Source organism: Balearica regulorum, chromosome 1 (assembly GCF_011004875.1).
Source record: "Balearica regulorum gibbericeps isolate bBalReg1 chromosome 1, bBalReg1.pri, whole genome shotgun sequence".
NCBI classification, from domain to species: domain Eukaryota; kingdom Metazoa; phylum Chordata; class Aves; order Gruiformes; family Gruidae; genus Balearica; species Balearica regulorum.
In genome coordinates, this window is record NC_046184.1 from 141,745,434 (window position 1) to 141,889,612 (window position 144,179).

A 144,179-nucleotide genomic window follows, 5' to 3' on the forward strand; every position below is an offset into this window, starting at 1 on the left:
CCCTACCTAACAGCACTTTGAATTCACTAAGTCTCCTTTGTTGAAACATACTTCTGTTAGTTTTTATCTTCCTCTTCGTTCCATGCATCCTCTTCCTAGAATCCCAGATACATCATAATCACTTACATCAACATGTCTTCTGCCTTTGGATTTTCAAGTGACATTGTCTGGCTAGTTAGAATCACGTCTAAACCTGCTAGTACTAACCATTTATTCAAAGAAAAATAGTGTCCATCTGACAAATTGTTATTCCTTCTGTGAAAATTACTCTTCCAAAGATATAAACTTAATTAAAACCATCTACTACAACCCTGCTATTTTGATGCATTACATAGCTACACAAAAATAGCCTCATCCACCTACTCCTTCTGTTTGGCAGTTTATAGTAAATCCTTACCATTAAATTAATCTTATTCTTTTCCCTTTCATCTTCGCCCAAGTATACAACCACATTGCCTCCTGAACTTCAGAGCAGGTATGCGTACATTCTTGATCCACAGAGCAACAGTTCCCCGTGTTTTTCCTTCAGCATGGGCAGGGTTTCACCCTATATTTAAACTAGACATGAGCGTTGTAACTATTTCACATAAACGTTGTCTTATATCCTGAAGCCTCAAAACTTGCCTGGGTACTTTTCAGAGAAAACAAAGGATGACCTATTGTAGTGACCTGCATGTGTACCAGGCCAAGAACAATGCAGACTACAAGTGCATGTAAGGAGAAGCTGGCTGAGTAGGGATTAAAATGGATGTACATAAAAAGGCAGTATTTTATTAACACAACCAAATGCCACACAACATAGCCAAGCGAGTAAACAAGAAAAATCTGTAACAGCTCTATAATTATCATGAAAATTGAGATTAATAATAGTAGAAATACTCATCCCGTGCTCTTCTAATCAACAAATAGTAGATTACGGGGTAATTAGTAGGGAATTTATATATGATTATTAGGCTCTAGATTACATGGTGACTAATTATAGTAGCAATCTGAAGGCACGCTAATGACCATAGAATCATCTGGAAAAAAGCACATAAATTAAAGGTGTAGTATGTCCTAGAATTGTATACATGATCAAACATGCACATAAATACAACAAGATATTGTTCATTATTTTTCCATTTCTCCAATGTAATGAAAAATAAGGCATATAAGCAATGTTTTTGAAAAACCACAAAGTAGATTATCAGAACAACATTTAGTAGAAAATATTATTCAGGATTTATTGAAAGACCATGACCATAAAAATATCTGTATCAGTCTCACTAATTTGGAAAAAGGACCATTCCAAGAAAATCTGAAAGCCCAAGCAGTATGATGGACACATGGTATTTTTGTGACTGTGACTCATAATTCATTCCAGTGAGCAATGCACAGGACAACCTCTGTCCTTTCAAATAAAAGCACATCCTTAAGAACTTTAAACCAATGTGAATTCTTCCTGAAAATGTAAAAATAAAATTCATGAGATTTTCCAGTTCAACCAAATATAAAACTGGCTTCCTATGTCCACACAGGGACACCAATAGTATGATTTTTTAATGTGGTAGGATATGCAGCAGCTGTCTTGGGTGAAACTACCAGAGACTGAGCATTAATGAAACTCAGACCTTAATTTAGGAGCCAAAAGTGAACTTTCAGTCTTAAGTTTAGGCAGCCTTAAAAACAATCCTCGGAAGAAATTACCATAAAGCACTATTTTAGTATGATTATTTTAAAACAATGATAATTTATTTCCTGGGAAAACCAGAAGAGTGGGTAATTTCTGGGCAATAGCCAAGAACATTTGTACAGCCACTGCCATATCCACTCCTTCATTTATCAATGTCTGCTTTCTACAGCAATCCAAAACAATAACAATGATCTTTAAAATCGATAAAGACTCTGTAATAGGCATGAAAAGAGAGCCAGAGAGGTAATGGAATAGAGCATACACTCAGCAGAATGTAATTAGAAGAATGGAAAAGTTAAACGCTAGTAAAAAGAATAAAGTGTGGGAGAAAGAACATCTAATAAGAAATAATATGGAAAGAGTGTGGACCATACACTTGTAGCTACCTAAACCAGCTTGACTTTTAAGATCTAGCTATAAATGCTAAACAAGATCAAAAGACTTGTTCTCAAGTGAACAATTTGACACAGCATGCTTCATTCTCATATTAATAAGGACCTGGGAATGTGCTAGAGAAGATTAAATGCCCAGTGCTGCTTAGCCCTATGGAAGATGCTTCAGAAAGTCTTCCTTACACAAAGGCTGAATTCTGCTTATCAATTAGCAGTTCTCCTAAACTGTGAAGAGCACATATAGAATCGGGACATATATTGTCTGATCCGTGAATCTTCCATTACTCAAGGCAAGAATTATTTCTGAAAGTCTAGAACTGCCTGATTTCTTTTGAGAGTCAGCTTGGGAGGAGACCTGGCACGTACAGTTCTTCCCCCTGCAGCGCAGAAGACTGGCTTGGTTGCCCCTCTGGCATCATCCAGCCTTCTTAAGCTGGTACAGAAATGTCACGGGCCGAGGAATCACACAGAGAAGAAGAAATGGTTATTGAGTAGCCCATTTTCTGGAGCTAGTGATGCAGGGATCAAAAACAGGGCTGTTCTCAACCTCAAAAAAGATTAGAAAGCCTGAAGTTATTTCTTTTCATTTTGTGCTAGTATTGTACACCTTCTCTGCAGGGCTTTTCTCCAGGGCCTTTTGCCAGACAAAGCTTAGCAGTGAAGTGACTCCAGTATTGCTGTGAAGAGCACAGTGAGGCCAGAGGTGGAAATGGATACCTTGGGCTGCAAGACACAGTTAAAGCAGCAGACTTTATAATGATTTATATAGCTTATATCATAGTCTGTAAGCATGTTTCTCCTGTTCGGCTGAACTTTTATTTCCATATGGTCCTCACTGATGTTTTCTTAAAAAACTTTCCCACACTAAGGTCACAACTACAGGGCACAATAGCGTTAATATATTCACCTGGTACAACATAGAAGCAGCATTGCTGCATTAGCCACCATTGCATCTGAGTTAAAAAGCCCTGTCAGCTGGGTACTTGCATGACTTCACCGCTTCCAAAATTCTGAGTGAAGATAACTATGGACTCTGTTCCACCTTTCACTCCACAGTGAAAACAAATTCTAACTTTTTCCTGATTTGCTATCCTTTTTTAGGGCAATCCAGCTGCTGTATTTACCTTATGCTCATTTATCAGCAATCATAGCAACAATTAATCAACCCATTAATCACTCAAAGGGAATTTTTGCCAAACAGATTTTGAAAAATATTAAGGGTTCAGCTGATAAAATAAATATATGTGAAACAGATGAGAAGGACAACGGCACAGGAAATCTGCTAAATATTTATATTCCTGCAAAATAAATTAAAAAATGGAATCATTAGGGATCCATACATTTTTAAAGACACATATGCTACACATAAACAGATATAAATGTTGCTATAGAAAGGTGAAATAAATCTAAAACAGCAGAAGGGAAGACAGTTGTGAGAGAGAATAAGTGAAATATGCCAGAAATTGTTCTATGTTTTACAGAATTGAAAATTAGATAGAATGGAGGGTAAGTAAGTTTGTAGGCTACTAAACAACAAAAAGTAGTTAGAGCTCCAAAACAGACTGTTTGTATTCCAGAATGATGAAACAGATGAAAGATAGGGAGAAATATGGAGAAATAGAAATGTTAAATACATCATGAAGAAGAATAAAACCTAACACAGGTTAAGTTAAGATGTATTTTACAGTAGCACAGGGTCTAGTCTTCAAACTAACAGCCATGACAGATTTCACATATTTTATATTATAAATGGTGAGATGCAATTATAGCAGAAGGAAAAGAGATTGTTAAAGACAGGAAAAACAGAGATGTGACATAATGGAAAAAGGAATGAAAAAATGTCAAAAATCAGAAAAGATAATAGCACCTTGATAATAACTGTTGAGAAATTCATATGGGGATCTGTCCAATATTTGTGGCAATGTATTTCAAAAGAAGATAGTAACAAACTATGAATGATAAAGAACTATGAAGCCAAGATTGGTAAAATCTTGGGTTGAATTTGGCTCTGATGAGAGATTGCAGTAATAAGATTACAACAAAACAAATAAACATTAAAATGTCAAATTTCTCTTTCAACTGCATGAAGATGGGTTCTTCTCAAATACTTCTGAGGATAAGGCTAAAATAAGAAAAAAAGACAACAACAAAAGATATGTCTATGTTATAAAAGGTAGATAATGCGCTATAGGAATACAAAAGAAATTACTTCACTTGAAATCAACTCATGGAGTATATTGCCAAGGACTACAGTTTAAGATTCAACTGTGAATGCACTCCAAAGAATGCTAGAAATAACTAAAGACAGGTTTCACTACCTTTGTGTTCTTTCTGACTACTCTCATTAATTTTCACGAACCAGATTATTTATTAGGTAAAACAACCAATTTCATAATTAAATGTAGATAAACAAATGTAAGCTTTTTTTTTTTTTTTTTTTTTTTTTTTAAGAACAGCGGTCTTATTAAACAGTTTTAGATAATATCTAGATTCAGGAGGAAATGCAGGTGTTGTGACTCCACTATACTCTGTAGTGAGTCAATGGCAAGAAACAGTTTGGCAAAAACATGTCTGTGAGGTCATCATCTTACGTGGGTTTCTCCAGCTGCAGCACCATCGCACGTGGCTCACATACATCCTCTATTCCTGATCACCTCTTCCATTTTTCTGGGAGAGCTATATTTGCAGCTGTGTGGTGACCCAAACCAAGAAACTAGTGAGGCTGGAAAAAGCCCTCTCTTTCTATTACATCAGTTTTCAGCCTGATGACTCTGCCAGGACAGTCCACTGGGTTGGTGTGCAGCTGACGGGACAAGTGGAAGGGGCTGGGGGAAAAAGATACAATCAGCTGAGGGCTGCTTAAGTGGGCCTGAATACCATTTTGCCACAATGGCTGAGGTGACGAGGCACCTGCATTTCCATTTTGATTTTGTATCCTACTAATGCGCCTATCAAAGGTAAAGTCTTATCTTTGCCCGCACCGCACTTGCCCTTGCCTCCTCTTGCCTCCACTCACCCATGGATGACCGCTAGTTCCTCAGTGCACTGGGCTCTGCAACTCTGTTTTCAGTATTACATTAGTGTAGTTAGCAGTGCTCATTCTTCCTTCTTTTATGCCATAGAAATAATCTAGTCCTTCAGGGAGAAAGAAAAATAATTTTGCAGAGTTAAAATGAAAAATAGGTAATTCACCTGCACTCACAGAAATGGAATTTTGTTCAGAAAGCTGTGCACTATCTTGAAGAAATGTGCCTGTTTTCAAAATTTAAATAGTGAAAAAAATCAATTTTAGATGAAATTTCTAAGAGACAACCAAAGATACAGCATGGCATTTTACATTGTAATTATATGCCTTTGAGAAAGTGCAAAGCATAACTGTCATAGAGGCACTCAAGTAATTATCAAATGTGTCTCTAGAATAAAAATGTTAGACCCTTAAGTGGTGTTTGGTTTAAATTTGAAACATTTTGCTTCAAACTAAAATATGGCAACATAAATTATGATTCTAACCTAGTTTTAAAGTTCCCTGTGTCAGGTAAATGAAGTACTTGGAAAATGCCTGATTTTCATTAGCACAAACCTAGATAAAAACTGGAATACTGAAATAGACTGAAATACTTCATGTTCATGTTTACATGTTGTAAAAGCAAAAAACTAAAGAATAAAACAGTGAGTTAATAATTTGAGTTGTTTTTTGGAGGCAACATATAAAATTCTGGAAAGGTTTTGATATGAACACTTCCTTATTGTAATGATACAAAACTTTGCCAAATAGGACAAATAGACACCAACAGAAATCTTTCTGAGGTATATATAGCAAGAGGTCTTGAAGGGCTCCAGAGGTTATATAGTTTTCTCCATCTTAAAATAGTTCCCTACTTAGACCTTACTGGGCTTCACTGCAGAGGAGGTATTCTCCTCACCTTGAATCATTGTCACAGCTTCCACAGGAACACTTCTCAGAACAGAGGCAGACCTTCCTCTCAAGCAAAGAATAATCCTTTCAGGATATTTATATCACTGCAGTTTTATTTTGAGATGTCTAATGTAATGCATAGTCTCTTCTAGTGACAACTTACGGTATTCCTGTAATATGGGGGAACCTGGTTCTTTAGATTATATTAATATGTGTGGACTAATAGAAAATACTTTAATTCTTTGGAAGGTCTTAGCACAGAGATTTAGATGTGTCAATGATGTATCATTTGCTAGTCTTTTATTTCTGCATGGCACTGTAGGGTTCATTTGGCAAGAAATTATTTCGTATTTTCAGCAAATGTATAAAAACACAAAAAATGTACATTTCTAATATCATCTTTCCTTTGCATCAATAGTTCCATTTTCAATATTTTCACTGCTTTGTGAAACTAAAATTTAGTACATCTTTAGAAAATAATAAATTGGGGTGTTAAAGAAGTATTTGGAAGCGAATTTTTAAGTTTCCAGCAAACCTGTGTCATGAGTGCACCTTTTCTCTCTGTCAAATCATTACCCACTGCCAGAAACCATCAGTGTGGCACTTTATTTTTATGATGTATTCCTTGCTCTGTGCCTGTTTCATGCTTCTGGATTAGCAGAAAACAATTTCACACCCAGTGAAATTAGTGTTATATGTAATAAGAACATGTAGTTTGAAGCTTCATTCTGCTGAATTGGCCTGATTTGGTACAAATGGTTCCTAGAGAGCCATGCCTATAATTTAAACAGTTCAGTGAGATCAAAGGTAATTTTTCTCCTTTCACTCTATTCTCACCTCAACTGGAGAAAGCGTTTAAATTATAAGAGTTTCAATCTAGTAAAGCACTTACTGTTAAGTATGTGCTTAGGTTTTTGTTAGTCAACAAAGCACTTAAACATTTTTTTTGTTCCTACTGACTTCAAATCATATCTAAGCTTAAACCGACACACAGACACATTTGCTTTCATGAAACAAGGCCAAACTGAGAAATACATTTTAAATGGACTTATCCAAGAAAAGCTTCAAGCTACCATCTGATTCCATTAAAATTCATTAAAGATTTTATCCTGCTCAAAATCCCTGAGTATAGCTGAGGAGATTAAATTGTCAGCCTTTGAAAACTTATCTAAAGTTAAAACTTTTCTCTCAAAAAACTAAATAAGTATCGAAGTTGTCATATTATGTTCAGCAAATAACTACAGATTTTTAAGAAATAAAAATAATCTATGGTGTAATGAGATTAAGACATGCAATATTTGTAATATTGCCAAATAAATGCTAGTAGTGCTGTTCAAATTAGCTAGTGACAACCGCTTCTCACTGAATTTCAGAAATAATATCACCAATTATTCTCACATCTCTTCTCAAATGTGCAAGTCATTTTTGTGCTTTTTTTCCCCCATCAAATATTACAAATGAAATAATTTTGGCAGAACAGCAGCCTACACTGTTGAAGATCTTGAATATTTATAGTGAACAGAATATTTATCAACGGCCAGGTAAAAGTTACTCCATCCCACATAACAGAGTGGAAGAGTACTGAACAAACCTGAAGAAATGCTTGATGTCTCCATCTTCCAATTTAGCCTTGTTACTTTTCTATCTGTAACACCATCATAATATGATTGTCACATATTTGGCTCTTGACTTCCTACCTTCTGAAAACCTGCCAGCATGTCCCTTTGTTATGATCTTCGCTCATCCTACGTGGCATCCACTGGGGGCACAGGCTGGCACAGTCAGCTGTTACCACCAACAGAAAAATGAGGTGGTCAGCTGTCCAGCCTAAACAGCATATGCTCATTCAGAAACACCTCACCAGGTCTTCTCCATGTCACCTGTACCCTAAAATGTGTACCTACCTCTGCATTTTTAGGGAAGCACTTCTGTCTCTTCACCACTGTTTCTCTGAAAAATCCCTGTATCGCCTTACCTACGTTTCTTTCTGAATTATAGCAATTTTCTTTTCAATATTCCCCAAGTTCCAGCTGTTCAAATTCAGGTACTAAAAAGCACTGATGAACCCAGCTAAATCGTCACTAAAGAATTTCATCCTTCTTCCATTAATTTTAGAATCAGATTCATATCTGGAGTTTAAATCAACCAAAGTTTACATAAACTACAGGCAGCACAGATGCCTTGACACAAAAAAAAAAAAAAGAAAAAAAAAAGAAAAAAAAAAGTCATGTGCTACCATATGTGCATTTGTTGCCTGTTCCACCTGTGGGATTTGAAATGGACAGAGCTGGCCAGGAAAGTCATGTTGTGAGCCGTGGTATGTTCGGCTCCAATTTATCTCTTCAGCAGTTTCTATTGACTGGGCTTCTCAGTCCCCAGCGAAATGTAAATCTGCCTTTCCCCACTAGAAGTTGAGAAGGAAGCGGAAAAAGGAAACCCTGCCAACGCTCTCCTTTGAGAGGCTCTCCCTGGGGCTTGGAATGCCTTGGCAGCCCTCCTCCTCGGCAGTGCCACCTGGAAGTGCTGCCCTGATTCCCACTACCCTACCCACCCTGCATTTCACCCAGTTCTCAAACAGGAGCGCTCTTTCTCCTTGGCCTATATGGCTGCTAATATTTATTATTTACATTTGTCATTTTACACATACTGTGCTTTTCTACAGTGAATTTGGTATCCTTTTCAATGGAGAATGTGAAGAAGATGAAGCCATCTGGCAGAGTTTTCTATTCATTTTTGAGTACTAACCTTCTCAGCTGTATAAGTGTCATTGGGAGATACGAACTTTGTTCTAAGCAAGGAGACTGCTTGGCTGTCTGATGAAAGGGTGTGTAGAAACAGAAGCAGATAAGAAATCCACAGTATATAAACATGAGGAGAACAGCTTCTTATAACATGAAAGCAGCAGCACTGATAAAGTGGTTAAGGCAGTAAAGTATCTGAACAATAACAGTCACAAAAAAGGAGTAACCAAACAAAGATCAAAACCTTGTCCCTGTGCTACAGGGCCTATAAAGTAGTTAAATGCAGCCCAAGGTAAAAACAGAGTTAACAAAAAATATATTTTTATTAAAATACATATAGTCAGAGGTTTTTTAGTAAAATAGTTTATATATAACACAAATATATAGAGTCAGAGGTTTTTTTAGTAAAATAGATTATATATAACACATATATAACACATATACAAGAAAGAAGGAAAATAGAACTATTCAAAATGAAAATAATTTGATTAAATAAGAAAAAAAATATTTTTAGATAAGTGCAGGAAGAGGATTATTATGGGTTTTTTGTCCTCTCTCCCACCCCAGATCCTGTTTTTTTCCCCTTCTATTTCTGGTTAATAGGTTGCAGACACGCACAGGCACATCTGAGAGCAGAATAACAAGAAGAAATAAATTTATATGTGGGAAAAAAGTGAGTGCAGATATACTAGATAAAATAGATTAGAGATAAATTATGTAAAATATATTTTAAAAATTAATACATAATATTGAGGGTGCACAAATAAAAGAAACATCATACCTTATATCGCACCTAAAAGAAAGCTCATCACCTTATTCTTCTGTATCATTTATGCATGGCAATAACAGAACAAAAGGGACAGGAGTTCCAGGGGATTGCTATGTCCTCTTCTCAGGCGTGGCTAGCGATGGAGAAGCAGGATGTTCAACAGAGGCTGTGGACCCAAGTGTTTGCCTTGCAAAGCCTGTCTGGAGCAGCTGGGAACTGTGAAGAGACAAGCTGTGGTTGAAAACAAAACCTCACAATCCATTCCAAAAGAAAGCTAAGGAGAGGTTTCTCTCTTGCTCTGTGGTGTGCTGATTAGCGGTCAGCTCCACGCCCCGAATGGTGAGCCCAGTGCAATCAGTGGCAAAACTCCTCTTGTTTTCAGCATGAGCAGGATTTTTCACCACGTGTATAAAGGATAGCAGCAGCTACAAAGTGTCATCTGCAGTTCCCGTAGAATCTCCTAAATGTCTCTTCTACCTGCAGTTTCCTTTACCTGCAAATATACCAAAACAGGAAAAATGCTACAGTCAGAGCCAGGGAGAGACTTCTGCACAAGAGGAATGTCCACATGCATGCAAAAAGGCAAGCATGGCATTTCAGACACACTTAGAGTATTACAAGAATTGGCTATATTGATTGGCGAGGAAAGCACTTGGTATGTCTAAATGGTAATGTTTAAAATCGGATTCCAAGTTACAATAATCTAAGTAATTTTAATACAACTTAAAGTTGTCATATTTTTTATATACAGATATATATATACACACATCATAGAAAATGTGAATAAACACATAATAGATTTTGAGAAATTTGCTATAATGGACAGAGGGAAACATCAGAATTAAAGACCTTTTTCCTGTAAGGTGAGACTCCCAAAAATAATTTCTTCTTTTACAAAATCATGTTATCTAATAATAATATTTAATCTTGGACATCAGTAAGTGAAGATTCACATTAATTTCCAGTAGGTTTGAATCAGTGTTTACACAAACATCTTTTAATAGGTGAAGTGTTTCATTACTAACTATTCACAGCAAACAAACAAACAAACAAACAAACTCCAAGTGTATGTAGATTATACCTGATACAAAGCCTCTGCCATCACAAAAATACCCCCGTGCCTATGAGGAGTAGATGGGTGGATGAAGAAAGATAATCATGGCAAAAAGAGATAAACATGCAGAGAAACTTTCCAAAACACTGGGAATAAGCCTTGATAAAGTGAATTTGTTAATAACTTCCCTGCCTCAAGATGGACATGATCTAATTCCTAGATACACTAAGAGCAAAGAATGCTTCCATTTATTTTTAGCTGACTTAAAGCATCTCTTCTTCCTAAATTAATTTTTCCTCTGATTCAAGCCACTGTCTTCCTCATTCTCCTCGGACTTGCAGGAAATTGCATTGACAGTGCATCAGTTGAATGCAGTTACCTATCTCCTGAAATGCTGTTAGCTTCAATTCCAGCTGTTGGATTTTGCATTTAATTAAATAATGCTAATTTCATCTGTAAAAAGTTCGTAAAATTACATCAGTCTAAAACCTGGATAACAGAATGGCTATGCACCCAACCTTAGCTTTCTACAAGTTCTCATCCTTAACAGAATTATGATGGAGTGATCCACTCCAGCCGCCCAGAGAAAAGATCCATTGCCTTCCCACAAACACAAAGACTGGAAACAAGATCAGCTCAAAGACCAGAGATCAGCTGCAAAGTATAGGTGGGGGGGTTATGTAATTAGGTATTTTGCAAGATCAATGAACTATTGGTCTGCTTATATGTTGCTGAACTCATCTACATTCATATTTTGTAGTGCCCAACATTCACTGTACTATATACTTGTTATGTTGACTATTTTGCAAACTTTATACTACACAAGAGCAACATACAGGGAAAAATAAAATGCACCATAAATTAGTAAAAAAATGTGAAAGCGCTAAATGAATACACATGTAAAACCCTTGATGGTAAACTGTCCTTCCTCAGGAGTGAATGTGACCAGCTATGTAGTATATATGCTTGGGCATAATTTAGGGTATGCACAGGTGTATAATGATCATATATTAACTCAACTTTTCCAAAAAGCCATGACGTATTTTTTCCTGAATTTCACAGGTAAATGGGCAAGATGCCTGAGTAGAACATATTTCTATTTTTGTATTTTGTATTTGAAAATGGATTAATTCTCAGTTTCGTTGCTTGAACAGTTTTATACTTTTTTGTTTATGGTCCCATTGACAAAAACATGTAAGTGCATGCATGACTTTAAGTATACATGTAAACTCAACCGTAGTAATTGAAACATTGCACCTTGTGACTAATTCCATTGGCTTTATCAGAACATGTTTAAAACTAATAGAAATTAAGGGCGCTTAAATACTTTGCTTAATGAGTCTGCAATGACTTTCATGTACTGAACAGTTCATGAAGTGAACTGTAAACAGAAGAATGAATCACGGTTATATCTTTTCATATTTGTTTGGAAAAATATACATTTGATTAGCAGAAAAAGTTCAAAAATCATATACAAATTTTATTTCATACATACAACTACAAAATTTAATTCTAAGAAATCTAAAATCTATTTCTTCTCCTTCAATAGTGATCAGATTGTAAGAGTATCAGCAGAAATATTTTGAAGGCTTTTCTATCCACTTTAGCTCATGTTTCTATAAGGATATTAACTGACAGTGAGAGACAAAAGTATATCATGGACCTGTTGGAGCGAGTCCAGAGGAGGGCCATGAAACTGATCAGAGGGCTGGAGCACCTCTCCTGTGAGGACAGGCTGAGAGAGTTGGGGTTGTTCAGCCTGGAGAAGAGAAGGCTCCAGGAAGACCTTAGAGCAGCCTTCCAGTACCTGAAGGGGCCTACAGGAAAGATGGTGAGGGACTGTTTATCAGGGAGTGTAGTGACAGAACAAGGGGTAAGGGGTTTAAACTAAAAGAGGATAGATTTAGATTAGATGTAAGGAAGAAATTTTTTTATGATGAGGGTGGTGAGGCACTGGAACAGGTTGCCCAGAGAGGTTGTGGAGGCCCCCTCCCTGGAAGTGTTCAAGGCCAGGCTGGATGGGGCTTTGAGCAACCTGGTCTAGTGGAGGGTGTCCCTGCCCGCAGCAGGGGGGTTGGAACTAGATGATCTTTAAGGTCCCTTCCAACCCAAACCATTCTTTGTTTCTATAAATCAGGCCAGCTTGCAATGTTAAAGTGGTAAGTGTGCCATTACAGAAAGAATTTACACAATTTATAATATTTTAATTAAATTAATGAATTACAGAACAACAGAGAACAGATTAAGAAAAGAATATATTACTTTGCAGGAGAAGAGATCAGTTATGGAAAATAAAGGCATAATTAATGTTGCTGCATTCAACTGATAATGTCCTTTCTTTTCACAATTCCATTCCATTGTTAAAGATGTAGCTATCATGCATGCAAGCAATCTGATCTCAAAAAATAAGTAACAAGACTTGCTTACATTTACCCAGGAATATAAATATTTATAACATCTTTGCATAGTGTCTGTAAAACTTCAGGGACTGCGGTGTCATCTTCATTTTAGAGATAAGCTGCAAAGATTTGTAGAGATTTACCTAAACTTGGAGTAAGACTCTGGTCAGACTTTGCTTAGCTGATGTGTCACAGAAGTAAGAGAGAGAATGCCAGCCTCTTGCCTGGAGCTAACTTGGGTTAAATCTAACTACATATTTCCTGATAGAGATAGGCAGATATCTCCAGAATACAAGAAATCCTGATAATCTAAATGGGGTGCCCATCTCTTTCCTCTGGTTTTATGGCCAGCCTCAATGCCACTGTGAAGTGATTTATTTGTCCAGAACACTGAATGAAGATCTATTTAAAAACCATTCACAGGAAACACAAACCTCAGCTGCAGCAATGTACATCCATGGAGTACTCAAAGTGCTAATTTTTTTCTTTCGAGGGGCAATGAGAGGGACAGCAAAGGCAGAAATTGCAGGATGAAGCTGAACCAGCTTGATGGAAATGCAGCCTGCCTCAGAGTTCCCCACAGCTGAGTGACTGGGGCACTCAATGCCCTAAAACCTTGTGCATGGCAATGTTTTGGGGAACTGATTTGGCTAAAAAGCCTCATAACTTTATTTTATAAATAAATCCCTGAACTGGCTCACCAGGGAGCTGCCTAAATGCCAAATGCAAAAGCAAGGGCGTAGGTGGAACTGCTGATGTGAGAGAGGGAGGAGGACGACAGAATCATGGCAGCTGGGATTTGGATCAGCTTAAAATGAACCACACCTTTCTAAGGCTGAAGCCTGCATAACTTGTGACATGGGGAAAACCTGACACTAAATCAATGAAGATACGATGGGCTCCTAAGACTGGTATCTTCCTTGCTTTGATGCCTGTGATTAAAGGAAGAGTTTAGCTGTGTCTTTTTCCTCCTGCAAGTCATTAGTCTTGGATATGAAGATACCAATGGGAAACCGAATAGAATTGAAAAAAAATGCTGAATGAAAAGATTTATTCTCTTCATCCATTAGATGTGTGTGCCTTAGAAAAACAAATTATATGCAATTTCACTCTAAAAGTCCAACTATTCTAAATATAGGGGGAAAAAATGGTTTGGCACAGAAATTTTACATTTATCTAACTGAGGACTCCTTGATGAGATGACTTAGTTCCCTGAGGTTGGTAGCAGCAGCTGTGTTTTATTACTCTGCCTACCCTGAATGTTATAAAGTAATGTATGTCTTGCTACAAAAATTTGATAAAGCTCAGATCAATTAATTATTTGTGGAATTTATTATTTTACAGCAATCTTTGTAGAACCTTGATAAAATTTGTAAAAATGCACCAGTTACATACCATAAATTGCATAAATGTGACTTGTACTATATTTAATTTCTATGACTTTTGCAGCATTCCACAGAGCAGCGAGCCAAACAGCTCATCTCACGGGCACAGTACAAAAGGAGTGTTTGTGAAGTAGGACTGCACAATATGGGAGAATATGTCCTGCAGTTGCCTTCGGTAATTTAAAGAAAGGAGGCTGGAATGAGAACTGCTTTCATAAAATTAAGATCAAAAATGCTGGATATTCCATTTTCTGAGTGACTGCTAAAACCAGCATGCTATCCCCAGTATTCAAAACAAGATATGCTAGTATGAATATACATAACTAGTTCTTTGGGGAAAAGAATGAACACAAAGATGTCCTAGCGCATTGCCACTCTATTCTGTCTTCCATTTGAAGAAAATATCACCGTCTGTCTTTGAAAAACTTTTCCAGCATGCTGGTATTTCAGTGTCTCCTATTAGATAACACAGCATTCCTCCAACATTTTTTTCTAAAAAGGTGGCCACAGCTTCATTTTATGAGGGGAGCAGTTTTGCATATATGTGAGATACACTTTCAGCATGCTTAACAGAACAAGTTCCTCAGCAAACGTAGGCAAAGCAATGTCTTGTTTCCAGATCTTAATCTAGTTTTGGCAGAAGCTAGGCACAAGCTTGCTCAACCTGGGCAGAAGTCTAGACACCCTAGTAACAGCATTTCCACATCTGAACTGGCTAAGTTGATGCACTTCCGAAGCGAGGCATCAACTCAGCAAGACTCGACAGAATCAGAGTTTTGGATGTAGGCATCTACGTTATATTCTCGGTGCTTAAATTCTCATTTGGATCCAGCCACTATACTCATAATCATTTAAATGCTTTTAAAAAAAACATTAACCATAATCATATTAAAATACAAGTGTGATAGTTGCTTTATGAATGTGTAGATGCATTCGCAGGATGTGTGATTGCTCATTATACAAATGGTCTTATTTCCATAGTATGAAGGAACTCCTTCAGATGGGCAGAAAAATTTCCCCCTTTCTTTGTCACAGGCAGGGATTTCTTGCACGGAAGGTTAATTGTTTACTTCATAGAACTTGCCTGATCATGAGCTTCTTTACCAAAACAAAACAAACGAAAAACACATACCAGCACTAATTATCTTTACTAGTTATTCTTCCTCCTCGGAGCAGTCCCACATTTTTAAGCACTGTACATAATGTGACAAAAGGAGAAGATACAGAGCTATTTATTAGTAATAACCACCACTGAAGGACTTCACTTCCTCCCTACAGGTTTGAACAGGTTCTCTAGCAAACTTGTTGTAGTAGTTTTGCTATGACAGTGATGGTAAAGATATGCTTTAACATGATTTGTAAGGAAAATTATATATTTGCAGGGAAGAAAATAGCATGCTTTCAGGTAGACAAACGCAAACCTGCTCAGACCACAGGAGACACTCTTTTGTCTGCAGTCATGGAGACATTTAAATGACTGATTCCTTTCTCAGAGAGCCAAAGACCAAGAGTTAGGTTCTTAAATTACAGTCCATTTGCATATGTGTATCACAATGTCCCCTCAAAATGACAAAGAAATTATCTCTGATATCAACTCATAGATAGCAATAAAAACAAAAACAAAAATTAAAAAATAAAATAATAATAATTTAAAAAAAGAGAAAGGAAGGAATGGGAGGTAGGTTAGTAATTTAGCACCCAAAGAATCATTGAACCAACAGTGTGTCTGTGTGTGCGGCAAACCGAAGTTTGGCAAACGTACAAACATGAAAGGCAGCATGTAGGAACCAAATTGACACCTGGGATGCTTTTGGCGCCTCAAAATTCTGAGCTTATAAGGGAACAGAAGTACACTGAACACTTTCTGCAGCTGAAATAGAAGGAAAAAAACCCTCAGCTAAAATGATGAGTATTGAGAAAACTGTTTAACTACTTTTTCTGTTTTTTTTTTTTTTTTAAATTAAATCTCTTTCAGTAAGGCATTCACTGTCTTTGGAAAGAATCATCTGTAACATCTGGTACTTTTAAGGAAAAATGAAAATAGAGCTAACCCCTGGTGTAAGGGCCTGCAAGGTAAATAAATGGAAATGCAAGGCATTAAACTCTGCTTTAAGCTAAAGGAACCTGGCTGAAGGCATCTACTTCATGTGTGGGGAAAGTGAAAAAGATGAGAACTACGAATTCTCGAGGGCAAGGGAAAGGCTAAGATTATTCAAAAAGTACCTGTGACCAAATGTTTGCATATTGAGTTAAAGTAGTGGCAAAAATGAAAGACAAAAGGAGAACAGGGCTGCAGACTTTCCTACAAAGTGTGGCCAAACTGGGCAAGAAACTAAGTTTCATATCCAGATTGCAGCCCAGTGGCCAGCTCTACTTCCACATGCAGTTTATGAAGTTATGAGTTTTGATTCTCAACCTCATTGTATTTACAAAGAACGGCATCTTCTTTCCCTGAAATATTGTGAATAATAATCAGTATCTGCAAGATAAATTCTTAGTAGGTTATACAGAGGTGGTAAAGCACACTAATAATATGTTGACAGTCTAAATACAAACATTGCAATTGTATTGCTACAACTACAACTAGCGAATGCTTTGGATGCCAGTCTAGCAAGGTAGGAAGCTAACTTTAATCATAAGAGACGAGACACTGCATTGAATGGAGCTAAGCCTGTGCTTCCAAATCTTGCTGAATCATACATAGCCTTTCTGTATGTGGCTTCTCAAACAGGCCACCAACTGTTGAAACACTGCAGCAGGAGGCTCTTTAAAGAAAGTTTTAAGTTCCTGAATGCCGGTAATTGAATCACTAAGTAAAGTTTGTAGCATACACAGAAATATCAGTTGGAAGTAATCAATACCTTCTATATTTTACGTTCTTTTTAACATCTGAGTAGTGGATGATTTCTTAGTTTTTATGAAAGAAAAAGAAAAGGTTTCAGGAAGTTCACATATTGATCTTCTTGGATAGGCTGAAGATAAGGTACTCTGTCTTGAAAATGATGATCGCAATTAGCTTGTACCTTTTCCTAAAAATCATCTTAATTTGCAATTATTTGGCTAAAAAACAAAGTTACATTTTTATATAAACTGAGATGTCTTCAATGTATGAGCATTTATTTTTCAGACTGTTATCTTAAACAAAATTTTCTGTTATTGTTAAGACAGGCTTGTTGGCTTGCTCATCTTTTGACCAAACAGGAACTAAATTTACAGCCTGCCAAAACATTTACAATTTGCCGTCTAAGGAATCTTTAAAATATTCCATTCAGGCATGAATCACAATATTTTTTGTATACAATGTACAAAACATAATATAAAAGAAAACTAAGTAGTAAAGAAAAATAGAAGTGCAAAACTTGGACTCCGAATAGTACACAAATGAAATTTAAAATTTTGTAGTAAAAGTGACATCATTTTCCTTGACTGGTGATTCTTTTCCCAGGCTAACAGGAAGCAGAGATGACCAAGCATTTTTTCAAATTAGTCATAACCTTTCATGTCAACAAGCTAGAAGATAAAAATACATGTTATATCCTCTGAGTATTGTGACTATAAGTAAGACTGTAAAGATCTCTTAAAATTCAGGGAAGATGTACATAAATTTGTATTTCTTATATGTATTTGATATATTTATATTCACTTTTTGTATATGCACATAATTATTTCTCATTATTATTGAACCTACTCCACACAGAAACTAGTAGGCCTTCTATTCCCATGTTTTCACATTTAATAAAAAGGAGATGCAAAATGCCACCTGTGTGACTTGATCTACACATCAGCTTTACAGATACCCTGCTTACTGGAGCATAGGGTAGGAGCTGTGAACCGTGTAAAACTGGGCCGGAACAAGGCATGGAAAAGATTAGGATTTCCTTCCCAATTTTGACACGAACGCTCCTCAGCCACTTGGCTCACACACCAATTTTCCCTGTCCTTCAGCATAAACGTCAAGTTTCTTGGCTGCCGTGGAAGGAGCTATATTCGGTACTCGACTGCTGCTCCATTAAGTGCCTTCTCAGCTCAGCTCGGTGCCGCACAGCGCTCCCGCCAGCCACCCCCAGCCACCCAAGTGTTTCACAGGCTCGAGCAGAGAACACGGAGGGGCTGGGGCCGCTGCAATACCCACACCGACTTGAAAACAGGGCGTAAAATAACGCGTGAGAAACCCTGTGAAACGTGCGGATGAAGGACACTCACTAACCCCGAAACACTCGAGTTGCTCCAACACGCGCTCCTACGCGTGGGGAACTATTGAGTCCTCCTAGAGCTGTCAGTGTGAAACCAGCCGGGCCAGGGAGCCGCTTTTCAAGGGCTCCAGCAATCACTTTTAACTTTTCGTGGGGAGCGGACGGGACCTTCCCCCGTCCCCCGGCAGCCGCAGCACTGAAGGATCGCGGGGGCAGCCGCGGCAGTCGCCAGTGTCCCTCTCCGTCCCCCCCTGCAGCAGAACCTCACCGCCTCTCAGGCGGGACGCGAGGATGGGGAAGGACAAGCAAAGGCCACCGGCATTACCAGACATCCCCGGGCTGTGCCCGCGGCGGGGGGCGAGCTCCGCGCTCCCGCCGTGCGGCGGGGCCGCGCCTCCCACCCTCCACTCCCTCCCCTCCCCGCCCCGCCCCGCCAGCCCTCTGCGGGACCGTGCCGCAGCGGCAGGAAAGGCAAACCCCGCCCCTCCGTCCCGCTTGTGGCGCGGCTCGACTCGCACGGCACAGCGCGGCTCGGCCCGCCCGGGCTCACCCTCGCCATTGTCTGTCTGCGCGGCGGTCACTGCTGCGAGTGGCGGGCGTCGCGGCGGCTGGCCGCGATGCTGAAGAGCTTCGCGCCCCCTCAGAGGCGGCAGCAAGAACGGGCTCCAGCCCCGGGGAGCAGTCACTCCGCCTGCTGAAGACTGAAACTTTGCGTCCCCGCCGCTCCCTCTCCTCACCCTTCCCGTCGCCGGCCCGGCTCGCCCTTCTCCATGCGCTGAGCGGCCGCGGGGCGCCCGCTCGGCCCCATGGACGCCTTCAGCGCCGCCAAGGCCAAAATGGGGGCGAAAAGCGGCGGCGAGGCGGCGGCGGCGGCGGCGGGGCTGGTCGCGCCTCAGCCCGCCGCGCCGGCCCCCAGCCCCACCGGCCTCGGCTCGCCCGCAGCGCCCGAGCCGGCCGCCTACAAGCTAGAGGACCTGGAGACCCTGGCCACTGTGGGTGAGTGCGGGAAGGGGGTGAGGTGGTGGGACTGGGGAGGAACAAAGGAGCTGCCCAGGTGCCTGCCTGCGGCCGTACCCGGCGGGGAGGAGGGCGGGTAGCGCCTAGCTGTGCCTAGCGCTGCCCGCCTTCCTCCCGCCGGGCGTGGTCCCCGGAGATACCCCAACGGCCGGCTGCCCCTTCCCTGCCCGGGCGCCCTCCTTGGTTTTTTGGGGGGCGCCCCCCTCCTCCGCTCCTTTCTTTCCCCCGCCGCGCCCCGGAGCCGCGGCCGCTGGGCGTTGTGGGCCCGTTCTGAGGCAGCGGGTTTGGATCATCGGCCGTTAACGGCCGGCAGGTGCCGCCGGCCGTTTGGGGTGACCCCCCCCCCCCCCCCGCCTCCACCCCCCCGCCTACCACACACCGCCGCGGCGCTGGGGAGGGGGCCGCCGGCTGGTGCTAAGGCTGCTCGGCGCCGCAGGGCTGCCTGTGGTGGCTGTACGGCGGTCAGGAAGACGCGCTGCAGCCTCCGTGTAGTTTGGGAGCCGCGCTTTGAGTCTGCGGGAGGCTGTTGGCATTGTCTGTCCCTGGCGCGGTTGTGCCGGTGTCATCGTTGCCGGCTGCGAAATCTGCAGCTGAACGAGCCTGTAACCGGGTTTGGCCTGTTTGGGAGACGGGGACAGTGGCTGCTGAAGCCTAAAGCCCTGTCAGTGTAAAACCTCATTTATCTGGTTTAACTTCATTTACCTGCATCATGATAAAAAAAAAATTCATCATTTAAATGTAGTTGTCGGGCTAGTGAAGAGATCAAACAGGTTAGCTGAATGCAGCTAAGTATATTTCAAAACCCCAATGCGCTGTTGCCCTGAATATCGATGCAAAGATGCTTTGCGTGTGTAGAATTTTGGTAGAAGGCAAGGTTGCATCTCACATCTAGCACACTGAAAACTCAGCCACATTGCAGGGTAAATGTGTGTGTTTAGTAAATTGGCATTTCATACGTCAGTGATGATGTTCATTGTGTTCATATCCACTGTATCTGTGCATTGTGTTTGAACATATGTACGTGTAGTTACGTATATTTTTGTACCTGGTTTGAAGGATTTTATGTTCAACTACATGCAAGTTTTATTCTTTTTTCTGTATAGGACTGTGTAATGATTTTGGATAGATTTATTCCAGTAAGTGCTGTAAATCTCAATCTCCCCTAAGCTCTCTTCAGAAGAAAAGGTGCGATTTAAACTCTTTCTTAGTGAAGTTGATGTTTTTAATAGGTCTTTAAAAATGAGGTTAGAGAGTCCTAAGGTTATTGTAATCGATGAAGACCGTGTTATCTTCTCATGAAGTGCGTTGTTTTTTGAGACAGTTTTTCCAATTTGAAATATGAACAGGCATTTTATTGAGAAATTGAGATCATTAAGAGACTGCTTGAAGGGCTTGTGATGCTTCCCCCCCCCCCCCCCCCCCCCCCCCCCCCCCCCCCCCCCCGAAGTTATTGTTCTTGTTTGTTACATCATGACTAGTTGCTGTGGATGCAGTTGTCCTCACAGAGGATTATGACTTCAAGTAAAGCATAGGCTGCATGAAAATAGTAATTTTTAAAGAAGGCATAGTAGTCATGGAAATGTTCCTGAGGCCAATGCAGAACTGTAGAAGTAATCCCGGTGTCAATTTTAAACAGCATATCTTTTCAGAGTGTTCTTTAAGGTGCTCTTAGAGGTTAAGGAAGAGGAAAGTCATGATTCCACAAGGAATAGAGAGAGGCTTAAAAAAAAAAAGAGAGACTTCTTGATATGAAGACATAGAGAAGGGAATAAAATGTAAAAGGAGCAGATAGCTCCTTATCAGAGCACTGACAGAATACTTAAATACAGTCTCCCTTCCTTTTCTGTCTTCCCTAGCTTGATTTTTAAATTTTCTTCTCTCAAATAGCTGTGAGATGACCATTCTTTGCACCTCTTATGAACTGTGGCATCAGTTGTTTAGTAAGGAAAAGGGAGACAAACCACAAAACTTGAAGGGTATAAAAATGTGCACAGATAAATATGTAAAGCTTTAGCTTATCAAAGAAGCTGAGCTGGCTTATTATAAGTTGGTTTTAAAATGAATTTATGATGTGCCTACGTGCCTCAATAGAAGACTGTGAGGAGGGAAGAGATCTAGCTCCTGACCAGGAAGCAATACAGCAGCCTCAAAGTGATACTGAAACTGAACACATTTATACCTGCCTCTGAGTGGCAGAGTTCATAAAAGATGCAGTGCTCTGCTAATGGCTCTGTGGTGCGTCTGAGATCTGAGCCAGTAACTCTGTGTGAGGTTGGGCTGCTCTGTGCACACCTACTAACGTGCTACATTGCATCCCTGAGTTAAATGGGCTGCCAGTTAAATCGGTGCAGAATACTGTGTAGATGTGTAGTGTAGCTTGAAAAGCTCATTTTTGCTTGGCTAAACCTTTTTTAAGTTAATTAAGTACAGTTTAGGTTTATATCATGTGTACTGAAAGAGTATATCTACAATTTTTTTTCAGCAGTGGTTTCAGTCAATATTACGCTATCCTCTGTTTTGATCTCTCTGCACAAATAGATGAGATTAATGTATTGTCATCAGTTTCACTACAGCAATTTAAGGTCGTCTGCAGTTTGATTACTGTGATAAGAATAGCCATTTTCTTTCTGGTGATGTTCTCAAAAGCTATGTACTCTGAGATACTTGGAGATCTTTGTGGAGGGGAGGAGGGTGTCAGAACTTCCTGTCCTGTGATTTCTGGGTATCTTTTCTACTAGAATCATTGTTGCTTACAGACATACCCAGGCTTAGAAACAGTGTGGCCTTGGAAACTATCAGCTTCAGAAGGTGGCAAAATAGGGAGTGAGCTCAATGCCTTTACAACTGTTTGTGAGTAATATTTAAGGTAACAGAATGATGTTGGTGTCTGTGAGATTGTGGTCATCTCTGACTTTAGGCACCTCCTCTTGGAGGACGGAATAAAGTTCATGTAAAAATAAAAATAAAAAAAAAATGGAAACAGTACCTGCTTTGAATATAATAGCTACTGTTTTAAATATCCTTCATAGTCTAAGAGGATTAAAATCTCTAACCTGACCACCATAATGCAGGCTGGATTCCACATGGTCTCTGATTTCTGTTGGCCTCTGTGCCTGATGTAGCAAAGAACTCGCTGTGAGGGAAGAAAGAGCAAAAAGGGAGAACAGTTTCACATAATGATTGGGAGGACGTTTATCTCCCCCAGACATCCCAGAACTCAACTTTTGTTTTGATGTTTGTGGACCCTTTGGTAAAAGGCATTGGGAGTAGAGACCAGAGTACAGGTATGCTTTTGGGGGAGGTGGCCTAATATTTAGTTGATAAAATGAAATTATGGGTTTGGGGAGGGCACAGGAGTGGGGCGCATACTGGTTTCTGGCACTAAGAGAGGTTCAACAGGAAGAATGTTTCTTTGAGGGTACTTCCGGAGAGGTTGAAGATGTGGCTTTGAACCTTTGAGGTATATGTTTTTTTAACTAGTCCTTTTATATGGAAGGTGAGCATTTTTGCTCTGGAGCGATTGAAGGTGCCTGGCTGTCTACTTCTGTTTTTGAATTAGTTTTCCTTTCAAAGGAGGTTGAAATATGAATATTTGCTCAGCATGCTCAGAAACTGCTGCTCAGACCAGGCTGAAATATTCTGTGAATCTCAGTTGAATTTACATGCTCAGCTGTGCCAAGACTGAGAGAGTTCTGTGCTGCACAGAAGCAAAAAATTTATATGCCATGACTGCTATGTTCATTGAAATTTAACTGCTGAAAGTTCATGGTTCACCCATGCTTATCTGAACCCATTTCAAACTTTCTGTAGGTCTGGTTGGTGGAAGAGAGAGACTGTGAAGACTAGTGGCATAGTTTCTGAATCATCCTTGGTTTTGATGAGTGTTTAACAAGAGCAACCTTCGTACTCCAGTAGTCAGGGCGGCTGCAGTAGGATACCTGATATATATCCTGAAATGGAGCTATTAAATTTTTAATAATGCCATAATGAAGAAGTAATTCAGGTAAAATAGAATACTAAGTACAAGAAAATCAGAAGATATTTCTTCACTTTTGGGAAGGTGAAGTTGTGAAAACAGATGTTAAGTTCCTAAATGAAATGTACTGTAATGGGGAAGGAAGCGAACTCTAGGAGGAAAAAGATGACAAACTTATTCTTGCCCTCTCTCCTGTGAGATCTGTTTCTTGCCCGTTTTTCAAAGTGCAATGAATTCCATAGCAGGCTTTAAAAATGTAAATTGGGTTTTGTAAATATATTCTATTGATTTGAAATACTTTAGTAATAGTATTTTCATGTGAAAAGATTCTTTTAAACAACTATTCCCATGAAGCTTTACTCTTAAACAAATGCAGAATAAAAAATTGGGCAAACCAGTATTTTAATTTTTATGAGCATGGGAAAATTTTAAAAAGGACATGGGAAAAGTGAGGTGGAACATATTTTTAAATACTTAATTTCATTGTGTTCACACACAAAGTATACTAGCCAAATATATTTGAAATGTCATTATATCAGCAGGACGGTAGGTACACAGCTGTACTCTAATGCGGTAAGAAGGAATCTGCTCCTGTATAGAACATTACAGTACTGTATTCACTGCATATAGTCTAAGTAAACAATTCTGCACCAGAATAGCTAAGTTGTTCTTCACTAGCAAAGAACACTGGTGGCTTTTTCTTTTTTCTTTTTTCTTAAGGGACGCAAATTAGTTCTCTTTCTTACCAAGTGTTATATTTGGTTTCACTACTGAGATCCTCACCTATTCAAGATCCTATATTCTAAGGGATGTGTGAGCATTTTTTTCCTATTCTGTCAGGAAATTATAAGTAATCATCCATACTGAAATGATAAATAATCCATGATTTTACTTGGCAATGTCCTTAAATACCACAAGTTTTGAAGGAAAACATGGTCTGAATGTTGTGACTGTAATGGTGACCTGAATTCACCATTACAATTATACATCTTTGAGACTGTAGTCATAAAACTAAATGATTTGGATTTTGTTTTCACTCTGTCTGTGGAATGTCTTTCTTGCTTCATTTTTCCCTCCCACAAGATCATACTTGTCCAAAAATAAATCCTTAGTATTGTTATAGCTGATGTACTAGAGAAAAAATGACCAGGTGTGACTCAGCTTTCTTCTCTCGCTTTTTCTGTTACCTACTGCTGAGGTGAATTTCAGTAGCATAATGTTTATTGTGGAGTAGGCAGCAACAGGTTCTTTCTCATAAGGTTCGTGTTCTCATTAGGCTGGAAAAAATGGATTGAAACAAATACTGTCTTTCAGAAAGGTCAGAAAAGTGAGAGTATATGGAAGAAGTCTGAACATGTGAAAACTGAAAGTTCACGTTTCTGCTTTTTTATTTTCAGTGTTTCAAATCAGTGTTGAAGTAAATGGCTAGTGTTTATCTGTCACCTTTTTCATTTGTCTTAATCTTATTTAGATATCTAACTGGTTGCAGAAAGAAATTCAGTGTTCTTTCTCTGATGTGAACTTGATGGTATGTTGTAGAATGGGCTTTGACACTCAAATATACTTCTTGAAAATAAATTACTTGTTAAGTCCTAAAAATAGCCCAGAGATGCCCCAAAGTGCCTATTGCAATGCAAATCATCAGATAATCTGGAACCCAACTAGTGCTAATATTTCAGAAATAAGAAGCATGCAAATCTCATCTCCCACAAAATCAAAAGCACCTACCACCACACCTTTCCCCTGCCAAGTTTATGCTTAAATAAAACTAATGTTCCAGGTGAAGATACTCTTGAAAAGTTGTTCCATCAAGTGTTGTGTGCCAACCTAAACTGAAAAAAAGATAGAAAACCTGAAAAGAGAGAGAGACTTGAATTACTTTTTTTTTTTCTTTCCCTTTTTTCAAAGGGAGGAAATATGAACTTAAAGTACTGGTGGTAGACAACAGGTAGGCTCTTAGGGCTTGACTCGACTTTTCTATGTTTAGGTTCCTGAGTTTGCATGTCTGGACTGTTTGTAGCGGACTGGGAGAGCAGCGTTTTGGAGATGGATATCTTGATATTTTGGCTTTTATATCATGAAATCTTAGGGAAACAAATCCTAAGATAAAGTGCATTTAATCCTGGTTTGGCCCACTTTAGGGGTGATATGCAATATACAAATATGAAAAGAAAGAAAATGGTGATGGAGTTTATATACCAACTTTTTTTTTTTTTAAATGAGAGGTATAGACATGTATACAGCAATGAAGAGTGAATTTTTGTGAAGTAATAGATGGGAACTTTGTGTTTACCTTGCAAGGGCTTGTCTGGGCATAAGCTGTTCTTAACCAAATTAGTTTAAGTTAAACAATACAGTTCCCTTACTGTTGATACTTATCAGTGCAAAACATCTTCAGCACTAGCTTGTACTACTTGGGAGTAGTTTAACACAATGTCTTTAGTTGTGAAAGCATCCTTCCATTTCTACACAGCTTTAGATGGTTTTTTTAGCATCTTCAAAGATGTCGGTAAGTAATATTTTGCTGAGTACTGTATGTTAGTGTGCACCTGGGATATTCAGGTGATAGGGAAGAGCAGTTCTCAAAATTAGACTGTATTTATATTTTCCCACAGGAAGACTATCTTTCAATTGAATGAACAAATGTGTCCTTTTTTTTAAAAAAAAAAAAGATGGCCAAGGAGAGAAGATATATGATACAACATTCTTCTAACCACTGTTTGTTGTTCATTTTTTATTTGAAATATGTATTATTATAATTTATTTTTTTTAAGTAGTGAAGGTGGATCAGAGATTTTCCCTTAGTACAAGCCTCTTTTTATAGAAAGATTGTAAGTTTAGAGTGCTAAGGAAATTCACCTAGGACACAAATAAATTGTGAACAAATTGTGAAAGTAGTTAACTAAACACATTGTATTTGGAAAGTGAGTGGAATGTTACAGAATGAGAAAACATAAAAAAGCGCACTTATGTCAGCTTCATTATTGTGTTTCTGTGGATAATTGTAGTCTTGCTTTGTTAATTTTGGTAAAAGAAATGTTTAAGTTTTTGCCCTTTGTATTATGTTTACCATTTTATTTTGGGTAAATAATATATTTCAACAGTATTTAAATAATTTCAGTTTTCATGGTAAGACTGTAAATTGGCAAATTAAAGACTTCTTTCTTGAGGAGTTTCAGGGGATGGTGTTTGAAAAGATGTTATCTCTGAAACAGTGAGTGATGTGGGGTTTTTTCTTCTAAAGGTTTAAAAGGACAGGGTGTAAAATAGATACGGTACTTCTGTGAGCAGTTTTGTTCTGAAAGCATTGACAATCTAGGGGAAAAAAAGTATTCTGAGAATAAGACAGATTTATCATTTTGGAAAGCTTCTTTGTTTGAACTTGAAGAAAACATCTTGTTCTACTCTGAAGAACATTCTGAAAATATTAAAATAGCAATCTCATTATGAGGATTAAGTTAAGCTTTTGTTTTTACACAGTTTATGGGCAATAGTCTTAATGAACTCTGAATTTTTTGTTTTTACAATTCAAGCAACTTAACTATTCTATGTGAATACCTAAGCTCTTTCACTGGAAGGCCAGAAGATGACTGGAGCAGGGAAAATAATGTTGAAACTGTAAATCTTAGCATATTAGAATTATTCAGAATGTATTCTTCTGGACATATCTACATTGTAGAATATACAATTAAAGTTCTTCTTTCTAGACATACCTAAATTAGATTTAAACTAGACATTTCAATACAACTGCTAGTTGTATTGCTAAAGTGCTTGTGCTTTTGTGTTAGTATAATAAGCTTGTCTGAGCTGCTATGTAATGCTCATACTGAAGGATTTGAATTAATATCTATACCTATTTTAAGGTAGTTTGAGGATATTTGTGTTGCAGAGTTGCTCTTAAAATGTGTGGATGATTGTCATGGTTTAACCCAGCAGGCAGCTAGAACAACCACACAGTCGTTTGCTCACCCCCTTCCCCAGTGGGAGGGGGGAGAGAATCGAAAAGGAGGAAAAAAAAAAAAAGTGGGTTGAGATAAAGACAGCTTAATAGGATAGAAAAGGAAGATAATAATAATAGTAATAATGATAAAAGAATATACAAAACAAGTGATGCACAGCACAATTGCTCGCCACCCAAAGCCGACGCTCGGCTAGTTCCTGAGCCGCACTGCCTCCCGGCCAACCCCCAGTTATATACAGAGCATGACAACATATGGCATGGAATATCCTGTTGATCAGTTTGGGTCAGCTGTCCTGGCTGTGTCCCCTCCCAGCTTCTTGGGCAACCTCACCTTCTCATTGGCAGGCCGGTATAAGAAGCTGAAAAGTCCTTGACTGCTTGGCAACAACTATAACATCAGTGTGTTATCAGCATTATTCTCATCCTAAATCCAAAACACAGCACTACACCGGGTGCCAGAAAGAAAATTGACTTGATCCCTGCCGAAACCAGGGCAAGACTCAAATTTTCTTCTAGTGAATTCTGACAGCTGCCCTATCCAGGGTTAAATTGGGGTGATCTGTGGCATTTGCTCATGAAAACTTTCTACTTGGCTGCCTTCTTTCTTCTCTTCTGTCCCAGCTTGGAGCAATTGATAGCTGGTCTATTAATTGATTGACAGTAACTTTTGTGTAAATGAGTTGTTATTTTTCTTCAGGGAATCAATTGGTCTGCCTTGACATGCTTCACCTCAGACAAATTGCTAGTGTGTGAGATTTATTTATTTATTTATAACTGAAACACATTAAAAGTAATGAAGGAAGCATCGTTTCCATGTGACTGAACTGCATGGTGCAACATATTTTTGTATAATGGCAATGGAATGCTAGACTTGTCTGTTGGGTTGATCTGGTCAGTGGAACCATTCCCAAAGTCTTGTTTTGAGCCTCAACTTTCTAGTCTGTTGAGGGAGCAGGGAAGTCCAGCTCAATTTGACCTACATTATAGTTAAGTAAATCTGAACTGCACCCCTCAGGCAATCTGAATACTTTGTGAAGTATCTGGATTTCTAGTCTTGTGACTCTTCATTTGTTGGGGAGTGTTTATTTAATACCAAAGTAAAAGTAGATTGGTTATATGGCTTTATTTGGTTTACAATGTGTTTCATAGCCCTTTTGCTAACAGGTTATTGCTAAACCAGACTATTTTTTATGTAAAATCTTTGCTCTTGTTTCTTTTCTGGATATTTAGTTTGAATATCACCTACAACTTTATCTATTGCATTATAAATTATATATATATGCATATATATTTTAATGTATATAGACTCATAAAACATAACAATTCTACAGCTTGATGTAGGATGAGTGAGAATATAGAAAAGTCTTCTCATTTTCTGTCAGCATATATAGGACTTCTTAATTGACTATTGCACTTAGCAGATCTTTATTTCTACAAACCATGCAGTATCTAGAGCATGTAGTAATTTTTTTTTAACTAGCATATTTTTTACTTCCTGAAAGGATTGATTCTGAGCTAATTTTTCATGGAGGGTCACATATCTGGTGTTTGTTAATTTGATTCTTCCATGCAATTTGCAAGAATTCAGGTGTAATGATTTATATTTTGTATGTATTGGAGCTATATAGTATGAACTGTTATTAGCAGATGTAGCTAACCTGTGTCTTAGACATGCATTTGTTTTTCTTGTGTACACTTGGCGTTGTTTTATGCATACTTTTAAAAAGCACTAAAGCTATCAATGCAATACATTATTTTGCCTGGAAAATGTGACTATAAAATCTCTGACATCGTTTAATAAAGAGGAGAGCATGTGGAGCTGCCAAGGTTTGGGATTTTTTTTTTTCCCCCCATATGATTCTTACAGAGAAGGTAATGATTTGTTACCAAAATCACAGAAAGTGACCATTTAAGGTACCCACTATGCAGTATTTTTTATGAATTTTGTTATGGTTCTTCATTAAAAAATATTTCTAAACACAGTGTTCTTGGCATTTGCTTAAGTGGTGTTCTGTTTGTATTGGGTAATATGGAGACTCTGAGCAATCTGAAATATTTACAATAATGACATTGCCATTATTGTTTAAGGTGCAGGGAGCTCTCTGGATTAAAGCAAAATGTCTAGTTAGCATTGCTTTTTATGCCTCTCAGGTATTGCTCCAGTCAGTAAATTAAATGCTCCACAATTCTTTAGGCAATGTAAGAGACTTGTCCCTCCATAGACTCTTCAAAAACAGGCTAAACTGGGTGCAAGATTTTTACTTTGCTTATCTACTAATTAGGATGCACTATAATAGCTATATGGATGGTGAATATAAAAAAATAAGAGGCTGGGAGCTGACTGTGTTTATGTGAAACTTCTGGGTGCTGTTATAGCAGACCTCTCTAGCCACCTGCCCCAAAACTGATGACAGACTTCTAGCCTCAGACATTTTCCCTCCAGCTTGGTATTGGCTTCCTACTGCTCCTTGGGTGCAGGAGATGATAGCCTGTACAGTTTTAATTTGCATGGTCTGCCAAAAATAACTTCAGAGTATGCACTGTAAAATTTTAGTTTGTTTTCAGGAAGATTAGTGGGTAACTCCTTGTCTGGCCCTGGAGAATGAACAATGAGGACAGCTGCTGGTCAGTCTGTTTCTAAACTGGGATTCTTGTCCCCTCTTTCATTAAAATGTTTCAGGTTGCATGTCAGCATGCTGAATTTGTGTTCTGAGGCCACTAAATTCTCCCTGACTTTTTGTGACTTTCAGAGGCCTATGAAGACTTCCGCAGTGTGTCTTTATTTAACCCACCCAGTTGTCACACTCAGAAGTATGAATGCAGAAGTTAAACTGAATCAGCAACACTGTTCTTACTCCGTTTTTTAGTGACTGACATAGTTCAATCCACTCTAAATACATGTTAGTAACCATATATGTAGAAACTGTTAATTCACTAATATCTTTGGAAATAATATCATTTGGGGAATAATAAAAATAAAAGTTTCCCAACTTAAGTATTGCAACTTAATTCAAATTAGTCTGTTTAAAAGCTATCTGCATCTCTTCTAGTAATTTCCCAGTGAGTAGCAGTGATTCCTTGGATCTGTTCATGGAAAATGTTCCTTGATTACAGTTGGTTTTGTTACATTATTTTTTTTTTTCTGCTACAAAAGGCAGCTGGGACGAAGCTGTGAGAGACAGGTCCCCTGCAAGGCAGAACCATTAGAAGGAAAACAAAGTCACTAAGAAGAAATTTGGGAAGAATCTGAAAAAAAGAACTACTGCCAAAGTTAATGCAAAGTATTTTAAAAGACATGGAAATACATTTCTTCTGAGGGACGAAAAAAAGGTGTTAAGTTTTTTGGATTTCAGTTGTATACATTTCATTCTTCATCAGTTGAAAAGTAGAAATAAACTAGGGCACATCCATTCCTGATGCTGTAAAGCCCATGAAAGCTATCCCTTTTAAGTTTTTAATAATATAAACTGTATCCTTTTTTCTAAATGTCTAAGTGAGGAGAGTTTCTAGAATTATCTCAGCTCTTTATTTGCAACACTTATAAGCTAAAAGTTTTATTTTGGCAGTGGTGGAGATGATTTTTTGCTGCTTTTGTTGTTAGGTAGGCCTAAATTTTTCAATGCTCCTACTGCACTGTTGGTTGTGGGTTAGGCGGAGTACAGGCTTGTTGGCTTGATTTGAGATAATTCTGGGAAAACGATGCTCTGGAAGTCTGTGATAGGATAATTTGAGTGGATCGCGCATTTTGCAAAATAACAGTATTTGACATCTGAAATCTAAAGAATAGTTTGGAATTATGCCTTTCTATCCCCACTCCCCCCCCCAAAAAAAAAAAAAAGTGTAACATGATTTAATTTTATGAGCATAAGATGTGGCTAAAGTATAATTGCATAAATATTCAACCAGAGTGACATCAGAGACAGATTGAGAAATAGAATCTTAAAATCCTGTTTAGCAAGGATTCTTAATATTCTCTTAACATGAAATATGTATGAATTGTATTATAGTGCAGGTGATGTTGCTTATCAGTGAATTATCTGTTGAGAAGAGCTTGCAGTACATGCTAATGGTAAATAGAGAAGCAACACTGTGAAATGAGAAAAGTGGAAAACAACTAACTGGCTTTGTGGCTATTTAGCCAGTCGCTTGGCAATCTTTAGGTTTTTTTCTGACGGGTCTGCAGGTAAGCCCATCTAACTAAAGCAGGAGTTGGTTGCATAGTTATTGATGTCATAGCTTAAAGTATGCCTCTTTCACGTTGCTTTTAAGAGCTTCCTAGGAGTGTACCTTGGTGATAGAAGCCTGCAATATAAATAATTTTGTCTTTGAATCTTGATTTTAAGTGTTTAATTGCAAGTGAAATGCTTTGACGCTATGTATTTGGAGACAAGGGTTCACACCTCTGTGTTAAGTTTAAGTATTCTTTTTGAATTTTACTGTCTTTTTTGCATGGTTGCTATTTGTGTTTTAATAAAGAGCAGAGAACCATTCCATTCTCTCTTCCTGCCAGAGAAGGCTGGCAGGAGGTAACGGAGATGAATGCATAGGTGAGGCTATACCTTCGGTTCAGAATGTTGGAATTCTTAAAAATTATGTTGGAAAAAGCAGGATAAGGGGACTTACCACTATTTTGTGATGCTCTTCCATTTTGTTTAGGTAGGTTTGTGTTTCCTTGATTTTGTTTCTTTTTATAGGAGAACAAGTAGAACGGATTGAAGGTCTTGCTAGGAGCGTGGTTGGGTGTTTTAAATGGTTGTATGGGAAGAAACAAACATTACTATCGCTTGATTTCATAGGTGTATCTGAACTTGTAGTTGTTGCTAGTTAATACTGAGTGTGCGATGTCAGTAGCTTTATGTGGAAATAAGCCAGCTATGGATTCACTGATATCCTAAAGTCGGGCACTCTTGCATGAAATATTGCCAGTTTACTTTCTATAATAAAATACATTGATAAACGTCTCTCTAATTTTCACATGTTTTGGCATTTAAAATATTTGTAGTAGGAAAAAATTCTCCTGCTGGCAATTGGATGTGCCAGCTAGGGAGAGATTCAGAACTCTAGATACATACCCAGACTAGTTGTGATTTCTAGCCTAATTGGCTTTCATTTTTGATAGAGATGTTAGGAGCTGCATTGTTTGAGAAGAAACACAACTTTGTTGCTTTGTCTCCATTGGTTCTCTGAAATATTATTCTTGGAATAAAATTAAACAATGATTGTAGTAATATGAAAAAAACAAACCCCAAAACCCAACCTAGAAATGCTAGGACACTTGGAAGAGGGAGAGTGCAGAGAAAAGGAAAAAAGCAGTACTGGTTCATTGCTTTGCTTTGGAGATCCTTCCATAGCGTAGTTGGTTTAGTTTTATGAGCAAGACTTTTTTTTTTTTTTGATGCAAACTATTGAATAATTTACCATAAAGTGCAATCATCTCTCAAGAGTTTTGCGTGTCATACACAGACCTCATTTTAAAGACCGAGGAACTCAGTAAACTTGACTAAAAAGGGCAGTGCAGTGGAAAACAGGTTCTAAGGGACTCTTTAAACATTGATCGCACTTAACTTGTACTGGCAAATCCTATTAAGGATAACGTTTAATTTTTACATCAAGAAGTAAGATATTCGTATCACTGGCACAGCTTGCTTCTGGTACTTCCTGAGGACATATATTTTGGGTAGTGCAATGCTAGTTTCCTCTTCCATCAGTGATGTAGGAGGACCTCTTATATATGAAATAATTTAATCAGTCTCTGTCCTGTCTTCTGAGACTGTTACTTGTTCCTAGGAAACATGCAAGCATCTGAAAGAAACTGCAGTTCATTTCATAGAACAGTAAATACCTAATATTCCCAATAATTTTTCTTGTTTGGCATATTTCATCTCTCTTCAGGGCAGAAGTATGCCTTTTATCTTTGCAAGCTCAACATGCTTCAGCTTCTGTAAAAAGTGTTAATGGATGATAAACTAACAAATGTCAGATACCAGTAACTTTCATTACAGCTGATTTGGGTTATATATGAACTGATGAACCAGCCAAGATAGACTGGTTTTGTGTTCATTTCTGATCCCTGTATCTGGCCCTGCCTCCTAATTTTAGGACATCTGTGCATGTGCACTATTTTTTTAAGAGTAAGTCCTGAATTATAAATTATGTTGAAATGTTTATTCTTTAAAATGAATAATTTAAAATACATTTCCGTTGAAAGGTGTGCTATGTCAACTGTAATAGCAAATGAACCTCTTTGTAATCAATGATACTACAATTTTGGAGAAACAGTCTACAAGGGCATGTGAAGTACTCTTGGCATGTGAACTACAGCTCATGAATTCAATTAGCTGTAATTTAATCTATCCTATCAAGGTGGTGCTGGATTGCTATTCATTGCTCTTAGTGCAGACTGTTATCTTGGTTTTAAATATATCAGACTAGGTTCAGATAATTAATTCTGAGATTTTATGGGATTAGAGAGTAGAAGTGAGAAGCAACTATTTGAGTAAACAAAAAAAAAAGTTAACCTGTGGTTTGGGGAAATGGGTGTATGCATATATGTTATATACCTATATAGCTGTGTATATGGGCATGCGCCGCTAAGAAATTTGATGTATGATGAAGACACACATAGGACAGCAGTGTGAAATAACTGAAAATCTAAAAGAAAATATTCATTCTTATTAAAAAAAAAAAAAACACAACTTGGATTAATTTTCAAGACTTGAGTATTAATGACAAACTGCTTTCAGCAACCGGAAAGGGAGAACACTGGGAACATAAAAAGGGCTCTGTGTGACTTACTGCTCATAACTGTTACTTTGATATGATGGTTTGGAAACTGTGTTTCTATTAGTAAGGTCTATCTAGTAGTCTTCACTATTATTACTACTATATAATATACTTGATACTCTTTAGGATGATACAGAGCATTATAAGTTAAGATCCAGGATATAACTCCTCAGGGCCTGTGGAACAGAGCAATTGATAAGTCTTTAATGCTGAAAATTGGTTTCCATGCAGTACTCTAAATACACTATATGTAGAACTCAAACTCCTGTGCCTAGAGTAGAGGTTTGTAAGAGAGGATGTAAGCAGGTAACACTAACGATGGACTGATTAGTTTTAGATCTCAAAGTTCTGATCTCCTGATGCATTTTGATAATGGAGAGGGCTTTCGGGGGTTTTTGCTTTTTCTTTTCCAGCTTTGTTTTCCATTTGAGGCATTCTGTAGATTAGCCAGTCCGCTTACGATGGAGAGCTGTCCATGTGTATTGAGTCAGTGTATTGTCCAAACAGTTGTCCTGAAATGCAGTTTTTAACATCTCAATTGACTTTTCTTGTGCATATATCTTAAGTGATTTGGCACTGTGCTACTTCGAGCTTAGTAACCATCAGATTAGTGGGTGAATCCAACAAATTGTTAGGCTGAGATTTTGCAGTTTGAAGTGAGTCTTGAACACTGGGTCCTTAGTAAGGATGAGATTTCGTCAGACCAAACTCAATACCTGTGAAAAGTTATGTGGTCTTTTTCTTCTCAAGGTATTTAAAAACTGAACTAAATGTGTTTGTCAATGTTTGAAGTGCTTTCAGTTTTTAGGGCATGTTCTCAGGTCTAATGGAAAGATTTGTATAGGGTACATGTTCCTGTATGCATCTACTGTTTTCATTCTTCTGGATTTATATGAATTTTTGTGTATGGTATTGTTTAAATCCTACAACATGAAGATGAATTGACTTTTGTATTAATGGAGCCAGTCCTTGAATTGACAAATAATATTTAAGTAAGGCCTACTCATAAACAATGTAGAAATCATAAATTTGAACAAAATTGCTATCAGAAATGACACTTGAGATGTTTATTTTGAAGGATTATATGCAATTTAAGGAAGCATATACAGTGCCATTAATGGGACTTAGTAGTGTTCTGCAATACGGACTTTGATTTTCTTGGATTTAAGCCTTCTCATGCTACACATACAGTTTCATATTGGGTAATTTCATCATTCTATAAAACTAGCTATCAAATAATATAAAATGGGTCTGAAATCACTTGTCTGCATTTTAATATAAATATTCCAAGAAGTAATGAATTTAGCTCTTGTCCAATGCTTATATTAGCTTAGAAATTTAGGAGTGAATATTATGGCTTGGTAAGTGTAAATCAAGGTAAGCTAAATTGTGCTCACCTGTCCAAACAAAGCATCCTTTCAGGAATCTTAAAGCCTTAGCCTATGTGTGATTTAAGGATATGTATTGTGGGATATTTTATTTCTGTATGTCATTGGTGTTTAATTTTGAACCTTATCCTTCTCTGCTCATTCTGTGACTGTATGAAGAATTCTCAGCTTCATATTGTGACTTATGAATAATTTCAAATCTGATAAATTCTTTATTATAAATATATATTTACTCTTTAAATATTTTTGTTCAGGAGCAGCTAATAGTCATTGCAAATGAGATTTATTTCCATAATCTTGTATTTCAATCTTGCTTTTGGATGTGGAAAAACTTGTTGTTGAGAGAGTTCACCTATATCCTTGCCTGTTCGTGACATATTGCATCTTCCCACCTGTGGTTTCAGATGTGTGAAATTAGCAAACTATATTTAATGCATATGGTGTTAAAATAAATATTTTACCTTAGATGATTTTATGATTAAGAAAAAGGAGAGGGGTGGAAACTACAGAAATGTCCAGCACCAAAATGGCATCTAGTATCAACCAAAAGTCTATCCTTACTGTTGCAAAATTAATCATATTGTTATAATTGTTATGATATATGCCATATATCATAACATATCATATGATATATAGCCTCTGAAACTTATTTTAGTATTGACTGTAATGACCATTCATGTCTTGATTTTCATTTTCCTGTACAGTTTGTTTCTTGAGAGTCACTTTGAAAATCAAGGTTGTTTCAGGAAAGGAATTTATTTGTAGGTTGTTTGGGTGTAGTCTTTCATAAATTTTTGAATGTTCTCATCCTGGTTCATCTTCGTTCATTTAAATAATTGTCAGTTATGTACAGCCTTCTACTTAAAGTCTTATTTGTTGGCTTGGATGTGTTTCTGGGGTATGATATTCAGAGACTGTAGAGAGAATGGGTCCCGGTTTGGAGGTGGAAGGGTAAAGGAAAGTGTGTATATAAAACAAAGGCAGTTGACTTCTAACAGTGGAAATTTTGTAGAGTGTTTTTTCTTTCCTATTAAGAAGCTGCATAGTAAAAAATAGAAAAAAAAAAATCCATCCATTCTGTTTCACTCACAGGCTGAACTGAAGTTAGAAAACAGAGCAAGAATTTTAGTTGAGTTTAGTTCGTAGAGGAAAAAACAGTGCAGTGGTCCATACAATCCTGAATAGTGTGAAAAATTTAAAGATCCCAGTCTTTTTCTGCTAGAGTATTTAAGTGTTTCCACTAAATATAACTGTTAAAGTACCATTGGCATATCTTCAGTAACATTAGATATTAATACAAAGAATATTTTCAGTCTTTACTTCTATCAGTAACGTAATTCCTGGGCACTATAGAGATTTTCTTCTGAAATGTTTAATTGATATTTGAGAACTGAATTTGGAGACTGGGATTCTGAAACTTAATATTTGTGTTAGTACATTTGTTCCAGTTCCATATCAGATATAACGTTATTTGGATATTCTAGACTGACTTCCTCTTTCTCACATAATAGCTCTTTGTGGAGAACATTATGATGTCCATTTTAGTGCCAAACAACAGTGATTTCATCACCTTTCCTTGGACAGTGTTACACTACTTTTTGTACGGTGTAGTATGAGAGAATTTGGAAAGGTAATGAACATGTGAAGTAAATTCTAGATACGTAATGCATCTTTATTCTATCGTCTCTCAGGAATATCAGTTGGTACTGCCTTATGAATATAAACAAAGCCTTTCCTTTGAGGAATACTTTGTTCTACTCGTGAATTCTCTGTGTATTGACCTTTCACCAAACATAAATCAATTTGCAGTGCTTGTTCCAGATTGAAATAGTATTTTAGAAGAAGATTCTTACTGGCTTGTTGCTTGATTTTGTTTTGTAAAACTTGATTTACAGGAGATAAAATACAGGATCTCAGTGGCCCAGCACACTGTTCATGGCATATAGATGCAAAGAAATTACCTGAGTCTTTCAGAAAGATATTAATTTTGCTATAGTTACAACATTCAGTCCTTTGTGTCTATTACAATAAAATCTTCATTACTCAGTACAACCAATTCAAAACAAAGATCAAACTAAAGTTTTCAGAAAAGGGCTTAGTTGCATCAGAAATCTTTTTTCTGTTTTTTGCCTGTGTAACAGCTCAAGTAAACAAAACAATAGTTTTAAGTGCCTTCTAAGAGTCTCTTGTGCTGTATAAACTTGAATAACATATGTAAAATTACAGATTATATGAGTAAATGCAAGCTTGCAAATTGCATGTGGTTTGAGCTGTAATTATTTGTAAAAACTATTCTTTCTTGTGTGTTATGTCTATTTTATTAACTATAACTGTATTTAAAAAAAACCAAAAATGCTAGATGAATGAGCTGGCTTTTTTAATAGCACATTCGTGATACTGTGCCAGTGTTTTATTTGGGTCACGGTGCTGAAGATTATACAGTTGTATAGGAATCATTTGGCATAGTTTTGGTGACATGTATGAAGAATTTAGTGAGTTGCTAATAATTCTTTTTTAAACCTCACAAATGTATACTTCCTTATACAAATTAGCATATTCTATGTCAATAATTTCCATGTCATGAAATCCCACATGCACATATCAGAGCATATAACTTCAAGGTTGGTTTCATCTGTCTGAATGCAGAACTATGCAGTGTAGTTGCCTGTCAAACTTACATATGTAGAATCACTTTATAATCAGCAGAAGGAAACAGGTACTTCTGGGTTCATAAATTGCATGTGTAAAACTGGTCAATTGAATATAGAAGTGTCTTTTTTTTCCCCTCTTGAGTTGCATTGGATTCCACCTGGCTGGTCCAAAGGTAATCTCTGTAATTAATGAGGTAGTTCCAACCCAAGATGTCTGGGGAGGTTGTTGGTTGTTTGCCTGAAAGATGGAGAAAATCTGTCTTTTAGCTTGTGCTTGGGGTACAAACAAGCTGGTCAGTTACTGCTTGTACATGGTTAGCCTGCAACTTTACTACTTCCGTTTTTTTGTATTGTGAAAAGACTTTTTATAAGTTCCCACCATAAACTGCAACAGACCAAGAACAATGGCAGCCTTTCAGGACATATATCCACTGTAAAGAGATGATATGAGGATACATGGTCCTCTGTGGTAGCCTTCTGTCTTTGAAAGAACAACGAACTCGTTTGTCATTTTTCAAAAATACCAGTCTTAAGGTTTGAAGGTATAGTGTGAAGAATGAACTTTCTGATGCTCAAGGCCTTAAACTACTATAACAACAACTTGATGGACAGCCTTTGTGTCTAGAGGGTGGGTTGTTTTTTTGTTTTGTTATCCTGAGTTAGCTCTAGATCAGTGAAATTTTAAAAATGAAAGTCAAAAGTCTGAATGAAAAAGGTTAAACTTAAAAGAAATTGGGAAAAGTAGGTACTGGCCACCACTGAACTTTAATTTCATTGCTAATTTGATAGAATTGCTTTCTGAATATTAGTGTATCTGGACTTCAACCTGGCCTTTATAGCTAAATCTCAGTTTTGCTGGTATACGTGTGCATAAATACGTATGCAAGTGTGTTTCTGGACTGGGGCTTTCTGTGCCTAATTCTGTGGTAACACACAAAATAGCAGGGAATAGGTAATCTTGAACAGTTTTCTGTTAGTTTCCTATTTACCTATTTCCTGAAACATACAAGAGAACTAAAATGTGCTGAGTGCATTTAAATTAAGTCAAAGTCTTTGATCTATATTCATCCAGGAACTCTTCACATAATTTACTCTTCAATCTTATACTTTAAAAGCATTGTAGAAATACCATATTAAGTAGTGAATAAATAATCTGTTTCAAAAGTATTAAAAAATATGGGGTTTTGCACTATGTGAAAGGTCCCCCTCATTTGGTTTCTCCTTTAGCGCTACTTTAGATGAAGATGGAAGTGAAATGTAATCGAAAGGAATGTATTATAAGAGGTACCAGTCTCTCAAAGGCTTCTGTCCAGCACTAGTGAAGGAGGAAATCGGTCAAGTACAAACAATGTGGCTTTTATTACATTCATTCAGCAATAATAAACCTTTGTACTTTAACAAGATTTTTTTGTTTGCTTTTTAAAAGGACACAGACAAGGATATTAAGCCTGATACTTTCTTTGCATTAATGTGGAACTGAATTGCATCAAGTAGTTCTTTTGGAAAAAACAAAGGAAGAAATCTGCAGGAGCTGAGTTTCAGGACAGACAAAAATATGCTGATTATGTAAAAATTCTAGAAGTGTGAAACACACATATGTCTGTGTTGAAAAGGAAAGTGGCTAATCAGGTGTTGGATACCTGCTAAGTAATTCCATTTAGCCTCACATAATTCAGAGGGGGCTGCTTTTAAAGTTTTGACCCATTCTGCTACATGTATCTCTAATATTTAGCAGACTCCAGGCAACTTCTACAGAACAAAGTGATTCTTTAAATCCTTCACAGGATTATTGCATTTGTAAGTGTTTGTTTCTTAGTCATCAAAATGTTAATGTTATTTATTTTTCTTAGATGAGAACACGAGGGCAGCCATGTTTTGTAGTTGTTTGGCTGGTCAACTTTATTTTAAGGTTTTCTTTTTTCTTTGGGTACAATTATAAGCTATGTCCATACAGTAGTTTCGCAGCAACGTATAGGACCTAATGTGCTCAACTGTAGCAATTGAGAGCAAAAGCTACTGGAACAATCTATTAATGTACCTGAACTGTGGTGTGTCCTCTACAGAGGTGCTGTTTTAAACTTTTAAGAACTTAATGGCTGTTTCTTTTAGTTGAAGTTACTTGAAAAGCTTTTAAGTCTGTCTTTAACTTTGTGACACATCAAATTGTTTGTTGCGGGGGGGGGGGGGGGGGGGGGGGGGGGGGGGGGGGGGGGGGGGGGGGGGGGGGGGGGGGGGGGGGGGGGGGGGGGGGGGGGGGGGGGGGAGGCTGTTGGTTTGTTGGGTATGGGGGTTTCTTGGGGTTCTTTTTTGTGTCTTTTTGGGTTTGGTGGGGTGTTTTTTGGGGGTGGTTTTTTTGTTTTGTTTTGTTTTGGGTTTTTTTGGTTTGGGTTTGTTTGTTTTTTTTTTCTGGTGGAAAACCAAACTAAATGTCTCCATGCTGAATTTGAGTAAAGCCAACTCAGTTTTGTAAATGCTTTCTGTAAACAGGGAAACTGCAGGTGAATATAGAAGTGCTGACAAATGATGAGAGAGAAAGCTTTACTGTCCTCTTGGGTAAAGATTTGATTGTGGGAATTAAACTTAACGACAGAGCTGTTTTTTCCAATTTAATATGTCCCTGCATAGGTTTTACTCACCGTCTTTTTTTCTTATTTTCATCGGGAGGGAAAAAAATCACTGGGAAGCACTTCTACCTCATCATCAGAATAGAATAAGTGAAAAATGGTATATTAATGATTTACCAGAATTGATTATTTATGCAGTATCAGAGATAACTTGCAGTTTATTCATCTTCATAGAAAATAAGAGGTCAATCTCCTTTAGCTTAGAGTGCTTCTGATATATCCAGTTCAAAATTTTGAATGTAGTACTGATCCCAGGAACCAGGTATGCACAACAGCAGACCTAAAATTAAACAGTATCAAAAGAGAGATCAGGATTTGTCATTTTAGGTTATAATATAAAATGTTTCTGTCCTAGTGTTTTTTGAATAATCAAAAGGAATCTTGTAGCCTAAAATCTGAGATTTGATGATACCTAGAGTAATACCAGACTCATCTTTTTGGTTTTCTTTCTCTTTCCCTGAGTCTAGTTACTTTGTGATGCATTCATGTATTATTTTGTTTGTGTTAACCAAAAGTGTAACTCACATCAGTTACTATTGTAACTTTTAGCCTAAATATCCAACAATTTGTTTTAGGTTTCATTTTAAAGAAGCAGTTTCATAGTATTTGTGAACAATTAAAGAAAAAATAATTAAAGCAATTATGAAATATTAACTTTGAGCATAAATTAATTTAGAAAGAATCCTGAGTTACTCTAAACTTGGTTGGAATTTTGAGCACCAGCTAATGGACAGGAGGTGGCTAGATGTTGGGTTTTATATGTCTGGGTTTTGTTGTTTGAGAGATTTTGGGGAAAAATACAAAAATATCCTTTTCTTTAATATTTGCATTCCAAGAAGCTCTCAGTTAACATGCTTATTTTATTCTCTCCCTGTCTGAATAGGATTTGAATGACATTTTATAACTTTAAGAGTTCCAAAGATGGCCTATCTTGCTAGTATACGTTCTAATGTACAGATTCTTTTACAGCTATTACAAAGTGACACTTTCTGGTAATACTTTAATTACCTGAAATTCTTATCAGATTAAATAGATAATGCTTTCCAGTGTTCTATCTTGGAACGTGTTGCTAGCCAGACAGGTACCCAATTCTTAGTTTTAACTGTGCTTGTCTTTTAAAACATGATAGACCAAGTTTTTTTTGTTTTGTTTTTGTTTTTTTTTTAAAAAACCAACAAACTAGGTCAATACAGATTGATACGCTTTACTTTTAGCAAGGTTTTAGTATAATTTAAAATACGCTGTTTCAAGAGACCTCCTAAACTTAGTTCAGCAACAGTAGTATAGAGTTTAGTTTCTAGGTGAAAAAGGAGTACATTTTCAAAGGTTTCTATTTGAGCTGTGTTTATAAAATGTTTACATCTTTACAGTTTTGCAGTTGAGGCCTATCAACACTTCATGTGCAATATTTAAATAGGTAAAAGTAGGAGTAATAATGACTTTGCAATGTCCTATTTTCAGTACAATGGAAAAACTTCTCATCCACTCATATGTTCATATTCTTTATATCAACGTGTGACAAATCAAAGGCAGCAGAAGGCATGGGAAGAGTTACAAAAATACCATTGAAGAATCAAGTGGGGAAATACTAGTTTTATGAGAATTGTTCTGAAGATTGTGGATGTTAAAGTTTTGTGAGGGGACATGGACGTACATTTAAATTCCATGTTCGAAGAGCTATTTAGAAATTTAAAGCATTAAGGGTTATCTTAGCAGCAGCAGGCTGCTGATTTTCAGGTGTCACTTATGTATATATTTATTAATGATTTGTAAATACCAGAGACTAATAAAGAATAAAGAGAGGAGAAACTTTCCAGGATTCTGCTTAATTTGTTTAAAGACACTCTGATATTTGTAGTATTTTTATAGAGACTCAATAAAGTGTGTGTGTGTGTGTGGAGGGGGGTAAATTTACCTGGAATTAGAAAGGAACTCCTGTCATGGCTGTTGAATGGCACTTTTTGGAAATCAGGAACCTGTCTTTGAACTATGTGAAAAACAGGAAGCTTGACTAATGGGTATTAATTAACCTGGTGATTCCCATGTTCTTAATTCTTAAGGATTGTAATTCAGAAAGATTTAAATGCGTGGGTTAACAACAAGAGTTGTTGACACAATTGCTTGGTATTCTCTGGCTTATCAAATCTTATGCAAAGTTGACACTATACCAAATTCCAGATTGTTAAATGTAGTTGTAGTGGTGTGTTGTTACAGGCTCCCTGTAAGACAACTTTCTGTAAGAAAGAACCTGAAACATATGTCTGATCTTTGGAAGCAGCAAAGAGGTAGAAAATTTTTACAGTGCATCTTCGAGTCAAAAGCTAGGCTGTACTTTGAAAGTAGCTACATTGCTGCTTTCTCTTCTACTTCAACAGAGCTGGGATAAAGAATTAACGATACTGAGCTTTCAGTTGAACAACGGGCTGACAAAGGATGAGTCTAGAATCCAAAATAGAAGAGAGAACCACTGATATGCCACTGGCAATAAAATTTATGGGACAGGTAGTCTGAAAAGTGATGAACTTGCTTAGAATGTAGCAGGCATATTTCTTGCTGTGTAGTATCTCACATTATTACTAAGTAGAAAGACATTTTCTCTGTCCAAGGAGTTCCTAGTGTAAACTGACTCATATAATGGATGAATGAACAAAGTCATGGAAGCAAACTGCTCTGGTAGAGCTGCACATGTTGAACACTTCATGAGGCATCTCTGTTTTCTATGTTTTTGATCTTATTTAACCAAACTGTCTCCTCAGATATATGATCATTGAAGGATATACAAAAGCTTTGCAGAAAGTATTGTCTGACACTTACTTCTTGCATTCAGTAGTGGGAGATAGTTAAGATAGAACAATAGGCAACCTGTAAAACCTCCCTTAAATTTCTTTCTCTGGTGTGTTTTTCAGGTTTAGATCAGAACCCTCTAGAGTGGTATAGAAGCAGCGGTCTAAGGCTTATGGTGATCAGTCCACAGCTGGTTTGTGGAACAGTGTGAAGACACTGGATTTGAAAAGGTTGAGTGGTAGTCTGCAAGGCATTTTCAGTTGGCACTGGTCTATGGGTTGAAAAATAATAAATAAAAAAAAAAGGTAACTTGGCTACCGTGATACCCAAAATCATCATCTTCATTCTGTGTTGCCCTGTTCATGTGCCAATCACATCTTCTGTTGTAGAAGCCCACAGTTGTTCAGGTCATGTGGTATCCCCATATCTTTCTCTCAAGTGTTAATCTTCTGATTAGCAGTCTATTTGGGCAGGCTGGTTTCCTTTGCTGTGTCACTTCTTCTGTGTCAAGAATTATTGACAGCCCTCACTCCCCCTTTTGACGTGTACCGCTAGGCTGTTCAAGTTCCATCCCAAGATGAGATAGAGATTAAACAGCAGGCAAACTTGACATTCAATAGTGGGTTTGTAATCTGATACAATTCATTTAGTTTATCTCTGATATTCAACAGAATTGTCTGTTGTGCTTGTGGCTACCAGTAAAGACTAATATGTGGCACAGTAGGAAACATTTCTTTTAACTGTAAATAACAGCAAATACATCTGATGCTTTTTGTAGGCATCTGTGGAAGTCAGGACCAACCCCTTGGGGACTCAGAAGGCAGCCCTCAGGGTTGTGGCTCTCACATGGCCTAGTCTGTTCTTCATTAAAACAGATGGTATCTATCTGAATGAGGCAAACTTGGTTTTAAGAAAGAGCTAGGGATTAAAAGGATGGGAAACTGGAACAGCTGGGCCTAATTAATGGGAGCAAATAAAGAGGTAAACTGAGCATTAAATTAATCACCTACATCAATAGCAAAGTAGTCACTACATGACTACTCAATTGTTTTAGCTGATCAAAAGTTTCAGGATTGGTTTCCTTAGCATCAAAAGTATCTAAAATTGCATCAGAAATATTCCCACATTCTTTATTCTTTTCTACCAAGCTTCAAAGAGACTAAAATCCTGAAAGCTGGCTACGGTATTTTGGCATGACGTTAGGGAATCCAGCTTGTTTTGTAAGACTGAATATGCACATCTTGCGTTTGATACCTAGGCCAAGCTAGTCCTCTGCAGTTTTTTGCCTCCTCCCTCTGTGTGTGTTTAACATTAGGAGCTTACCTAATTGAGAAGATTGCTGGCATTCCTTCAAGTTCTGCAACCACATTAAATTTGCAAAGACATCCAAAAATTTTATTGTTTTTGTTGTAAACAGATTATACTGGATTAGTGGTTAACATTTTGCGTGTTTTATTCTGTTTGCCCGTTTAGTCCTGAAAATCTTCAATTGTGTTGTTGCATGTTGCAAACAGCATGGGCACTCTTCACTTGCTTTTGTTACTGGTGGCCAGAAACCTTCATTTGCTGTATGCCTTAGCATGGGGAAAACAAATAAACTGCAAATCCTCCTTTAGACCTTCTAATAACAACTGTTTTCGTGAAATATAATTTTCTGATGTAAGTACATTTTTGTCCTAAAACTCTGGCATTATATGCTATAATAAAAAGAGACAGGTAGGGGTATGCATGCATCTGTGTGTAGCTACTAGTCTTCCTTCAACAGAATAGTACTTGGTAGATCCCAGGGCTCATCCTGAATGGTACACAAATTCTCTTGGTTTTAACTAAACATTAAATACATGTCAGTAGAACATTGTGCAAATCTGTAAACACTGTATTTCCTTTCTTTATTATGTGCAAGATGGACAAGTACAGAAAATTTCTATGTTAAAGTAATCCTGAGGAATGTTCACTTATCTCTCACAAAAGATTGAATTTAGCCAGTTCACACAGCTGAGCTCTGAGGTGATCAGGGCAAAAAATTGAACAGTTCTTTCATGGGTATTAACAGAAACTATTCATAAGCTTAGTGTCCCCTTCCTGGAGGGCAGGAGGCAGTGGTGCTTTGATAGAAGACTAGTAACCCTGCCTTTTTTCTGCTTCCAGAAACTTTCCCTCAAATCTGTAGAGCTGAGCCTCTATCCTACATGCTGCCACTTCACTGCTTCGATTTTTTTATTTTTCTTTCCATGAATGTGAGGGGCAGAATTTCTACCTAGTCAGAACAGTAAGAACTGATTTTATACAACAGCTAGATTTTCTTGACTGTGCTAAACAACCATAACAATACCTTATTGCAGCCTCCTACCTTGACCATCGGGTCCCATCCCATTCCTCCCCTCCTCCCCCTACTTGCAAGGAAGAGAATTTTAAAAATCTCTGCAGAAATGACTAAAAACAGAAGCAGGAGATCCAGACCAAAAGTTTGAAGTGAGGTATTTGAATTGTAGTCATCTTTGTATGCAAACTTTAGCTGGTTGTCTGAAGATTGGCTAAGCATAAAAAAAGCTCAACAATTAGTCCCGTATGTGGCTGTGCAAAGGCATAAATTAAACTCCATTTGCATACTTCTATACAACTGGTTTTAAGTTTCAGCAAGTTCCCCTGCTCCCCGTTGTTAATGGCCCCACATGGTTTAAGTCTTTTTTTTTCTTGGTTGAAAAAATACATAGTACTCACGATATTCTCTCTGTTTCTATTTGCAGTGAGAGGAGTTTGACTGAACAGCTTAAATGGTGTAAGCAAATTCCAGGACATCACTGTTATTTTCTTTAGGATTTTAAGAGAGTATATTGTTTGTCAAAAGTGCCGGAAGGGTGGTGGTTGTGTGTCTGGGTACTGTCACTACCAACTGATGTAGGCCTAATGGATTTTCTGAGAAGGCTTGAATGGGAGAAAATTCATGTTATGAGATGTATGAAAACAAATGTTAGATGACTTCTTGATCTGTATTGTCTTCTTGATTTTCCGTAGTTGCTTGAAATTGGGCTAAAGATGTTTGGAAAAAAAGACTGCCTGCAATCAGTTCAGCAATAAAACTGGTTAGGGAGGTTGTATGTTCTCACCCGTCTGTGTGGTCTTCTGGTTTTTCCGGAGGCTGTCAAGATTAAGTGCTTGCCACTACTCTGGAATAGCCTGCCAGGCTTTGCAGCTCCTGGCAGAGATGTTTTTAAAGAGGCCATGTTTCCAAAGTTAGAACTATTGCTAAATAAGTCCCCGACAGGTCCTGCTTTTGAAAATGGATGGAACTTGGGATTGCTACTGTTGTTACTGTTGTTGTTTCTGAGCAGCACCATTTGTAAAGTTAGACCAATAGCACAATGAAAAATTAAAGCATTCTAAAATAAAAATTTGTAGCACAAGTAGAACAAGTCATGAAACCTGAGATCACTAGACACCTAGGAACAATTAGGTATGTGTTCACTTCTGACTTTCCTGTTGAGTATGTCTATGGAAGCACTTTGTTCATACAAGTATCAAAATGCATATAAACCAGCACTTACTTCTGGGGTTGGTATGGTTAATTTCCCTGAGTCCACATTTAGAAGTCTTTAAAATTTAAGATGCCTTTTAGTTTTGGTGTGCAATAGCCTGTAGTTATTCTTGTCAGTGTTTTTACTCAGAACTTAAATTTCAGCTCCTAATTCTGAAATAACCTAAGTTGTTTTTTTTTTTTGTCTATGCATTCAGCAAAGATGTAAATAAGTATTTTATGTAGCTTGAACAGATGGCTCTGCTTGGAAGCTTTTGGGACTTTTTTCTATGTTGTTTTTTTTTTACTGCAGGAGCCCATCCCTGTGAAAATAAGACTGTTTACAGGTATAGTCATGTAATGTGACTGCATTGTTAAAGGATTTAATTGCATGATAAATTTTCCAGGGTAACCTAGTGGCTTACTTCACTGTAACAGCAGGCTTTATTTGAGACCTGTTCACAGTTTTCATGGTTAAAGAACTGTAACTCAGGACAGGTGGGAACATAGCACTACTTTGATAGAATCTTTTGTGGTTGGACAACTGTAATCCTTCATGGGTTTGTGTAGTGAGAAGTTTTATCTCGAAAGCCAGTTTCAAAAGCAGTATTGATACCAGAGCTGCAAGTTCCATAAAACTAGATTGCTGAAATTGTTAGTTTCTAGTTTGTAATATGAGTATTTTGTTTTGTTCTTAAACAGTATTACAAATGACTGGAAAGAATAACTCAAAATTTAAATGTTTTAACTGAGAATACGTACACAGAAAACAATTTTATTTCTTTTTTTTAATTAAATTCTCAAGTTACTTGACTGTACTAGAGGGGAAAACTCCCTTGTTTTTTTCTCCCCTCCTCAAGGAATGCAGTTTTGGAAGTTCATTTTTTATATCCCCCCCACCCTGCTGCCTCTCAAAAATCTATTTCCTTTCATGTACGTAATCATCTCCCTGCACCTGCTACATGTCTTAGAAAATTGTCTTTTAGTATAGGTTGATTGTAACTGGTTGGCACAACCTGAAATCTATTGACGTACCAGTTAATAATGCTGAAACAGGTCTGTGGGCTGCCTTCCTGGGCTTTGTGCAATGAAGGGGATGATTGTGAGCTTAAGTATAAGGTTTTGATTTTTTTGAAAGGCGTTTCTCAAAAAGAGAGTGACCTTTTACAAGTTAGGCAATTGGTTTGAATGCCAAGCGTCCTTTATAGTGGCACATATTTCTGTCAGAGAATAGAATTAAAAATATCTGGTGTACTGTTCTAATGGAACCTACATGGCATTGTTTAATGAGTGAAAACACAATGAACAACCACCCAATGAGCTCAAATGTGTGTTCATCTTCAAATGTATAACACTATGCTGCAGTACAAATAGAAGCATGGCTAAATGTGCTAGTTTTAACTTTAATTTCAAACTAAAAAAACCCTCAGTTCAGCTATGTATAATTGTCTTGAGTGCAATGCACTTGAAAGGAACTTCAATGATTACTGTATTGAATAGAGAAATGTATAATACATTACTTAAAAGACAATATGTTTTTATTTTCCTTTTATATTGTAAGAGTGAATTGAAAAAGGAATTCATTAACTTCAAACAAAAGGTGTCTGAAATCTAGTGTTTCCATGTGATGTAATGATGCGGCACTCTAAGCAGATTTTTTTTTTTGTTTTAGAAGGGTCAGTATATTTTTCCCATCACTCCTGTGTTCTATTGAATTACTTCACCTCTCTGTGCACATTTAAGGGAATAATGTCCTTACATGAATAATTGCAGACAGCTGCTCTCAGTCACTGACCTTGGTAGATAAATATTTTGGGTTTTTTTTTGTTGTTGTTGTCATAATTTCTGTTTATTCTGTACTCTTTGTGTTATGAGTTCTTACATTTTAAACCCTGATTAATTCTTAGCTACCTTGGTTTAATAAATAATATATGGAAAGTAGTTTTTTGTGTTGAGGAATTATTAAATCCATTACCATTGAACATTACATCCTAGGTCAGTGATGATTTTTTTTTTCTTTTATGCCACACACTGTGGATATAATAAACTGAATGCTACTTTTGAGTTTATCCCCCCCTCCCCACCTGATCAAAGTTAAAACTGATCTCTGAAATTTAAGAGAATGTCTCCCAGCCTTTCTTCTGCACTTGAGAACAGTTTTGCTTGTTTAATTTATATTGGCTGCATTTGAATCTTATTTATTACTTAGTTGGTTTTTTTGTACATCTTCCTTACCTTTCTCAGGACCATTTCTCTTTGCAAGAAATGTTTCCCGTATCTAGCCAGAGTGGCAGTATCACAATACCATTATTCTTACTAAGTCATTATCACTAAAAATTGAGAAAACACAAGAAAAAAATTGTGTAAAACCAGGTATAAAATGTAATACTGATACATTGACGGGGGGACGACACACATGACATGACCGGACAGATGACTGGGGACGACAACAAAAACACAGGAACTGAGTTCCTGTAGGATTTAATTTTATTTTATAATTTTTTTATTATCTTTGCCCTTTTTTTTTTTTCTTTTCATTTTTACAATAAGTTGATGTTTCTTCTTTGACTTTCCAGGCACGGGTACCTTTGGGCGTGTTCATCTGGTGAAGGAAAAAATGGCCAAACGTTACTTTGCACTGAAAGTAATGAGCATTCCTGATGTCATTCGACTGAAGCAAGAACAACATGTGCACAATGAAAAGTCAGTCTTGAAAGAGGTTAACCACCCTTTTTTGATCAGATTGTAAGTTGTTGTATTTTTCAAATTCATCTAACTCATACATAAAGGGCAGCTAAAGTGTTCCAGAGTCTCATTGCAAGTTCTTGTGTACTTAAACAACACCGTGCATTTGATTTCTGTTATGTAGTCTAGACTAAAATAGACTTCAGACTAAAATATTATTATAGAAGAAGCAAGAATTTCAAGTCAAGAGGCATAATTTAAACATTTAAGCAATAATTTATTATAAGTTTTACTTTTACGCTGTAGCTTTACTCTGTCTCTTACTTTCCTACTGCAGAAGAGAATTTTTTTTAAGTGAAAGGAAAATTACTAATGAAATGTTAGAATTGTCTCATCAAAATTACTTCTGCAATGATTCTTAATGTTAGAATGGTGAGAAAACAAGTATTTCTACATATGTTTCCTGTGGATATGTAGATAAAGATATAATTAGACTATATCTGCTTTTTGAAAACTTTTGTGAACTTTGCTTTTGCAAACTTTATTTTCAAAGAGCTAAATGACTGCAGCACTTCTTGGGTTTCTTTATTCCCATATTTGAGGTTAAATGATGGAACCTATTGAGAAACATGTTATAAACACAGTTCACGAACAATACTTTAGTGGAAGTGTGATGATTCTAATGATCCCTTTATTAAGGAGAGAAGGCATCATGCTTTTCTGTTCACAGCACTACAGTGCCTTTTGTGTATTTGAGTCCGTATTTATTAACGGGATAACTAAACCTCTGGCTAATTGCATGGTTAATTTCCATTTATATTTTCTCATGCATGGATAAAGGACCATTGACCAAGATTTGGTTTGTGTTTACCTGCCTTAATCAGTTTTACATAGAAATAGACAAAATTAGCCTTAGTTAATCTCTAGCTGCCTGCAGTGCAGCCTCCTTCCAGGGCTAAGAAAGTATCACAGGGAAAAGAAGAGGCAAAAGCGTGGTAGGCATACGAAAGACGGAAAGAGCCCTGCAGAAGGACGCTTCTTCCCTGGTGTGCTGTTACCTTTTCCAGCATCATGATGCTATTAGTTTCCAGCCATTGTTCAGAAATCCTGTGTGTGGCATACTATCAGTAAGATGAGTTCTAGGGTATGTGGAGCTTGAGATGCGTGTAGGAAAGCAAGATGGAGAGGCTGAGTACATCTGGTTAGACTAGTTAAAAATAGATGGAACAGGGTGTTGTACATACATAAATTATTTAAAAAGAAAAACACAACCGCCACCCCCAAAAAAAACCCCTACCAAAACCAACCAAACAAAAAAACCCCAGTACATCTGTGCATCTAGAACAGTGCAGCAAGTGTAGGAATAAACTTGGGTGAGAAGTCCGAGACAGGGATTTGACGATTTGTGTCCATACAGAAGTGATCAAAAATCCAAATTGATAAGTTTTCCTGGATTTTGTTCATGCCTTATTTCCAAAATACCAGATTTTAACGTTGCCAAAGGAAGGACACAATTCAAATGGAAGTTCACTTGTGTGCAAGGCAAAGATTCTTCATGTCTTCTAGCTCTGTCTTTTCTGTTGACATGTTCAATGAGATGCTGCATCAGCTATGCTCATGTAATTGTCCATGTGCTGCCTTTGTCCTTTGTCAAAGGAGACTCAAAGCAACCTAGCTGAAATGAGGTAGTTAAATTTTTGTCGTGTTAATATTTGTGTGCTTTAGGTTAAACAAGCATTCATGTATGATTATCGTTGACTGTATAACAAATAAAGCTTCCTGCAGCTTTTTGTGTGGCTAACAGCTTTTTTCAGCCACCTCCTCCCCGACCAATACGTGGTTTTGTTCTATGAATTCTTTGACTACAATTGATCAGCAAAAAGGAGAAAAATTTTTCTATATAGTTCTGCTTCAGTGCCTTGGAACTGTTTTATCTACACAGTCTGGTTGTTATATTTTCAATTAGTGTCACCACCTTAAGCATAGATAGTATCTCCCTCTGGTTGCAAAACAAGGATTGTGTGCCAGTGCAGCATAATACGGTCTAGTTTTAGCACTTTATGATGGAGAATTTTAAGGTAATGATGCACATAATTTATTTCTGGTGTTCATCCTTCCTATATATTCCTATATATCTCAAGAGTGTTTTTACATAGTCAATAAAGATACTAGAACATAATCAATAGCCAATTAATGATATTGATGACTTTGTGATAGGGAAGTAGTGCTGTAAAAGCAAAAAGCAAGAATGGGCTCTGTTCCTTCATCATTTTGAAGAAATGGAGGGACTGTTGCTGATGTCTGAGTCTGTCTCATTTTCTTGGTTGCCCTCAGTGCTGGTATCGAGAAAGAAAATCTTACTGAGCAAAAGTCCCTCATAGGTTTGGGAGCTCAGTTTGCTTTGCTTATCTTTCTTGAGACTCTGTGCCTTGATTAAGAACCAGCTAATGAAGGGGAAAAAAAAGAAAAAGATATTTGATATTTCCATTCTTGTGATGCTGCAGAAGCAGTTATTAGAAACTAAAGGAACTTCTGTCCTTGTATCATTAAAGTAGATAGGGATACAGTGTTCTTTATCTGTTATCGTGGTAATAGGGATAGCTGTTCGTTTTAAAATGGTAGAGTATTCTTCAAGACATTACCAGATACTTATTTTAAGCCACATGGAATGATTTTCTTTCTTCCTTAGCTGCTCTTTACTGCACTAGTAATGAACGTACCACAGTAATAGTTCTTAGATTAAGGGAAACAGTCTGAGGTGTGGAAGGTATTTCTCATTAGGTTAGTTCTGAGGCACAGAAATCAATCTTGGTTTGCTGTCATTTTTGCTTTTCTTTTGCGTTTGTTAAAGATACTGTAGAAGAATAAGCATTGTAATCTGATGCTTATTGGTTGGGGTTATATATTTTTGGGGAGGAAGGATTAGGAGCGGGGAAGGAGAACCCTCTGGTATTCTGGTTTTGAACATATTGTCATGAACATCTTTTTACAAAAGCATATTCTGCTTACCTCCCTTCACTTTGGCAATATTTGATTAAGTAACATGTAAGGTGTGTAACAATTATCTGCTCTTAGCAGACTGGCAGTATGCTACGTCAGTTATTAGGTGCTTAGCAGTGACCTGTTTTGTACAATGCAACCAAGTCTATCATTTAGATTGTCTCTGTTAGCCTGTGCTGTGCACATCCTGAACTATCTGTTTTACTTATCAGATTAAGTCACCTACTTGAATGTCTGTTATGTAATCCTAATAGATTCTCGGGAGTTTAATATTTGCAGAATAAGAACCATAAATTAATTATGTATGTAGTTGGAGCAACAGAGATAATTTTACAGAAATTTACTTCTAAAGTGAATTGAGAGAGAATTTGTTTATTCAATGAAATAATATTTTTATTACAGATTTTGGACCAACCATGATGAACGTTTTTTATACATGTTAATGGAATATGTGCCAGGAGGAGAACTTTTTAGTTATCTGCGCAACATGGGGCGTTTCAACAACAGCACAGGACTGTTTTACTCAACAGAAATTATTTGTGCAATAGAATACTTGCACTCCAAAGAAATAGTTTACAGGGACTTAAAACCTGAAAACATATTACTAGACAAAGAAGGACATATCAAGCTTACTGATTTTGGATTTGCTAAAAAGCTGGTGGATAGGTAAGTGGGTTTTTGTTACGCTTTAACGTGCAAAACGTAATTACAGTTGGAAGAAAAAAAAGTTTGATTTCAGAGCTCAGCATTTCACTTAATAGTCTGTGTGGTTCACGCATGTCAAATCCTTCAATATGAAGGAAATGACAGTCTTAAAATAGCTGTATGGAAATCAGTATTACACCTTAGGTATAACTAGGAGCAATATTACAGATAAGCTACCATAGAAAAATATTTTATATGAGTAGGTATGTATATTTAAGTTGTCAGCAGTTATCTTGTAAAAAGAGAGTTCAGTGAAGTAAAATGAGTAAATATTGACACGTGTACATCAGTACGTTAAATGAGACATTGATCTTCCATACAAGTTGTTTCCTTCTGCTCTTCTTTGAGAGAGATTTTTGAAATGTGGGAATAACACTTTAAAACTGGATACTGTATTTTCACTAGCCTGTTGCTAAAATGAAACTGCAAAGACAGAAACAATAAGGCCAGCTTCAGCAGAAGTGTATATTTAACTGTAACTTCTAGAATACTTCTATCTGTTTTACCAGTGTATGTAACCTTTTTGATAATGCAGAGATTTTTTCCCCAGTAATTTCTTGGTTCTCTCTGTTTGAACTACCCTTCCAAGATTATAATACACCTCCTTAAAAGGAAGGAAGAGCCATTACTGGGACTGAAAATAAGGGAGGAAAAAACTAGCCTGTCATAAAGAAAAGCGGGTCACAAGGTTTGGTATTATGCCCTTGGGCCACCTATCTTATTGTTCTAGTTGAGGCAGCTTAGTAAGCGAGTTAAGCATCACACAGGTGCTCATCTGTTCTACCTATTTGATGCTGCTTTTCCAGCAGTTCGGTGGGAATGGTGGGGGCAGCATTCTACAAGATCAATTTGAAATGAAGGTGGATCTGAGGGATCTACTCTTAATGGATCCCTTAGGAAGTAAAAGTCAGATGTGACAGATCAAGTCGTGTTATGGAGGTCATAAAGGTTGCTTCCCTATGGGTTACAGGCTCGCAGTGCTGGCTGGGTTGCCTCAGCACAGAAGAATTGTAGGCAGCTAAGAAATATGCTGATTCTATTCACCCTTAAGGTCTAAAAGTCTGTTTTAAAACCATGTTTTAATATCAATATGTTTGATTGAATTCAATTTCTACTGGGCAAGCAGATAGGTCTACAAATGCTGGTGTCTTTTTTTTTTTTTTTTTAATATTTTGGTTTTAAATCAGAATAACTTTTTGCTGGAAGAGGTAAGGCTACTTCCATGTAAAAAAGTAGGGTGATCTCTTTATAAGACATTTTCATACAAATTCTTATGACTTCCTTCTCATATGTAGATACTGCCACTTAGTGGTTATTCTTAATTTGGATTTCTGTGGGTTTAAGCACAACCTTTCATTAAATAAGGTGATAGTTCACATCAAAGTATATTTTTCAATCTGGAAGATGAGTCTGTAAGTAAATTTGTTCAAATACGTTGTAGGACAACAAAACAAGTTACCACTACTGGTTTTAGTTGGGGTTTTTTTGCATCCTGTCTTGCTGCGCATGGGGAGGGATACAGGGAGGGTGAAGTTGATCAGTTTGTGTTGAACTGAATCATAGAACGCTGTAGTAGTTTTATATTCAGTACCTGCTTTACCTCTAAATGTACAACAAATAATATAAAATGCAGAGTACAAAGTTGGAAGGAGCGAGGACTTTATCAATTAGAGCATGGTAGTTACCTATGCAAGTCTGATTTTTCTTTTATTCCCCCCTGACTACGTAGTGTTCACCCTCCTAGCTGTAGTCATTTTCACAACGCTGTTTTTGTCCCTGTAAAAAATACACAGTTGTCTGCAATTTATCCACTAATGTACTCCAGTAGCTTATTTTGTTTCATAGACTATTTGACCTAAAGTATAGGAGATGTTTTGTCATTTTTATACATGGCAAACATCTAAACATGTGACCATTACGTGTATGTACGTGGGTATGTGTGTATATATATACATATATATAGAGTGCATGAATTGTGAAAATAATACACAAAGTATATAAGTTTTTCAAATGGCTGTGAGGAAGCATGCCACTGAAGACCAACAACTGTGTTCCTAGAGAAACATGACATGTAAAATAAAACATGGTCTGCAGAAGACCTTCAATACAAGTACATATTTCTTGATACATATGGTTTCCTATGAATGATTCTGTAGTTGCTTAATTGAGATTTTTCTGTAAGCATTTTCCTTTCTTCCCACTATGGTGTGTGAAAGGATGAAGTGTTCACTATGTCTATCTACAATTAAGGTGCTCTTTACTCACTGTTAATTTTAGTTTGCTCAGTTTAAATTCCTAACAACAAAAAAAAACCCCGTAAAGATTTTGAGGATATTTCTGCACTGTTGCTTAAACTGGATGTACCTCATGACTATTCTGCACAGTGGACTTGAAGAGAAGGAAAAAACAAAACAAGAAGTAGCAAATCTTGTTTGTAAAGTGTATTGTGTGTCACTGTAGAAGCAAGATTGTCTCACAGAACAAACTTTTGTGGGCTGGAAACAAAGCAATCTCTATTGAGTGTAATTATGGAGAAACTTCCAGAAGAGAACACCAAAAAGGACATTGTTGTTAATCTCTGGCTCATATGCAAGAAGCTTGTCAGGGACTACAGAGATGGATCCTGAATAGTGTAGAACGCTAAAATACGTTAATCATCGAGACTTAACTTCTTCGAATAATACTGTTAACAAGTCCCGCAAATATTATTTTATAGCTTATCTTTGTGACCAGAGTAGATTCTTTGTTTCACTTTCATGTTTTAAAATTACATGTTCAACCTTATCAATTATTGCTTATCTGTATTTCAGCCTTTATCTTGAGAACCCAGAGCAGTGGAATTTTTGTAGCAGTTTGAAGGAAACAATCTGTCCTTATTTTTCTGCTTTTTAATTTATTTTCAAAAGGATAATCTGGAGTTTCAGATGAATATGCAAGTCATGAAATAGTAATAATTAAAAAATACTTAAGACAATTTGATCTTTTCATAGAATTTACTTGATGTGTTTTCCAAAATAATAAATAGTTCTTCATGACCAACAAAAGAGGAAATACAAGTCATGATTATATGGCACAAATACACAGCCTCTCAAAGAATTTTACCTTCTTCCAAGTTTTTATGTAGTTAGTAACCATAAATTTCTTGATTGAAATTAAGAGACTTCTAAGACCTGCTGGTGGTAATTTTTAATTCGTAGTGCAACTAGGGAACTTCAAGTTATGTTGGCCTTTCCTGGATTTGCGGTTTTCCTTTTGCTTAAATAAAAAAGATCTTGTTATTAACCTGTAAGATAATCGAGGAGCATTTTAGTTACATTGTCACCAGCAAACTATGTGGGTCCTGGAAGTCATGGTCAAGTGTTAAACTGATTTTTTTTTTTGTATCCTAAACGATCTTGATAAGGGATGAAAGCCACCAAAGACTGCATCTTTGTTGAATTTGTATATTCATAGTGTTGGCAATTTTGGGGGGAGAAAAGCATTGAGGGGGGGATTGTCCTGCAAACAAACTGTCTGGCTTGTCTGCTTTATTTGTACAGCCCTTCCCAAATACAGTAAAACTGGTAGCTGCCTCATTTGTAGAGCTGGCTAAATCAGTATGAACAAAAATTCATATGATGGATTGCAATACAGCTTTTTAAATTTGGGAGAGGGGGGGACTATTTTGTTTTAAAAGACAGCAAAGCTTTGTTGTTTTTTCTTAATTACCTAGTACTGATGTAGGCAACTGCTAGATGGCAGTAGTGTGTAAAGCAGTGCTGTACATAAGAATTTTCTTTACTTGTGCTTGATTTGGAAAATGAGGGTTTAAATTTTGTAGCAATAAAAATTATGCCACCCTTTTATGATAAAAATTGAAGATGTGTTCTTTACACTAATAACGTAGTTTCAAGAACCACAGAGCACTTGGGTGCATAGTGTGTCTAATGCATTCTGACACTTTAGTTGGAGTAATTTATCTTTTGTCTTAAAATTAAGCCTAAAGAAATTTAATTCTGTGTATCATAAATCTTCATTTAAAGTCTTGACTGACTGTACAGCTCCTCTTCCTTGATCTTAATTATTTTTATGAATCAAGGCTAAGGCTTAAAAAAACCAAACAAACAAAAAGAAAAAAAAGAAAGAAAAAACAGTCAAAAGCACTGTTTAAAATAATTCTGCAATCTCAAAAGTGTATTAGTTAGTCTTTAAAAAAAAAAAAAAGATTATGCCCTGTAGGTGCATCTTGAATATCCACTTCTGGTTAGGAAAAAGAAGGTTAGTTAAGTTTAGCAGAACAGTGGTAGGAAAAACTAAAAGTTGAAAGAAGTATGTATTGCTTCTAAAAGTGATTGCTATTCATCTTAATGCATTTGTTCAGAACCGTGTTACTAGTTTGATTCATGTCTGGGAGAAGATTCTTCCTGCACTTACAAAGTTAGCGTTTCTTTTGCTGCAAGTTAGAAATCATGTGCAGTGACCATTAATTTTGTGACTATATTTGTTGTAATTTCTTACTGGAACTCTTCTTAAAATGCACTATGCTTCCCCCCCCTTATTTTCTGTTGTTATTTTATCCTGTCTTGAATTGATGAGCATTTTTTTACAGTTTCCACTTTGGACTTACTATCAGGGAAGTGTAATTTATTCAGAATGAAAGCATGTTTTTTTTCTCTAGCATGTATTTAAACATAAGTCAAGGTAGTGAAGCCAAGCAAATTCTGTATGGGTATTTTCACAAAGATTTCACATTTCTGGAAGAAATTGTTTCAGATTATTCAGTGTTTCAAATGGTAATTTGGTCTTTGTAAACATTAACTCCCCAGCTTCAATTTATTTCATGAATTTATAGAACTTGAAATATACATTTGAATTAGGTAGCAATATAACACTTTTATATCTTGAATGTACATTAAGAAATATATGACTAAAAATGACATTAAAATATATCAAAAATAGTATTACTTCCATATCTCACACTTGCTTAACTACACCTTGTGAGTATCTTAAACATTTTGTGGTTTTAATTATTTTCCTTTTAATGGATATTGTGGGAGTGATGACAGGTTATGTTTCAATACTATTGGAAAAACGTTACTTAGATTGTAAAAAGATCTTACTTATGTCTATAGCTCTTTACGGATTAAAATTACTATTTTTTTATCTTCCCTTTTTCCTTTTTTGTTTTTGTTTTTTTTTTTTTTTTCACCTAAAGAAAATTTTTTCCTTTTGCTGGAAAAAGCCCATAAGCTTGCCTTTTGCTGTGCCTGTCAGAAGTAGTCCATGAATCCTAGGGTCTGCAGCTTACAGGATGAAAACCTGTTAATAATTTCAAAGCAATGTATAGACTAATGGATAGATTACCACACCAGCAGTCGGGAAATTCAGTGCATGGATGTTTCTTGCAGCCAAGAAGTTTCTTAATTTCCATGTATCTCTGTTACAGGAGAATTGGAAAACATCATCAAAGCAGTCTTTTTAAATCTTGTGGAGGTCTTTCTTTTTTTGTCTTGTTCCTCTGAAAAATAAATACATAGGCATCTGTTGGATGCTTCCTGTCTGTGTGATTGTTTTTTGTTTTGGTTTTTATTACTGTTATTTCAGTTTCACTTCAGTCTGGTTTTGTTGTGGGCTTTTTGTGGGGTTCTTTTTCTTCTTTTCCTCCCAGGACATGGACACTCTGTGGCACTCCTGAGTACCTTGCACCAGAAGTTATACAAAGCAAAGGCCATGGAAGAGCTGTGGATTGGTGGGCCCTAGGAATTCTTATATTTGAGATGTTGTCAGGGTAAGTGATAGTGATTACTATATCACAGCAATATTATATATGTAATTTTATATATATGTATGTGCACAGGATTCTTTACTAGTTCTGTTTATGATACTTGGATAGCAAATTTGGGTTAAATGTATTATTGATATACCAGTTGCATTTCTGTCTTTGATAAAAGGAATTGGGAAGCTATACAAAAGAACGTATTTAGAATCATAGAAGGGTTTGGGTTGGAAGGGACCTTAAAGCCCCTGTTATGGGCAGGGACACTCTCCACTAGACCAGGGGTGGGGCACCCACAACTTCTCTGGGCAACCTGTTCCAGTGCCTCACCACCCTTGTAGTGAAGAATTTCTTCCTACTATCTAATCTGAATCTACCCTCCTTCAGCTTAAGGCCATTACCCCTCATCCTATCACTACGTGCCCTTGTAAACAGTCTCTCTCCAACTTCACTGTTGTTACTGGGATTTTTTAGTTTTTTAGGTTTGTTGGGTTTGTTTGATGGTTTGCTTTTGGTATGGGGTTGTGTTTTGGTTTGGTTTTTTTACTTAAGATTTTTTTAACAGCTGCTCTTTTCCTTATCCATTCTGGAAATTCAGGTTTTGTTGATGTTTAGATTTTTATACATAGAATAATTTATATTTAAAGGATGAAGACGACCACTATCAGTTTTCTTTGAAACTTCAATAATTAATTTCTAGCTTAGTGAAATAATATTTGCGGTGGGAACGCTAGTCTGTGAAAATGCATAGTGACAAGTAGTAAGACTTTCATTAGTACAGCTTGTAGTACTACGGAGCACTGGTTTTCTTTAAATCAAAGTTAAAAAGAACAAGGGAAAAGCTTGAAAGGTCTATTTGGAAATCAGTTTGCTCAAATGCTGCTTTTGATGCTTTGGAATTTGCTTGATAAGCAGTGTTTCCAAAAGATACAAATTCAAACTGAAGAGGGACTTTCTGGCATTAGTATAATTAACTGTTTCTGACTTTTAAGTATGAGGTAGGAAAAAAGCAATTGTCTTAATTTACTCTGATTTCAAAAAAGAAATACTGTTTACAGTAAACTACATAAATACAGTAAAATAAATAACTAGTTTAGGGAGAAGGTGAAATTCTGCTTGTGTCCTGAAAAGGGCACCTGAATGTTTTTCCTTGCTTTTTGTCATGGCCATATCTTTTGAAGATACTTGGTTTAAAAAAAAAAAAATAAATGAGAATTTTGAAAGAAATCAGTTTTGCCATAGTCGGTGCAGTAGAACAAATGCAGGTGAAAGCAAGGCTTTCATTGCTTCAGAAGAAATGTAGTCTCTATTTCATCAGTTTTGGTTTCATAGTGCTTAGAACTTCTTGATTCCAAGCTCAGTGTGCTCTGTGCCTTCTCGCTCCTTGAGTGTGCATCGCGTTTCTTCTGTGGCCTTTCATTGTGGGTCTGCAGCCCCCTAGAGTGGTTGGAACAAAAACATCCTTGCATGAATTTATTCCTTCTTTTTTGTATACAGTACTGTCAGCTCAGGGTAACTTTGGTGACTCTTCTGGCCTTTGGACAAGCTCATCAGATTGCCTGAGCAGACAGTTCCCATGATGGACAATCACTTCAGATCTCCAATCCATCATGTGCATTTTGCTGTGAAGAAGTCCACCCAATAGCATCAAAACTGTATGCCAGGACAGCATTGCTGTCCACTGCTTGCTTTCTTAATGTCCTGAAAGCTTGCATATTCATTTTCTTTGAATCTCAAGGCAACTTCTGGACAGAAAAGACATTAACATGTACTATTAGTTCCCTACTGACCCAGACGGGCTTGGCTGACAGGTCTAATAAAAAGTCGTTACTTATTTAGGCTGATCTGTGCAGATGCCAGGCTTTACCTTTCTTCCACCACTCCCTGTAAGGGTGAGCAGCCAAAGTTGGTCAAGGGAATCCTTCTTGGAGGGATTCCCAGCAGCCTTGTGGCCACTAATCATAGTACTAGACAGCATGAAGAGTGTGGATAAAAGTGTCTGGTGCTGCAATCTCCTAGCTGTAGTCTGAGTGATTTACCTTCCTGCCATGGGTTTTGGTGGGACCACTTTCTGTTTGGTCTCAGTCTAAGTGGATGTTGGGCATTTTTCCTTTCTATGCCTTACAGCAATGTTGATAGGATTCTTTCCACTAGAGCAGTAATAGAAACATGGTTTCCAAAGTTAACATACTGACTACTGGTGATAGGCAAGATCTCATCTCTGGAGCCGGTGAGACTTCAAGACGGCAGGACACTGAAGTATGACTGATACATATTCTACTGAAGTATGACTGACTGGTTTATATTCTTCATAATAAAAGGGAGCAGCTGCAATCATTTCTAGGAGGATCTTCTGTGTCCTGATGCTATCTGACACAAGTGATGATATCTGGATTCCCCCAAGCCTAATATAAACACTTTGGCTGTAGAGACTCTTAAGCAATAGAGATAAATTACACATTTCTAAAAGGCAACTGAGATCTTATATAGGCTGATGGACAGAGCAGCTGTCTGCTACAAGTGATTTTGTAATGGTTTTTACTACAGTGTTTGTGTAGATATGCTCTTCATAATGATTGGATGCTTTTTGTTATTTTTCAGTGTTCAGGTGGAGTGCTGATCCAAAGCTGGGATAGGGACTCCACCCAAGTTTGTTTGGGTTTTTTTTGTTTGGAGGTTTTGGTTTGGGGTTTTTTGGGGTGTGTGTGGTTTTTTTGGGGGGAGGAGTGCATATATTGATGCTACTTCCTTAGGATTTTTGAGATTCTGGGGTTTGCAGGGTTGAAGGGGAGAGGGATTGTAGCTTGTGTGCGTTTTCTTTAGGAGGGCAGGTTGTCACATAGGGCGTATGCTTTTAGTATTTTATCAGCTTTTTGCTGTTGCTGGCAGTCATATTTTAAAATGCTTTTTACTGCCAACTCAAGATGTGGCTTGATATTTACTATCAAGTCTTTCAATGCAAAACCAGTCCTTTAACAGGTAACTTTATCCTTTGAAATTTGAATATGATTTAAGAAATATGAAAATTATTTGAAGGTGAACAAAACCTGACTTCAAGACTAAGTTATTGTCTACAAGTAAATTACTTAAGACATTTGGTAGTTATTTCCTGAAGTTACTCTTCCTGAACCCCAAAAGCAATTGAAAAGAACTGGTATATGTGTGCATGAGGAAATGGTCTCTTAAAAAAACAAACAAACAAAACCACACTTTCCTGTTCTGCAGTGTCTTATTTCTCTAACTTAATCTCTAGAGGCCCATGGAATTCTAGTTCGGCACATACTAGACTTAAGGCAAGGTCCCATTTAGGTTTAAGATAGTAAAATGTAGGAAAGGGAAAGAACAGGGAGAACCATGTGTGAGAACAAATCTTTACACATCAGATTAGTAATATCGAGTTCATAGACTTAATCAAAATAGACTAAACTAACTGTCAATAGAAAGAGTTGAAAGATCTATTTATTTTGAGTTACGGTCTACCATAGAGGAAAATATACTTGTTATTTAACTGTAGATATGTTAAGTCATACTTTTAGTGTCATCAGATATGTAGCTAACTGAATTTTCTCATTTAATGAGGGCTTTGTGTTTTAGTTTTTTTTTTAATACGTGATGTGCTGGTCTATCATTTTAGGTAGCTGATGGTTCCTGTCTATGGTTTCATATTCTCAGCCCTGTGTATTTTCCCTTGAGGTTTTACAACTTCTCTTCTTCACTGTTAACACTATCTTTTATCTTTGAGACCAATGTCAGTGCCATTGTTATGCATCAGTTAGCAAAAGGAATAGTTTGCAGCTGTTGTCTCATATACAGAGATATTTTTTTCAGCTTCTTTTCAGTTAGTGGAAAAAAGGCAGCTGTTTGTGTTATTGTGTGAAGACAGTCTGAAACTCAAGGGTTGGTGTTGTTGATTTATTAGGTAGCTTCCAGCACAGTACTTGCGTTGTTTTGTCTACAATCTGTGCTGTGTTGCAGATTGACATTTACAAGTAGTATCAAAGTCAAGTTATTTGGTTTGTCCGTAAGAAAACTATGTAATTTTTTAAAGCTATTCTCATTTTGCATACAGTCCAAATGCACTTTAAGCTGTATTGCCATTAAATTATGATATAGCCAAGTGTGACTTAAATTTCTCTCAAGAATTCTAGATAGTAATTTCAGATTTTCAAAGTGGGAAAGCAAAGAGAAATTTAAACATTTAAATATGTAAAAACCTATACATAGTTCTTATTCTTCTGGATTTCACACCTCGATAGTGTACAGAATGTTTGGAGATAGAAGGAAAAAACCCTGCATTTCATATCATTCTGCTTACTGTAGCTGATGCCTTTGTAATACATAGTTACAAAGTCTTATTCTAATTACTTTATGCATTTATAGATGCCAATTAGTAATGACAAATACAAAATTGGAAATTGAGTGTACTGTTTGTCAACTTGCTTTGGAGAATGTGAAGACAATGTTCCCTGACTAAAAAAGAAACTTTATATGATCTTCTGTCTGGTGTGAGAAAATTTTATACATGTTAAATACTGACTCTACTGATGCAACCATACTCCGAGCCTCTTGCAGTAATCAGTGTATGTATTATACTAGTAAAGGGTGGACAACAGAAAACTCTCTTAATTCTTACTATAGCTGTAAGACGAGAAGTAGTCTCTCTGTTAGCTCATAACTTCATGAAGAACTTTCTAGAAAATGGTGTAGAACTTGAATTGCATCTTGATTTACTGATCATCTTGGGAAAATTATGAAATAAGTACTTTATCTGTCCAACACAGAAAGACAGCTGCACTTCAAGAGTGTTGTGGTTTAACCCAGATGGCAGCTAAAACAACTACACAGCCAATCACTCACATGGCCCCTCCCACTGGAATAGGGGAGAAAATTGAAAAGGAATAGAATAAAAAAAAAATTCAACTTGTGGGTTGAGGTAAAGACAGTTTAATAGGACGGAAAAGGAAGATGATGATGATAAACAAAATCAGTGAAACAGCACAATTTCTCACCACCCAAAGTCGATGCTCAGCAAGACCCCGAGCTGCCCCATCTCCTGGCCCACACCCCGGCTATATACAGAGCATGACATCATATAGTATGGAATATCCCTTTGGTCAGTCTGGGTCAGCTGCCCTGGCTGCATCCCCTCCCAGCTTCTTGTGCACCCTCGCCTTCGCATTGGCAGGGCAGTATGAGAAGCTGAAAAGTCCTTTACTGCTTGCCAACAACTAAAACATCAGTGTGTTATCAACATTATTCTCATTCTAAATCCAAAACACAGCACTACACCAGCTGCTAGGAGGAAAATTAATTCTGTCCTGCCAAAACCAGGACAGAAAGAATTTCAGGTTCCAAACAGTCCGTCTCTTTCAAACCTTCTCTAACAAAACATACACGTGAATTCAAGAAGTACAATAAACTACTGAAGTGGACAGTCTATTCATATGAGGGTCCTTTGACACTTTAGATAGGTACTAGTGAATAAGAGTATGCCTGCGGTTACAGGACAAGATAAAAATGGTAATGCTGTTTTGGAAAGTATACCCCCAGGGTTTTATAGATAAAGGCAAAGCATTTTTTACTTTAACACTGAAAATTTGTTTCATAAATTATATTTTTACTCTGTTAATGTAACAAAAATCTCTCTTGTAATATTTCAGTAATTCTATATTCAATGTGTTGCATACAAAAATGTTTTCTATTTTGTAATAGCAGTCTTAAGTTACTCTTCAAGTTAGTATTTGATTGATGATACACTACCAAATCCAACAATATAATCAATAATTTCTGAGGGGAATTACTATAACATAATGTTGTTTTTAAGATTGTTAGAAATTCTTTTTCTAACCTCTAAAAATTTGCTGTATTAAAATAGGTTTCCTCCATTTTTTGATGACAATCCATTTGGTATATATCAGAAGATTCTTGCTGGCAAAATAGATTTCCCGAGGCATTTGGATTTATATGTAAAGTAAGTCCATGATTCCCAACACTGTCTTTTATATTCTAAACACCTCCTGAGCACTGTTTCTAAAGGATCTTCATAAAAGACCAGATACCAGATTCTGATTTTCTAAAACACCATTTTAGAAAATATTTTAGATAACATTTACTCTTGCAGTCCAAGTAAAATTGTGTGTTTGGTAGACTTCAAGGTTGTAAGATAGTATCTTCCTTTCTTACTTTTCTGCATATTTTGGAATGTTAAATGCTTTTCCACCTTGTACAAAGCTCATTGGTACCAGGTTGGTGCCTGGAAGAAAGAAAAGGGGAGAAATATGAGGACATGATTTAATATGAGTAAAAATTAGGAGAGCAGGAAGCAAACACTAAACTGTTCCTTTGTATGCATATGTAACAGTTAAATCACTCTCAACATGACTACTTGAATTAACTCACTGATACTTCAGAAGCTCCAGTGTAAAATCGACTCCCGCTTCTGACAGCAGGGCCCCAGTTCAGTATACAGTCTTATATATGTACGTGTGGGTTTATTCACAGTATTTTGCAGTTGTTATAGGTATATTGCAGATGAAATGCTTTTTTCCCCCCCATTTAAAAATTCCATAGTTGAAATAACTGTTAGAAAACATTAGAACCGAGGAAGTGCAATTTTAAACTTTAAGTTTCTCCTTAGAAGCAGAGGTGATTGAGGGAGTGAGGACAGGAAGTTATTTTTACATTCCCAGGTTAATTGTTCAAGGGATTTTGAAGAAGTGGCTGTAGAGATGGCACTTGCTTACTGTCACCACTAGGTAAATAGATAAAATGTTGTATGGCAAGTCTGTTCAACTTTCTCTGAACTTTTATGAATTCTCTTGCAAAAATTATCATTTGGGAAGAATTTTTTAAGCTTCCATTGAATCATCAGGTGCACTGAATCAAGCACATCTACATCATCTTAGGTTGATTAGTGTCTCATATTTGTGTCTTTTCTTAACAGAGTTTTCCTTTAATATCTTGATGGTGTTTCCAATTTATTGTAGTCTCATTGTCTGGTCTTCCCAACCCAGTCTGTCTTAGGAAGAAAACAGAGTATCTCACGTAGTATTTTGTGCAGTAAAGTATAAGGTTGTGGGCATAAGATGAACAGCTTAGGTTATTTTCACTAGCAACCTGTCTAACATAGTGAAAGCATTTAAAAGTAGAGATGCTGTTACCTTCTGTTTGTGCTCAAAATTCACAGATGAACACTGATTTCTGCTATCTAGAAGACACCTGATGCTGTGAAGTTTCCTAGTTTTGGTAGTAAGCATGCATACGAAGGTTTTGCTCTTCAGTCTAGACCTGACTGTTAATGAATTGTAGGGTACATTAATCAGCATAGTTGTTGATACACCTCTTTCCCAGCTTTTCTTATCCAGGTGTTCTTGTGTGCTTGGCAGCTCATTCACAATACAATCCTGCTTTTAAGGGGTCTCGTGGGATTCTAGCTTGGGCTTTCCTCCTCTCACACCCTGGCTTTGGGTAATTGCATTCATTTGCATGGCTTCACCTGTTTTCTGCAGTGAGTTGTGAGCATAATGTATCTCTCTTGTTCCATCAACCCCTTTTCCTTGTTTAAACCACAATGTGCAGAACTTTGACATCTCTGCACCATTAACTTAAAGCAAGTGCCAAGATTGTTTTGTCCTAAGACGACAGTCTGCTGCTTACCTTACTTGTATCCCATTTGTTTTCTCTCTCTTCTTCCTGTCAGTTGGTATCTCAGCAAGGATGAAGACTATCTTGGGTCCTGTCACATCCAGGCTATGTCTGAAGTATTGGTGCTATACAGTGTTGATAACAATTGAACTTTAACTCTCTGCTCTTAGGCAGCAAAACTATTTTCCTTTTTGAACTCTGAGAAAACTTTTCTACCTAGATGTACTACATAAACTTACTGGTTGACATTTTTCTACCCGCCTACCCCCTGTCACCCTCCCACGCTTTTTACCTTTTGAATTTGTACCACTTTTGCTTTCCCTCTTGCTTCATGACATTCACTGTCTCCTACTGTGCTGTGTAACTGCTGTGTGTCTTGTGTAAGTGCTGTTCCTTCTGGCCTGAGCTAGCATCTCTACTGTGTCCTTTTTGTTAGCCTCTTTGCAATTTGATCAGATATTTTCTCCAAGTCCTTTGTCCTGTATACATGAAGTCTTTGACACATTTGACGATTAGTTCAGGTCTCTTCTGAAGAGCAGCTTATGCCATGATGATGATAAATTAACCAATTAGAAATTCCAAAATAAGACTGTCGGCAGAGTTTTGTTACTTCATTTCTTATAAAACATATTTCTTTCTTTTTCTAATGAGTTTATAAGTTATTTCTTTATATTTTTCTTTTTTTTTCTTTTTTTTTTTTTTAATTTTGGTTTGTAAACTTTTCTTTACCAAGACAGTTTTGGAAAATACCAAGTGAAAGTGCTACAGTAGTTTAATGATTATTGTTCTGGAAATACCTTGGTGTAGAATTTCATTCCCCGAATACTTACAGCAACATATCTATGCCATTGACTTTAACATGATAATTTCTAAATTATTCTTTAGAAACTATGTAATAAAGAAGCACTAAATTATCTTGTTACTTGATTCAATTTAATGGAGATTTGTTCTATTGAAGGCAGCAAATGTCTTCATCTTTAGTGACAACACAGTATCGCTGAGCAAGCTCATGCCTTAACTGTGCTTTTCTAAGATTAATTTTTGAAACAAGCCAAAAATGATCCGTTGAATGCTTTCTGGTTATATAGAAATAGGAAACTCCATTTAGCCATATAGGCTGTGAATCTAGTTCCGGATTTCTAGATTTCTTTTTCGGTCCTACTTTGGTTTTAAAATCTGGTTAATAGGCATTTGTGTAGCCTTCTCCATAAGGAACAGTTGCTTTGTGAAGAGCTAGAAGGAGGTATATCTGCAAAGGTGACTGTAAAAGGAGTCAGTCATATGATTTAATGTAATCCACACATTCATTGACCGGAATGATCATGAGAGTTTTAAAAATTGCTTTCTACCTTGATTCTTTTTAATTTTCCTTTTATCTGACAATTGGATATTTTTCCAGTTGAATTTTAGAACTATATTCCTGCCAAACACAACAGCTTTTCAAACAGTCTAGCACATTCACTCTCAGTTCATGTATTCTTTGTGCATATACTTTTGTGATTTCAAGGATAGGTGACAGAATACTGTTTTTCTTTTGGGATAGCAAGTGTTAGTTAGGGGTGGAGAGAGGCAGGAGTGTCATTAGTATGTTTGCATTCTTTTCTGTAAATAAAGATGGATTTTTGGTTTGTGGGGGGTTTTGTTTGTTTGTTTGTGTTTTTTTTAAACCTTCTGCAAAGTTAAGAATTGGAATTAGCCATATTCTTTAGATCCCCAGCATTTCATGCAGTATTGCATCTCTCAGGTCTATTTGAGGCTGTAGAAATAAGCGGGGTGGCTAAAGCTTTGTTCTTTCCTGTCATTGGTATTTTATGCAATGAATTCTAAAATAGCAAAATAATCTTTGAGATAGAAAGTAACTGATTATAGAAATGTGAAGCGAGATTTTTTTTCTCTCAACTCATAGGTAATCAAGCTAACTCAATAAATTGTGATACTCAGTTTGATTTATGTTGGAGTTTTTCAGTGTTTAATATTTAAAGCGGTTTGCTAATAAAATGGAAGTCCTTATGTCTCTAAATTTACGCTCATCTTTTAAAATGTTGATTTAGCTTTATATAGAACTGTATGAACTTTATGAACTAGAAGATCAGGGGAAGCTTTTCATTTTCAATGAAATTAAAGGTTATAGATATGACTAGTATTAGGCAGATGACTAGCTCTTCCATGGTTTCTCTGAATATTTAGCTGCCACAGAATTTAAATCTCAATGTATAAACTTGAGGATGCAGCTTTATCTGTATTTTTTATATATATATCAGGGTTGTGTTCTGCCAAGTAGGTTTGAGATCCATTTTGAGATTTGGAATGCCCAGTAAAATACCAAAATACAAAGAAAGATATGGTACTACTTGGGGGTGGGCAGAGAGGAGAGAGAAAGTTTTTATTTGGTTTTTTTTTTCCTCCATTTAGACTCTTTCAAGAAACAAAGAAACTTGTAAGAATTCTGCAAGTTCCTTTTGGAACAGGTTATTCCTTTTTATCATTCACTCTAAAGTGTCTTAAAATATGAAGGAAATGAATAGGTAAATTATGCACAGTATTGGCTAGTCAAAAGGAAGTATGCTCATATTCTGTGAGATTTGTATGATAGTCAAATATAAATTACTTTTGTTTAACAGAGAACACTTTTTCTTTACTGCAGAGACCTTATTAAGAAGCTGCTTGTGGTTGACAGGACAAGACGATTAGGAAATATGAAGGTCAGTATAAAATGTTAGTTGTAGTGCAGAACATAGCGCAAGGTTGAAAGATTTCGATAGGAAAGATGTAGAACAACTCTTGTATGGCTTTTGTTTTTATAAGCATGAAATTGAGATATACTTTTCCATACATTACTTTGGTTGTACAATCCTAAATGCAAAGTTTAGCTGTGTATTTCTGGAAATCATATTCCTGCTGTCTGGATTAATGCTATCTTTCATGATAGCTTCCCCTCCCTCCTCCACACTCCTCCACTCCCCAAAAAAAGGAAAACCCAACCTGTTGACGGATTAATTTGAAAACTTGACTTAGACCAGAAACACGGTGCTAAGTTCTGTAGGACAGGGCACCAGTTGATTTGGTTCTTTCTTTGGAGCTGTTTAATCCTGGAAGGAGCACTAATCAAATTTGAAGTTTAAAAATTATTTTAAATAATAAGTTTGTTGTAGTACCATGATGTTTGGTTATTGTCCTGATAGTTTGGTTGTGGGGCTGATTAAGCACAGTCAAATAGTCTTGCACTAAGAAGAATTATTCATCCTATTCTGAACAGACTTCTGAAGGTAATAGCTTACTAGTCAAAAATACGCTCACATATCTCCAGTAGCAATTCCAGCCTGCTTCAGAAATACATCTATATCTGTGATATGTCAAGGAGGAACACAAAACGACCCTGTGAATTCTGTAAGATGTCCTTATGTGGTGCTACTTGTAATGCCAAGAAGGTAACAGTTGTATTACAAGCTTATTTGATTCTGCAGCTGTGCAGTGGCTGTGGTTGATAGTGTGGTGAGAAGTTAACTGCATGTGAACTAACTCAGGTACTTCAACAAGATGGCCAAAGCATCACACAAAATGCAGCGTAGGCTAATTTACCCTTCTGGCAGAGTAAATTAATCCTGTATGCATTGACTTGTTACTGTTGTTACAGTGTTGCAGATACCTAAATTAGCCTCTGTAATCTTTCAGTTCTTTAGAGACAGCTACAATTTCCCATTTCCCTGGGCAGGGGAGGTTAGAGGTTTGCTTTTTTTCACAAAGCACAATTTATGTTGCACATAGGTGAAGAAGGGAAAAGATGCACAGTCATCCATGTTCCCTGAACATATTGATCTAAGTAATGATGCTAGAACCCGCTGCCCAAAGCTCCTTTTCAGAGCCTTTTATGGAACAAACTTAGACTGGTAAGAAAACCTAGGAAATTTTCTCTTATCCTTCAGAATTCTTTGCAGTGTTTTTTGGGGAGGCAGCAGGAAGATTAAAACCGAACTTTCATAAGCGAAAAATTTAGAAGGTTATTGACCACTGAAAACTTGTATATCTTTTGACAGTTTTGAATGAAAACAAAAGCAAATCTTGATTTATTCAAAGATGGGTTTTGGGAAATGTGTTCGGCTGGCTTTTGGGTATATTTTTTTTTTGTCCGTGGTTGTTTTGGTCTGTTTTGGATTTTTTCCCTACAATTGGCTAAAATGTCAAAATCAAAAATAGTTCTAATTAGAAGCGGGATTTGGGGTGGGGGTGATAGGTCAGTCTTAAGGCTGATCCTTTTTTTTTTTTTTTTTCATAATCATAGTTGGTTTAAAACAATTTCAATCCCATTGGCCATTTTATGGTAAAGCATTCAGTCAGATGTGCTTTTGAGGGAACTAGGTGATAAATTACTCTCCTTATTGCCTCTTTGGATATACACATGGATAGTCTCACTCCATATAAATCTAAAAAAACCCAAATGTATGGTATGCTTTGTTCCATGGAGCTGCATGTGGTATGAGCTTGAGTGCTGTGCATTAAAACTGTGCTGTGATCAGGCCTGAAACAGAGAACCAGCTGGTTTTCCCCAGTGCTTAAACCAAGCTTCATCCTGGAAAGAAAGGGGGGAAAAAAAAAAAATATACATTTTTGTTCTTTGTGTACATAATCAAAACGGTCAGTCCAGAGAGAATAATCATTACAATACAAGTATGCCTTTAACTATATATCTAAAATGAAAACAAACTTTCTATATATTATATATGTGTATTTATATATATTAAATATATATAGTTTTGTAACAGTACCGAGAGGCTCTTGTTATTGGCACTAAACATCTGTAATATTTGATAGAACTATGTGATAGAAGTGTATGATTTTAGACACCATCATGTCTCAGTTTTTAGTGAGTTTGGGTTTTTTTAAGTGGTGGAAGAATTAGAAAGTATGTCTGAATAAGAGGCATTCTGTAAAACGTTGGAGAAAACAGAAGTGAATAGAACTGCAGTGAATGGTTTTGTGGGTATTTTAAAACCTATTCTTTATCTCTTGTATCAGAAGAATGTTGCTAAAAAAGGAAATTTGGATCTTATTGCTGGAACATAGGATCTGCTAGGGAAATTACACTATGAATTTATCCTGTAGAATCTTTTAATGATTATCACCTATGAAAAGAAAAATGGTTAGGTAGACCATTAGTCTGCCTTGATACTACAGTTCTTACGATGAAATACTTGGTTTGGCATACATATAACTTACTAAATATTTATTTTGATTTTTTTTTTCTTTAAAGAATGGAGCAGATGATGTGAAGAGACATCGATGGTTCAGGTCTATAGATTGGGATGCTGTTCCTCAAAGGAGACTGAAGGTATATTCTGCTAAATACTGTATAGGACACTGCAACAAGAAATCATTGTTCATTTATGGTGCTCTGTTGAGGTTTTGTTGCCTGTTGCGTCTGTGTGTTCATATGTACACATCATTAATTACATTATAAAAAAAAAAAAATCACTGCTTTGTTTTGCCGAAGTTGATTAGTTAATACATTTAATTTTCAGTTTTAGTTTTCTAAGTAACTACGTATTGTAGGTGTTTTTTTGTTCGGGATGGGAGGGAATTGGTGGCTTGTTGGTTTGATTTTTTTTCTTTTTTCCCCCCCTTGCCTTTTTATCTGTGAAAGTGTTTTACTCTGAGCTTTTAATTTTTGTGCCAAGTTCAATTCAGGTAAATGCTTTAATACAATGTAAAGCATATGGGAGTAGGAGGAATAAGGAAGGTGAGGGAGAAGGATTTATGAATGTAATTCTAACATACTTTTTAACAGCACTGAACTCCAATATTATATAAGGGCAGATGTTTGCAAAAGCTATCAACAGTGCAAAATACTTAAAATCCTTTGGAAGTGAAACTGCCTTCCTTCTTTCCTTCCTCAAAGTTCTAACTAGTACGATTTCATACAGCAATGACTTTCAGTAACATAGGTTGCCATACACTGTCCATCAAGTACTGATTAAATGTTTGGTTTTCCTTTTCTTTCCATTGGTTTCTTACATTGAATTTCTGGCTAGATATCTCTGAGTTCTTGCAAAATAGATAAGAGATGAAAATGTTCTTGATATGTTCTTGTAGACATCCTATCGCGAAGCTGTAGGTGACTTCTTTTTTAAAAAAAACCCACAACTTTACATTGTTTTAAATCTGCAGGCTTTGGTTTATGGTGTTTGTTTGGGTTTTTTAATGATTGCTATTCTCAGTTGATGTTTTATGTAGGTCTTTTGTAATGAAGTCACATTTTTCCAATTATTTAGTGTAAATTGTGGTCACACAAATCTGCAAAGAACACAAACTGGATGATAACAACTTTTATAAGTATTTCAACTGAAGTTTATTACAACCTGCTGTATTACCAAAGAAATAATAAATAGTATTAAAACCTGAATGTTAGAGGTACAAATCAAAAGTCTCAGGTCCAAACATCCTTTTTGTTGAATTTTTATTAAGAAAAAAGAGTCACCATGTCATTCACCATGTCATTCAGATTATTATAAATCCAAAACTTGTTTCTTAATCTTTGTGGTGGTTGTATTAAGCTCTTAGAAGACAAGACGCTGCTTAGTTGTACTTCAGAGCAAGGATATGAAGTGGGTCAGAAATTTACTTTGTTATTTGTAGAGGCAGCCATATTCTTCAGAATTAGTTTTCACCGTTTATTTCATATTTTAAGTCTCTTCATCAGTGTGAAATAATAGATATAGTGCTGCTTTTTCCCTGTAAAAAGTGTGACCTATTGTACAAATGAAGCATTGAGTCACGGTCCTGATAAGATCTTAAAAATCAGTATTATATAAATAATAGTAATGACTGAAAGAGAAAATAATTTTGTTAATATAAAATAGAGGATTCTTTCTTTCTTTTTTTTTTTTTTTTGCTTTACCTTTTTTTGTGTATCACTTCACAAAAATGATTTTCCTACCAAAATGCTTACAGGGAGGTGGTGGTACCAGGCATTGCACACAGTGGAGCACATAGTCCTCTGGAGCAGAGCAGATTCTGCCTGTTTTCTTAAGCATCTGGGCAGTACACTGTGACTGCCACATGCAAAAGTAGGACTTTGCTTTTGGTTGAAGCTTAGAAGTACCATCCCTCAGGATTCTCTTTCCCATTGAAAACCTGCTACTGGCATTGTTTCAAAGTGAGAAGCCCAAAAGATCTCAAGCTAGTGGAAGGCAGACTTCTATCTTTTTGAGGAGATGCAGAATAACGTTTTGCTGTACTTTATAGTTCTGTCAGTGGTATGACTTTTATTAGCCAGTTTGGTGATTGTCCGTAAGGTTTTCTCATCCTAAAGTGTTTTATTGGACTCATGACAATAGTTAAGTTCTCTGTTACTGAGAATGGGATAGAGAGATGAATGTCCTTTGAGAGAAGAAGTGGGATTTGCCCTACATTAACCCCTGCAATTAACGAAATGTTCCAGAAAGGAGCTTTTTCCTCATAGCCTGTGGCCAGAAGGACAGAGTAATCTTGATGCTAGATATAAGACAAGGAAAAACTACAGGTACTGTGAAGCTGGTGGGCAGTACTAGAAATCCAAAGGATCCTCTGAGGAAGGAAATAGAAAACAGGTATTTCACTTGGCACCTCCGAGTTTCCTTAAAAAGGTCCATTTGAATTAAGATTCTTTTACAGACATCCTTGTGAAATGAGTTTTTACAGTGCAGCAATTTCTTTACCAGCTTGACTTTATTGCTAGGCTAGGAAAAAGCATTGTAGGTAGTGTGAGGAATACACAAGTTAGTCATTTCAACCTCCTTAAAAGCAATCAATCTATTTGAAAGCAATGAAGGGAAGAGGAGGCTTTTTTTTTTTCCCTTCAGTTAGAAAGCAGGTACCCACACTTGCTGTCAAGACCCTTTCTTAGTTGAAAGGAACCTAATGTGATTACACTCCTTTTTGCTCATAGGCCACAGAAGAGAGGAGGAGTAAGGAAGGAGTAGCAGCTTATGCTGTTAATGGCATGTGCCTGGAGGCTTAGTTGCAGTAATCTTTTGCAGTAGTTACCTTCAGTTTGCAAAGCAGCTGGAACTTGAGTGCTAAATAAAATAGGGATCTGTATTGTAAGTAGTGTTTAACCACAATATTTAGCTGCAATATAGACAAAGCCTTGGGACATGTCTGTGTCACTGCAAGCTTCTCTCTCTTATGCCATTCATTATTGGTGAAAAAGATGAACTTTTATAAAAGACTGATCAGTCTTTTACAGAATTTTGCTTTAATATGATGCTGAGGAGCTCATTGAGGAAGCTGTACTAACATTTTTGTTGTACTTCTTCTGACTAGCCTCCCATAGTACCGAAAGTATCCAACGATGGGGATACTTCCAATTTTGAAGCTTATCCTGAAGATGATTGGAACAAGACACCTCCAGTACCCCCTAAAGATCTAGAAATTTTCAAGAACTTCTGAATGCGACATCTACACTGGATGAGGTATGTCCAAATGTCAAGAGTCCTGTTCCAAACATTGCACGTTTGTGAGAGCCGTATGCAGAAATTACATCTTCTGATTCATAACAGTGATTAGTACTTCCTTACAGCTTGTAAAACCAACATGAAGCACAGTAATAGACAGTATAAAGTAAACTTTTGAAATAAAATATTGTAAAGCAGGCTTACAGAATGACGAAGGTAATTTATCTCATAGGCCTTGGTGTTCTAAAGTGATGAAGAGTTATTCACATACAGATATTTAAGTCCTTCTGTCCTTAAAATTTTTAAAATACTGTGTTAAAAGCAAGTATCTAGATTGATTTGACAGATAAGGAAACATGATTGCTCTTGATTGTAAGATTTGTATATTAAGAATGAAGACTTTAATTAGAGAAATAAGATTGTCAGATTAATTCTGTACCCTGGATTCTGTCTTATAACTGCGATAGGCTGTTACTTGTCATTCAGTTCACATGCTTCATGTTGTATTTTGTGTTCCTTTTTTTTTTTCTTAGAAATTGGAAGGAAATGGAAATGCTAAGAGCAAGTCTGAAGAAAAATAGAGTTCATCCATAAATGAAGACATTCTTTGTGGATAAGAATGAAACTGCATTCAGATATACATATTAGTATATAGTAAATATCTAAAGAGCTGGAGGCAGGCAAGAATAATTTTTTGCTGTAAACATTTGACATTAGTAAATTGTAATATTGATAGTCTACTCTGAAGTAGACTCACTAAAATGGTATATTTTAGGATTTTTTTTTTTAACTTATGGTTTGGTTAAGTTTTCTGCTGTTCCCAGATCCTTTTTGCATAGTTAACTCATAGACTTAATTTTATAAGTTTATACTAAACTTGTGTAATTAAAAGCACAAATTAGTATATATGTATATAATGAATACAATACAACTAAAGCACAGGAACTGTGCAAAGATGTAAATTTTTGTACTTTGCAGAGTCTATGATTTTTATTTTTCAAATAATGTTTTTCAAGAAGTTCTCTAGGAATAAAAATCTTAAAAGGATAAATGAGTTTTTCATCATCTTATATGCATTTTATAATTCTTTGTAAAAAATAAAAATAATTAAGTTTTAAAGTAGATTTGTACCTAAAACTTCCAATGCCTCACACTTGCAACCATGGTACTTGAAAGCAGAAAGACAAGGGCATGTTTTCTTGTTGATTAAGATGCATCTTAGTGGCTAATTTATGAAGTTCTGTTACAGTGATGTCTCTTTACAAACCAGGATATCGAGTGATTATACACTGTCTGAAATGAGATTCCTCACACAAAGGCTCTCTATAAAGATGCAGTTCAGTGCATACTGATAAAAGGGCTCTAACTGGCTCTTAGAGAGTTGTTCTCTCTCAAGCTTGCTGTCTTCTCCAAATGTAAAGCATGAGCCATAACAGACTTTTTTCATTATTGAAATTGTTGTTGTTGAATGCTTGGCACCTCAGAATATCAGAGGGAAGTCTGAATATGTATTAGAGCCTAATTTTTCTGCTCCTGCTTTTGGAAAAGTCCTAAAGTCTCTGCTGCCAGAAATTCCATATGTACAGAGTACAAACCTTAGATGTAAGGACTCTCTTTTTTCATTCCACACTAACATCTTTCTAGCAGCTTGAGTACACTGTATTTAGGAAGTATTTGCAATACTGCTTCATTTTAAGTAGCACCGAATATCAGTATGTGCATATGTACGTATCTATGTATGTGAATACACATAAACATGAAGGTAGATTGTATACAAGTCAGAATCTTTTTTTAGTTTTTTTTCATGTTACATATTATGATACTTGTGTTAATATAGCGGAATTGATTTTGAAGTGCTTCGATTTCAAAAAGTAAATACATTCTTTGAGATGTTGTGGTTTTAGATGACTTTTTGTGGAATTGTGATATTTAAACCCCTTTTTTTTTTTTTTTTTTAAAGCACATCAGCTCACTGGAGTTCCACTACTATGACTGATGGCTCTACATAAAACTGTTTAAGTAGATCATACAGTTAGTTTCTCCCACAAACTGCTCTCTACATTTTTGATCTGAAATGCCATAAGAAATCTAGGCCAAAGATTCATTTTTCTGAACTAAATCCTGAATGCTTATGAAGTAGACATTCTGGAATTGCTAATGAAATTACCATGTTTATAATTTTATGACAGATCTGTAGCTGGATTCTCCTCGTGGAAAAGTGACCTCCATTTTCTTTTGTTTAGCTCTAAAATAGTACAGAAGTGCTGTTGAGAACTTGCGATTTCTAGAGTATTAGATCTATGTCTTCATAAAGCAAGTCTAACTTTAAGAGATTGCATAACTCTTTGCAAAAATACACTATGTGTAACAATCAGGATACCTCAAAGTGGTAATTATGGAATATTACAAAGTTGTCTTAGTGTTATGCAAGTGCCACAAGTCGATGGCCCCAGTACATACTGTGTAGGAATGTATAATGAAATACAGGAAAATAATAGAAAATGATCATTTTATCTTGGTAAAAATACCTTATTCTTTTGAAAAAAATGAATTTGGTCCACTGTATTTGTATCTGTGGAATTAGTTATTCATGTGGAAAAGCCGAAGCACATAAAACACAACTTTGTTAAAGGGGAGCAAGCACAGTTCAAGGGGTTTTTTTAATGTGTAAGCTTACAGTATTTTATGGAATCCGAGTACTACAAAACCAGTTTCTTATTTAAAAATGTACATACTGCAACAAGCAAGTGTGCTAATTTTTTTTTTTTTTTTTCAAATTTAAAAGCTGCACTGTGTTTAAGTCTTCAGAGCTGAGGAAATGAAGCACATTTGACTAATGTGCCACATTGGTGGTTAGAAGTTTTGAATGCTTGAATAACAGGAGATTGTGGATTTTCTTTTTACGAATCTTATCCATTGCTGGCAGTGGATGCACTGACACTCGTTATGATAGAGACTAAAGAAACGAATACAATCTTAATAATGCTAATCCATTGACTTTACATTGTTTCCAGAGCCATGTGTACATATGCCTAACTACTGACCTCGTCAACATGCTTTCTAGTACAATATTGCTTTCAATTTTTTTTAATTAAAATCCTTAACTAAAAGAACCCAAAACATTTTTGATGCATTATTTTAAGTGATCGCTTATTTTCTCTACAGTCTTGAAGTTAATGAGCTGTTATTACCTGCCCATTTTATTTATTTGCACAAGTGAGTCTTTTATTTTAAGTCTTTCTGGGACTTCATGGCCCACTGACGTAATTCTGTCCAAGTGCTCACGCAGAAATCCCTGGATACAACTGCACTAAGGACTCGGGATTTACTGGGGTTTTTAAGGAGACCTAGAACACACTTTTGTTTTCTATTCAAGTATGGTATTCTCTGAAATTCAGTTTATTATGGTTGCTTCTGTTAACATGTGGTTTTGCATATAGACTGTTGCATAAGGACTGTTTTCTTGCAAGAGCCCACAGGCCTTTGGTATTCTGCTTCGGTGAACAAGAATGTTAAACATTAAAAAACAACCTTTATTTTTGAGTTTTTTATATATATATATTTTTAATTGCCCAATCTGAGGTTTTAAGTGATAAACATGCATTGTAAACTCAATTGCCTTGTAACCAAATGATATAAATGCTTCATGATTTCAGTGGAGAACATGCTGTAGATTTTCCTGTAAATTAGCTTGATCAATGAATATGTGTGCTACTGAGCTTTAACTAATGTGATCTTCCACTGTAGAAAGTCATTGTTAATGGATCAAATATAGGTACTAAACTATGTTTAAATGGTTGAACAGGGATTTTGCAGTTTTGAAAGCAATTAAGATATGGCTGTTCCTCAGCCCATCTGCTTGCCATTCAGAAGAGTTGTGATGCAGTGCTTCCTATGCTATAGAATTATTTTTCAGCTTTCAATGACTGTAGCATGATTCCTTTTTGTACTGTACTGTGTACAGACTTCCCATGTTTTGCACTTTTCTATGGCAAACCTTGACTGCTTTATAAATACTCTGTTGTGTAGTAAGTAGTGATAGTGTGATAGTGGTAGCAGGAATTTGTGTACTGCATAATCAGTTTGAACCGCTAGATTTGCGAGGTTAACTTGGACTAACGTTGTATGTTGCTGGTTGCTTGTTGTAGCTCACGTGTATAAGTACTGTTCAAAGTTAAAGTCAGCCCTCATTGCACAATGAAAATCACTGTGATCTGTACATAAACCCTAGTAAAATTTTATGCTGTTTAATTTATGTAATATCTGTCAAATCTGGATTCATTTAATAAACCTTTATATCTTTTTAAATGTTTAAACCTAGTTTGCTTCCATTTATGTTGGGAGGAGGTAGACGTTCTTCATCCAAAAAAATGATGAAGGGGGAGAGGAGAGGAGTAGAAAAACAACTGTTCCTTTTTTTCAGGAGTTAAGTCTTTCCAGAGCAAGACACAAGTGGTGGAACATATTTCAGTTGGCGTGGAAGAAGCATCAGGAAGTATATTTTTCAAATTCATTTCAGTAGTGCACCAATAATGAAAAGTGTTAACTTAGACTTCTCATTAAACATTGATTATATGACCCTAATTGCTTTGACATTTCAACAACTTATTGACCTGAACTGTCTGGAACGCTCATTTCAATCGTTTCTTTAAGCATCAAAAAATATTTGTATGATGTCAGGCACACCTAACTAAACCTTTATTTCATCTTCCATCAGGAACTTCAAAAGTCCTTTTTTAACAAAATTTGTTTAGGTGTTGGTGTTAAATTACTTCTCTCAGGTCAATTGTATTTTCTTTCTTACCCACTAGATAGCTTAATCTTGCAGCAATAATTACGTAGGCATAGAACCAACTGGATACAGTTTGGACTAGTTAAGGCTTGCTTTTTAACACAGAACTTTGTGCTTGCTTTCTGCCTGGCCTGTGCATTGACGTTTTTCCCTTGTAAACCACTATGTCATGTGCTTCAAGAAACTGCTAATGGAAAGTGCAGGAACACTGCACTGAGCCCTGGCAAGCTTCTAGTCATGTCTTTGACATGAGTCAAAAGAACTATTCAGTTAAAACATATCAATTTTTTTAATGTTAGCAAGTGTCCAGATTGTTTGTAAAGAACTTGGTTTGGCATCTTTTTCTTACCCCAACTTTTTGCCACATGGTTGAGTTTTTGTTCGTTTGTACTAACTTGAGTACTGTATCTGTTTTGACTGCACGTGTAACTCCAGATCTTATCCAACAAAGACCATTTAAAATATGCTTTTTTACTCACGCAGGGCAGGTAAGTTTTGCTGGTGTATAATTTTGGACCGTACTCACATAGCATTACTCACTACTCCCAAATCTCTCTCACTTCCATGGTTCATTAGCACTTTTTACTGCAAAACACTGTTAAAACAGCGTTTGACAAGAACCCACCTTTCTGTGACCTACTGTTAAGCAGTAACAGTGTGATATTATATTAAATGCTTGAAAGCAACTGGCACAGTTGCCCAGTACTTTGTCATTTGGTATGTAATTTACATATCAAGCTCTTCCTGGTGCGAATTCCTATTAGGTGCCACAATCTCAGCTTCAGAATTTAAGCAGGGAAAGTAAATTAAGCAGGAATTTTTCCCAGGGAAAGTAAAAGGTTCTTCTACTGTCCTCTGTAGAACAGACTAGCCTTCCTTTCTCTCTTCCAGTCCTCCTTTCCATCTACGCTGCAAAAAAACGCCACGTGTGAACATATGTCAAGCTTCATATTTGTCTTTGAAACCAGGAGTATTGTAAAATTTTACCAAGCTGAATTGTAAGAACTTCTTTCAGTGTATCCAGATATTTGTCTAGTCTTGTGCAGGAATGTTCCAAACTGACAACAGAAAATTTCAGCGGTAAGTAGGGCTGTTACACCAGCTTTGACTTACAGTACAGTTTTATCTGACTTGCTGCATTTGTTTCAGTGCCAATAAGAATGAGTTGTTGAGGCAGTTGAGAGCCAAGCGCCTCTTGATGTATCTGTAATTTAGGACACAGGGCACTGAAGTTTCTGAGGGAAATCACAAAACTGGTATGTAACCTGAAGCACAAAATTGCAGGCCTGTCCTTCTGGTATGTGAAACTCTAAGGCTCTGTGCAGGTGCTGTGTCTCTACTGCACTGATTTTTGTTTACTTTATCACAGATGTTTTGAAAAGTGTGGTCTACTTCAGCTTAAACAATTAACCAACTTGAGATGTATGTCTCTAGCATGTTGTCAGTGTTCTGGACTGTGGTAATAAAGGCGGCAAATGGAAGAGAGAACTCTTTTGGAAACCAAATAAGCTCAAATTGAACTTTAATCCAAGAAGTAATTTAGTATGCCTGAACAGTATGTACTTGTACACCTACTTGCTCTTTCACTGAAAGTTGTAGAGAATTATGCTTGTTCTAGCTTTGTGCTGGCTCTAAAAAGAGTTCGTTGTAGGAGCCAGAATTTATTTCAACTTTAGGCAGTAATTAGTCTAGCTTAGAGAATCCTTGAGACTAAAACCCCTTGGTTAGAGAAGGAGAGAAGTACTTTGCAGTAATCATCCTCTTAATTTTCTGATCCGTGCCAAGTGTGAGCTGTGCGGAGGAGATGGTTCTTCTTTAAATATACATGCAGAAAACACCAGCTTGCTCGAATGTGAACACATTGCAGTATGTCAGGCTTCTTTCAGAGCCTGAGCTTAAGTCTTCTTGCCTTGAAGGACCAAGTCTTTTTTTTTTTTTTTTTTTTCCTTTCAGCAGCTCTGTGGGAGCGTAACTGAGCAGCCGAGCAAATATTAAGACTGAGCCTCAGAAAAACTCTTGAGCTTTTCAATTGCAGCTTCCTTTAAGTCCACATTTCTTCAGAAATTAAGCATTACACATAGACATTTTGATTTAGGATACAAAAATAAAAGATTCTCAGCTGTTCCAGTGCTTCTGAAGTTCGGTGAATAAACACCATAAATATGGAGTGTTTCAAATTGTGTGTGTAATATCTAGTACTTTCTCTGGCCTGATTTAAATTTCTCACTTAAAAAGAAATTTTAAGTTAATTAAGGAGCCTCTTCTAATCAAGGTGCTTGTAAAAATACTTGACTGAAGCAGGGCTGCTAGACTATGTTAGTACAGTAAAACTTTCACAAGTGGCAGGTCTTTCATTTCTACTGATTAACAGTTTCCTTTGAGGCATGCTGACTTAAATTACTCAACATTCTGTTCTTAGTTTTTGGTCAAGTTTTTATCCATTCCAGTCACACATTTTGGGGAAAAAAAAAAAAAAAAAAAAAGCACAGGTAACTAAATAGAAGTAGTCACGTTATTTCACCTTGGTGTTAATAAAACAGAGCTGGGAGTACATACGTAAATGCATTACCGAGGAACAGCAAAGTTTGTTCCAGATTAATGTATTCATGCTTTGAACATATTCAGGTTTAGGATTTCTCCGTACTGGCCTGTGTCTTAAAGCAGCGCTGCGGTCCTGTGCCACGACACTTGCTTCCTCCTGCCGGTCTGCCGTCATCCCCGCAGCAGCAGTAAGTCAGCCCACTGACTCAACTGAGCTATGAGAAATGTTTCCCTGCTGTGAACTGAAGTTTGGATCAAAAGCACTACTTCTGCTTCCTTCATCTGAAAAGGAATTTCCAATAACTAAGTGTAGCTGAAGTCCTTCTATTCTCTCTGCAGGTATTTGCCACCGGGGAGCAATACTATTGGAATATGCTGTAAAGTAACACAAAATTCAAACAGCACGTTTTGAACCCGTTTTAAAATATTTATGTAAAGCTCCTGTGACTCATGTAATCCCCAGCAAAATCTTGGTGATGCAAAAAGGAAAGTGTGGTGGTGGATCACTTAAATAAGCATTGTTAGAGACTGAGTCTTTTCTTTAATTTCACTGTCTGGCCATTGAGGAAAGGGAGATTTTTTTTTTTTTTTTTAAATTTTATTTCATTTTTTAGGCAGGCCATCAGTAGGCGAGTGGCTATTACTCTTGAGTCAGGTTTTCTTGTTGACCCTTGGTTTTGAGATAATGACTTGTTGGATTGTGAAAATGTCTGTGAAGTCTGGAGGCTCTGTAGATTCTGCCCGTAATTAACTATTTTAAATTTTATTTATACAGCTGGTGATTATTTACATGCAAAATATGACAGGTTTGAAATTAATATGTTAATTTGTTTAAAATTTTAATACTTTAATACACTGACTTGGCAGTCAAATAAAATCTGTGCAATTTAAGATCAAGACATTTAAAATATCAAAGCTTTTGATGTAAAATATTATAAGATTGGAAATAGAATAATATTGTCTGAATAAACAAGGAGCAGGAAGGTGGACTAATTTCAGTTCTTCAGCTGGGAAGTAAAACTGGAAGCCATTGAATGAAGAACGAAAAGAGGAAGTTGGCACCCACTGGTCTCTTCCACCCACGTGTCAAAACCTATGTAGTTGAAAAAAATGTGGCTATGGCACTAGCTAATGTCTAACAGTGAAGCTGAGGTATCTACAGGTCATTTCACAAAACTGCAATCCAGGTGATGGTGAATGCTCCAATGCTTGTCCTCTGTTTTGTATTAGACAGATTTTACTAGGGTGCTTTCATTAAAAAGTTGATGAGACATCTTGAGAGTCACTTTGTGAAGACAAATTGTTGCTTATTGTCATTCGTTGATACTCTAAATACCTTTTGTGTGACTTTAAAGTGTAAGTCTTTGATAGAAGTATAAAATCTGATTTACTTTTACTGGATGGAAAAGGAGCAGCTGAGTTAATAATGTTAACCGTATCTTTTTTGTTTGTTTACGTTCTATGTGAAATATTAAATGACTTGAAGTTCAACATGTGACGTACCATTTTTTAAGCAAAGGAGGCATTACAGCTTTAAAATAGGAGGCTTTTTCACTGGTTTTTTCTCTGTATGTGTATTAAGCAATACATATGGATGTCAAAGGAAGAGTGAAGTTGCCAATACAAGCAAGTTTTCAGCTTCTGGGTTTTCTACAGAGTAGATACCTTTTCATAGGTAGTAAATTTACCAGAGGATGGGATTCGTGGATTGAAATTAAGGATAACCTATCAGCCTAGGAAACAAGCTTCCATTGAGCTTGTGGTGACAGACAACACTTGCAAAAGATTTTTAAAACTTCCAAATATGAAATGGGAAGATCCAATGATCAAACAGTGGAGTGAAGATTTTGTCATTGTAATTAAAAAATAAAATCAAATGGACTTTTTTATCGTGCCAGTCCCAAAATCATGAACAGTACTGAAACTTATCCTCCTTATGTAACTTTGTTCTGGGTTTTTCTTCTGATTTCAAACTGGCCATTGAGGAAAGGGAGATTTATTGTTTTCAAAACAATAACAGTAATTAATACAATAAAAAGGCAAATGAGGAGAAATTTACCTTGTAATGTCTTTAAGCTTCTAGTGTATTCTGTACACTGAGTGGAGATTTCATCCTACTTGAAATAATTCAATCCATAACTTTTTTTCTCTCTAAATCTCTTTGGTTGATCTTAGATTGGCATAGCTTCCAGCTGCTAAAAAGAAGAAAGCTGCAAGAAGTTTATACAGTCAATGACTTTTAGAAGAGATGTTGTCCAAAAGTGTGTTGGGTTTTTTGGGGGGTTGTTTTGTTTGGGTTTTTTTTCTTTTCTTTTCTCTGCATAGAGCCATAGTATATGATGTACTGGAAGGAAAAATACAAGCCACCTTGAAAATCAGGTTTGAGTTACAGTATAGTTTCATATGTTGCCAAAAAATTGTTGCGTTTACTGGCTTGTAGCTAGTTCCCTTTAAAGACATCCGTAGCTGTATCTTCCTGTATTGTTTTGGAAGTGCTTGCTTCGTGTTCAGGCCTGTTTCCCTGTTGCCCAAAGGGTGATGTTCAGTGGAGTTCACTTCTGGTTATTCTATTGAAAAAAATCTCTGATCCTCTTTCTTCTCAAGGTGTTATGGGAGATAGCAGCAATAAATTAGTTAGAAACAATGCGTCATTTTGAGTCACATGACTGAGAAATGGAATGACCAAATGACAAAAATGACCAAAGCATTCCAAACGAAAGAGAAAAAGCCCTATCATACTGGTGTTCTTAAAAGATTTCCAGTAACACAATTAAGTAAAATCTCTTTAAAACAAGGTCTTAAGATACAAAGCTTATGGGTCAAAGCCAATTTCTCCTATTAATGTAATTTGTTTCATCTACCCAATCTATCTCATTTTGGACATTTTGAATATGGGGAAGTCAGTCAGTAGGGTTGTATGTAATTGGCTGGAAAAAGAGGGTCTCTGCATGAGGGAATAAGTGAAAACAATTATTTTCTACAAACTTCTCTAATAGAAATGTAACACTGCATAGCAAATGTTTACCTGTGTCTAGAAGGGGGGGAAAACCTATCATCAACATTGCATTTGTTCATGGTGTCATCATAGCACATTTAGGCAGTGTTCTTTGGTCGAGCTTTTAATATTTTTCATATTGGAAAAAGGACTATGCAAAATAAAAATCTTCAACGCGTATTTGCTTTGACACTATATCCTCTTACTTCTACAAGAATAAAATCAAAACCAACTAAAAGTACTCCACCACCCATGAAGTAGTTGATTTAAGGCAGATGCAGCTTCTAGGGGTGGTGAGAGTATTTGAAACTAAAGAATAGCAACATTTTGGGAATTGGAGAGGAAGTGTGATTTCCTTGATTTTGAAAATTTTCTATCTGAATCTCATACTCAGTGCTTTATATTACACCAGAGGGACTGAGGACTGCAACAATCAAATTAGGTAAATTAATGTGAGGGAGGGAAGGAAGGAAATACTTAGGAAAAGTTTTGACTTTCACTTGACGATTTCACAGAATCACAGGATTATTGAGGTAGGAAGGGACCTCTGGAGATCATCTGGACCAACCCCTCTGCTCACACAGGGCCACCTAGAACCAAAACAATAAAACCGCATTTTGCATTCATTCCAAATGACATTTTTGGAACTGTCCCCAAAAAATAAAATAAAATATACAGTGCTTTTTTTGTTGTTGTTGTTCACTAAAAAATAAAGCATTTATTTATAGACTTTTTTTTCCATTTTGAAGTTTTTCAAACAGGCACCAAACTAATAAATTCATTATCCTTACAACTTTAACTTCAGCAAACTTGAAATAGCAAGCTAAGGGATTTGTTCAATTACTTGTCTTCTCAAATGCTGTGGAAGAGCTGTTTAACCTCTCTGGACTTAATTGGAGGTCTGAAGTGGTGAAATGGACTATGTGTTGATGTCAGCTGCTGCCCCCTGGTTGCTCATGACAAGCAAATTGTTCTGTTTGAAGGTGGTGCTGATTTGCTGTCTCTATAGACAGCTTTGGATTTTCATTTGGAAGAAAACTGATTTTGTATGTCTACCAGCTCATGGTAGAAAGAATGTTACCTCGTTGACTTCCATATATGTTTCCAGCAGTTCATATGCTTTTTCACCTCAGAGGTGTTTTAAATGGCCGTGCCGCTCAACCTCATTTCTTTCAAGTCTAGAAAGCTAGTGTGGCCTTTCTCTGGCTTGTGGAGGGGGGTTGAAATCAGTGTAGGGCCCAGCTCTTCACAAACTGAGGGACAGAAGACTGGTGTGCTCACATGTTGCCGGGTGTGCACTGCATCCAAAGAATATTGGATGCTGCTCAAAATATGCCTCTGTAAGATAAAGAAGTTTCACCAGGAACTTACTTTCACCCAGTTCTTTCTATGGTGGTGTGACAAGCTGGCAAATGAGGAAGCCTTGTAACATTGTGCTTGCATTTCCACAAGACGTGGTTGTCTGGATGATTCATAAACGCTGAGGAGCTCCCGTACGGCTAGCTGGAGTGTGGAAAGAGAATGCGTCACCGCAAAAAAGCCCTTCCAGGAACCATGAGCCCAAGCATGATCGCATTTGGCTTGCCAGCCAACTCTTTCATCACAGGCAGACAGCGATGGAGCACAGCAAGACCTCTCGGAAAAGAAGACGTTACCTCGGGCAGGAAAGGCATTCAAGGCAAAGGCTGGAGCAGCTACGCGTCTGTCCCTTGGGCTGGGTGACGGTTGTGCAATAGGTCTCAAGACGCAGACCTGTCCACGCCCACGCTGCTTTGTTCAGGCACCCCAAATATGTAACTACCATATTGCTCACGTCAACAAAATAATTCCCTCTAATGTTTTGGCTTTTACTAATACAGAGAGTACATCTCCTTCTTCCTCCACTGAAAACCGTGCCATGGGAATTGGCCTGGAATATGTTTAATTGAAAACAGAGAAAGACTGATGCCATTTTCAAGCAATGCCTTTCTTGTAATATTCTCCTCATTTCTTAGCAATCAGTTTATGTACATACAGTAATAACACCATCTATTTTTTTTAATCCCCCTCTTTTAAAATACTATATAATGAAAAAGAAAAAAATTCCAGACAAAGTCAAGAAGTGTTTGACTGCTGTTAATGAATAGAACGTGAATTGTTCTTGTCCCTTAGGTGACAGGAGGCTAGAGGAAGAATTGTTCTCCCTCTGCAAAAAAAAAAAGTATGTTAAGGAATAAAATAACCACAGAAGTACTTTTATAGTATACTCCAGAGTCATAGTATTTATTTTTAAACAATAGTAAATCATTCAATTGTTTCAGGCTTCATTCCAAACAGTTCTAAATTTGGAGTTAAAGACTTGATCTTGAGAAGACGTACAGGAAAACAAAACCCTTTTCCTCTCTCATTTCCTGTTTGAATTGATGAGAGTTGGGGCTCCACTTTAGTTAACTTGGCAAACATTACTCCCCCATGAACTGTCTTTTTAGTCAAGGATCACAGAATGTCCTCTCCTTATATGAAAAGCATGAATTTATTATCTAGTGTGTGTTGCAAAAAAGGTTTGTTGTTTTGTTTTGTTTTCTTTAAAAATGAGCCATAGTACTATTAAAAGCATTTGAATGGCTTTATACTACTGTGTACAGAAGTGATTCCACTTTCAGCTTGCTGTGTTTTGGATACAGTATGTATTGCTTTCTAACACTGCTGATCCCAATTTTAGAAGTATAATACATAGCAAGAAAAGCACAGCAAGGCACAGTGGGATAACAAGGACATCAACTGGCATGCACCAAGTGCTCTGATTCCTCCGGATGGTCCTGAATCAAAAAGAAGTAATATAAACGAATTGTGAGATGGAGACTCGGCACCAAGAATTTAAGTGAATGTCCAAGGAGATTCAAACTGTCCTTAGGCAAAAGGAGATTGCACGGACCTCTGGAGGGGTTGTGTGGGGCATTCTTTGTGACATTAAGTATGGACTTAAAGTATAAGGAGGCTCAAGGGTTTTGAGACTTTGGTCACAAGATTTTAATTGTATCCTTGTGAGTCTGCCAAACTTAATATTTTATAATTGAAATATGTATTTTGTGATATTTATGTATGCAAATACTAGAGATTTTTGAAAGCGACAACATCTTTAGGGTCAGTGAGTCTGATGTGTGCCTGAGCAAAGCTGGGTGGGTGTAAACATAGTAGACATCACTCACAAAATGTAGTCCATTTAACTGAAAGGCATCTAATGGCAGCATTTTCCAAAACAAAGGTAATTTTGTTTTTCATTTGTTTTTCTGGAATTTTCTAAGAATTTCTAACCTAGAGTGGTAATCATAGGTTTATTCAGATTAAAACTATGCAGCTATTTAACTAATCATTAAAGACTCCCAATTCAGGTAAGTCAAGGTCACACAAGTAGCTCTGAAATCTGATTTAAGACGCCTGTGATGTTAACATGCTCTGCTATCCTGACTGAAAAATAGGTTTGTCATCACATTGATGGCATCTGTAAACTTGGCTTAAACTTGAACATGGTAACGGGATTGGAAAGATTATTATTTCTTCTGTAAAAGTTTAGGAGTTTCAAAGCACTTCACAAAAACAAGATAATAAATTTCTTCCTGTGTCTGCAAGTCCATCTCCCCTACCCCAGTTAACATCATAATGTTTCTGTTTTAACTGAATGAAACATCTATTATTAGTTTTGAATGTATAAATCAGGCATTGTGAAGGGAAAAATGTATGGTACTTAGGCTAGCACCAGAGTACTGTGAATTAAAAAAAAATCCAGACCTGAATCAAAATTTCTGGTTTTTGCTTTAAGTAGTCTCCCAGAGAAGTAGCTGGGAGATAAATTAAGGACAAAGTGATTCGATTCATAAGAATGCTTCAACACATGATTTCACAGGCAAGAAAAACCTTTACTAATACACTGAAATATTTTTGTATCCAGGTCCCATATGTGATCATTAAAAAACCTGTGATTCAACAGGCTGGAAATGCCTCATCATCATGTACAATAACAGTGCCATGATCCAATAAAGAGCTTCTGCAGACCTTTTTCAATCTGAACTTTCCACAATAACCTAGATACGTCCAAGTAGCGGGTAAAAATTCTGTTGAAGGCCTGTGGTACGCTGGATTTTTGCACGCTGTCGGACACTGTACCGAAGGGAGTCTGGCACCCAGAGTCACATATTTCAGCCTGAGTCAAGGGCTTAGTACCTTCCAGGCGGTTATTCAGCATCTGTCACGAGCAGTCGCTGTAAATGTGCTTCTGGAGTCAAATTACTACATAGAATTCTTTGATAATTTTACCTCTGCAAGTGCCTGCTGGCGTTAATGAAGTGGGACGAGGCGGATGAGCTACTGCCTGGGAGGGTGAAACCCTGCTGGTGGTGGTGCGGCGCGGGGAGACGTGGCAGCGTGGGGGACCAGAGGGACTGGGACCTGCCGGCTGGCGCAGAGCGGTTGTCTCTGCCTGTCAGTACCTGCAACCGCAGGCGCACAGCCTGCAAGGGCTGTGGTGGAAGTGTCAGAGCATCCCGCTGTGCAAGGCGCAAACCCGGACACCCGCATGTCTCTTCTGTCTTTCAGCAGGCCTATAACGGTAGCATAAATAGGGAGCCAAAATAAGGAGTGGTCTTTTTCCAGTGTATTTTAGTAAGATGAGAGTCTGTAAGCATGACTCAAGGGGAAAAAAAAGGGAAAAAAAAATACTTCTGGGGTAGACCCTGTGGTCTGGGGTTTGCACAAAGATGTTAAATAGCAGCTAGAGAGAAAGCAGAGCTTTGACAGCTAGCTGGGGAAGAGGCGAGAGCTGAAGGAGCAACAGGGTAGGAAAGAGAAATTGTCACAAAGCCAAAATGAATTAAAAATGAGTGAGGCTGAAAGGACTTGAGTGGAGATATTTCATTTACCTCTTCTTGGATGAAGAAGCAACCTCCTTAGAAAGGAAAAATATTTTTAAAGTGTTTTTAGCACGTTGTTTCCTAGGAGTAGGCCTGTTCTTATGGCGTACGTCAGTCTGCAGAGAAATCCCCTTCTTCCGAGGGGAGCGAGGACAGACCCGTCTCAGCCCACCACGCTTGGCAGCGGCACGATCCCGTTCACTGCAGCAGGCAGGGCTCCCGTTTCTGGTGGCTGCTGCCATCAGTTCAGCGAAGCTGACTGTCCTGCTGGGAACCCCAGGCTTCTGCAGCTTTAGAGGCTGCAAATGTGCTGTTGTTTGTCCTCTCCTTGCAGTCATCTCTCTTTTGGCCGCTTTTAATGGATACTATTTTATTATATTTGGATAACTTAAATGAACATATTTAGTACTGTAGTTACATATGTAATAACATAGCTTTCTCTCCTTCACTCTCACAGATTTTCCTGTGAAAACAAACCCTACTTTTTAGGTATCAGTTATCCGTTGTGCACCACCAGAACTGTAAGTTTGATTCTGGTTTTGAGTATAAATAGATAGCTTAATCTCATTAGCTGTAGTATTTTTTTATACTGGCACCTGATATTATTGCTACCTGTGCTGTGTCCCCTGTGGGTACGTGTGTCTGCCTGGTACCTTTGCCTAGCAGTACATTCCCGTACTTAAGGGTTTTGATTGCCATGTGAGAATTTACATTTTTCAGTACTCATGGGATAAAATTATGTAGGAATACTGTAGTGGGAGGGAAGAGAAAATTATTTAGAACCAGGGCTACCGAATCTTTTTCTCTAGCCAGAGATGGAGAAAACACTAGAAAAATTTTAATAGGGGGTAAGCAGGCAACTGGTTTTGCAGGCTAATTACTAATAACTAGCTTTTGCTGTTAGCTGAAAATCCTTCTGGCAATCCTTAGTTTCTGTTCTGCTTCTTACCTGCTCTGCCTCTGTATCCTTTTTCTGGCCTTCCTACTGCTGTCCCCACTTGTTTGCAGAATGATAGTCCGGGGGCAGCAGTATGGGTCGAGAGGAGTGAAGCAAAGATCAGTGTAAATTATAGGGCAATTATTTAAAAAATTTTTAAATGAGATTCAAAAATACAATGGGATAAGCTTAGAAAGAGTGTTCTAGAGTCTCACTGTATAAATTAATCCAGACCTTGTACTTGCTTTACATTAAGGTCTTTTTTTTTCGAGCATAAAATGTCATATCCTACCTATAGGTGTTTCCAGATCCTGTCTGATCTTGGCAAATTAAAAAAAAAACCCATTTTTTAGGACCATACAAAGTCAAGGAAGATGCCACTGGCATGAGAAGAGAGAAGTGTGATTCCTGAGTGGATACCTCTTATAAAAGACCCAACCTGCAGATGTGGAGCTGTGAATTTCCTAGAGATTTCTGTGACTGAGGAAGGAGCCCCAATTCTCCAAAACGCCACTCTGCCCACTCGCAGGGCCAGCACAGTTAACCTATTGCTTCTTGGCCTTAGGAGAAGCAACAAAATGGGGCACACGGTTACTCACATAGTAAGAATTACTGGAAGATTGGCAAACTGGCAAAAATTAGGTGTGTATCTGAAAAAGCAAATAAGTGATCCTGCTAAAAATAATAGACATACTGCTGTCATGGGGCTGAATTTCCTCTCCTTTCTTGAGCTTAAGCAGTCACATACAGACACCCTCACAAGATGTCTCAATCTGAGAGTGAAAGCCTCAAATCCTCTTTTACAGGTTGGCACAGGTAACCATGAAAGCCCAGTCTCCCAAGGAAATGGTGCTACTGTCATCTTTTGTAAAATAGAGTGATTACTTCCCAAAAAATGAAAACAGAAGTTCAGAGACCACTGTTTACTTTCCTAGATCTGATTTCACAGAGTGCCTGACTGTGTTTTGTATTGAAGCAATGCAGTATTATAGGGGCAAGGATCTAGTATGAATGGATGAGAAAGACAGCAAAAGCTCAGGGTTTTGGAGCTTGGTAGGCAGTCTTGGGCTCCATCCCTGCACCAGAGATTATTTCTCTATGCAGTGTAAATCCGACTGACTAGGAAACACATATCCCTGCTTTCTCAGCATCCTAACTATCTTTGTGAATTCTACTCTTGATAACTTACTCTCTGTCTAGTCCTGAGCCTGTAGGACAGAAGACCCTGGAAATACCTCAGGTTCCTGTCTTTGCTTATTAAATGTCTTTTGTTCCTTTCTTTCCTGAGGAAGTTGAAAGGATAAGGGATAAATAATTAGAAAAGGATTACTTATATAATCATATAACGGTCAAGAAAATAGACAAAATGCAAACAGCTCATATAATTACAGCTGTGCTGCTAAGCCCTGGCAGCCTGACTTGCTGAGTTTCACTGTCCCCATCCACGCAAGATCCCCCTGAGTCTGCAAAGAGCCAGAGCTTTGCTGCCTCCCTGCTCTTCCACGGTTAGTTTCCAAGGGGGAGGGCTCCACACAAGTGGGATACCTGCACAGAGCCCCTTTCCTTGCTTTCCATGTATTTTTAATCCTGTTCCAAAGTAGAGGCAAACAGCTGTGAGGTCAGTGTGAACCATTTACTCTAGGTCATATGTCAAAGGGTTCTTGTGTCCTTTCATGGTTGTGAACACAGTGATGATCTATTAGCATTTACATGCAATACAGTCGTGGTGCAGCTACAAGTCATAGCAGTGCTGCAAGTGATATAAATGAGGCTGGCCAAAGCTCCTTCTATCGCTATACGTTCTCTAGCTCTGGGGTTTACACTTGCATTGTGTTACAGAGGCTTTGGCCAAACTCCTTTTTTCCCTGAGGAAGCTCAGCGCAGCTCCCTCACCCATCACAAAGTCCAAATCAGAATCACATTTCTGGACAATGAGCCGGACTCCTGGCCCCAGGCCCAGCAGCTCTGGCTGGCTGGGGAAGCATATAACTGCCTTGAAAGCTGCCCTGAACATGCTGTGGAGTAAAACAGAGAGGAAAAAGGCTTTTGCTCATACTAAAGTCTCACAGCAGTAAGGAGAGATGGATGTACCAGAGCTGACTGGGGCTCCTGATGGTGCCTAGGTTAAAGAAAACATAGGTCTCCTCCCACTCTTCAAATATCTGCTCCATTGATTTGGTCTGATTTTCCTCTAGCATGAGAAATTTAGGAGGTGGAAGCTGAGATCATTTTCTGATAAAGCAAAAACATCTGTTAACCTTGAGTGCTGTCATGTCTGCATTCGGCAGCCAAGAAACCTCCATTTCTGCTCCGCATTATCACTGGGTGATACTTTGATCAGCAGGAAAGGTCTAGGGAAATCAGATTTATGGAGAACAGAGCTTTGCTGGTGTGAATCAGAAGGGTGGCTGCTCTCGCTCAGCAGTGAGGTCCCTTGAAATGCAGGTCTTCCCCTTCACTTGCTCAGTGAATTAATTAGTTGTGCATCGTCAGTCCTGCACGAAGGACTCAGAGGGGGAAGGAATTTCTGGTAAATGAATAGCTAGGAAATGGACAGCAGAGGATGCCGGTCACAAACCAATGTCTTCTCAGAGTTATTTTAAATAAAGATATTTGGGGGTGGGGGACTGGAAGCGGTGTTGGTGTGTATGGTGATCCCAGCTGTCACAGTATGGAAGTTCTGCATTGTGAAAGAACATTTGAGTACACAATCCACTTTTTTTTTTTTTTCAGTACAAAAGTGTCCGTGCAATCCTATCTATATATATGTATACATATAGAGATTCAGACTGACAGTTAGTTATCTTAAATAAGTACCAAAAAATAAAAATCTTAATTTAGAATGTCTGTGACCGTAATATCAGGTGGCACCATCTCAGACATAATTGTTGGACTGCCTCAGGACTCAGACAATTGGTACCCTGAAGTCCTTTCTGTGCATGTGAGAATGACAGGCAGTCTAAAAGCTGGCTTTGATATTTAAATTTTCATATCTCTGTTCCTGAATCTTACCTCTTAGTGGCCTGAAACTCGTGGTCCAGGACATTAATACTTCTCTGAATATGTCTAATCAGAAATGTTTGTAATTGGTATCTGTTTATGTAAATTTGGTTACTGAGAAAGTAGACCAGAGAGACCATATTTCGTAAATTATTTTGATTAAATCCTAGATACTGGGTTCTGAATGGAAAATCAAACCATTTTGCAGTGAGGCCCCCATTATCTAACAAATCACCAATGATGTAAGTAGGATTTTCTAACTAGTATTGCTATGGTTCTATAGTCGTTACACTTTCAAGGTTCTTTAAATACATCTCAACAGCAATGCTAACAGCTGTGGGTTCAGGAATGCAGAAGGCAGTTATTATTCAGGAGATCTGGCTGAATTTGGATGCTTTCCTTGCAATTTACTGTAATTATGTGACTGCAAGAGGTGCTGTTAAAGATTTTAAGGGTCACTGAGAGAGAATTTAATTATATCATGCTGACAGTTCTTTTGCTTTCCACGCATAAAGTATTAGGTGTTAAAACCCTTGGACTGATTAGTAGAAAATGAAGATTAATGTCTTATCATACTGTAAAGAGAAGGAAATGTGGGCATTGTTAGCAAAAAAAAAATGACCCCTGATAAACTAGACAGCTATAATCCTTTTGTGGAAAGGACTAGGATAACAGAATATGACATTTGGCTTTGTTAATGAAGAAAAGTGTTATGAAATAAAACAAAACTCAGATGTTTGATTGCTTCGGGGTGGCATCATAGAGACGCTAGCTGCCTCCATGTATGCTCGCCGTACACCTTCTGTGCAGAGCTCACTCTGGAGAGGGGCAGCTGGAAGCAGCTGCTTTGCCTCAAATATTCCAGATAGCAGCTTCTCAAAATAATCTGCTGGTGAGCGGGGAACTTGTTGTGACTAAGTCGTTTTTAGTGGATGTTTCATCTATTTGTCTCATTTTCAAAGCTCTGCCTCCTTCAGGATTTTCTAGTGCAAAAGTCATGAAAGACAGCTAATGTTAATGTTGTTTGCATTATGGATTATTGTTACTTTGTCCCTAACGCATGATTTTACAATCTGTATATGTGTGTTTGTCAGTTTTGTACTGTGTTCAGCACAGATGGGTTGTCTCTGTGACCGGGGCTCTTGGATGTGAGTCATGCAAATAATTAATAACAGCGCCACCCACCCAGAAATCTCAGTGTCCTGGATATTACAAATGACAGTCATGAGGGAAAACTGATGTTCAGAATGAAATTACTTGCTGAGGGTCACTCAATTAAATGCTTAATTTAAGCCTGCCATCCAAGACTCCTGACCTCCAAAGCCTTTTTCTTCTCTAACCAATCCCTTGGTAATGCAACATGACACAGGAATACAGCAGGAAAAAAAGCATCTTTTAGTTTCCATTCACATACATCTACATTAAAATGAAAAGAAAGAAATATAATGGAGTTGAGTCACCAAAGCCTTCAGGACAGCTGAGATAACTCTTGACAATCTTCTAAGAACGTGTTCCGCAGTGATTAAGAGGAACCCATTTCACATCCTGTCACCTACATCAAAGGCCAGATATGGAATGTAGATGGGGAAAAGTATTTCAGATTGCATGGAAATGAAAACAAAGTCATTGTACTTACAGGCCGACTGAAAACATAACTCAAAAGAATGAGGTAAACATGCCCCGGTCTTTTCTCTCACTTAGAGAAGTGTCCTGGTTTTGGCTGAGATGATAGAGTTAATTTTCTTTCTAGTAGCTGGTATAGTGCTGTGGCTTGGATTTAGGATGAGAGCGATGTTGATAGCACTCTGATGTGTTTAGGTGTTGCTGGGTAGCTGTAGTGTCTACACCAAGTCAAGGACTTTTCAGCTTCTCACGCCCTGCCAGGTGCAGCAGAAGCTGGGAGAGCACAGCCAGGACAGCTGGCCCAGGCTGGCCACAGGGACATTCCCTGCCATAGAACGTCAGGCTCCCCTGAGAACTGGGGAGGTGGGATCGCTGCTTGGAAACAGACGGGGCATCGGGTTGTTTTTTTTAACCTTTTGCATGTGGCGAGCAATTGCATTTGTGCATCATTTGTATTATTGTTATTGTTGTTGTTGCTATTGTTACTGTTTTTTTCCTTTGTTATCCTATTAAACTGTCTTTATGTCAACCCACGATTTTTCTTCCCATTCTCTCCCCCATCGCACTGGGGGAGGGGGGCTGAGTGAACAGCTGTGTGGTGCTTAGTTACCAGCCAGGGTTAAACCACAACAAGAAGAGCAAACACAAACTTGTAGTATTTCCTGATTTTCTTTTGGCTACATATGCATTTGAGTAGAAGTATTATCAAAACCAACGGTGTTTGAGTTTAATGCAAATATTATTGCTTTTTTTCCACAACAGTTACACAGTTTCAGAATTCTTTAGAGGACTTTCTGAATGTTTTTTTATCATCCACTTGCCATTGTTGTTGGGATAATCCGATTAGTAAGTACTCTATCAACTCCCCACAGCATTTTACTTAGCAATATTTTCTACAAACCACATGATGAAAATGTATATCATTTGGATGAAATAATGAAACTGACCTTACTTGATTTCCCTGTGTAATGCTGCCTAAGTCTGTAACAGTAACGATGATAAATATAAACCCAGAAATTCTTAGCCAAGATTTTGTAATGAAAAAGCATCAAATTCCACAGACATTATATTCAGCTGTGTAATTGCTTTGTAGGGACTCTGAGATAGAGCAGGTGGTTTGGAACAGAAATGGTTCAGTTTGCCTCATTTGGGTGTGTGTTTACACAGTGAAATACTCTTGATTTGTACACAAAAATTGTACAAGAGGCCAAAGACACCTCCAGAGTCCATATATGAGGGTGTAAAACTGCAACATAGCATGAAATAGAGCAAGACAGAGATTTTTTTTCAAAAATAGATATCCCTAGTCCAAAACCCAGAATACCCTCTAAAAATACCGAATTGCGACAATAGCTTTAGCCATTTCTGTGTTTACTGACTAAAAAGCACTATTCAGTCATTAAAATCAATATGCCAATTAATAAATCCACACAAACCTCTGCTCTTTTCTGGTATTTGCGTGCCAGACATTTAAACCTGATTTAGCTGCTCCCTTTAAGACTGTCTGCATAGGAAGAAAACAGGAGTTGTAGGAAGCAACCCACCCGTGACCTATCGGGTTTCCCTGAAACTGCTGTGTGGGATTAAGTGGAGAGATTGCAGAAAAGGAGAATGGAAAAATCTATGCATCTTTGTGTCCTGAGGCAATGTCTGACAGTTAATTTAAGCCTTCTTAGACCCATATACGCACTGTCGTAGCATCTGAGAACCAAGATTTCGCTGCCTAGCTGGAGCTGCAGAATCGCCTGGCTGCTGCGAGGACGTGAGGATTGCTGGTATTCCCAGCTGACCTGATAACAGCAGCGCTGGTGCCTTCTGCTATTGCCTTGGTTTCACAATAAATACGTAGGTGGTGGGTGGGTATTTCCAGTCGGCAGTGTCTACGTGCTGTGTTTAGCAATAGCCACGTAGCTATAAAAATAACCAAGCCAGACTTTCCCAACAGATCTCTTCCCCTTATGCTGAAAGCAAGAAAGACAAAACACATTGCCTGCACTTCCTACACCCTGGATGTAATTTCAAGGGCTTTCTTTTTTAATATCACACATCATACTTTCCTTTCACTGCCCCTCTCCATCCAGAAAATACTAGATGCATAACAAAATCTTTAGACAAAGCCACAGGTGATGACAAGTCTGGAAATAAGTAACTATTACTGTCCTGGTAAGGTGCTCTTTGGCCTTTATCAGTGCAAAGACAGGCTCATCTCCCTTGTTTGCTTTCCCCAACTTGTCTGCGACTTTCAGCTCAGTGCCAATTTCCAGTAGCAGGTAACATGTTCAAAAGATAACATGTTTCTGCTGATCGTAGCAGAGATGGCCTGAAGCCTCAAAACGTGAAGTCTGGGTCTGCTGTTGTTGGGTCTGTTTTCAGATCCGGGAATGCTAGGTGCAAGGAGAGGAGATTTACTTGATCAGTCAGCACATCTCCCTGCCAGGGCAGGCATGTTCCCCTCAGCACATTTTCTGGTGTTAAGTCTAATTTTAAATGTGGTTTCTACTACTTCCTTACACTACCCTTTCGTACTTAAAATTGATCTCATTGTTAGGCAGTTTTTCCATGTGTTCAAGTGTTCGCTTTCTCAATTCCATCCCATTGCTCCTAATAAACTCCCTCATACCATGTTTAATAACTTCTCCTTTTACTACCTCCAACTATACACAGACGATTATATGTTTCCCTGTAGTCAAAGCTTAATCAGCTTGCACATGCTGAACAGATTAGGACCTTCCAGGGGTTTGTGTGCAGAGTGGCTGGCCCCATGTCACCGGGTTTTTCTGAAAGAGGCCAGTCCCTCGCACATGCCGGTGACCTGGGAGCCTTAGTCAGAGCTGCTGAAGGGCGCTCCAAGGGGACAGTGGCCGCGGGACGTCTGTCTGGGAAAGAAGGTGAGCAGGGAGAAAGAGAAAGATGGACTTGGTTCCCTTCTAGCACCTAGAGGAGAGCCTGGACATGGGTGGCAGGGAAGGGAAACGGAGCTCTGTGTTTATCAGATACCTGTTTCTGGCAATACAAGGCGTGAGAGCCTTATATTGAATGAGAAACCACTCTGAGCATCTCTCCTTCTTCCTGACAGCAGGGAGAGGAATGGAGGGAATAACTTCTCAGCTCACTGCTTCATGACACACTTCCTCCCTCTCTCCCCCCTTCCAGGTGCCTAATCGTTATTTACCGTTGCCCATATATTTTAGGCTTCCGACACCTCAAAGATATATGTATGTTCAACTCGAATTGAGGTGGGGGGCACTGGTCGAGTGCAATGTGACCGGGTGGACAGTCCTGTGGGACCAAGGGGTTCTTCCTCTCAGCAGTAGAGGAGAAACAGGCAATAGGAAAGGGAACAGTGAGAGGGAAGATGATATTTGGATAAGGCAACTATTAATTCACTAAACGAAACCAATAAGGATTCCTCATGCTAAATTTTGATGAATATAGGTAATGCTTTACTCTGTTTTGGAGAGATTAGGATAGCAGATCTTATTCATCCCATTAGGTACCGACTTTACCAGCCAGCTTCCATCTCCTTACCATGAAGGAATTTACATCAGCATCATGTGCTTGAGACATGCACAAAACTCTCCTTCAGCTGCCACCTTATCTCATAGGTATGTAACTTCCACTGTCAAACCAGTGTAGGTACATTTAGTCTGTGACTGTCCCAGAAGAACACAGTAATCAGTATTTTTTTAGAATCATTGATCATAGAATCATTTAGGTTGGAAAAGACCATTAAGATCATTGAGTCCAATTGTCAACTTAGCATTGCCAAGTTCATCACTGCACCATGTCCCTAAGCACCATATCTACAAATCTTTTAAGTACCTCCAGGGATAGTGACTCAGCCACTTCCTTGGGCAGCCTGTTCCAATGCTTGTCAATCCTTTTGGTGAAGAAATTTTTCCTAATATCCAATCTAAACCTCCCCTGCCACAACTTGAGGCCATTTCCACTCATCGTATCACCTGTTACTTGGGAGAAGAGACCTACATGCACCTGGCTACAACCTCCTTTCAGGTAGTTGTAGAGAGCAACAAGGTCTCCCTTCCCCTCCCCTTTTCTCCAGACTAAACAACCCCAGTTCCCTCAGCCACTCGTCACATGACTTGTACTCTAGACCCTTCACCAGCTTCGTTGCCCTTCTCTGGACACGCTCCAGCACCTCAATGTCTTTCTTGTAGTGAGGGGCCCAAAACTGAACACAGCACTCGAGGTGCGGCCTCACCCAGTGCCGAGTACAGGGGGACGATCACTTCCCTAATCCTGCTGGCCATGCTATTCCTGATAGAAGCCAGGATGCTGTTGGCTTTCTTGGCCACCTGGGCACACTGCTGGCTCATATTCAACTAGCTGTCAACCAACGCCTCCAGGTAATGTTGTCCAAGGGACTGGTTTTATAGCTGTGTTCTGAGTACCTAGACTAAATAAGACTGTGCTCAAAGCAGTGGCTTCTCACTTTTCCAATATTTCAGTGGAGAGAAAATTAATCCAATTTGTGCAGGATCCAGTTTCTTATTTGCTTGTCAAGATTTGAACCAACATCACCCTCCTCTCCAATGGATGTACCACTGAGGAAAGTCATCTCCTGCTTACTAATTAATGCTACTTACACTATGTATATAATGCTTTAATACACAAGCAAATGGGGAATGGAACCAAGCTTATCTGCTTTTATGGAAGAAAGCTGGTTTGCAAGGTTATCCTTCTTTACATCTTCCCATGCAAATGCTTGTGTTGGGTTTGCATGGCAAGGTTTTGGTAGTGGGGGGGGCCACAGGGGTGGCTTCTGCAAGAAGCTGCTAGAAGCTTCCCCTGTGTCTGACAGAGCCAATGCCAGCCAGCTCTAAGATGGACGCACTGCTGGCCAAGGCCGAGCCCATCAGCCACGGTGGTAGTGCCTCTGGGATAACATGGTTAAGAAGGGGAGAGGAGTGAGAACATGTGAGAGGACAACTCTGCAGACACCAAGGTCAGTGAAGAAGGAGGGGAAGGAGGTGCACCAGGTACCAGAGCAGAGATTCCTCTGCAGCCCATGGAGAAGACCATGGTGAGGCAGGCTGTCCCCCTGCAGCCCATGGAGGATGATGGTGGAGCAGATATCCACCTGCAGCCCATGGTGGACCCCACACTGGAGCAGGTGGATGCCTGAAGGAGGCTGTGACCCTGTGGGAAGCCCGTGCTGGAGCAAGCTCCTGGCAGGACCTGTGGACCCGTGGAGAGAGGAGCCCACGCTGGAGCAGGTTTGCTGGCAGGACTTGTGACCCCGTGGGGGACCACACTGGAGGAGTCTGTTCCTGAAGGTCTACACCCCATGGAAGGGATGTTCATGGAGAACTGCAGCTCATGGGAAGGACTCACATTGGAGAAGTTCATGGACAACTGTCTCCTGTGAGAGGAACCCCCTACTGGAGCAGGGTCAGAGTGTAAGGAGTCCTCCCCCTGAGGAGGAAGAAGCAGCAGAGACAACGTGTGATGAACTGACCGTAACCCCCGTTCCCCATCCCCCTGTGCCATTGCGGGGAGGAGGGAGAGATCTCAGGAGTGAAGTTGAGCCCGGGAAGAAGGGAGGTGTGGGGGGAAGATGTTTTAAGGTTTGGTTTTATTTCTCATTACGCTACTCTGATTTGATTGGTAATAAATTAAACTCAACTCCCAGTTGAGTCTGTTTTGCCTATGATGGTAATTGGTGAATGATCTCTCCCTGTCCTTTCCCCTGTGCAGTTGAGGAGGGGAGTGACAGAGCGGCTTTGGTGGGCCAGGGTCAACCCACCACAATGTTGAATCCCTAGACCATTAGATACCAGGGATGCTAGTTCCTTCATTTTGTGTAAAACGGGCTTATTTCAGGCAGATCATTCCAAAAAAAGAGATCTCAGAGATAGCTGGGACAGGTGCCCTCTTCACTGGGACAAGCATTGGTGATTTGGGAGAACATGATGTCCCAATGGGCCAACTCCTTAGCGTTGGCATTTACTGCTAGATAGCTCACGTAGCTCACCATCCAGGGCTGTATGGATCTCCTGCTCAGGTGTCTGTGCATTTCATAGGAGTGCTCTTTGCTGGGGATATGGGTTTGACTTTGCAACCTGAGCCAAAAAAAAAAATCAACAAATGCTCCCCTCCCTTCTAGCTGAACAACCTAATCAGTGTGTTATAGATTCACACTTTCACTGTATCACTCCACACTTCCTCTTAGAGTAAGATTTAAGTGATTTTCATGCACAGCTTCACTGGGGTGGGGGGGCCTGAGGCGTGCTCCCACCCCAGCTTCATGAGATCTTTAGGTTTTAATCCCTCCAGGTGGAAGGACACTTTCAATGCTCCCAGACCAAGGGATTAATTCTGTCCAGGAATGTGCTCAACAGAAGTTTGCTTTCTTTATATCCTCCACAGGCCATGCTTAATGAAAAACTGTGCCTGGACTCACCTTTAGCAGAGGCGTCTGTTTTTTAAGGAGTTTCTTCATAGTAAAAAGGCACTTCAGCATCAGAAAGCAGGACTGAAGATGCCCTTCAACTTAGCGTTTTCCTATAAATGCTTTCCTGCTCACAGGGTTGGATTTTTTTAAAAATAATTGTATTTGAATCTACCTAATTTTTCGCTTGTGCTATGGAGGGAGGCCTCAGTGCTTTGTTCCCTGTTGCAATGGGAAGCAAAGTACCAAAGTCTGTCTGACTTGCCCATGGATATTGGGCATTTCCATCTCTGATGGTTCGCTGCAAAGGCCCAAGTTTTATTTTATTTTATGTGTATCAAATCTAGATTTATATGAGGGAATACAAATAATCTATATCCCTATTTTTTTTTCTAATACAAATGTGTGGGATTTCTAGCACACTGGAAGTTGGTAGCATATTTTTAGATAATATTTATAGTAAAGGAATAAATTAAGAAACATAATCAAGAAACAGGTGAAAAGGGCATTCTAGATGTCTTTGTGTTAAAAACACGTCCATTCATGACTTCTTCCTGGAGCTGATGTTTTTTCATAACACTGAATAAAATAAAAATAAATTATAACCACTTGCATTGTTTTGAAGCCCAGAATATGACTTAGAAAAACAATGTGAGATCACAATGAAAATGGCTTATTACTGAAGAAGCTGAAGTATCACCAGACTTAATCCATCATCTACTTGCATGCCAGTGAACTTATGCCTTATGTGTATTTACTACTCTGCCCTTCCAATTCTTCATGTTAATACATACAGAAACTTTCTTTTAAAAGATTAAAGAAATATCGAGCTGGCACTAGCTGCAGAGATTTTGTCCTGTCAGAGAGAATAATAACAACCATACCCATTTCAGGGGTAGTGCACACAAAAGCCTTATGATAGGAGTGAAATGCTCAGAGGGTGGAGGAAACGTCTGGAAGTTGTTCAATGCAGCTTGGACTTCTTTTTTTTTTTTTTTATTTGAAATGAAGGCTGAGCTGTTCAGTCATGAATGAGAACAATAGTGGCTTTTAAAGGAATGCAGTTGGGAAGGTTGGCTTTTATTGGCAGTTTGTGCAAGGTCTGTGCTTCCAGAGTGCTGTCAGATGCAAGTCTGGAGTGACTGAGGAGTTGGACCAGCTCTTTTGTGTTGCATAAACTCAGATTTGGTCTCGCGGCACGCAGACCGTGATAGTGGCACCAGCCCAGCAATAATCAAAGACAGACAGGAAAGAGAAGAGAGTCTCCTCTGAAAAGGGCACTATAAAAATTGAATTAAAAACCAGAATGTGCAGATTCCACTTGGCTGGATGGAAAAGCCCACTGTTTCTCTGTTGTTGCAGTAAGGTTTTAATTAAAGGTAGGTTCTGGTTATAAAATTTATGGCAACAGCATCTGGATGGTTTCTTAACGCTTAGGTAAATGACTAAAGGTATGGCTTTCCCAAGATTTCAGAGGGAAGGTTTGGTATAGTATTTTCTCTTGGCAGATTTGAAGCTTCTGTGAAACCAAGAATTAAAAAGAAATCTTCAGCAATTCGTTGACTTTTGCTGACCAAAAATAAGGTTAAATCTGTTCAATCATTTAATGTCTGTCTTAATGGAAAGTCACAAATGTGTAGGAAGGAACAAATAGTTCCCAGAATAGGGAAGCAAAAAGCATTGGCCAGGTCAAAGCACATTCAGATGTACTGCAGTAATATCCTGAAGAAGGAAGCCTGGCAGGCAGAATTGTTAGCATTTTATTATTATTTATACTACCATTGCCCCCAAGGAGATCCCATTGCGCTAGAGTTGCTCAGGCCTGTCCCAGAACACTTGTGACCTGCTCTCCACCAACTTCTTTCCCAAAATCATGTTCTGCAAGAAGGGTACTGTAAAAAGTATGAAATGCAAATTAAACATATCGTTACCAGACTCTTCCATGTCAGGGGTGGTTTTTTAAATAGAAATGACCACTATGGTGAATATATGGTTAAAGGGATTAAAGGTAGGCAGTGTAGGAAATCAAGCCTATTCAAAAGGGGTTATTTCTGAATAGAAGGGATGTTTAGGTGGTCTAAGAACATTACAGCGTATTGGGAGTTTCTCATCTTGCCATTTTTTTCTGGGATTTAAACTCCATATTCAGTAAGCTATTCTTTCTGACTGATGATCTTCTCCCAAAGTATACTTTGATGCTATAGGATTTGTTGCACACTCAGTTCAGAAGTGGTATTTGAGATTGTAATAAGCATGAGGCCATATTCCAGATGTATTGTCCCATTTCTACCACATATGTGTGCACTGAACTTTCTCCCCCAATGTGACAGCTTTATCTCAGAACAAGTTTCTAAAACTCCCACTTACCTTGTAAATTCCTTAAATACAGTTATATGATGTTTAGTTTTGTGTAACGAACCAGACATATACTGCAGGATTTAAAAATTCCTTTTATCCTATTGGATTGAACACACTAAATAACATGAAGAAATCCAAACCACCTGTCCTTTATCCTAGTATTTCTAGAATGCTGGCATATGCAGGAATATACTTGTCAGAGGAAAAAAAAATCTATATCTGTGATAATACTACATTTGGTAAACAGAATAGTGTATTAAATCATTTTCTTGGTTCTTAAGTTGGAAAAGTTCAATCAAATTAAATCCGGTTATTAATAATGTTTATTTCCCTTGCACTACAGCTACAAATCCTGGTTAGACCCTATTCTGCTAGGTGTCATACAAAGGTAGCCTCACCCTAGAAAGCCTACAGCCTACATCTGTAATGCATAGATGAGCAAGCCAGGTAATGGGAGCACATAAATATGGAAAACCTAGTGGAGAAAACAAACAGAACACACAGAGGAGGCCAATTCTCCACAAGCATTAGCTTTAAGTCCTTGCTTGTCATTATCTATTATTGATAGACTCAATCACAGGTTACAGAGTAGTAATTTTTTTGACATTTTTATAATTTGATTTCTGACATTTGTCTGATGTTGGCTGGACGGGAGCCTGTAATGCATAAAGGCTCCAAAAGCTTGATCAGGATATTGGGAATGAGTTACAAAGGGCACATACTTTGCAGTATGAGGATTTTTGTCATTGCCTTCACTAGATCCTCGGCATCTGTGGACCAGTTACCAAGTGGGACTATTTAACTCATTCCATCCGTAAACTGTGTGAGAGAAGCGAGCAATACAGGTGCCCTCAACTCCAAGTGCAGAGAGGCGAGGGCTTGCCTGAGTACTTGCACGGTGTTTGGAAAAGCTGGGCTCTAGCCCTGACCGAGGGCTGAATTTGTAGTTTGGTTGAACATATGACATTACTGCACAGATTGCTTGTCGCTCATAGTACTTCAACAGGTTTCTCTGCACGTGGCCGCCAAACATTTGTGCGAAGGTGCAATAGCGTCTTACAGATGTTCCTGTCTTTTAGAAACGTTTCTGAGTTGGAGAAAACTTTGCCTAGGCTTTCTGATGATTTGAATTTTAGAGCACACAAAGCCATCTGCATCTCATAATTCCACCCACTCCAAAATAGGTATTAACTGCAGCATTATATACTGTTTTCCCACAGAAGTCTCTGGATAGTGGATAGTCTCTGTGGATAGTGCTCTTGGTCTAGTTTGTATTTCTTGTGTACATTGCTGGCTCTGATAATTGTTTTACACTGTGTCAGATAGTCCATATCGGAAGATATTTCACCTGATTTATTGAATAGTTCTCCCACTAGTGCTTGCTTTAGGCCACATATGAGGAAAAAAAGAAGGTTTGGGGAATGCAGAAATAGAAAATAAGAATGCCTAGAAAGAAACAGTTGTTTAGGATTGTGAGAAAGAGTCAAGGAAAAAAAAAAAACAAACCAAAACCAAAAACCAACAACCAAAAAAAACCCACCAAACCTAAAACCAAAGAGGAGTAAAGAATCTTTTAGTAAAAATAGTGATAAGCAAATAACTTGACTCAAGGACTGTTGACAATATTAACAAAAATCACTGGTAACATTACCTTTTTTTTTTCAATTCCCTTCTGAATTGCTGTCAGCCTTTGAAACCCTGTGTGCACAAACTGCGTGTAAGAACTACAGCAGGGTACAGCACTTCCCCAAACCCTTCTCTTTCCCTTCCCTTCCCTTCCCTTCCCTTCCCTTCCCTTCCCTTCCCTTCCCTTCCCTTCCCTTCCCTTCCCTTCCCTTCCCTTCCCTTCCCTTCCCTTCCCTTCCCTTCCCTTCCCTTCCCTTCCCTTCCCTTCCCGTTCCATTCCCATTCCCTTCTCATTCCGTTCCCGTTCCCTTCCCCTTCTTTTCCCTGCCATCACCTTTTTTTAAGAAGGTTTGTCCTTAACATGTAGTAAATACCAGCCTTAAATCAAAAGATCAAACGTGAAAAGGAAAAAAAGTTAGAAAAAACAGAGGAGGAAAAAGAGTTAGAAAGGAGGGCTGAAGTCTCCCAACCCCAGGATGTACTTTTTATGAGAACTATACTTGGGTGAGGCTATGACCTCATTGGCACGCTTGGTCCCCTGATCCTGGGGATCTCTTGGAGATGTTGATGTGCTTTCCTGCAGAAATCAGACTCCTGGGAAATGGTGCATACCCATTATCTTTTTTTTCAGAACGGAGCTAGGATACCTCCCTATACCTGGGAATTGAGAAGGACTGTACTTATCAATACACCAGTTAAGAAACGAAAACTGCATTTGTTATTAAACAAACATTTTGGGTCTTTATTGAGCCCAGAAGATGTAGATGTCTCAACAGTTTTACTTGTTTTTACAGAAACCAAAGAGAAAATCTCTTTTCATATGAAAAAAATAAATAAATTCAAATAATCTAAATTGTAACCTCCACCACTAAAGTTAGGAATGTTATGTAATGCATTAAAAATGAAAACCTTTATCCAACAGACAGCAATATTTTATATGAACATTAAAATAGGTGTGGTTTTACTACTTTCCACTGCTTTAATAATACAATAGACCCCCAAGCATAATGGAGAAGGGTAAGTCAGCATGATGTCTGCTTTATATTGCTGAAATAGCTACCAAGAATAGTAATGAATGTGATCTCAGTGGATGCATTATAAAGCATATTCTAATGATTTTTCCCTTTTGAAAAGCCGGTTGGCAGATGAACACAGCTACGTAAAGGGGAAAGCTAGGGGAATGAGTGTGTAACAGTGTCCATTGTTAGGATATGGTTGCTAACATTATGTTCTTGCCTATTTTATATGAAGCCTTCCAGAAAACAGTCTTGTAGTAGAATGCAATGTACTGCTTTACCTTCTGATGTCCCTTACTTGAAACTTGGGTAATTGGAAAGAGAGGAAACAAGGCATTCAAAAAAAGAAAAATGGATTGAGAACCTTTGCAATCTTCAAAATCCAGTGATTTTCGTACAGTTACCTCTGAGGATTGGGGGTTTTGTTGATTTTCTGAGAGGGTTCACTGGGAAGTTGCCTAAAATCTTCCATCTAGATCTCTGAACTGTCACACTTCAGTAATTCTCTTTTAATTATGACCATTTTTCTGGGAAAGGGGTCTTCATTTTCTAATTGTTCTTAGTTTTAAAGAAAAATTCTTCATTACAGCTACATAAATAAGGGTTGGGGAAGGCTGCTATATTTAAAAAAACCCAAATGTTAATGAAGACTATTTTCCATTTGCACAAGAGTTGTTGATCTATGTCCGATGACCAAGTTTCTCGCTCTTGTAAATGTGCTGAACCTCATGGAATCATAGAATCACAGAATGGTTTGGGTTGGAAGGGACCTCAAAGATCACCTAGTTCCAACCCCCCTGCTGCGGGCAGAGACACCCTCCACTAGACCACGTTGCCCAAAGCCTCATCCAACCTGGTCTTAAACAATCTGAAGACACTGAAGTGGTCCCAGTTAAACTCACTCAAAATTAACCTTTCCTGAAACCCACAATTTTAAGGATGGAAATAAAATCAAGAACACTGGTCAAGGATGATTCGACTTCAGAGTTTCTTAGGCCTGCTTGAGACACTCTGAAGGAAAGCCATCATTAATCCGTCATTATTGGGAAGATTATAGTCAAGTCTGCATTACTTCAGGGTGGTATCATATGGGTTTTTGGATTATCCATGCAGAGACCCTTTACTTCATACGCCTACATGAAACAACATGGCTTCCAAAGCACAACTGTGACTTGTGGATTCCCCAGCTCAGGCTAGCTCCAGCTCAGAGCTTCTTCATGCCACAGCTGATGGAACCACCTATGTCCTGTCTCTTTCCCTGTTCTTCTAGACCAGATTAAATTTGTTTTGTATTACCTGTGGTTTTGTATTATCCAAGTTACCTATGGCAATGGGATGTTAGGATGTTTGAGCAGACGGTCTCCAGTGATCCCATGTCTACCTTAGTTTCTCTCAAAAGCACAACATGTTCCTATCATACAGGCAGAACAACTATTTTCCCAACAATGTATGCCACTGACAGCTCTGTAGGCCTACATTTGGTAGGAGGCGGGGTAGGTGTTTGTAGAAACAGAAACACTGGTGCCTTGCTTTGCAACGCTGTATTGCAGTTTCAGCTGCTCTTACTATGTGTGTTTTTAGGGACCAACAGCACCTTTACTGCTATCAGATTAAATAAAATTGTACTGATGTTTTTATTCTTTGGGGAAAAATGAAGTTTCGTATTCCAGGTTAAAAAAATGTGTGGCTAGACAGATTTATGCCAGTTTTGCTATTTGGTACTGACTTAGTATAAAATGATTTTTATTGGGAGTGATGCTCGATGAACATAATTCCTTGTTTTATAGACTGTTTCTTAGGATGTTCATATACTGACTTTCTTCAGCATCGCATGCTTTGATACCGTGAAAAAGTTTTTTTGTATTCAAATGATTTATTACAGGAGAGAGAAATGTTCTTTTTGATTCTGAAAAATTTAAACTGAGCTTTGTCTTTTCTCTCTCTGTTTTTAAAAGGATCAGTATCTCAGAAAGTATATGGGAGAAAGGATAAAGGATATGGATGTTGGAGTTCTTGCTTAACGTATTGCTAAGAATAGGGAAGTAGGATAAAATAAAATGAGAACAAAGCTTACCTTTTTTTTTTTTTTCCTACCAGCCCAGGACCACCATGGCAGAGTGAGAAGACAGGTATGATTCAGAGGTGACACTTTGAAGGGAAAATAAATAGAAGACTAGATTAAAGCACACAACCATATCACAAGGTTTCTTACTAATTCTTTGCAGACATAATTCCAAAGCCGTAAAAGTCAAAGAAGAAGATAAGAGACAGAGCCACTGGCTGGCATTCATCCCAGGTACACACATCTATATGTAACTGGTTTTCAGTAGCCTTTCTTTCCTGAAAATTGAGAATATAAAAACAAAAAGCCTTTTCCCATCCTAGAACTCTTTTTTAACATTTTAGCAGTCTAAAAGTTATCTGTTTTCATCTGTTCTAGGTAGATCTGTGTGAAGTATTACATACACATCAGCTAAAATTTTTAGGACACAACTAAAACTTATATGAGGCATTTTATTAAAATGATCTGCGGACACAATAGTTTCATTAAGAATGCAGAAGCAAACTTCCTACAGGTATAAGTGTCTGCAGCTTGTTGGTTTCCATGCAACTTGGTTATTATTTGTACAAATAAATCTTTCATTGCCAAATGATAGTTTTAACCTCTTTTACTGCGGCATTTACTTCTCCTGACTGACATGTGGACTGTCTTTTATCTCTTTTCCTGTACCCTGTAAATGCATGACCACTGTAAATTGTTTCTTGACAAAAACAGTGAGTGCAGTGAAAGTATATGATGTGTTATCTCTTGAGAAGGTGTTTAAAAACACCCTCAAGCTTCTGGAAAAACTGAAGGCAGCTGTTTGATCTTAAACTGGACAGTATAAATTTTCCTGGAAGACAGGCACGCTGATGAATTATCTCTCTGGAAAAGATATCACCGTTGATTCTTATAAAAATTAAGTCTTTTTACAGTTTTGAAATGGTTTGTTAAATATGGAGAACTGGCAACACCCACTTAGCTAATGACTACAGGTTTTACCGAGTGGATTGAACCTTACTGCTGTGGGAAGCCCTGTCCATACCCATAGCTGATAGATGAAAATCGTGTGCCCACACCAAACCCTCTTACAAAAACACGGAGAAGTCATACAGATAATTTTTCTTTTCAACAGTTCTTTGTGTGAGTCTACATTTTCAGGGATCTGGAATTTGTCTGGGAAGTAAAAGAAAACTACTGAGGTATAAACTGACTGCCTTACGGCACCACCAGTGCTGAGGCCAAAGTATTAATAGATGCACTACATCTTTCTAGGAATTTTCCTCCACAAATTCTAAATGACCAAGATAATAATTCTCTGTCACTTGGTTTCATGTTTCTTTTATATTTTTATAATCCATCTTTCCAATCTTTTTTTTCTTTTTCCCTACTAAATCCTACTACTTCTATTAAAAAACAGTAGTGGGACTTTTTTTATTATTATTATTTTTACTGAAAAGCAAAAGATAGAGACAGGACAGGTTATTAAAGCCCAAATTCACATGATTGTATCTACAGATGTAAAAAGATGATCTGCAAGTGGAAGACAATATATTAAGGTGATATTGTTGTCTTTTTACTTGGCTAAGATTTGAGCTTAGGATTCTTGGGTTCTCCTGTAACAAATGAAGACATCACTTACACCCAAAACACAGCAAGGAAGTGAATGACTTAGACAGCTTTGCATTTAGAGGGGGAACCTCTGGAGTAATTTCCATATGGATTTGACATCTATATGGAAAAAAGGATAAAACAAAACAAAATCCAGCAAAAAATACACTTCCTGAAATTTGGAGTCTGTACTTCTGTTTGCAGCTCAGGCCCATTTCTATGACAAGGTGATGTCATGAACTTGACTTGTGGGGGGAAAAAAAAAAAAGAGCAATTTGTTTTTAGGACAGTATGCGTATTTCAGGTTTTACTTTGGAAAAAATAAAAAAGGGGAAGAGTGCAGAATTATAAGTGATTCCCCACCCCCCCATGATAAACTATAGGGACAGCCGTTATATTTCTTTATTAAAAAAAAATAAAAATTAACCACCCCCCCCCCAGATTAGAGAATGGATTTTTCAGGCAAGTACTGTCCCTGTACTACATTTGTGAATAGAAACTCCATAGACATAAACAGGAGGCATATGGACACTCGGAAATTCTTCAATACCTTGCAAAAGAAAGGAAAAGAAGCAAAGAAAAAGAAAACACCAGAAGCCAGCAGTCACGCTACTTTTTCCAATACTCTTCTCTTTCACTGTCAGGACCAACTCCAAATCTGTTACAGTAAACATCCCTTGCAGAGTCGATTGGCGCAGATCTCCATCAGTAAACAGCAGGGTTGCTTTCACAGCTCAGACTGTATCTGGTGTGAGTATGAAGCAGTTAAAGTAAACCTCTAATGAGCAGCCTGAATTTAGAATATCTTCCCTTCTCTTTTAATGACCTGTTGGCTTACTGATTTCTTTTCCAATCTGGATTCAGGTTTGGATTTCGTGCCTGGACTGAGGAAAATTGCAGCAGCAGCAGTTGTTCATTTAAGTTTTCTTTCTTGTTCCTCCTTTTTATTTGTGATCATTCCCTGTCCCTTCCTCTCCGTACTGCAGCTGTAAGTGCACAGTTAATTGCTTCAAATGGACTAATAGATTACTTGACTTGATTAACTTTTTTTTTTCCCCTAAGTCTTTATTTATGAACTTTCTGGTTGTTATTTTTACTTTCTACTTCAGAATCCTCCAACTCTGGCAGTTAATTGTAATTAATTATTTCTTTATTTTTGTTCAACACCTTTCTGAAACAAAGGAAAATGCATTTACTGCCTACAAACCATGGTTTTCCTGAAGGCTGTTATGTGATGATGGCTTGGAACAAGGGGACCCAGCAGAGGTCTGCCTTGCTGGCAGAGGTCTGACAGATCACTATTTTGTAAGACAATCTTTTGCATAAAATCGCAAGCTGTTCCAGCTGGCTTTTCTGACCGTGTCTATACAGAAAGGCAAAGGAGAGGGTCTGAGAACAGGCGTGCGATTTCTCAGCCTCGCGCGTACTACTGGCGAGCACTTGGCCGTACCTGCCTCTCAGTTTCCCTGCTACTTTTTGTATCTGCCAATGATTATTTCAGATCACTCCCATGCCTCTACAGGCTACACGAAAAATATAGTGAGTTTTTGGAGTAGGTCACTGAGGGAGGCTAGGGAGTTTGTAGCTTTTAAGAACAAGGTATATATAAGAGTGAAGTAGGAGCAGCTTGAGGAGGCAGGTAGATCTCAGTATCACCTGAAGATCTCTCCAGCACTGCCTATTATTATTTCATGATACGTCTGGCTATACGATGGCATGCTAAATGTATTGGAGCCTAGCTTCTGCAAGGAGGGCAAGGAGCATTTTTAGGGTAGTCTGTCAGCTTACAAAGTGGTGATCTTGATGAACCTGGATTAAATTTAACCAAAAAATCCCTGTAAGCAGATCCTAGGAATTCCAGTTCCCTACAGATAAGAATATCTGTCAGGAAAAGCCAGAGTTGCACATTGTACAAACACATGAATTAGGCTAGATTAGGCCTAGGCAGCGCTTGGGTGAGATTTCACCTAGAAGATAGCTTAGAAAGATAGTGTCACTTCTTCAGAACTGGCTTCTGTTTTCAAACGTCTTCTGCATTGTGATAGAACCATCTGACATATTTGGCACATCATTACACTTTGCACTCTGTGCACTAAAAATTGACTAAACAGGAATGATGAGATTACCTTTGAAAAGAGTAGATGTTAAATATACGTATTTTTAATAGAAAATATTTCAGAAATATTTTGTGGTGTTCTTTGAGAAGAAGAAAGTGATTTTCATTGTTCTTCTTCATCCTCCCACAGAGTGACAGAAAGAGGTTATTACTGCTCTGTGGAGGTGCTGAGTAGTACCAACTGTGGCATATCAGTGCACAAGGCTCAAAAAATCATCTGCAGCTTTCAGACTGTAATATCTCAGGAGAGGTTTTGGTTTCATTTTTGGTTTTTAAGAAACTGTACACTACTAAGTGCTAGTGGAGAGAATTGGAGAGGGACCTATGTCCCCTAAAGGTCATAAGAAGTTTTTTTGAGAAGAAATAACAAGCTTATTCTGTTCTTGTCAATACTAACACTCAAAAATGTAATTTGTAAATGAAACATATAGTTGCTTAGGTTGGATAATGATGAATACAGTGTAAAAACATAGATATATTTTGAGCAGTCAAGCCATATAGTAAAACAGGTGTGTTTTATCTATCAGCATATTTGAAACCCCAACTATATGCATTTGTTATAGCACAGGTCTATGTTGGATTAGTGTAATTTTATATATACATATAAATGACATATATCTACATACGCAGATATATGTATATATCTGTCTAAAAATGCTACCTATGTGCTTTCTTCCCAAATTGGATTCTACTGAAATTAAATAATGGAAAATCTGAGTTTCCGCTTACATTAAATTCTGAAATTCCAGTTTCATTCTGAGGATGCTGAATTTGAATTTTCATCAGCACAAACCTCCCAAGCCCACACTGGCAACTCCACAAAAGTGTTTGCCATAGAATATCGCATTTTGGGGGTTCACTGTGTATGAAGTGAGATCTTTAGCTGAGAAGTATGGTAATGCACAAGAACTGTTTGACATAGATGTTGCTTGCCAGTGGCAGCAGCTATTGTGATCTTGACCAGCACATGTTTTTCAGAACTGGTGACGCTGACCACGTGCAACAGCAGTCGATTTTACTGCTTCAGTAATCGTGAAGGTGATATATCCAGCATAGACAAGAATGGGGTCCATGGGATTTTCCTTGCACTCCAACTTGTGATGGATGACAGTGATTATAATTTTCTTCGCAGCATTGTTTGTATTACAAATTATCTAACACACACCATGATTTGGTGCTAGCTAGGTGAGCAAAGGTCCACAGCTACCTGAGGCAATGCCCTTCACTTAAAAGTATTGGAAATAGTGTTGTTTCAGAAATGTATCTGGCACCAATTCTCTGAAAATGCCCAATAAAGATTTATAAGTATAAACTGTACTCTTATACAGTATAGGTGTTAATGATACTTGGAGAAAATGACAAAGAAATAGCTACTAGAAAATCCCTCCAGAGATATTTCAAATAAGCTTGTTGGACTGATGTTCATTTGATTCTCCGTTAATGCACACCTGGAATAGTCATTACACCATTCAGCAGAAAGTTCACTGTGCTCCCATTGTGATTAAGTAAGTGGTGTCTGACACCTTCTGCTTGTTCATTTTATGTCATGGTTCCATAAGGTGGAGAGCAGGGGAGAAACAGGCTTCATGTTTTCATTTAATAATAGTGTTACAGAAGACTTAGCAGTATTTTCAAGAAAAAAAAAAAATCTCCACTAGAATAGATATAAACCATCACAACCTCAACATATATGTTTGTTTAAATTATGTTTCCCTTATTTTCCTGTTTTTAAACTATTGGTTTTGTATTTTTGGATGTAGGACAAACAACCATTACAGAGGGCAGGTTGTGGAAGTTACACAGCCTGGTCATGGATTTGCCCACAGAAACTGGGTAAATTGGTCAAAAACTAAAGGATTTTTTGATAAGCACTTTCTAAAGTTTATATTTCTAAACCTGTAATAACAGTGGAAATAAAAGTCTTCAGTGTTTCAGGATTTAAAGGTCTGTATTATTAGACACTTACATGTGGACACTTGCAAGTACAGAATTCATGTATGAGCAGACACACCCAGAGACTTTGGAGCAAGCTATTTTTCTGAGCAAGCTCACTAAAAATGATTGAATTTCCATTCAGGGATGCCAGAAGCGCTTTCCACATTTCCTAAATTCTGTAAGAGACTAGTTTTGAATTATATGCCTTTGTATGCAGTAGAAATATATTTTACCAGTAAGTTTCTGGATCTGAGCTTTTCCCATATCAGTTTCACTCTTTTGTTTGGAAGATATGAAATTGTAATGCAATAAGTGGTGTTAATTTCATGCAAGGTATGTGCAAAACCTCCCCTCTTGCATTCCTTAAAAAAGTTTGGATACCATCCCTGGAACTGTTTCTGCAAATAATTCTAGGTAACTACACCAGGGACTATGGTGATTCCACTATTTTTTTAAGATTGTTACAATATTTACTAAGTTTCCTCATGATGTGGTACAGGGAGACATAGTGTATGTTTACATCTGAAAGATGTTTATATCCAGAAAAGGCATATATTTCAGAATAACTGGAGAATTTCTCTGATGTAACAGCCAATTGATGATCATCGCCGAGTGTTCAGGGCTTAGGAGTTTGATGGTGAGTTTCTTTGGGAAGATGTTTTTGTGGAGAAATTGATACAGAATATGGGCAGATGTTAGGGCTGATTCTAGGAGGGTATTAGCGTACAATGATAATTGGTGGTATATATACCAAGCAAATCTCAGAAGGGAAGACATTTCATCTTGTAAGTGATGTAATTGAACAAATATAAACAGATTTCTCAAGTTTCTTTTCCCTCCAAAATTGTGACCCTTTTGCTCACCTGTGCGAGTGGGAGGTGGGAAGGAGAGCAGGGGATGGCAGGAGAGATGCGGCAGCAGACCTCCTCTGCGTGGGGCTCCGCAGGTGGCCCAGCCCACAGCACGGTCCTGGGACCTCTCTTCTGCTCTTAGGGCCAGCAGCAAACAAAGCGGCTGCCTGGCAGGGCACTACCATGGCCACTGGTGGGCTTCCAGAGCCAAAGTCAAGGCACTCGTGTCTTGAAGAGCTCCAGTAGACATGCAACCATTGTGAAAGACGCAGCCCTCACACTTACTAGGGGCTAATTTTTGTCACCTTGGCAAGGTCTGTGTGAAGGTGCACACGTTACCACTTGTTTTATCTTCTGTTTACCAAAGGTAAAAATTAAAATATTTACCACTGAAGATTCCAGTTCACTCTCTTCTTCTGTTTTCTTTTTGGATTAAATACATGCACTCTTCCTTGTCCTTTTCTCAGGGTTTACCAAGCAAAACAAAACCAAATCAAACCAGAAAACCCCTGCATAAAATGGCATATTTCAGGGCCTGAAATTCATGGGACATCTTTAGTGACACAAACACAAACATAAGTATGTAGCATAAAAAAGTGGCAAATCATGCCTTAGAAGTATGGTGTGCTTTACCATGAACCAAGAATCAGGCAGATTCTTTCTTTTGAACAAGGGAAAGCTTCTGGTAGGTTAAGGCTAAAATTATTAAAGGATTTCTCAGCATCATAATTTACATAAAATTTCCAAGTGTAGTTACTAGAAATTTGTACAATCCAATCTTACAGCTTTGGAGAGCGTTAAGCTTTGACTAGTGAACCTGTTAGGAGGACTGTGACCAATGGAGCCTTGCTGGTCTCTAGTAGCATATGTGTCTCCAAATCTGGAGGTAGTAAGTAGTAATAATAATTTTTTCTCAGCTCTTAAATAAGCAGAATGCAACATAACTGGGTAAGACAAAAGTAGAACATGGTTTGTGATTTCTGTTGAGTAATCCTAGTTAATCAAGCTCTCCAACCCCTTCAGAAGATCCAAATCTCGAAGTAAGGACCTTTATGAGTTAAAGCCTTGGTTTAGAGGTCATACAGACAATGTATTTTTATATTAAAAAGTCAGATCATCTGGGTTATATATAGTGGGAAAAATATGTGAGTTGTTGACCTTATTTGTAAAATGTTTATATTTCCTGTCTTTCTGTACATACCAATATAGCAAGGCCAAACATACCATAGGAGACATAAGTGGAAGAGGAAGTTAGCAGTAGATAACAGGAGGGCCCTTTTTTCAGGGAAGAACTTGGAGGAGTGTTTGGCACAAGATGAATAGGAGAGGGCTCCATGCATGGAAGACCAAATTATTAAGACTGAAAGTAAAGAAAAGAAGGAAGAGAGGAAGCTCTGCCTATCTGGGTATGAAGGACCCACAAGGTTTAGGGTATGAACCCACATCTGGGATGTCTGTAGACCACAATGATATGAAACCTGGAAAGAGAAATTACTGAGGACCACCATGCAACTTTCTGGGATTATGCTGATTGTTCTCTAGGATTTATATGCCATTGCCATTAGCAACTGTCTCCTGATAACACCAGCTTTCAGAAATATGTGGGACTGCCCATGCCCAGTAGATCAGGGTACAGTAAAAAGACAGTAAAAAGATTTGCCACATAGCACGCACCAAGAGTGACATTCCATCAGCCTCTCTGCAGCTGAGAGTTTCCCAGTGGACCCACCTCATTTCCTTGTTTGTTGTTTCACAATTATTTGTAATATGTTAAATACCATTGAAATAATTTTATCATGAAATTAAATTTTTAGTTATTTCCATGCTGCCACTCTGAAGTTGTGGTAATGGTTATTGGAACTAGCAAGATAATCAAAGATGGTTTTACCTGGTAAACATTCAGTAAGAAAGCTTTTCTGACATACTATGGCATATACCAACCCATTTTAGATATAACAAATTACAAAATCATCAATATTTTAGAAAAATGATGGCATTTTCTGAACATATTAAATGCCTACCTACTTGTAAAGCACTGTAACTATGTCAATTCAGGACATATCATATTATTTTCAGAGCATTAACTGATTTTCATCAAGCTGTAGGAAGCAATAAGGAATCTCTTCTAAAGACTAGGAAGCATTTTCAAATTGTTATTTGCAATAATAATGTTCAACAAAAGGATCCATTTTGGACAACAATGTTCCCACAGTTCAGCCAACTCTGTTTCACTGTTTTGCTGCCCAGCATTATAATGATCATACAGTTCAGATATGTTGTTTATTACCTTCTTGGGAATCTCTCAAGAGCTTTTAAACCAAAAATAATTGTTAGTCACGTCCCTGTCCCCCGTCCCCCCCCCCCCAAAAAAAAAAAAAAGAAAAAGATATCTTGCAAAGTAATCTGTATGTATGTGTTTTTCCTATGGGGATTCCTGGCACATGAAGTATTCAGCATTAGGGGATGAGAGGAAATGAAGGTGGCTTTCTGCACTTTCTGATAATCAGCCCTGAGTGGACTTAAGTCCAGACCAAAGCACGGCTTAAATCCTCATGGTTACTTTCCAGCAAGAGATCACTGCCCAGCATAGTGGTGCAGAGGGCACTGCAAGGCACTCTGCTTCTGCAGTAGAGAGTCCACACCCAGACAGCTTACAACATGGCCTCAGTCTCTTCTCAGTCCCATGTGATGCCTCATAGCCCTGAGAGGCATTCCATGATCTTTTTGTTTTAGTTCAGAGTGCATAAAATGTGAAAGACCTGTGTTGTAGACAGAGTGGCACAGCCATTATGATAGCATGATTGAAAGAGAAGATGTATGCTCAAGTGTTCATCAATTTATAGTGCTGAGCACTGAAACAGCTAAGGGATGAGAATGATCATTTTTGTTGCCTCTGCTTTTGAGACAAAAATCTCCAACTGAGGAGATGTGCTGTAACATGCCCAGCAGTGCTCATCCACACAGAACAGCATAAAATCCTACCCAGGCTGGCAGAAGAGGTAAAGGAGAGCATTGTGTGATTCAGTATTCTCAAATTTAAAAAGGAAGAATAAACTACACTGAGAAGGAGAAAACTGAACATCTTTATTTCAGATAAATTTTTTTTTTTTTTCATGAGCTAAACTAAGATTCCACAAGGATGCATCAATTAAGTATACATTACTTCTCAGCCTACCGAGGTGTCAACTTCATGCAAGTAACAGGTTTGTGGGCATTTATTAATATGTCCGTAGACTAACTGCCTCAGTAGTCTGCTCCTGTAGGGCTCAAATCCTGTTTGCTGGTGAATGATTAAAATTGCTGAATAATCATTAAATTAATTGAACACTTGCACTCGTGTACTGTTCAGCTTATCCCTAAGAACTTCTCTCTAACTAGTCAGATGAACCTTTCCCTAGGAGCACCCATTTTCCTCTGTTGATGACCATGGGTTCCCCAAGTGACTGGCTCAGCTATAAAAGTCTCTCCTGTAGATGTCTTAAATGGGCCAAGTTACATGTCACTTTAGCACAGTAAGGTTTTATCCCAATTTTAGGGGAACATTTATATTCCAGTAATGCTAAAAATGTTAATGGTTCAGTCTCTTTGACCTAGTTGTGCTACAGTGCTGATAGGGCTTTAGAAATGCATAACCATCGTCGTGTCCTAACTCCACAGTGGACTGTAGGGGCTATGAGAGTCAGAGTTGCTTTGACTGCCTTTCTCATGCCAGTTCTGGCATCCAGGGTGAATTTCAGTAACTATCGTCTTCGAAAGGAAGAGGAACATTCCTGCACTACCACAGAAGATAGTCTGGATTTTTGATCGCTTGTGGAAGCTGAGAGATCAGTCTGAATCCTCTCAGGCATAGGGAGAAGGTGACCTATGGTCTCCTACCTGTTTCTTTGACTTCCCTCCTTTACCAAGGAGTATACTTTTGGTAAGACTGTCCAATTGCAATAAGAAGTAAAAGGAGGAAATTACAAGTAAAGAGGTAGTTCCCACTGCATGTTGCATAAAGACCATTTGAGCAAGTGCTGTCTGTGAAGAAAACCTCTTTCTCTTCAGGTAAGCAAGCCAAAACCATATCTAGTTTATGTGTCCTAACTCAATATGTGATACTCTTCTACTGCTCAGCATCACAGGACTCAGGTTACTGTGGGGCTGCCCCAAATCAGAACTGTAAAGAACCTTAAGATATCACAGAATTGCAGAATGGTAGGGGTTGGAAGGGACCTCTGGAGATCATCTAGTCCAACCCCCCTGCTAAAGCAGGATCACCTGGAGCAGGTTGCACAGGATCACATCCAGGCGGGTTTTGAATATCTCCAGAGAAGGAGACTCCACAGCCTCTCTGGGCAGCCTGTTCCAGTGCTCCGTCACCCTCAGAGTGAAGAAGTTTTTCCCCATATTGAGATGAAACTTCCTGTGTTCCAGTTTGTGCCCTTTGCCCCTTGTCCTGTCACTGGGCACCACTGAAAAGAGTCTGACTCTTGGCATCTGCCCTTTAGAAATTTATAAGCATTGATCAGATCCCCTCTCAGTCTCCTCTTCTCCAGGCTAAACAGACCCAGCTCTCTCAGCCTTTCCTCATACAAGAGATGCTCCAGTCCCCTCATCATCCTTGTAGCCCTCCGCTGCACTCTCTCCAGTAGTTCCCTGTCTTTCTTGAACTGGGGAGCCCAGAACTGGACACAGAACTCCAGATGTGGCCTCACCAAGGCAGAGAAGATGGGGAGGAGAACCTCCCTTGACCTGCTGGCCACACTCTGCTTAATGCACCCCAGGATACCATTGGCCTTCTTGGCCATGAGGGCACATTGCTGGCTCATGGGGAGCTTGTTGTCCACCAGGACTCCCAGGTCCTTCTCTGCAGTGCTGCTTCCCAGTAGGTCAACCCCTAGCCTGTACTGGTGCTTGGTTTTATTCTCCCTAGGTGCAGGACTCTATACTTGCCCTTATTGAATTTCATTTGGTTTGTCTCCACCCAGCTCTCTGGCCTGTCCAGGTCTCACTGAATGGCATCACAGCCTTCTGGTGTGTCGGCCACTCCTCCCAGTCTAGTATCGTCAGCGAACTAGGACTTAAGGCTCCCACAATGTTTATGCACCTCTAGGATTAGATGAGACAAAAGCAAAAATTTCGAGGATTTATACTTTGGACTTGGAGGCACCTCACCATCAATATTTTTCTATTCAGCTGTTCTCTACGTTGCAATAAGCTAAGATGAAGGAATATCACATGGCTATTTGCAGTGCACATGTTCTGGAGCTAAAAACTTTGGAGCTGAACCCAATCTTATCTTTTTATAAGGATGTTTAAATTAAAGGGTTGGTTTCAAACCTATCTCTAATTTATATGTATCTTGCATAGACCTATACATATATATATTTAACTATATATCTCTATTACTGGCAGATTTCCTTCCAGAATATTAACAATGTCTGGCACTTACGTACAGTTACAAATATACAGAGCTAATAAATATGTCATTTAGCCTAACATAATATGTTTGAAATAAACCAACCCAAGAAGAATTTTTTAAAATATGGCAGCTGTCGTATTTTTGTCTGAAGACAGGAGCCACTAGGGGCCACCATACACCTCAGAAAAATGTGATTTACCCTTGGGAAAATCTTAAAACACATTCCACTCGTACATAACTGACTTCACCTTTCTCAAGAAATTTATTTGCAAAATTTGCAAATAGGGGGTTTTCTTGTAATAAGGTTTTCCTTTCTATCCCATACATTTCCAGTGGCACAGTTGTGGACATGATCATAACAACAGCCTGAAGGTTGGGAAGCACTAAATGACAACCTCACTTCATGAAAGGTACTTTCTCTGTGAATTACTCCTGGATAAAATGGACTGTGTTCAACATTAGTTTTAAAAATTATGAAAATAGCAAAGTAGTTTGCTTTGTGTTTTCAAATAGGTGCCTTTTGAGAAAAGGCTATGCAATTTTAACAAGGAATTATTTATGCCAAAGCCGTAATTTAAGTTATGATGCATTGCAATTACTTTCATTGAAGCTAGCTCTTCACTTGAGGTCTTTAGGATTTTCAAGGAAAATGTTCTGTTCAGTCACTCAGCTAACTACTTATAATACATACAATTTCTGCAGGAATCACAGTAAAAATAACATTTAGAAAAGTTATCTTGTTTCTTTGGCAGAGGCTGTATATGCATAATTTTCCACCTACACCTCTTCTCTTTATCCACACATTAATCCCAGTTGAATAGTAATTGACAATACAGAGCATCCTGTAAGACTGAGTCCTTTGTCAGTGTTAGAAACAGGAGAACTCTAAAATCCTGAGTGGAAAGAGTTTCTTCTAACCAGCAGACCATTTAGATTTATAAGATAGCTATGTATATATACACATAGCTAGCTGGATACTTGGGCATATGTTCAGTGCATATGTGTATTGATGATATTATTCCATTGGACCCAGAAAAAACTGTCTGTATAGATTCCCACAAACTAGCTGGTAAGATTCACAGTTACCTTCACATTTGTTTATGGGTTTCATGTGAGAAATTTAAAGCTATATTAGTAAATTTCTAATATAAGCTACTAGAATTCAGATTCCACTTAAAATCTATTTTTTTTTTTTTTTTTTCCTGTTTCCATTTGGGATATTCTGTACAGAATACTGGGTTTTCCATTCTCAAAATTCTTACATTTAAGGCAAGTTCTTAGCCACAGTGGAAGGATTAAAAATACTAATTTATACCAATTAATATTTCTCAATTAAGATCAAGTGACATTCACTGGAGTCATAATGAGACTCCTATTAAAATGAGGTTGAATCTTGCACTTTTACATTTTTTCCCTTTTATATGCAGAAATAATTCTTTAGCTGAAAGCAGTCTTTCTTTCTTCTGTTTATTGCTTGATCTCTGTGTTCAGTCAGCTGCACAGCCTCTGCTGCTTTGCAGAATCGAACGGCCTTCGGCTGCTGTTGCCTTTCTGGAGCAGCCTGGACACAAAGAAGAGTTTATTAGGAGTCTAATATGTACGTACCGTTGTGCTATGATTCACACTTGCAGTGCATATTGGTTTCAAACTGCTGCTCCTTTGACCGTGTGAGATGGACAAAGAGAGTGTTAAATTTTGTTTAATATTTATTGTCTTTGTCCTCATTTGAGAACAATTTAAAGCATGAAGTTACTGAGAAATTTAAAGTCATATTGAAGCTCTTAGCCACTAAGGCTTTGTTAAGTCACTGATCTCTGTAATGCAGTATCCTCATGTTCAGGATCTGTGCTCTTGCAGGTAAAAATCAGTGGTCAAATCTAATGAAAACAGGGTGCCGCTAAGAAGACTGGGTGATTCATGAGAGGGATAGAGTTCAAATGTTGTTCCTGCATGTTCTTTATTTTCTGAAAAGTCAGTGTAAGATGATAGCATAAGAATAAGAAGTATTAAGCCATTGCCAAGTGTAATACCCCAGGACAATTACAGACTGGTGAATTCTGGCACAAGATACTGATCAAGACATAAATCATAAGTGGGGATAGCAAAAGCGTTTATGATTTATTACAGAGTAAACCTTGTTCTTCAGTGGGATAGTACCATCTATCACAAACGATGTCCTGGATTTTCAAAGGATCCTCTTGATATTAGGCATTGAGTTCTTGAAAGCATTCAGCAGGATTTGATGATTATACTCCCTTAAGAGCTAAATGTTGCTTGTGTATTGGAAAATGAACATACATGTGGGGAAAGAGCTCAGTATCAGTTATTCCATTCACACATGTGGAGTTGTGTTCTCATTCTTTCGCTCACAAACATAACAAGTACCAGAAATATTGCCACCCCAGCTGAGTGTTTTCTCTAATTACTAACCGTAAATGATAATAAGCAACACATAACTGCCATGCTGAGCAGTATCATGCTGTCAAGGGGATACTGCCTTGAGCAACAATTATGATTCGTGTTTTATGTCTTCCTCAGTAGAAAAATGCTGTTAATTTATTGGCCCATTGGGAAGGGAATATCCATGGCTTCAAGACACAATGAACAACTCTAAAACTGGTTGCTTTTTGCTGGTGTTTTTGTTCTCAGTGCAAATGGGTTTGGTCATAAATCCATATCCAACATTTTTTTTTTTTAATGGATTATATGAGGTATGTTAGACTTCACCTTGCAAACAGTAGGGATGAAAAATATTTTGTTTCCTCATAGTTTAGCTTTGGAAAATGTATTTTTCATTTTTGCTTCACAAAATTGCTTACTTACACAAAGGCATCATTAGCTGAGGCTTAAAGTTATTACAGAATTTGGTGAAATTTCAGCAACAAGTTTTTTTCTGGGGGTGAGTCAGAGAGTCAAAAGATTTCATTTCAGACTTCATAGCATATCTGTAGGTTTTAGATATCTTGCAGTGTTTCCATACTTTATTCATAGTAATTGTGTTTAAAAATAATGAATCTACAATTTAGAAAGTTTCTGAAGAGTTTTAAAAAAATCAAAATTGAATCTGAAATCAAGCTAAATTAAGCTGACATGTTTGTTTGTTTGCTTTTCATTGTTCAAAGGGAAAAAAAATCACATGTATTTCATATGAGAACCACATGAAGTTCAACAAGGCCAAGTGCAAGGTCCTGCACGTGGGTCGGCGCAATCCCAAGCACGACTATAGGCTGGGTGAGGAATGGATTGAAAGCAGCCCTGAGGAGAAGGACTTGGGGGTATTAATTGATGAGAAGCTCAACATGAGCCGGCAGTGTGCGCTTGCAGCCCAGAAAGCCAGCCATGTCCTGGGCTGCATCAAAAGAGGTGTGACCAGCAGGTCGAGGGAGGTGATCCTGCCCCTCTACTCTGCTCTTGTGAGACCCCACCTGGAGTATTGCGTCCAGCTCTGGGGGCCCCAGTACAGGAGAGACATGGAGCTGTTGGAGAGAGTCCAGAGGAGGGCCATGAAGCTGATCAGAGGGCTGGAGCACCTCTCCTGTGAGGACAGGCTGAGAGAGTTGGGGTTGTTCAGCCTGGAGGAGAGAAGGCTCCGGGGAGATCTAATTGCAGCCTGCCAGTACCTGAAGGGGCCTACAGGAAAGCTGGTGAGGGACTGTTTATCAGGGAGTGTAGTGACAGGACAAGGGGTAATGGGTTTAAGCTGAAGGAGGGTCGATTTAGATCAGATGTTGAGAAGAAATTCTTTACTGTTAGAGTGGTGAGGCACTGGAACAGGTTGCCCAGAGAAGTTGTGGAGGCCCCATCCCTGGAAGTGTTTAAGGCCAGGTTGGATGATGTTTTGGGCAACCTGGTCTAGTGGAGGGTGTCCCTGCCCACAGCAGGGGGGGTTGGAACTAGATGATCTTTAAGGTCCCTTCCAACCCAAACCATTCTGTGATTCTATGGTGTTAAAGTAGGGTCCCTCCCACTCCCCAGTTAAGCAAATAACTGAACGTGTACTCACTACCACAGTTATATTTATGACTTTTCCAATGGCACCTTCCATCTCTTGTTTTTTTTGATCCAGCTACCTGCAGACTGCTTTTTGAGAAGGCCTTTCCTCTGCATATCATGTTTCTGTGAATCTTTTATTTCTCCTTCACATGTATGTATAACTTCTGTTAAAGCCAGCAGGACTTTTTTTCTTTTTCTCCCTTCTGCTTTCCAGAAACTGCTCTGCTCATTTACTTCCCTGTTATATTCCCTTTTCCTAGACTGACCATCAATTCACCATTTTGCGTCAGTGTCCCCCAGTAACTAACTCTTCGGCACAGTGTTTCCCCATGCACAGACTCTGTGCACAGACTCCCCTCTCTGCCCCCTCCCTTCTCCCCCACTGTCAGGGCTGTTCCTGATGGGTGAGATGACCCCCTGACCCACGTGCAACAAGCTGGAACTCCCTTTTTCACAATCTTAGCAAAACATTCCTCTTTCGTGACTCCCAGAGGAAGTGAATGAGTTATAATAATGGAGGGAAGGGAGAAAAAAATTGCCAGTTGTTTCCACCTCTGGATATTTTGGTTGCAAGGAGGGGGGTTACTGTATTATTGGGAAAGGATGCTCTGCTATTCTGAGATCTCAAAACAAGAGGAGGGTAAACAATTTAATATTTTTATTTCCGTGTTTACAGATATGGGAGACAATCTGTCTCATTTGTCCTCTGAACTCAGAAACTGATTAACAAGATCTGCCTTCATTTGGGGGTTTAAGGTTGTACTTTGGACTGGAATAATAGGCATGCTGACCTTTCTGAGGTTCGGGTACCTGTTTTCCTTGTGACCACATCTCAAATATGTATGCTGGGTCTCTGCAGTGTGGGGAGCTTGTTGCCATCACTTCTCCCTGCTGGCAGGTGGCCTGCAGTCCACCGAGACACCTTTCCCCATCAGAGGCAGAGAACTGTGCAAGGCTGAGACCTTCACCCCACCGGCACCCACTGGCCACAGCCCCGACCCCGGCAGGGGTCCCCAGCTGCCTCGGAGGGGCTACAAGCATGAGGGTCTTCTGCAGAGACCTGCTCTCCTCAGCCCCTTGGAGACCTCTGCATTTTCCCATTAATGAACTCAGAGGACTGTTAACAAGCTGGTTTCTATGCCCATGTGGGTGTACATTTATAGGACTCAAAGCAAAAGAAAGCTGGGCAGCAGATGCAGCGACACTGTGCTAATGAGACATTTTCCTGTAACAACTGGAACAATTAGACATGGAGTTTCAGTTCTGGTGCGTTAACATGTATGAACATCACTTCCCGGAGTTTTAGATAGGGATGGGGGCCTGAAAGGTAGCTGTTTTGCTTTACATTTTGTAGAGCAGATAAATCTGAGATGTAGATCAGCTCTTTCCTCCCATTTTGTAAGGTAAAAAGTTCAGCATTTTTCTCCCTTTTTCCATTCAGCCCTGCATAGATCAAAACTGATTTATCAGTTACGTGTCATTACGGACAGCCTCGGAGCCAGGTTTATTCAATTGCTGTCAGAGCGGCATGCTGTTACCTGCACCTCCCGCTCTGTCAGTGCCGAACGTCCCGTCAGGGAGCCTGCTATCTGCAGCTGGGACCCATCAGGTACCGCTGCCACGTCCAAGCAGCCGGTAACACGACCTCTCCCAGGAGAAATAGGTACCATAGTGTTACTTGATTCAGGAGGCCAAGACTGCTTTGGCTGTTTCTGCATTAAAAAAGAAATAAATCGTGGGGTTCTTTCAAATGTTTGCAGGTGTCTGAGAAAGAAGTTATCAGATAGACAAAGAAAAGATTAAATATCCTAATGCAAAAAGCAGGAAAGTAAGACAGTGAGAGAAAGTAACAAAGTAATGATGTTTTCTTTTTTTTCCCCCCTATTATGCCCATCTGCATGGTTTTTCTTGATTGTAGGTTCTTTTCTAGAAAAAGCCACCTGGAAGTATATCTGGCCAGCAGATATTCTAGTCATCATGGCTATGAAGATTGCTTGCAGCATCTGCTTTATATTGATATGTGAGCTCATGTGAGAAAGAAACATTTAAAATTAGCACTAAGATATTGTATATTTTGATAACATTGAATAAATAAAAATACAAAGGACAGAAGAAAAGAAATGGCACACTGACAAATAACAAATTTGTTCACCCATGTCTTAATTCTTGACACCCCAAATTGAAAATGAAGGTTGCTGCCTTGAAGAGTGCTGAACTAAAGAAATTCTGATGTTGAACACCATGTTCACACAAGAAGCTATTGAGATGGCATGATCTTGTTATCACTTGGGGAGAAAACTGTGATTTCTATGCATTTTAGGTGGCAAACAGGATGAATTATCTCAAGCTATGTACATTCATCAGTGTTGAAGGATTACATACATTTATGCTAGACTGTTTATATCAGGTTAATTTTAATACAACAGAGTGACATGAAACTTTCCTCCTCAATTAAGTAAGTTTGGTGTGCTGTTAGAGATTAAATAAAAAGGTGTTCCCAATGTTGTTTTTGGTCTGGAGATGATTTTATGCTAATAAATTTCACACGTTGCATGTTGTACCTAATCAGCGTTTATTTTCCCTGTGTTATGGTAACATTTTCTATCAATGTATTTAACAGCGCCAGTTCCTAGCATTACACAGGGTTTGTGCATATGACTTAAAGAATACACATACATGTATGCAAAGTACTCAAATGGGTACTTCTGCCCTAAACAATACTGAAGCAGGAAAATGCAGGTAGTGCAGGGGGGGAGAATTAGACCCTGAGAGTCTCCATTTGATCCATGTATATAAAACATGGTAAATGCGTATGATTGACAAGGTCTGCAGTAATCCTAGACTTGTTGCCCTAGTTCTGACACCTCCATGGTTATGAACTTAACATGTGGTATGTGCTTCATAAAACAATTCTGCCATTGTTAAGCTTCTTTGCACAGACAATGAACAAATTTATTGGACTATGCACACTGTGCATGAAAATTCAGTCTGCAAGGATTACTTTGTGTTTGCCAGAACCTGAGCTATTTCCAGTACATTTGAGGACTTTCCACAATTGGAAAACATCTAACTGTGGGTGTGGGATAAACAGGGAGAGAAAAAAAAAAAAGCCTATAACTGCTTAAAATTTCCCCTAATAGGATTGAAAGCTGTGAGTAAATGTGCCTGGGATGGCAAAAAGCATTTCACAGAGCATTGCACATCCAGAATTAGCAAGTCTTTTTTTACATGTAGCAGATTTGCGGCGTATGCAGGATAACACCCCTTTCAATAGATATCATAAACCTTGTTTCACATTTAAAATTTCAAAGGTTGTTGCTGTTTGCAGGTGCTGATATAACCTTACTGACTATTTCTTTCAAAAGTTCTGGGATACTGCAAGTCACCCTGCAAAAAAAGAACATTGGGAAAGCAAAGGAACACTGCATGACCGCCTGTTTTCAGGCTGCACTTTGGAGGCATGAGCTACTGCTCTTACTTCACTTGATGTGAAAATGTCTTTATGGGTCAACTCTTCCAAATCAATGCAACTTCCTTTCTACTAATTTACTGTTTGGCTTCTGTAATTGTTCTCATAACAACAATAATGCAAAGTCCTCATACCTTCAGTTTTTCTTTAGGAAAAGGATCATTATTCCAGGTTTACATATGGAGGGGCAAACAGAAGGAAGTGCAAATGCCAGGTCAGTAGCATAACTAAGGAAAATATTGCTTTCACTGCAGTTGTGCAACCCCATTGATTTGATGAGGACAAATTAAAATTGTAAATCCAGATGTAACGCGATTGTGCCCATACCTGGGGATTCAAATTCTTAAGAGGACTTTGTTTTAGGTCCCAGCGAATTAAATTTTAGGTACTAAGTGCTGAGACAGTAATGCAAGAAAAACATGATCTGCAGCCACCTAGCACAGAAGTCATCTGAAATCATTAAGTGTCTTCCTCTTTGGCCTAAAAACTGCCTGGTAGCTGTATTTCCGCTGGCGCAGTTACTCAGTGGCTGAGCCTGAGCACTCAGATTCCCACTTTCCCTCTGCTCCATACTGGGATCAGCGAAGCTGCCAGAGCTGCCCCTGACCTTCTGTACAGTGCCTGGCAGTTCAAGCACACAGCAAAAAAAGGGAAGTCTTGGGAGCCAGTCCCTAACCCCAGTACTATTTCTATTTGCTTCTTTCTTTTCTGATTCCAGCTCATGCCTGGATTCTGTCTCTGTTCCCAGAACCATTCACACATTTTTACATTGAATAGACATTGGAATCAAACAATTTTTTTTTTTTCCTTTTTCTGACCCCCAGACTTAGATCCCACTGCTTAGGTCTTCTTTCCTAGAAGAAGCAAAATGTGAATTTGTCACTTCTTTAGCTGAGGAGGGGACTGAACCCTGGCTGACCATTTTCTAAATAAGTGCTCTCACCAAGGGGCTGTTGCTAAGGGCTGTGGGCATCTCTTCCTGTTGCTTTACCATCAGTATCTTCAGAAAGAGATGACTGTCTCTTTCAAATAATGTTTTATAGATCTTTACACTCAAAGATTTACTCTCTAAATCCTAGAACAGAGGCAGAATAGCCTCTCCCAGTCCCCGAGTCACACATTGAAACACTGTATGTGATTTCAGTCCTATATTCTGCACAGCGTTTCGCAAGAGATGTAGGGAGTCCCCTGTCCGCTTTTGTGGACGGAGCTGCTACTGTGAATCTTATCCCTTACAAATCCTCAAGGTTTAATTCTGGGTTGTCAGTTCAGAGCGGTGATGAGCCACCTAAAAGCCAGCGTCAGGCTGGTAGGAATGGGCAAGCCCTTAAGATTAATACATCTAGAAAAAGGTGGGCAGCCTAATCTGGCTAAGCAGAGAGAAAAGGCAGAGAAAGGGACTCCCGGGCAAGAAGGGACAACAAGAACTGAAGCTCTCCAGCATTGCTGCAGAGCCTTGGAAGAACATCCTGGCAAGAACTAAAACATGTACATGAACAGTTAGATTTAATGACATGAAATAGAGCCAAAAAAGGGATTATTTGAGCTGCACTATTATTCCAGCATTAGAGAAAAAATAGGGTTGGACAAGATTTGCAGAGGTTGTATAGTAATTCTAATTTTTCCCTCTTATCTCTCAGAAGAATCTGTACATATGCTTGTCTAATCTGCTTGTAAAGACAACCAGTAATTGAAACAGTATAACCTCCTCACACATTTTATTCTTCTAAAGTCTCTTGATTTCTAGGAATTTCTTCCTAGCAGCTAACCTGAATCTCCTTGTAGCTGAAATCCATGTCATCTTGCTTTTGTCCGTGAACCCAAAAACCAGATTTTTTTTCTTTGTTCCTTTACAGAGTAATATGAAACATTTATTTTTTTTATTTTTATTTTTTTTTTACTTTCTTGGGGGCTATTATGATGTCCTCCCTCAGTTTTCTGTCTGCTACTCAAAACAAGCCCATTTTCAAACTTTTTGCTCTGAATCAGGTTTTCTAACTCTCAGATCAGTCGTCTCCTTTGTCTTCCTCAAGTGTTGTATCTAAAACTAGACACATTATTCTAGCTAAGACTCTAGCAATTCTGAATTGACTGAAGACTTACTTAACTTTTTGTTTGTTTGTTTATATATCTCAATATGCTCCTCTCAGTCTTTTGATTGATCTCAATATGTGTGACTCTCCTGCAGCAGCATGATACAATTGACTCATGTTAGCTCCACATGTATGTCAAGATTCTTTCACAAAGAACTGCTAACAGCTTGTTTTACAGCTGTGTTTCTGCTGTTGATTATTCCTTCATGAGAGTATAATCTTGTATTTGTTCTTACTGTGCCCCATTTTTTCAGACTATTTCTCCAGTCTGTCCAAATCAATTCCTAATCCTGTCTTCTGGTTATCATCCTACTCTGTTTTCGAATAGTCTGTAAATTTTACAAGCCTTTCTTTTCCATCATTTAGGTTCCCAAAGATATATTGAAGAGGACTAGAACCAGAAACAAACCATTATCTTTTATATATCTTTCTATTTTGGACTTGAAGTTATTGATATTTATTAATAATAAAACAACAAACTAGAATGATAGCTTGAAATCTAAAAGTGAGGAGGCTTGAGGTATATTGCATGCCCAGGAAAAAAATGAAATCTCTGTAAGGTCAGACTTCATCTGAAATTGTAGAAGCACGGACAGTTCTCTGAGGAATTCCTGTCTGACCCTAAATTAATGAGAACCATGTTAACTGCGGCACTTTGCCAGATTTAATTATCACAGATCAGATAGTAATTGGAATTAAAAATCCAAAACTACAGATAGGACTTCTGGAAGATGCAGACTTAAGCTTATGTCAGTCTGCATTAATCTACAGAAATCACTTAAGAGAGGCTGAAAGTGCAAGAAGGAAAGCAAGATGTGGGTACACCAGGCAGATTGAGTGGTGGGACAGGCAGCTGGAAAACAGATTCTATAAAGTAGAAATACTCAGATCAAAGAGCAAGATATCACCAAAAAAAAAAAAAAAAAAAGTGCATAAGGGATGGAAACGTGCATGTCCAGAATTTGGAAAACACTGTAAGAACAGTGAGGAATGTAACAAGTTTAGAAAAATTCACAAGCCAGAGCAAGAGAAGCAGAGGCAGGAAAACACAGAGTTAAAGAGGTGAGTGGAGTGTGACAGTGCAGAACACAACAAAGAAAAACTCCATAGGAACCCTGAGCAGCATTCATCTCCTCTTTCTTCAATAGTCGAAAAAGTGAATTGTATCTTCTATGCTAGATGCTTAGGCTCCCTCTGCAATCACTGGTAAGAAATAGACATCTCCATAAAAAAGAAGGTTAAATAACCCTGCAGCCTGGGATATAGGCAAGTGGGGAACAGGGCACTGCAGAGCCAAGTAAAATCCTATATAAAAGAGAATGTGAATAAGGAACAATTATTCTTGTTAGCTGTTTCAAATAATGACAGAATTAGGAAACCAGTGCAGAAAGGGATGAGAAATGCAACTGCTTGTCAACATTTAAATTTGGGAACAGCAGAAGTGGAAAAGAATTCATAAATGTGCTGCTATGGTGTCCAGAGGAAGCTGCAAATGATGGTCAGAGATATCTAGTTGTGCCTACAGCCCAGAGAAAAAGGTATTGGCAAGCCAGGAGGACAATAATCGCACCGTAAGTATCACAACATGCTTGTTGACTCTTGTTGAAGCATTTAGCATTTATCCCGGTTGGAAATGTCATACAGTACAAGATGGAGCTTTGATCATCGAATCCACTGTGGTTGTGCTGGTGTCTGGAGACTCGAGAGCGCAACAGGAAGTGAAATAAACTTACAAGTGTTTTGGGAGATCTGTAGGAGTGGGCAGCCCCCCAGGAGCTTGTGCCAATTGCTATTTATAATTGCACGGTTTTCAGTTATGGAGGAAGTTGTAGGTTATACATAACCCTTAACACTTCCACAGGCAGGAGGTGGATAACCTGAGGTGGTTGGATACAAAGCATGTATAGGTACAAGAGGTAAGATGAAGACGACTGGTCCCATTGTAAAATGCTGTTCCTACTTGAAGTCTTGCTTAAACTTGCCTTCTTTTAGGATCTCAAATGACTTATTGGCCATTTACATAAATAAACCGTACTCTTTATTTTGGCACATCCTTCAGTGTTCAGCTGACAGACACCTCAATCTAGCCGGAACTTACGCTAAAGAGTAGAACTATGTATGTCTGAATTAAGGATAATTTCAGTGTTATCCAGTGTAAAATCAGTCTAATGTGTCAACTAAGCTAACAGGCCTGTAAAGTTCCGGGTCCACCAAGACTGTTAATGATGCTATGGAAATCATCACATTTCATTCTGAGAGCTACCTTTCCGGTTAATACCAATATAACTCAGATTTTATCATAGGTGAAGGGCTTTGCCTCTGTGTAGGTGAAGTTAGGCTGCCTGTTTTTAAAAGCAGGAAATATTTGTTCGGTTCTAATGTACTATTCTCGTGATTTCCTTTTTAAAATACCAAATGAGTCAAAACAAATATGAGAAAATCAGTGGGATATTCTGCTAGGCTAATAAAAAGCAATTCACTTGGAAACAGTTAGCAGGCTGTTACTTGCCATGTCTTACTGGAGGAGTTGTAGGGAGGCTGAAGCAGACAAAACTCCTCAGAGATCTTTCCATTGCTCAATGGGTGGAGCCCATATATTTCACATAGTGTCTTCAATGAGATGAAGGTAATAATAGCTTTTGAATCATGCATGAAAACATGTAAGACTTTGAAGCAGTTGTAGTTCATATATATAGGATTTATGAGCATAGAAGTTCTGGAACTTGACTTTTAATAATGAGGTGTTGAGCCACCACAGGACGATCGGTGCAATTATTAATGCTGCTCTGTCTAAAAATGTTTCTGTTATTTATTTGGATGTTTAACAACAGAAACACTTCCAAGACACTCTGCTACCGGAAAATGAAAGGCAGTTTATCTTTTTGTGATTTTTAATAAGAGGTATTGTGGACTCTGCTGGATGGGGTTAGGGAAAAGATGTTAAAGAAGAAGTTAAATTGTATGAAATTTAGCAGGACCTGTGAATGCAAAGTGAAAGTAGGATGCAAATTAATTTATGCCCTAAAATACCCTGTAAAGATGAGAAAATACAGTTTGCTCAAGGGTTTCACAGCTCTCTTGTATAAATCCCTGCATAAACATACAGGAGAATCAGTGACAAGACCAGGCTTTGTGCAATGCCACAGGTCATGCAGCTAAAATCTATTTTGCTGTTGCACGGTGGGTCATATTTGCCTCTGCAAACTCTTATCCAATGTGAACATATGGAGCACTCTTGTTTTTTACTGTTACTACATATTCAGATTAGCATAACGCCTTGGAAAACAATCACAAGCTAAATTACAAACTGTATAAAGGAGTAAAACGTACTGTTTACTGACCTTAGTTTGTCACTGTGTTGCCATTTTATCAATCTTGGCTACCATTTCACATCAGGACCACAACATTGGCAAACATAACCAGTGTTTAATTATGTATTCTGTGGGACCATTAAAACCCAGTTTCACTGGATATTCGTTGTCTAACAGTGAATTCAAGTGGTAACCATGTGTTAAATGTTAATGAGTATCATATAATTTACTCATCTTGGTTATTATAGCTTTCACTCAACTATGATGGAAAAATAAGTGTTTTTTTCTTGGGGCAGGGCTTGTAAAATGTGTTGTGCGTTTCTGGTGTTACACTAGAACCTGAAACGGAAAATGTTCATCCACTTGGGCAACTTTACTTGCTAAAACAGCTTCATGATTATAATACTGTGATAGAAAAGGTCTTGAAATGCTTAATTAAGCTATTCTGTAACTACAGAATAATACACAAACTGCAAAGACTGTCTTCTTCAGCGAATACCTGAGGAAAGAGTTTGTAACTTGGTCACTAAATGTGTCCTAAAACTAAACTAAACTAAAATAAAAAAATTATACAAACTAAACAAAAAAATTTTAAATACTGTGTTGGACCTACAGGACTTGAAGGCATATGCAAGTATTTGTTTAAGAGTTGTGGCTTTACAAAGGGTTATTACACTTAATCACAATAGCTCTTTTGTCAGAAAAGATAACTAACTTTAAAATGACCACCTTTATTTCAGTTGAATAGGGGAAAAGGTGATCAGAGAAAAAAATCTACGAATCCAACTGAGGGGAATTGACCTTGTTTCCATGGAAACCTGAATAAAACAACTGATAGAACTTGCATGGAAAAGATTGCATAATAAGTAGAAATCTGTTTGCTGTAATTTATCTCTGAAAACATCTGGTCTTTCTTGTTAAATGTGATTAGTAGTACTTGAATCAAATTCAAGTACTTCATCAAATTATCATTGTTTAAGTTGGTGGCAATAATAATGATTATGTGTATGAATTAAGACAGATTTTCTTCACTAGTATTTATCCTCAATATTTAGTGTTTGTCATCCTTACGAACAAAGAAGACAGTGGTGTATCAGAATGGTTGAATCAAGCCTGGCATAGTTATATACTCTAGTTATGCCACATGGGAGCTGTTTGGGGATTCAAGATTCATCCTTCAACACCTTTGCTATTGAAACTTCTCAGGCCACAGGCTGGCCATAGCAGTGTCTTGCAATCTGCTGAAGACTAGCTGCTACCTCGTGGACAAATGTCTGTGAAATAATGTTCAATCTCATAATGTTCCAGTCAACAATACCAGTGTAAAATCTTTAACGTGGGGGAGAATGAGATCATGTAAGGACCGCACGCATTTTGATTGCTTGCCTTTGTAGAAATGAGAGATGACTTCTCCATCTGCAGTTTCTTCAAAGCTGACTTGGAGGTCATCTCCACTCACCTCTCCCTTCCAGATGCTGTTTTATGCATCATATTGCTTTTCCTCAAACAGAAATGTAGTCCGAAGCCTGTCATAAAACTAGCAAATCAGTTCTGTTCAGTGTAGATCATCAGCACCCTGTGACTGTGTATAGGAATTACTTTTTCCTTTTTGGCAGTTGTAAACCCAATGAAATGGGAGTCTGAAGATTTTAATCAACTCGTCTGCAGCTTGAAAGTGACTGCTAATATCAGTTACAGGGCTACCAGATGATTTTCTGCATAATACATTGGAAATGGGATATGCACATCAGCCTTACAAAGAAGTGGAATAGGGTTCTCCTAAATTTTATTCTGGCATCACAGTCCACAGCTATCTCAGAAGCATCAGAAACTGTATGGGAAAGGCCTGACAGAGCTCTGCAGGATAAGCTTGCACATTTGGCTTTTATTAGATCAGTGAAAGCTACACAGAAACTGAATCTTTGCACTTGATGAAGTATATTTGTCACATGCCCAAAAGATGTTGACAAGTGATCCGCAATCAGACTTTTATCCTTTCTCTTTGCAGCTTTTGGTAACAGCAGCACCATTCAGTTTCTGAGACGATCTTGGTATTCGTAGTTCTGCAGGAAAGCAAATGCCAGGAGCTGCCATTTTCTTTGCAGATATCTAAAAAGATGGCTTACCTGCCAGGTCCCCAGGCCAGGCATCTTTCACAGCCACATAAGCTCAGCAACACTCAGACCTCATGAGCTCTTTGGTTTTCACCAATCTCATCTATGTTTGCAGGCTCAGAAATAACCAGGAGCCTCAATCTACAGGTTAACAATCATGTTTATTCTGAAGAGATATTAAACATTTTAGGTCTAGCCCTATCTTATGCTTTTGATATCTGTGACCGATATACATTTGTCTTCAGATTTGACCAGACCCAGACTGGCTCATGTACCAGATTGAATCAGTACAGGTACATTCATACGGTGTTCATCTGCTTCAGCCCGAAAATAGTTAGTGCTGATTTTTCTTTTATCGTCGCCTGAGCTGAACTTGTAGCAAATCTTGTAATAAACCAGCTTACCTGCAGCCGAAGCCTGATCAGCAGACGCAGAGTGCTTGGGCTTTGTTTATCCTGTGAAGCTGGTGATACACATCAAGTAAAAGGCAGTCCTGGACATGAAGTGTTATTATGTAGGAAAATACATAAATGATGGAAGAAAAAAGAGAAGAATGTGTAAGTAGGAACAAAGAAAAAAATTATAAGATGCTTTGATACATATTTTTCAAATGAAAATGAAAGAAAAAAAGCAAACTGTTAATCACAGTGAGCAAAAATAAGCTTTCAACTGTTGTCAAAAGGGACTGAATATATCTGTGTCTGGTATTTTTTTAAGGAGATGAATACTGTGGGTTTGTTTTTTTATTTACTATCCATGTGTACTTAATGCTTTTCTAGCATCTCACTGCTAAACAGCAAGCTGGCTTCTTAATTATATATATTAAAAAAATAGCCCTGATTGATTAACCACACAGGTATTCTACTTTCCACTGTAATAAGGGCATCACAGCTACCACATGCTCAGGAGTTTATTTTAATTAGCTTTAATTAGTATTGCTCAGGAGTTTATTTTAATTAGCATTGCTGAAAACATAGCCAAAGGCCTGGGCTGTTTCATTTTTTTCCGCTGTTACTTTCTACTGGCTTTTTAAAGATCATTCCAGCTTGTATAAGTGGTGAAGAAATTACCTCCTTCACTTCAGGAGGAATACTGAAACTTGATTTATTTTTTACAAAACTCAAGTAAGGCTATATCTACATTTCTGCAAAATTAAACTATTTAGATAACAATATTCTAGAATTATAAATTACCTGCAGATATCTTTCTATGTCAAAATGAATTGTTACTCTATCTGAGAACATTGAAATCGTACTTAAACAATTCTAAGATAAAGTTACACATTGCAATATAGTCAAAGAAAATATTGAATTATAACAGTGATTTGTATTTGTGTTCTATTTTTATCCTTTCACCTTCATGATGTTACAAGAAATGTCAAAAAAGGGGAAAGCTTTCAAGGAAAACTTTTCCATTAACGGCAAGACATATTGGATCAGATTCTATGGCAAAATTTTTATTGTGTGAAATGTTCAGTAAAGAGCAAAACCACATGGTGACTTCTGAGGATTCATAGAATGATAGAGTTCAAGATCAAAAAGCAATGTTTGTGGTCACTAAATATGATGGTTCCATCACTGAAACTGAGACTAATAACGTCTTTTGGGAGTAATGAATGTTGCAGACAGACTTATAGTTTAATGAAGAAAATATTTAATATTTCACAGAAAAATCCGAGATCAAAACATTTAGTTTTGATTAAACTGTTTTCTGGAGAGTAAAACAAGCCAAAAGCATGGTTATTGTTCACGTACATTCATATTTTGCCTAGTTTTATTTACCTATTTATTCACAGGTAACTGAGATCCAGTGTAATAATTTTGCCATTAACATCTTCAGGCTTTACATCAAGTTATTAGATAATCTAGGTATTTACTTTCTAAGATTATTTCCCAAAACTCTTCACTCGGAAATCTGCATAACCAGCTGAGCTGCAGCCTGGTACATGCTATGCTATGACATAGATCTGTTTGGCGATTTGCAGGCACTCTGTTTCAGTGTTGACTTGGTTACTGTGTGTTGACTCATGTCTCAGTTCCTCAAAACCTTATATGGCCAAATAATACTGCATGTGAACCATTAAAAAATAAGTGTTGCCATACTTTGCTGAAGACGTGGAGCAATGAAAATAAAAGTCATTCTTCTATCATTCTTACTTCATCTTCCCTCATTATTCCCTCACCTCCAACAAGGTGCTGAAAAACAATACTACAGAGCTGCCACTTTTTGTTGAAAGAACGAAAAAGTTGTCTTTGGTTGAACTACACTGGATAATCCAGGAGCAGATGCTATAAGCCTGCTATACTTAGGAGAGAGAAAACTTCAGTTCCAGACCAGGACTGACAGAGCTCATTTAATCCTGGCAGCTGAACTGTCTGAGAGGAAGATCTCAAATTTAAAGCAGGACACTGAGAACTGACATGTAACTTGCATAATGTGTTATGAAAGCATGTAGAAGAAATATTCACAACAGGTTATTGTGCCAGTAACAGTTTCATTGTGGACAGTTGACACAGATGAGAAAAAAAAATAATCACCATTTCATAAATGTGTCAAATTAAATTTTTCTCCCTTTCCAAGAATCTCTAAAGGCTACATATCAATATGTGGTTAAAACTTAAAAAATAAAGTTGTGCAAATTTTTGGCCTTAATTTTTATACAGATTATGAACAAAGAGGGGGTTTGAGATCTTTATATACCCTTACACTATGGGAAAACTCAGAACTGAATCCTGAAATGCACTACAGTCTTTCCTGTTCTGCATCCTGGGATGTTGCCACTCCCGGACAAGCAAGTGGCCGGAATAGAAGGAGAGAGAGAGAAAAGAATTTGTGCCCTGATTCACAGAAGCGTTTTGAAATCTAACTGGGATTCAGACGTCTGAAGTGAATGAAAGACCATGGAGCCTGAATACATCCACTGTCCACTATTTGTGGGCAATGTATTCTGGGTCCAGATAACCTATGCCTTATGTCCTTGATGGCTAGCCAAAGTCTAAGAAGACTGATCATATCAGGCGTGATGTTTTTTTCATGTGAATACATTGCCACTGAATCCCAAAACCAGTACAGCCAAGGCAGCGAAGCACTGAGACAAATCTACTGAGCTTTGCTGAGCCTCTGCCAGCCTACGTAAAACCAGAATTCACTGTAGTGTGGGTACAGTACAGGAAGAGCTGAGCTTAGTTCTGGTGGACGTAGCTCAGATCCAGAGCAGTGGTATTACTCAGACTGTCCCACTTCATCTTGGTTTGGGAAGAGCAGGCAACAGTAAGCAGAGACCTGAGGGCCCTGATCCGTGCTTGCATGGTGAGGGACTGTGCTCCATGGACCCCTGGAGCACAGGGGTCCTCTGGACCTCCTGAGTCCGGATTCTGAGCATCTGCTCACAGCTCGGTGTCAGGAGGTGATCTCAGTGTGCACTATCCCTCTATATTCCCCTGGCTCCTTTGTACGGACGTCCAGTTCTGCAGAACAAAAGCCTTGCCCCCCGATAGCCCTGCTGCAGGTGCCCCCGGATGCAGAACACAGGGGCTGTGCAGCCAAACCCTCTGTGGATCTGGGAATGGGCAACCTGGCTCTGCAGTCTGCAATTTGCCATGTGTCTGAAATACTGAGATAAGGAAATTAAATTTAAAATTGTATCAGGGAGATAGTCCATCCGATGGGTGAGAGGAGGTACTGGAAAATAATAATAAGTGAAAAACTTTTTTTTTTTTGTGTGGACAGACATGCTATGAACAATTTCTTCCAAAGCAGTTAGATGAGACTCTCTATCTAGCTATCATATGCAAACAGGCATTTTCAAATCATGCTTTTAAGCAGAAATAAGAGTGCACTATAAAGCTCAGATCCAGTTTTTTCCAAATAGAGAGAGGTGGTAGTGGTCCAGTTCGGAACCATCCCTACCTCTTCCATACAATTTCTGCATATTAGAATAATTTATCAAACTCTGTGGAGAAAGAAGTTTGAGTCTGTTTTTCTTCATTTGGCTTGTGAGTGTTTTTCAGATGGTGATCAAAACAAAGCGCATCCTGCCCCTGTGGAAAATACATTTATACTCAAGATATGCAAAACAGGATATGACAAAATTCTGGAGAAAAAGTACAGCACTACTGATACATGAGGTTCTGGTATAAATCATTCCTCAGCTCTGGGATTCATGTTGGAAACTGCTCAGATAGATGATTTTATGCTTCTGAACTCTAAAGGAATAAATAGAAAGGAGAACAAAAAGGCACTGATTTACAGTGAAAATGAAGTCATGTATTTACATTGAAGGAGTTAAGTCCTCATTAGGATCTGTAATTGCAATGCATAATCTACTTTAGGTTTATATCCAGCAAGTGACAGAATTATGATATAGTTATTTCATCAGAGCTTTCCAGTTTGGTCATGCGCTAAAACTTCTTAGTTAATCAGCTACAACACTGATTTGCCTTTTTTTTTTTTTTCCCCCCACTTTATCTGCTGTTTGCTAACTTCTACTGTTTCTTTGCCTTTAATTTGAACTTCATTCATGCATGATCTTTTTGTTAAAGTAACGTACTAGAGCAACATTTTTGTCAAGACCAAATCAAAATAGGTGGCATAGGTGTATAAAAGTAAAGCTTTATTTAAATGGGACATAAACTAATTCTGACACAAGCATCTATGTGATCTCGATCTAATTTGTAATGCAAATTTTACGTGGATGCTCCATAGTTCCTGTTGTGCTTTTGCCTATAGCTCATTGCCATAGGAAAGAGCTATATAAAATCAATAATAAAACCAGCTGTTCACCTTCTCTTAAATAAAGCTTTTCACACTAGACAGAACTTGGAGGATGTACTTGTTCCTAGGTAAAAGTTACTAAAATAGTCAAAGGGATTTCCCGTTGATGAATTAATGATGTTCATAATCAGTAGAAGACATATATCTCACCTGCGTTGTGTACACTGTAACATAGCTGCAGATGCCATTACTTCCAACTGTGCTTTTCCAGTACAGTAGGCATCTTCTCAAAGTTTAATCTAATGAGGAAAACCTAATTTTCCTGTTTTGCAGCAGAGAAGGGCTAACTCCAATGAAAACCATAGGTAGGTCTTAAGAGTTATGCAGTTTCATGACTAACATATTAACTGCTTGGTCCTGGAATTGTACCAGAAAATTAGTGAAGTATTTAGGTTCTGTGGATGGTGCTTGAGATGTGATTAGGGCAAACTGAAGAGCTCCGTTCCTGGTGAGGGCTAGTTGAGAGGGGCCATTGAACACTTGATGCTCTTCAACTTCTGTTGCTGTGGGCACCTCTTCTGATCTGGTGCAGGTTGAAACCACCAACTGAGAGTGGATGCTTCTGTCTGTTATGCTTGAAAAACTAAATAAGGCTGACATCCTTTTTAAATACAACTGTTGTAGTAGAAAGTGGGTGTGCTAAATAAGTCTGCAAGAAGCTTTGGTTTTCACCTTCATTTCCTGTTTTTACTTCATCCATTTCAACTTCAATTTTCCATCTCCCAGAAAAATCCCCCTAAGCAAAACATAGGTAAAAACTCAGGCCTCAAGATGTATTACACTGTATCTGGTATTTTCTGGATGCTGGTAAGTTTTAAGTTGAATATGGGTGCTAAAATGCTTAGATCTATTCGTACTTTGATCAGAAGTAAAAGTTTATCTAAAGTGCCTGAAGTTCTGTTTTAGGCTCCAGCATTCCTAGTCAAACCAATCATTTAGTACAAGATCTCAACAAGAGTCAAACTTTTTTTGTTCCAGCAAAATGTGGAATAGTGATGATGTAACATAAAATGGATATAATACAATAAGAAAACTTACAAAACATAAGAAATAAGAAGCAAAACCAAAAAATAATTGATTAATCAAAGAAGTTTTAAATGCTTGCCTCACCATGTAGTCACAGTTTATGAAGTTCTAAAATCTACAGTGCCTAATGATTTCAAGTATTGCAAGACAAGCACGAGAATCTTGAGTACAGTTTTTAACAAAGAAACTATGTCAGCATCAAAAATTGCCAACGGCAGATGGTCCAGATGTTTGAATTGTAGGACAGAAGAGATATTTTTACGGATGCCTCAGTGTTCCCTTCTGTCTTTGTATGGATGTGTGTTTGGGTGGTAAAGGAAAGGTGCCTCAGATCTTTCTATTTTCTTTTTTTACAAGATGTTAGACACATTTTCTCCCATGATCTTTGATCTTATTGACACAAGCATCTCAAAACGTGCTGAGACACCAGCAAACAGCAACAGAGTTAATTTACACATTGAAATGACTTCATCTCTGACTCTTCCATATGTTCTTCTTTACTATATGAAGTCCTACCCAAGCCATCGTAGAGCAGCAGTGGCAATGAGGTTACTGAATCTGATGTGTTGGACTAAGATGGAGGGAAACTAGTACATGAAGAATGACCTCGCAAACAGAAAGAAAGATCCCACACAGTAGATTGTGGGACTGCATAACTTCATTATCCCTTTGTCACGAGCACATGAAAACAACTGTCAGTCAGGTGCAAGCACCTCGTGCCTGAGCAAGTGAGAGTTCTCAAAACTTTTTTCCTCCAGCTTCATCAGTTTACATTTAGGAAAACTGAGCTGAAGTGAGGCTAAAGTGAGGCTAAATGAATTTTCCAGATCATAGTTTTGAAATGTATATTCCCATCCTTCTCCACAGAACACATTCAGATCCAGCATATTTTCTTTTCTTGGGTTTGCATTTATCAGTAATTCACATATTAATATACCCAAAGAAACTCCATTATATTTTCAGTTTATTTTTCAGTTTGTTTTTCAAACCTGTTTGCTGTTACCTTCTTTCATTTACTTAAGCTCCCCCTTGTATTACAGGGAGGTGACCAAACTCTTTCATAATCTATAAAGCAGAAGGAGAAACTGAATCATCCAGCCTGACTTCTGCATATAAGACGGTAAATAGATAAATAGAGAGAGGTAGAAGATATGTAGAAGAAGGAAGGGTGGAAGGAAGGAAGACTGGAAGGAAGGAAGGAAGGAAGGAAGGAAGGAAGGAAGGAAGGAAGGAAAGGTGGAAGGAAGGGAGGAAGTGTGGAAGGAAAGTAAGTTAGTTGTGGATATTATTACAGACACAATATACATAGACAATATATTATATAATTTCATTTTCAAAAAAGACTTTCTTTATATTCATCTAGAGAACTTACTCTTGACATAAGTAGCAAATATGTCTTCATAAGACCGATGTTAACATTTGCCTTCAGTATTATTAAACAGAAGTCTTACACTAGTTTTCAGCTTTCTGGCAGTGGTTACAGTCAGTGAAACAATAACCAAATAAAACTATGCTTCAGAAAACTTGCAGACACTGGAGAGTATTTACTATTTTTTTAAGATACGTTTTATCTTTATGTAAGGTGGGAAAATATGAGGAGTGTTATTTTAGTCCCTGTTTTTAACCTTCCTTTATTTTACAAGACTAAAAGAAAATCACCGTCTCCTATAACTATTCATATTCCAACATTAAAGGACAGAGTGAAACAAGGTGACCCATTAGTGTGACATTTAAAATTACTTATGCTTAGTTTAAGAGTGTTAATTTGAGCTTGTAATCATAATTGGTGATCAAATAGAAAAACCTTTGTTTGAAAGTT

General features: G+C 38.1%; 1 protein-coding gene across 2 annotated transcripts; it reads left to right on the forward strand.

Moving 5' to 3' along the window:
- The first annotated feature begins 19,001 nt into the window (after positions 1-19,001).
- Positions 19,002-79,753, forward strand: PRKX (protein kinase cAMP-dependent X-linked catalytic subunit). Of its 2 annotated transcripts, none has more exons than XM_075736363.1 (9): positions 19,002-19,517; positions 49,796-49,964; positions 53,307-53,570; positions 59,257-59,376; positions 65,240-65,335; positions 69,653-69,710; positions 72,257-72,334; positions 75,307-75,455; positions 75,971-79,753. In XM_075736363.1, the coding sequence occupies exons 1-8, from the start codon at positions 19,328-19,330 to the stop codon at positions 75,430-75,432; spliced, it is 1,101 nt and encodes a 366-aa protein (XP_075592478.1). In that variant the 5' UTR covers positions 19,002-19,327; the 3' UTR covers positions 75,433-75,455; positions 75,971-79,753. The 2 variants fall into 2 exon arrangements, with proteins under 2 accessions (XP_075592478.1, XP_075592470.1); XM_075736355.1 differs by having other exon boundaries at positions 19,041-19,517; positions 69,632-69,710; positions 75,971-76,101.
- The last annotated feature ends 64,426 nt before the right edge of the window (positions 79,754-144,179 follow it).

What these genes read in the sequence shown, in the direction of transcription:
- PRKX (XM_075736355.1), top strand. Translation starts at nt 19,328, where the DNA reads ATGGACGCCTTCAGCGCCGCCAAGGCCAAAATGGGGGCGAAAAGCGGC. An exon ending in GCTAAAAAGCTGGTGGATAG is followed by an intron (nt 53,571 to 59,256) that starts GTAAGTGGGTTT and finishes TTTTCCTCCCAG; the next exon opens with GACATGGACACTCTGTGGCA. An exon ending in CATTTGGATTTATATGTAAA is followed by an intron (nt 65,336 to 69,631) that starts GTAAGTCCATGA and finishes TGTTTAACAGAG; the next exon opens with AACACTTTTTCTTTACTGCA.